The sequence below is a fragment of the Schistocerca cancellata genome, chromosome 4 (assembly GCF_023864275.1).
Source record: "Schistocerca cancellata isolate TAMUIC-IGC-003103 chromosome 4, iqSchCanc2.1, whole genome shotgun sequence".
NCBI lineage: Eukaryota > Metazoa > Arthropoda > Insecta > Orthoptera > Acrididae > Schistocerca > Schistocerca cancellata.
In genome coordinates, this window is record NC_064629.1 from 10895399 (window position 1) to 11039577 (window position 144179).

Consider the following 144179-nt stretch of genomic DNA (forward strand, 5'->3'; position numbering starts at 1 on the left):
TCGGAGGTAGCCGAAAGGCACGCTAACTAATGCAGACGGGCGTGAAGTCTGAAACAGGATAACTATTGAATGGTAGCAAGAAAAGTACGTAGTTGCTTTATACTTAACTTTTATTCTCTGATGAATACAGCGTTCTTCTTGAGACATTTATACTATAACTCTCAAAGTAGGTAAGGCTAATGGCGCCTTGCTAGGTCGTAGTCATGTGCTTAGCTGAAGGCTATTCTAACTGTCTCTCGGCAAATGAGAGGAAGGCCGCGTACGTCTAGTCGCTAGCAATGTCGTCCGTACAACTGGGGCGAGTGCTAGTCCGTCTTTCTAGACCTGCCATGTGGTGGCGCTAGGTCTGCAAGTACTGACAGTGGCGACACGCGGGTCCGACATGTACTAATGGACCGCGGCCGATTTAAGCTACCACCTAGCAAGTGTGGTGTCTGGCGGTGACACCACATTATAGAACCATCAACATCTCCATCTTTGCATGTAGTGAAAAGACACAATGGAAGTATCAGGTTAGTATTAGATGCAACAGCTATCAACCTAATTTTCTTACCTGTGGGGACACAACCAGAGAATTTTTAGAGAATTAAACAGATTCATGAGAACTTATACCTCAACACAGCATACAAACTGGTTACATTGCCTAGTACTTTTTGAGGAAATACACAACAATTTAAATGTATACAACACACCCTATACTCCCAGAGAAATCATGTTTGACACAAAGGAAACTACTGAATGGAAATCTGAAATTTTCTGACGCCAAACATTCACACGAGGAAAAGGTAAGGGATGTACTCATTGCAATTACTGAAGAAGCTGACATTAGAAATAAGAACTATGGTGCTAATCTTAAAAGAAGGCAAAACTTTACACTTGGCATGCAAGTTTTACTTAAGACCCACTACAAATCGTCATCACCTCTAAAACGTAATGTTAAGTGGCGTCCATTATATGAAGGTCCTTACACAATCATTCATATACCACACCCTGGAGCATATCTTTTACAAAACCCCAAGAATAAGAGAATTTTGGTTTAGTACCCTCACAAAGATTTGAAAACCTTTAGCCCTTAGCAGAGTATGCTGATACAACAACAAGGTATGTCACATCTGGTACTTCAAGCTGGAAGAAGAAGAAGAAGAAGATATACGCTATAATCTTAAGTATCTACATTTTACAACACCAACAACAACAGCAGCAGCAAGAAGATAAGACACAGAATGAACTAAAAATTTTCATGCAATGCACAGCTACTGATTATATTTATTAATACCCTGCAGACAAGCTGACAGACTAAATGACCGGAGACAATGTCTGCCCTAAACCTCATATATATTAATTGGCATGATAGGCACTTGATTCGCTATTCACACTCATACCACAATCCACATGAACACAATATGCAAAAAAACACTGTACAGGAAATGACAAATGAGATTAATTGAGAAAGGCTATATCCTTAATTTTATTTGTAAATGATACTTTGTGCATGTGCTAATTTGGAATTGATTGTGGATGTGACATCGTGTCTTAATGTAATCATGATTTTTCAGGACAGATCATCTCCAAGATGTTTTCTAATCACTACGAAAGTTTATATTGCAGGAAACATGTAATGAGGAAGAATACTTATTGTGTAGTACTGATGTAAAGGGAAATATACTTAAAAGGAAAACTTTATAAAAAAAAAAAACACTGAACCTGTAAGTTAATTTTGTCTATGTCTGACCTATATGTATTTGTAAATATCTAGTTTAATACAACTGAAAAATGTAAAATGTGTATATGTATTACCAAACAAGGTAATGTCAATGAATAGGTACATGTTCCACAGAAATTTTTTTTATATCTATGTAAATATGTAATAGAACACTGTACTCAATGTGAAGTATAATTTGTTATGTTTTGTGCTCTCTGTTGTGAACGAACATTTTGTTTTGCAACGAACAACTTATGAACAAGTTGTGTACAAATTGTTAAAAAACGGTTTACTGCGCTCATGATGGGACACTATACGTGACGTGAGTCGCAAAACCACGGCACACTTTTCGACGAAACAACGACACAACATCCAGGAGACGACGTATGGCTTTCGGAAGACGAAATATGGAGGTTATTGAGTAGATGTAACACGGAGTGGTCAGTATGGAACTACTGACACCATGTATTTCTACCAAGACGAAATCACGTTTCAACTACGTCTTCCAAAGCACGCTTCATTACGGGATTGTTGATCTCCAACTTATTTCTTCAAGAACTTTCGTCTCAACGTAAACTAAAGTGTGACATGTGATATTTATTTTAAAGTGCAAAGACTTTAGCACAGTATAAACCATTTCTAACAAGTGACATTCTACAGAGAATACGTTCACATGTCTCTGAATATGCACAAAAACATTAATTATTTTTATTCGTTGAATGAACTTGTGTAATAACATTTTCAAGTGAAAGAGAAAAATGGACTATATACCCAACAATTTTTTACAAAGTAACAGCACAAATGAATACGAACTGTTAAATGAATGTTAAAGTCTATGTTATACAATAGCGAGAGACTTGTAGCAACAAGCATCAGTGGTGTCAGTCTGGCTTTAGCTGTCGCCGCGATCGCACGCTCCTCAAGTTTGCTCCGTGAACGTTCAGTGTTTACGCCAGTGTTTTCGTGTTGCGTGATGATTTATTGGAGTTTTGCACGCGAATTAAGTGTTATAAATTGAGCTATTTGTCTTCGTTCGTGTCGTCTTTCTACGTAGTGTCTTTGGGATTTCGGCGTTGTCCGATATTTCTTCGCTGCAGAACACCATGGCAAACTCCGTGAGAAGAAACACCGTGATTTTCACTGTCGACAAGTACACCCGTCGAGTACAGCCCTCTGCACTTGAAATAGACGATTGGATTACCGAGGTAATTGGCCTTCATTCTGAATCTGTTCATACCATGCAGCTAGACGCTGATGACTACTGCATTTTTGTAAAGTTTAACGATCCCGTGAGTGTATACCGCTTTCTGGAAAAATTTGGTTATGAAACGGAATTTATACACCGTGATGGTACTAATAGTACTGTAAAACTCAGGAATACCGAGTCTGTAATGAGAAATGTTAGGGATTTGAATATTCCTATAGAAGTAGACAACTCGAAAATTAAAGATGTCCTTTCACAGTATGGGGTTGTCAGGCAAATAGTCAACGAAACGTGGGCTTCGCATTTCAAGCTGCAGTGCTTTAACGGCATTCGCTCCGTGGAGGTGGAAGTGAAGGCAAACATTCCCTACCACATCTTTGTTGACTGGCACAAGGAGCATGTTATTTACTCAGGGCAAACCCCTGCATGTCATGTAAGTAACAAGTCTGGTCACCTCTGTCAGCCGTCCGGTGTGGTCGTGCGGTTCTAGCCGCTTCAGTCTGGAACCGCGTGACCGCTACGGTCGCAGGTTCGAATCCTGCCTCGGGAATGGATGTGTGTGATGTCCTTAGGTTAGTTAGGTTTAAGTAGTTCTAAGTTCTAGGGGACTGATGACCACAGATGTTAAGTCCCATAATGCTCAGAGACATAGCCACCTCCGTCAGGCCGTGTTTTTGTGCTAAACAATAACCTTAGGCAACGCCGGAAATCAACACTCAACGATTTGTTGGCAGCCAGTAATACAACAGAGCCGGCGGCTAACGTGGATCCTGTTACTACCTCTGAAAATGTTGCACTCAATGTTAATGAAGTTCCGTCTTTCAAACTTGCATTAACTGCTGAAATTCCGTCCCGTGACAGCGATGTTCCCACAAAAAAGCGTCCTCTAGAGGACACTGAAAAAATGTTGATGAGGACTGTTCCTGTGAAACACCCGTTGCCAGGAAGCCGAAACCAAGTCCTGAAGATCTGTTGGAAGTGGAAAAAGGGGATGAAATGCAGGTCGATGTGGCTCCCACTTCCGCACAAGGAATTATGCCGCCACGAAAAGATAGTGACGCAGCTGGTAGTTACCTTTCGCAGAAGTGTGACCCTGAGCCAGAGGTCACAGCGACAATAACCGCATCACGTGCGCAGCCCATACAGTGCGAACAGTACGAGGAAGTACCAAGTAAACAACCTGGTGAATCCGAAGCGCAACACCGCGCCGAAGGAGGAAATAAACAAGCATCACCGCCTCGCCAGCAAGACAAGACAACAGACAACACGTCGGAGCCCAATATCGACGACTCGCAAGCCACCGCCGTTGCGCCAGACGGCCACTGTCGGTCGCTGCGACCGAAACCAGGTTTTGCTGTCACGCGTCATCAAGCGAAAGCCACACCAGGGAAGAAAGACATCAAGAAAAAGAATATTAATTATGAAGTCATCAGGGCCAACACTGACGAGGAGAAAGGGAAAGACCACAGTGACTTATATCAATGCATTGTCCGGATTTCAGGATAATTTTCTTTTCAAGCACCTTTTTTAAAAGCAGTACAGTTTTTTCTACGAAGTTAGTACGTGTAATGGGCACACAGCTTGTAAAGATCGTGACTTGCAGAGATGCACATTGCTGCTATAATCATACCGATCCTCATCCCAAATAGCTTCTTCTGACATGTCTATGATGCAAGCTTATAGCATTACTACCATCAACATCAATAAAATACAGTCACCCTTGAAATTGGCAGCACTAAAAGAATTCTTGTACCAGTCTGGAACAGATATCGGGTTGCTACAAGAAGTTGCGATAACGGAATTTCGGATCCCAGGCTTTTTTGAAATTGTTAATTTTTCTACGGGAGCCAATATCGGTACAGCCATTTTTATAAGGGACGGTATTCCAGTGACTGAAATCGAACGACTAGAATCAGGAAGAGCCGTAGGCATAAAAATTTTCGATGTGACCGTCCTTAACCTTTACGCCCCATCAGGGAATTCCCATAAATTGGATCGCGCCAAGATTTTCAAGATGAACTAATTTATTTATTGAGGAAAAATCCGTGTTCTCTTAGACTAGGTGGAGATTTTAACTGTGTCTTAAACCAGAAAGATCAACAACCCAATGTCAGCTACTCGCCACTGCTAAAAAAGTAATTTATCTACAACTCAAGGATTTGTGGGAACTTCAGTAGCCCACGTCAGTCGAGTTCATGTATATGATCAGCCACTCCCGCAGCAGACTAGATAGAATTTACGTGTCAGCAAATTTGCAAAATTTTTTATTAAACGTTTAAACTGTTCCCGTGTATTTTAGCGATCACAGTACACTTCCAATTTGTTTTAATTTAAGTGTACAGCCCACCCGTCAATTCAACGGCCAATAGAATTTGAAAATCTCTGTTTTAACTGACGAAGAACTGGAACAGGAAATAAGAGTAGCGTGGACTATGTGCCTCCGCACAGCAGACAAGCACCCAACAGTCATTGACTGGTGGACTAGGAGGGCTCAACCGAGGCTGCGGGAAGTTGTCATGCAGAATAGTGTAGCGAGGCACAGGGAGTTGAGGAATACAAGAAGCACTATGGCAACATGCTGAAGATAATTTTTGAAAGAATGGGTGTCGGTTAAATATGTGGAACCACTACAACACCTTGAACGAGAACGAACAGAAGAAAATTGAAAGTCACTTGTGTTCTTGTTATTGTTTACTATTACCTGGCTTCCGAAGCTTGTATACTACACGAAGATATTTCTTTTTTTTTTTCAAAAAATTTTGTTCAGAATACTCGTGTTCGACTTCCAAAGTATTTGTGTGATTCAAGAAGAATTGTTAAGTTTGATCAGTGTTCAGTTTCTACTCAGAGAAGAGGTTTCTTTGTCTTTGTTACATCGAAGAATGTGAGTTTTGTGTTACAATTTACGATGAGTCTTGACTACGTCCCGTACATCTTCGGACGTGCGAACCTCGATAAATTCACGGCGTAAATTGCATTTAGTTTATTGTGTGACCTCAATGAACAATGCTACGTAAAACTTTATGAAACATTAAGCAACTCAATTCCAATCTTAAACGCCAAACAAACTTTAATATCTCAATTATTTATCCAAACAACAAAAATTATTATTATTACAAATTATTATTATTGTTATTTTTTCATTTCATTTATTAAAGAGTACGGTATTAGAATCCGATGCACCACGGCAGGTTAACTGTAACCCTCGGACCTTCACATTGACGATGAAACACAGAAATTGCATCGGGACTGAATACAAAAGGCACAACGCCGACTTCTGCCCTGAGGGAGTAACGCCTAAAACAGAATGTGTTTTGAGCCTTTCCTGGGAGTACAGTAATAGATTCCAGTCTACCACTGCAGGTTACTGTAACCCTCGGACTTTCACATTGACGATAAAACACAAAAATTGTATCGGGACTGAATGCAAAACGCACAATGCCGACTTCTGTAAAGGGTGAGAATCGCTTCAAGGAATCTGTGCTTTGGACCTTTCCTAGGAGACTAGTAGTAGATTCCGATGCACCACTGCAGGTTTACTGTAACTCACGGACCTTCACATTGACGATGAAACACAGACATTGCATCAAGATTGGGTACAAAGTGCACAATGCCGACCTCTGTCCAGGGGGAGTAAAGCCTCAAAGAGTTATGATTTGAACCTTTCCTGGGAGGCCAGTAGTAAATTCCGATCCACCACAGCAGGTTTACTGTAAGCTTTGGACTTTCAAATTGACGATGAAACACAGAAATTGTATCGGGATTGAATCCAAACGGCACAATTCCGACTTCTGTCCAGAGGGAGTAACTTTTCAAACAGTCTGTGTTTGAACCTTTCCTGATAGTCCAGTAGTAGATTTCGATGCACGAATATAGGTTTACTGTAGCCCTTGGACGTTCACATTGACGATGAAACACAGAAATTGCGTCGGGGTTGAATACAAAAGGCACAATGCAGACTTTTGTGCAAGGTTGTATCGCTTCAAACAGTCTTTGATTTGATCCTTTCGTGGGAGTCCAGTATTAGATCGCGATGCACCAGCGCAAGTTTTTTGTAATCCTTGTACTTTCGCAGTGACGATGAAACACAGAAATATGATCGGGATTGAATACAAGGGCCACAATGCCGACTGCTGCTCAGGGGGAGTGACGCTTAAACTGTCCGTGTTCGAACTTTTCCTGGGAGACCAGTATTAGATTCCAATCTACCGCGGAACGTTTACTGTAACCTTTGCACCTTCACATTGACGATAAAACACAGAAATTGCATCGGTATTAATAGAAAGGGCACAATGCCGACCTGCGTCCAGGGAGAATAAAGCCTCAAATATTTTGTGCTTTAAACCTTTCCTGGAAGGCCAGTAGTAGATGCACCACTGCAGGTTTAATGTATCCCTTGGACCTTCACATTGTCGATAAAACACAGACATTGCTTAGGGATTGTATACAAACGTACAATGACGTATTTGCCCAAGGGGAGTAACACTTAAGTCTGTGCTTTGAACTTTTCCTGCACCACTGGATGTTTATTGTAACCCTTGGATCTTCACACAGACGATAAAACACAGAAGTTGCATCGGTATTGAATACAAAAGGCACAATGCCGACTTCTTTTCAAGGGTTGTAACGCTTCAGTTTGTGTTTGAACCTGTACTAGGAGACCAGTATTAGATTCCGATGAACCACTGCTTGTTTACATTTACCCTTGTACCTTCACATTGAGGATGATACAAAAAAGACACAAAGCCACATCTTTCCAGGGAGAGTAACTCCTCAAACAGTCTGTGCTTGGATCCTTTCCTGGGAGTTTAGTGGTGGATTCTGATGCACCAAAGCACGTTTACTGTAAACCTTGGACCTTCACATGGACGATAAAACACAGAAATTCCACCGGGATTGAATACATAGGGAACAATGCCGACCTCTATCCAGGGAGGGTAAACCCTCAAGCAGTTTGAGCTTTGAACCCCTCCTGGGAGGCCAGTAGTAAATTACGATGCACTCGGCATGTTTACTGTAACCCTTGAAGATTGAACGTCACGATGAGTTACAGAAATTGCATCGGGATTGAATACAAGAGGCACAATGCCGACTTCTGTCCGGGGCAGTAAAGCTTCAAACATTCTTGGCTTTGAAACTTTCCTGCGTGTCCAGTATTAGAATCCGATACACAACCGCAGGTTTACTGTAACCCTTGTACCTTCATATTGACGATGAAACACAGAAATTGCTTCAAGATTGAATACAAAACGCACAATGCCGACTTCTGGCGAGAGGGAGTAACGCTTCAAAACATCGGTGCTTCGCCCCTTTCCTAGGGGTCCAGTAGTAGATTCCGATGCACCACTGCAGGTTTACTGTAACTCTTGGACCTTTTCATTGACGATGAAACACAGGAACTGCATCGGAATATAATACAAAATTCACAATGGCGACCTCTGTACAGGAAGAGTAACGCTTCATACAGTCTGTGCTTTGACGTTTCCTGGGACACCTGTTATAGACTTCAATGCACCACTGCAGGGTTTCTGTAACACTTGGACCTTACATTGACGATGAAAAACAGAAATTGCATCGGAATCATATTCAAAAACACAATGTGGTCTTCTATCCAGGTGGAGTAACGGTTTCAAGGGTCTGTGTGGCAAATTTTCCTGGGAGACCTGTATTAGATTCCGATGCACCACTGCAGGTTTACTGTTGCACTCGGACCTTTCCATTGACGATGAAACACAGAAATTGCATCAACATTGAATACAAAAGGCAAAATGCCGACTTCTGTAAATGGAGACTAGCTCCTCAAACAGTCTGTGCTTTAAACCTTTCCTGGGATTCCAGTAGTCGATTCCGATTCAACATTGCAGGTTTACTGCAACCCTTTGACCTTCACATTGACGATGAAACACTAAAATTGTATCGGGATTCAATACAAAAGGCCAAATACCGACTTCTGTACAGAGTAGTAACGCTTCTATCAATCATTGGTTTGAGTCTATCCAGGGAGTCCGTTATTAGATTCCGATGAACCACTGTAGGTTTACTGTAACACTTGTACCTTCCCATTGACGATGAAACATTGATAATGTATCGGCAATGAATACAAATGACACAATTCTATTTCTGACCATTGCGAGTAACGCTTCAAACAGTGTGTGCTATTAACCTCTCCTGGGACTGCAGTAGTAGATTCCGATGCACCACTGCCGGTTTACTGAAACCGTTGGGGCTCCACAATGACAATGAAACACAGAAATATCATCGGGATTGAATACAAAACGCACAATGCCCACTTCTGTCTAGGGGGAGTAACGCTTGAAAGCATCTGTGCTTTGCACCTTTCCTGGGAGTTCAATAGCAAATCCCGATGCAGCAATACAGGTTTACTGTAACCCATGGACCTTCACATTGACGATTAAACACATAAATTGCATCAGGATTGAGTACAAAAGCCACAATGACGACTTCTCTCCACGCGAGTAACGCTTCAAACAGTCTGCGCTTTGAACCTCAACTGGGAGTCCAGTAGGAGATTCCGATGCACCACTACATGTTTATTGTAACCCTTGGACCTTCACATTGACGATGAAACGCAGAAATTTCATCGCGATTGAATAAAAATTGCACAATTCTGACCTTTGTCCAGGGGGTGTAACTCCTCAAATAGCGTGTGCTTTGAACTTTTCCTGGGAGTCCTGTAGTAGATTCCGATGCACCACTGCAGATTCACTGTAACTCTTGGACCAACACATAGACGATGAAACACAGATATTGCATCGGGATTGAATAAAAAGCGCACAATGAAAACTTCTGTCCAGGGTAGTAATGCCTCAAACATTCTGTAACACCATAGCTCTAATGCTGTACGGATTTATTTTGCCTTTTTTTGGTTAATGTTATAACATTGAGTATCTGTAAAAGTGTTTGAATCGATAACATAAAATTGTATACTCCTTTCTTTGTTAAAACTTTGATGTCGTGGTTTGATTCTATGCAATGTAGTATATCTGTCATTTAAACTCTTTGTCCCATTTGGAGGGAACAAAACTTACTATATACACTCCTGGAAATGGAAAAAAGAACACATTGACACCGGTGTGTCAGACCCACCATACTTGCTCCGGACACTGCGAGAGGGCTGTACAAGCAATGATCACACGCACGGCACAGCGGACACACCAGGAACCGCGGTGTTGGCCGTCGAATGGCGCTAGCTGCGCAGCATTTGTGCACCGCCGCCGTCAGTGTCAGCCAGTTTGCTGTGGCATACGGAGCTCCATCGCATTCTTTAACACTGGTAGCATGCCGCGACAGCGTGGACGTGAACCGTATGTGCAGTTGACGGACTTTGAGCGAGGGCGTATAGTGGGCATGCGGGAGGCCGGGTGGACGTACCGCCGAATTGCTCAACACGTGGGGCGTGAGGTCTCCACAGTACATCGATGTTGTCGCCAGTGGTCGGCGGAAGGTGCACGTGCCCGTCGACCTGGGACCGGACCGCAGCGACGCACGGATGCACGCCAAGACCGTAGGATCCTACGCAGTGCCGTAGGCGACCGCACCGCCACTTCCCAGCAAATTAGGGACACTGTTGCTCCTGGGGTATCGGTGAGGACCATTCGCAACCGTCTCCATGAAGCTGGGCTACGGTCCCGCACACCGTTAGGCCGTCATCCGCTCACGACCCAACATCGTGCAGCCCGCCTCCAGTGGTGTCGCGACAGGCGTGAATGGAGGGACGAATGGAGACGTGTCGTCTTCAGCGATGAGAGTCGCTTCTGCCTTGGTGCCAATGATGGTCGTATGCGTGTTTGGCGCCGTGCAGGTGAGCGCCACAATCAGGACTGCATACGACCGAGGCACACAGGGCGAACACCCGGCATCATGGTGTGGGGAGCGATCTCCTACACTGGCCGTACACCACTGGTGATCGTCGAGGGGACCGTCATCGAACCCATCGTTCTACCATTCCTAGACCGGCAAGGGAACTTGCTGTTCCAACAGGACAATGCACGTCCGCATGTATCCCGTGCCACCCAACGTGCTCTAGAAGGTGTAAGTCAACTACCCTGGCCAGCAAGATCTCCGGATCTGTCCCCCATTGAGCATGTTTGGGACTGGATGAAGCGTCGTCTCACGCGGTCTGCACGTCCAGCACGAACGCTGGTCCAACTGAGGCGCCAGGTGGAAATGGCATGGCAAGCCGTTCCACAGGACTACATCCAGCATCTCTACGATCGTCTCCATGGGAGAATAGCAGCCTGCATTGCTGCGAAAGGTGGATATACACTGTACTAGTGCCGACATTGTGCATGCTCTGTTGCCTGTGTCTATGTGCCTGTGGTTCTGTCAGTGTGATCATGTGATGTATCTGACCCCAGGAATGTGTCAATAAAGTTTCCCCTTCCTGGGACAATGAATTCACGGTGTTCTTATTTCAATTTTCAGGAGTATATAATTGTAATTTCTGTGTGAATAATTTTTTGTAGAAATGTCAATATGTGCAAATTTTCTGTTTTAATTAAAATGGTTTTTTTGCTGTTATGTAAACTGCTGACCTTCGCTTATGGTTATTAGTTAGTTTGTAAGTAAAAGGTGTAGTGGTTCCCCTCGGGAACGGAACTGTGTAGTGCGCGCTAATTGAGGCTGGCCTTGGTAGAAAAGGTGGAACCAGGAGTCAGTCGGGGACGGGCTACCAAACTGTGCACTACCATGTAAAAGTTCTAGATTGCGCTGGTTCTGAGACAGGATTTTTCTGTCATTTTCCAATGCCTCGGATGGATGGATAAATAGCTCGAACGATTCTGGAATTGGTCTTCATCATCGCCACCAAGAAGGGCCAGAGTCCAGCAATTCTGTCTGCAAATCCGCCTACCAACATGCAGTTGCCACCACATTGCGCGATCACTGTAACGGAATGCTATAATAATGTACAGTGAAGGATCAGCTTATTGGGTGATTTAGTGTGTACAAATATAAGGTAACTTGTAACTGAATTTATGTACCTATCTTGATTTTTTCCCTATCACAACACCTCTCAGGTTCCTCTCCATTTGAACTATGTTTACCGAGTGTCCTATTTTGTGGAAAAAATGAAAGCCCGACTACGCACAGGTAGCATGAAATATGTACAGTCAGGCAGCTTGTGTGGCGTAGCGTATTTTGCTAGCAGGCTACTGCGTGGAGTTATGAATAAATTTCAGAGAACAACGTTAACTATTTGAATATCGTCACTTCCATATAACTTATGCGATGTAAGTGGCACACGACAGGAAAGTTGACTGGAGGCGTGAATGCTACGTGTTCCATATTGAACTGGAGGTTGGAGTGATATCTCATGGCAATAATGGGAGCACAAAGTGATGTTAGAAATATGTTTACAACGAATGCAAAAACTGTATGCGAATCATGGGTGTATGTGTGTGTGAATGATTTAGTTTGTGCCAGAGACTGGCAGAGGTGACGCAAATAAATAATAATAATAAAGCACGCATGACAATACAAGTTTAGCTGGTTTATGGAACGAATTTTCACCCTGAGGTGAAGTGTGCGCTGATATGAAACTTCCTGGCAGGTTAAAACTGTATTCTGGAGCGAGAATGGAACCTGAGGCCTTGACCTTCCACGGGCAAGTGCTCTACCTACTGAGACGATTGGTCATGACTCGTACTTGGGTAGCTCAGTTGGTAGAGCGCTTTTGCGTGAAGGGCGAAGATCCCAGGTTCGAGCCTCGTTGAGGCACACAGTTTTAACCTGCCAGGAAGTAACTTATCGGCGCACGCTCCGTTGCAGAGTGAAAATTCATTCTGGAAACATCCTCCAAGCTTTGGCTTAGCAACGTCTCCGCAGTATACTTTCTGCAAGTTACGCAAGAGAACGTCTGTGAAGTTTGGAAGGAAGGAGATGAGGTACTGGCGAAATGAAGTTGTTTATTTTGTGATACAGCACTTCCCTTGTGAAGCTTAGCACGCACTGTGATGCACTGTCGACGCTCATTGCTGCAGTTGTTTGTCGTGGACTCTCTATACCGCATGGAGAACTGCGTCCATATCTGTGTTTGATTCAAGAAAGGCAGAAAGCTGACAGTAACGATGGCGATTATTTTGCTGAAACGACGGGTTTTCGGTTATATCGGCTTTTTCAGTGCCAGTTTAACTGAAGTGCGAAAAGCGCTTAAAATAACTGGTTTAAGAAATAATCGGAACAAAAAACCGAAAATCGGTTAAGTTCTGTAAATAAGGATGGAAATCGAACAAAGATTGAAACATTTTTTCTCCCTCAGTTTCAAAACACAAAAAATCACAATATTGAGCTAATAGTCAAACAAAAAACACTTAGACCACGCACCGTTCGCCGCTTTTCTCGAAATGTGAGACGTGGTTGGCTACTACAAAAAGTCCCCAGTGTTCTCCTATTGACTGGAAAAAATCGTGTTGTAATAGCGGTTCGTACCACTGCTTGGGCATTGCAAACAGTCGGTGCTATAGGGTGAAAACTGCAGTAAAATAACTCTATTTTTCGTGTTAATTTGTCCGTTTTCATTTGTTAAAAGCAGATAAAGGCATGTTGTGTACACATTCAGTAGATGAGTTGCTTTGTGGTTTTATTTTAAACTATCAGTGAACTGTTAAGTTCCAAGTTTTCTCCTTATATGATGTCGCAAGTTTGTTGTAGCTTCTCGCATTTTTAATCCTGAAAGCAAATGGACTTCGTAAAATACCTCAGACGAGGAATGGTTCCATTCTGTAATACAACTGATGTCTGACGATGACAGTGAGAAACTGCCATATAGACCAGACAGCACAAGTGTCACACACTGCACGCACACGCATACCATCTAATAGGCCATGCCACATGGTAACAGGTACATTATGGACCCAGCAGAGGCATACCGATACTTACACTATTCGTTTGTTGGCCGTTTCTGTCTGTATTGTTATTAACATAGAGCTGATTGTTTTTCCCATTTTCTATGATAACACAATATTTCACAGCAATGCAGATCTTACGAATAAAAAACACTCGTTCCTTAAAAAAAAAGTTTTATTCAAAAACGGACGGTTTTAGCATTGCTGCAATGGCTAACTGATATTTCGACTATTTTTACCCGGTTATTAGTAAAAAAATAAAAGCACTTGATATGACCACGGCCAAACAAATACCGACAAATACCCGTATCGGTTTTAGCCAGTCAACTGAGCAAAGTTGCTTTTTGGAAAAAATTTTACTCGTAGAAAAAAAATGAAACATAACAATTTTTGGATTCGCATGTTTTCTTCGCAATGCAATTCTTCTCAAATTATTTGAGGGGATTTATTGATTTAAAGTACTTCATTATTTCAAAGTGTAAGTGTCTCATCACAGCCTGATGATGAAGGGGTTACCTTTTCGTCACTGCCCACATTTATTACGGTGCTTCACAGGAGAGTAACTGACTGCCCGTTGTTCAAGGAATCTGCAGCGAATTAAGTGTGCGAACTGCGATTGCTAATCTGAAGGAAGCAGCCATTAGCAGATTGAAATTTTAGTCATATTTCGAAATGTGTATCGCCAGATCATTGCGAGGTGATACTAGGTTAAGAGACAGAGTGGAGAAAGGGCGCTCTTCCGGGATTTGATCACACAACATTTCTGCTTCCACCCACACCTTCTACCGCTCGCTACCCCGCCACATGAGATATTACAAATTAGGTGCTGCTTGCTGTATTCACGAGACATTGCTGCCGTTTCAGGACATGGCCGCTGTTTGGTATGCAACAGTGATATCGTTTCGACAACTTAATTTCAATTCGTCCTAATTCAGACAATATGCATGAAATGTATATAAACTACATGCAAAAACCTTCCTCACGAATCAGCGTATCGGTTAGTAAAAATGGGTAAAAAGCACCACAGAATTTCCTGAGACTAGCCTGCCTATACAGGACTAGCCTGCCTATACAGATGGACGCGAGAAAGCGACTTAAAGTCATGGCGTACCTCCTAATAACGTGTCGGAGCTCTTTTTCTTCGGCGTAGTGCTGCAACTCAAAGTATCATCGACTCAACAAGTCGTTGGAGGTCCCCAGCTGCCTCAACAGCCGCCTACAACTGCGAAGGTATTGCCGATGCAGGATTTTGTGCGCGAGCTGATCTCTCGATTACATACCACAAATGTTCGGTGGAGTTCATGTCGGGCTATCTGGTTGGCCAAATCGTTTGCTCGAATTGACCAAAATATTCTTCCAGCCAATCGCAAACAACTGTAACCCGCTGACACGGCGTATTGTCAACCATAAAAATTACTTAGCTGTTTGGGAACATGAAGTTCATGAAACGCTGCTAATGTTTTCCAAGTAGCCGAACGTAACCGAGTAGCCAGTCGATTCCGTGTAAACACAGTCCACACTATTAAGGACCCACCGACAGCTAACACTGTGTCTCGTTGACACCTCGGGTACACGGATTCGTAGGGTCTGCACCACACTCGAATTCTACCATCAGCTCTTTCTCACCAAGTGAAACCGGGATTCATGTGATCAGGCCACAGTTCTCCAGTTATCCAGGGTGCAACTGACACGGTCACGAGCCCAGGAGAGGCGCTGTGGGCGATGTCGTGTTGTTAACAAAGGCGCTAACGTCGGTCGTCTGCTGCCACAGGCCATTAACGCCAAATTTCGCCGTATTGTCCTAGCGGGTACGTTCGCATACGTTCCACATTGATTTATGCGGTTATTTCACGCAATGTTGCTTGTCTGTAAGCATTGACAACTCTACGGAAACGCCGCTGCTCTAGGCTTTTCAGTGAACGCTATTGGCCACAGCGTTGTCTTTGGTGAAAGGTAATGACTGATATATATACTATAAAGAACCTATCTTTTGTATGTAAGTGTAGTTGTACCAATGCAAATCTTTGTTCATCACGTATTATAAGAAAATATTGACTTACCTGCTTCTTGTTTTCCTATTCTTAGATCCTTGTCTCAAAGACATTTTTAACTCGCGAGTTCGTAAGTCCCGATATTTGCAAACTGGATTTGACAACATCTTGCGTGATTAGTAACACCCCACATATTAGTAATCCGGAATAATGCCAGAGCAATGTTCTATTAAAATATTGCTTCACTGCAAATTACTTTGAGACTGTAATTTGAACATTAATTTTTTGTAATATTGTCATGTCGAAACCGTAGTCAAGTCGAAATCCGTCAGCAAAATAGACCACTTAGAACTGAAGCAATTTCTATTATTGACTTTAATGTAGAGCTACAACAGAAGTGAACTCCTGGACGGAAAGTGTAGCTGTTTATACAGACATCAAAATTGCAGAATGCTGGTGTCGAGATAAACAGCGAATACTTCAGAATGCTAGTATTTATACACACATCGAATATTCCACAATACACACACATCACAAACATTAGACATTTCAAGAACCTTCCTCAACTTATAAATACTTAACAGCAAATCAATGGTAGTGGCTGGGTTTGAACTTGCGATCTACAGCACGCAATGCTATTAGCTGCGCTGCAGTATTGTGCCACTTGCATGTTAAATGATTTGGAAAAGAGATTCAAGAGGGCAGGTCCTGACAAGTAGCAATAAATAAATTAAAAAATGCTTCGAGGCACTCACTAACAAGTGGGGAAACGACCAGAATCAGTTAGTAGGCGTCTAAAGGATAGCCATAGTCAATACAGTCATTGGCGAAATAGATACACCTCGAGGAAAAAAATGCAGTGATAATGTCCGTGTATAACACTGGTGCAACTAGTGCAGTTACTGATTCCAAAGGCTGCAGTTAAACTTTCCACCCTGAGTAATGGGATAAATACGTCACAACAGAAATACCTTCCAAAAGTGAGATAACAACTGTTCGCTACACATAAACATCATAACAATGTGGGCCCAAGAAGACCACGACATAAACAAGCTTGCCATTGTGAGCCTAGAATGTGTGCTGTTCCGCAATGTTTAGTAATTTAATTGTATTACAATTACGCAAAATGAAATTTCATGACTTATTTGCAGGTCCCAGAACCTTCCCCGTGGCGTTAATGGAATAGGGTTAATGTAATGTGTGAACGACAAAAAATTCGGCACTGTGATTCTGGCCAGCCCTGACTTACAGTTATAGTTGTTCGAAACTAGAATCGATGCGATATTTGCTATCAGTACAAATGTCGGAAATTCTCTCGATACCTCGATAATATCGAAAAAGTCAACTAGTACCGGAGCCGCCGCAACGTATTGATTGCTTATTTACTTCTAAGCTTTTCCTATTAAGAACAAAACGCTGCATGTATGGAAATAGGCTATGTTTTCATGATCCAACATTAACTTCAAACTGAAAACAAATGTAAGAAGTATATGACAACTTTTCTAACTGCAAGCAAAACACGGAACTTGAAAAAAATTTTAAGCTATTAACGTATACTATTAGTATAGCGCACCATTACATCTCTCTCTTTAAGACAAACGCTCTCCATTTCAATACAAGGCAAAATGCAGTGTAGGAATTATGTTACGTTTGTATGAAACAAATGGAGGACTGGTTTTCAGGCGTTTCTACCAAAATACTACGCTCTGCTGATCCATCTGGTTCTGGATGTTTCAGTTACTTCTGTACAACTATAGGTCCTGTGTTAAATAATAAAAATCATATTACAGTCCTTAAAAAATATTCTCAAATCAGACTCGTTTACACTGAGGTGACAAAAATGACGTAGCGATGTACACATACACAGATGGCCGTAATATCAAGCACACGGGGTATAAAAGGGCAATCCTTTGACTGAGCTGTCAGTTTTAGTCACGTGATTCATGTGAAAAGGCTTCCGCCGTGATTATGGCCGCACGACAGCAATTAACAGACTTTGAACGCGTAATTGTAGTTGGAGCTAGAAACATGGGACATTCCATTTCGGAAATCGTTAGGGAATTTAATATTCCGTGACCCTCAGTGTCAAGAATGTGCCGAGAATACCAAATCTCAGACTACTGAATATGTTTTCTGAAAACTGTCTTGAGCACTTACTTCGGCAGACCACACGCGATGAAGATCTCTCAGACCCTGTAGGTACAAACAGGCCGGACCTTGTCGATGGCGTTAGTATAGAGGCGGGGATCATGTTGACATCGTAACAACTGATGATGATGATGATGTTTAGTTTGTGGGGCGCTCAACTGCGTGGTTATCAGCGCCCGTACAATTTCCCAACCTTTGCTCAGTCCAATTTCGCCACTTTCCTGGATGATGATGAAATGATGAGGACAACACAAACACCCAGTCATCTCGAGGCAGGTGAAAATCCCTGACCCCGCCGGGAATCGAAGCCGGGACCCCGTGCTCGGGAAGCGAGAACGCTACCGCGAGACCACGAGCGGCGGACAGTCGTAACAACTGTGGTTACGAAATTTATTTAATCAGTCAAGAAGGCTATGAGAGTGTTTCTGCTACAGAGAGCAGATGAACAGTCGTTAGCGTCTCACTTAGTCAGTAATCTCACATCACGTAGTTCCAGTAAGAAGGATGTAAAGTTGTTATGGACTATGTGTAAGCGGACTGTAAATCGTGGTCTGGAGAACTATGAACGTAGTAGGTGGATTACAGACGGAAAAAACTAACCATTTTTTAACGACGAACTTCTGAAAATGTTGTAGAAGCGGAGGCTGTTGCACTCTGGGTTCAAAATGGAATGCGCAATGACGACAGTAAAGGTTAGTACAGATTCTGAGATGCTGTCGAAGTCGATTGATTGTAAGAGGATACGAGATGACTAAGACAAAATTTGTAGCTGGTGTGATGGAAGGCTGCTGGCTCTAAATGAGGAAAAATGTGAGTTAATGCGGATGAAAGAAAAAATGAACACGTAGTGTTCGGATACAGCATTAGTGGTGTACTGCTTGACACAATCACATTGTTTAAATATACAGGAGTAGAGTTGCAAAGCGACATAAAATGGAACGATTATGTGAGGAGTGTGATAGGGAAGGTGAATGGTGAACTTCGGTTAATTGGGAGAATTTTGGGAAAGTGTGATTCATTTGTAAAGGAAACCGCATATAGGACACTAGTGCTTCGTATTTTTGAATACTGCTAGAGTGTTTTGGATACGTACCAGGTCAGATTAAAGGAATACATCGAAGCAATTACGAGGCACGCTGCTAGATATGTTATCGATAGGTACGAGAAACACGCAAGTATTACGGAGATGCTTCGGTAACTCAAATGGGAATTTATCATATCATGTAAGGTGTCACGGCCGGCGTCTTCATTAATTAAAACTTCCTGGCTGAATTTCCGTGGTCCATAAATAAAACTTCTTCTCCTTCCTGACGTTTCGTTACTTACTGCGGACAACATCTTCCGAAGTGAGACGGCGACTGGCTGCTAGACGCTGGAGGTCCCGCTTATATAGAGCGCTTAGATACCGCCACCTCTCATCACGTGCTTTCGACTTAAAACTATCTCTGGCTAGTGCCATCTCTCTCGATTACAGGTAATTGATTGTCATTTCGTTGGAGTAAAGTCGACCGCCATATATTGTCTAGTTTTAATCCTTCTTCTTTTTTAATAAAATTATTTTCGTGCTTGTACATCTATATAGCTTCTGTATACATGGGGGTCCTAGCTATCACGCTTGTCTCAATAAATTTTATTTCGTGATCACCGTCTTTGAAAACGTGTTCCGGTACAGCTGATTTGTCAATTTGTCCCAGTCTACAGTTCCTTTCGTGTTCCGTTAGGCGGGCATTAACATTCCTTTTAGTTGTTCCAATATAAACCAATAAACCATGCCACAGCTACACGGAATTATCGTCCTAGGCAGAAGAGAGGAGTCATAAAAATTTTTGGGGACAGGGCTAATAACGTCTGTGAGCCAATTTATCTGCAAGATGAATTAAGCCATTTGCGAACGGCTTTCAAGAGAAATGGGTACACTGACAACCAGATAGATCGAGCACTCCACCCTAGAAGAAAAGTGTCCGAAAATACACGACATCGACAACCGTTGGCTGGAAACGTTTTTCTTCAATTTATTCATAGCATCACGGACCGTATTGGCAAAGTTTTGGCCAAGTTTCCAGCGGAGACAATCTTTCGACCTACCGAGAAAATTAGTGAAAGTTTAAGATCGATGAAAGACGCACGACACCCCTTAGCTACCCCAGGTGTGTATAAAATGCCGTGTAGCTGTGGCACGGTCTATACTGGAACAACTGAAAGGAGTGTTAATACCCGCATAACGGAATGCAAAAGGAACTGTAGACTGGGAGAGAGATGGCAGTAGCCAGAGATAGTTTTAAAGTCGAAAGCACGTGATGAGTGGTGGCGCTATCTAAGCGCTCTATACAAGCGGCACCTCCAGCGCCTAGCAGCCACGCGACGCACGCACGACGCACACGCTTACGCACGCACTCGAGTGCTGCTCGAGATGTCGATGAGAGAGGTGTCTCTCCATGCGAAGGGTGTAGCGGATCGTCGTCAGTCGGGGCCAGCTCAGGCGACTCAGCTGATTCTGGTGGCGGCCCCGTCCCGCCCCCCACCTATGACGAACCGGCAGTCGACTCCTGACTATGACAAGGATGACTCTTTTACTTCTGACTTGCACTCTCGTGACCGAGCGTTCACTCTTACGAACAAGCACGGTCACGAGGGCTCCTACCTTGGCGGAGAAGGTGACGAAGCGGCCATGCTCGCCTTCTGTACCTTTCTGAAGGCTGCTGCACTACCCACCACGAGGCAGCAAGAGTCGGCTGTGCCACCGAGAGCCTCGCCGGCCGCACTGCAAGAGTTTGCGGGCCCGGCGGCGGCGGCGGCGGCGGCGGCGGCGGCGGCGGCGGCGGCGGCGGATGTTGCGCCGCTGGACTCGACCGTTCGAGAGGCCGATGTGCCCCCGGCTGCCCCTCTGGCCCCAGAGACACAGGAAGAGCCCGTGGCTGCGCCAGTTGAAGCCCCGTCCTGCGCTAGGGGAAACCCCGCGGTCTGGACGGGGGCACAATCAGCTGCAGATACCACCGAGATGGACGCCATCGAACTGCCGGACGCCAATCTTGCTGAGGCGATTGCCGAGGCAGAGCGTCGCGACATCGACCCTGACGATGCCCGCGCGCCCAGAAAGCGCCGGGCTGTGACGCACGACGATTCCGACGACTCCTCCCTGACCTCTGACAGCGCGCGGCCGCGGAAGAAGGCGTCTAGGGCCTCCCGCGCCTCCACCACAGAGGCTGTGAAGACGGTCGCGGGCTCCTCCCGGAGCCGAGACCGACAACGAAGACGCAGCGACCCCCTCTCTCGCCTGCTGTCTCCCGGCAGCCTGATGCGGACGGCTTCGTTGCCCCACCCAAACGGCACACCGCCAGGGCTGATGCGCTGCAGCAAACGCGGCCGCTGCCGAACGCCAACGCGTTTGCGGGCGTCAATGTATACGAACTGGAGGACGGCGACGCGCCTCTGGCGCCGCCCCAAAAGAAACCGCCACCGCTGTCGACTATCGTCGTCCAATGGGACGGCGTTACAAGGATTTGCAGCAGAAACTTGAGAGGGTGGCCACGTCCACTACTGTCAAGCTGTCAAGGCCGCCGTCCGTGACCTCTACAAGGTCACAGTTACGTCCAATGAAGAGTACCGCGCGGTGATCGATACCATCTGCACGGATGGCCTCCCGTGCTACACGCACCCTTCCGAGCCGCTCAAACTTCTGAAGGTGGTTTTCCGCCACCTTCCCCTCAACTTTGGCACGGACTACCTCCGAGAGGAGCTCGAGGACACGGGCTATGGCATCCGGTCTACCGGCCCGATGAAGTCCCCTCGAACTCACCGAGACATACCGCTGTACCAGGTTGTCCTCGTTGACAACCTGGAAAACCGGAAGATTTTCCAGGTGCAGCGGGTCGGCCGTGTCGATATCGCGGTGGAGCCGCTTCGGGCCAAATTCAAGAGGGCCCAGTGCTTCTCATGGCAGGAGCTGGACCACGTCTCCCGCTGCTGCTCCACGCTGCCCCGTTGCGTAAAGTGTGCGAGACAGCGCGAGAGCAAATCCTGATCGCTCGCCCGAGAAGAAACACCGACTTGCTGCAACTGCGGCGGGCCGCACGTTGCAATTACAGAGGCTGTTCGGCCTTCAAACGGGGCCGAAACTAGTAACGGGGCGTCGCTGCTCGTTCTCGTAAAGTGCACCCGTCCACCAGCTTTGCTGCCGCCACCGAGGGCGGACCGTCTGCCTCCTCCACCCAGCGACCGGAGCAGTTCGCTGGCGAGCGGCAGCAGCCGACTGCGCCGTCCGCGGCTTCGCCTGAGCATTTGGCAACCGAGGCACACACGCCTGATGCGCGGGATGCCGCGCGTCGCGGGCCGAGCCACCCCTGTCGCTGCGCAACGGACTGCCGCAACACTTTTTCTTTTCTTTCTTTTTTTTTTCGCTAGCTGCTTATATTTTATGTTGCCACTTAGCCGCTATGACTGGTCCGGGGTCTGGTGTGACTGAAAGTAACACCACACCGGCTCCCGTCCCCACTCACACCGTTGCCCGTGTCCCGCCACGTGGAGGCGGGCTCTATTTGTTTACATCCATTTCATATCTTTTTTTTGTGCAGCTTTAGAAAAACTTATAACTAATACAAAATCAAGTGAACATCCTCGCGGACACGTTCGCGGAAAATTTCCAGCCCACCGATGGCGTGTTCGATGCCGACCCCGTCCGCCTAGCTGAGGACCGCCTCCCGGTTTTCGTCACTCCGCTTGAGGAGGACGACACGATCTGCAGCTCCGTCGCCTCAACCGCAAGAATACGGGTGGCACGGATTGTGTCACCATCTGCCTGTTGAGATCCCTACCGCCAGAGGTGCACCAGTCTCTGGCGGACATCTTCAACAGCATCCTCCGCTCTGGGACTTTCCCTTCCGCTTGGAAACGAGTGGAAGTGGTTGCCATCCCCAAGAGCGCAAGGACCCACGTCAGGCAGCGGACTGCCGGCCCATCAGCCTGCTCCCGTCCCTCTGCAAAGTCTTTGAGCGGTTGTACGTGGAGCGGCTGCCACGCCGCGTGACGGAACAGAAGCTCTTCCCCGAGTAACAGTTCGGCTTCCGGAGCGGCTGGCCACGCAACCACCCAGCAGCTGTTGGGCCTCGTGGAGCAGGCGATGCGAGGCTGGAGACGCGGCCTTCGACTGCGTGTGGCACGACGGCCTCGTGTACAAACTCTTTGTACACGGGTTACCGACGTCGCACGTGGTCCTACTGCGCTCGTATCTCTCGGGCCGCACATTCCACGTCCGAGCAGGCGGTGGCACCTCCACCGACCGGCAGATTCGAGCGGGAGTGCCGAAGGGGTCGGTTCTCGGCCCCCTGCTGTACTCCATGTACACCGCCGACCCACCGCGGGTGGCGCGCGTGGAGTTAGCGCTTAATGCTGAAGACACTGCGTTGTTCAAACGCAGCACAAATGTGGCCGAGATGTGCCACCGCCTCCAGCTCGGATGTGACGTCCTGAGCGCCTGATCCACGAAGTGGCGCCTAAAGTACAACGCTGCGAAGAGCCAGGCTGTCGTCGTCAGCAGGAAGAGGCTACCTCAGGACCTGCCGTGGGTCACGATCGTGGGAGGCCCCATACCACGGTTGCGGACCGGCAAATAGATCGGGGTCACACTGGACAGGCAGCTGACGTGGCTGCCCCACTTCCGCGACGTCAGACGGAAAGCAGCGGGGAGACTACGTGCGCTGTACCCGCTGCTCGACCCCTCGTCTACACTACCTCCACGCCACGGCCTCTCCATGTATCTGACCTCGGTCCGGACGGTTCTGGAATATGCGGCCGTGGAGTGGGGTAACGCAGCAGCGACGCACATTGCGACGCTCCAACTCGTCCAGAATATGGCGCTGCGACTTGCGCTCCACAAGCCGCCTCGCTACCTCACGAGGCTGCTCCGTGAGGAAGCAGGCATCCCTTTCCTGCGGGATCGCTTCCGGCATATCGCCAGGTTTTTCTACAACAACACAGAACAGTCTGACAGCAGTCTAATTCGTTTGCTGGGCCAACAGGTCCACCACAGGCCGAGAACACGTTGGCCCGACCTATTGCGGGAGTAGTTATCTCCCGCAGTCCCGATGAAGATACAAAGAGCGTCTCTATAGCCAGCACGCTCACTGAGAACAGCACGTCAAGACAGGCCCCACTGCCAACACCGTAGGTCAGCACAGGAACAGCAGCTCCGCTGCTTACACTGCCTCTACACCTGGCATATGTCGCCAGTGTTTTACATTGAACGAGCGAGCCTAGCAGCCGGTCGGCCACTCACCTCGGAAGATGTTGCCCGCAGTAGGCAGCGAAACGTCAGGAAGGAGAAGAAGTTTTATATATGGACCACGGCAATTCAGCCCGGAAGTTTTAATTAATCAAATGGGAATTCCTGGAGGCATGGCAACTTTCTTCTCGAGGGACACTCTGAGGCATTTGAAGCTGACTGCCTCCCACGTTTATTTCGCGTAAGGACTATGAGAGAGAGCAGGGCTCGTGCGGATGCATACAGTGAGCAGTGAGAACGTTACGACCACTGCCCACCGCAGCGTACGACACCGCCTGGTGTCGTTGCGGGCACGTGACGCGATGACAAAAGTACGTAAACGGAGCAGACACGGACGGGATATGGGCTGCGAATGGGTAATACGCTGAGATAAGCGACTTTGACAAACGACAATTTATTATTACGCAGAGCCTGTGAACGTGTATCTCGAAGACGGCGAAGCTGATTGACTGTTCACTTGCCACTGACGTGAGCGTTTACGGAAAAGAGGTAAGACAGCGAAACTACCACTAGGTGCCAAATGGTTGGATGTCCGCGACTCTTCGACGAACGTGGGGTTCGGTGGGTTGTCTGATCTGTAAAGTAGGATGGATGGTGATCCGTGGCATCTCCACCGAAGGAGCACAGTGCTGCTGATGCACGCACAGGTGTTTCGGAGCACACCGTTCGTCCTTCACTGATGAACGTGGATGTCAGTTCCAGTCCATCCATACGTGTTCACATGTTGACCCAAAGCGGTCTCGATTAAGCTTTCAGTGAACACGGGGCCATCGGGATTCGATGGCCGATCGACAGAAACATGTCGGCTTTTCGAGTGAATCACATTTTTGCTACACTAGGTCAATGGTCATCTCCACAAACGCCGCCATCGTGGTGAAAGGCGGCTCGAAATGTGCAGCGTACCACGGACGTATTAAGCTACGGGAGACATTCTCCTGCTCTTGTGTAGGACGTGTGGTAGTGATCGAAGACACGTTACCAGCTGCGAACAACCTGCAGCCCTTCCTGCTTGTTGTCTTCCCCGACGACGACGTCATCTTCCAGCAGTATGACGGCACGTGACTCGAAGACAGATCCGTACTACGGTGGTTTGAGGAGCAATGTATTGAACTCACGTTGATGTCTCTGCGAGTAGATTCGCCTGATATAAATCCTACGGGACCCGTATGGGTCTCTGGGTCACTATCGGGTGCCATCACGCGTACATAAATCAACGGACCGTTATTTACGCGAATAACGTGACATGTGTGTAGACACATAATGCGACATACTTACACACACCTGCGAGCAAACTATCGGGTCCCTGATACGCAGAATTTGTTATGTATTTCGTTATGTATTTCGTTCCGAGACAGACAGAAAAGCTGTTAACCAGGTGGTCGTAATGTTTTGGCCCATCATTCCGTAGATAATCGATTTTGCCTGGCTCTGTTTGCGAGTGGAACACGAAGTGAAATGATTAGCAGTGGCACAGAGTACCCTCCCCTACTGACTGTACGGTGGGTTGCGGAGTACTAAGTAGAAGCAGATGTAGATGTACATTTCTTGGGCCCGCTTCATGTTATCTGCTAATATGTTTCACACAAAACGAATAAGTTTTCCAGGCGTAATCTTTGAGAAGTCAAGCTGCGCTGCAGTCTCGCATTACTTCCTCACTTTAATGCCACCGAAATAAAGGACAAATTTCACAGTTGTATTTGTTGTGGGATCACAGTGCCATAGAATTTGTTTAATGGCATCACATTCGCCATCCACTGTACTATTTATTATAATTTTCCAAGATTGTAATTTCTACCTTCGGTCATTTTCTAGTGGTTAAAGGTACTGACAACACAGCAATAATCAACGTTAATAAAATGAACGTAGGCTTAAATCCATTTTATCTGTTTTATTGACAGTTGCTGTATTTTCAGCACATTTAATTACTTTAAAAAGACCGAAAGTCGAAATCACAATCGTGGAAATTGTAATAAATAGTGCCGTCCAACGTGTTGTTGTTGTTGTGGTCTTCAGTCCTGAGACTGGTTTGATGCAGCTCTCCATGCTACTCTATCCTGTGCAAGCTTCTTCATCTCCCAGTATGTACTGCAACCTACATCCTTCTGAATCTGCTTAGTGTATTCATCTCTTGGTCTCCCTCTACGATTTTTACCCTCCACACTGCCCTCCAATGCTAAATTTGTGATCCCTTGATGCCTCAAAACATGTCCTACCAACCGATCCCTTCTTCTAGTCAAGTTGTGCCACAAACTTCTCTTCTCCCCAATCCTATTCAATACCTCCTCATTAGTTACGTGATCTACCCACCTTATCTTCAGCATTCTTCTGTAGCACCACATTTCGAAAGCTTCTATTCTCTTCTTGTCCAAACTAGTTATCGTCCATGTTTCACTTCCATACATGGCTACACTCCATACAAATACTTTCAGAAACGACTTCCTGACACTTAAATCTATACTCGACGTTAACAAATTCCTCTTCTTGAGAAACGCTTTCCTTGCCATTGCCAGTTTACATTTTATATCCTCTCTACTTCGACCATCATCGGTTATTTTACTCCCTAAATAGCAAAACTCCTTTACTACTTTAAGTGTCTCATTTCCTAATCTAATTCCCTCAGCATCACCCGACTTAATTTGACTACATTCCATTATCCTCGTTTTACTTTTGTTGATGTTCATCTTACATCCTCCTTTCAAGACACTGTCCATTCCGTTCAACTGCTCTTCCAAGTCCTTTGCTGTCTCTGACAGAATTACAATGTCATCGGCGAACCTCAAAGTTTTTACTTCTTCTCCATGAATTGTAATACCTACTCCGAATTTTTCTTTTGTTTCCTTTACTGCTTGCTCAGTATAGAGATTGAATAACATCGGGGAGAGGCTACAACCCTGTCTTACTCCCTTCCCAACCACTGCTTCCCTTTCATACCCCTCGACTCTTATAACTGCCATCTGGTTTCTGTACAAATTGTAAATAGCCTTTCGCTCCCTGTATTTTACCCCTGCCACCTTCAGAATTTGAAAGAGAGTATTCCAGTTAACATTGTCAAAAGCTTTCTCTAAGTCTACAAATGCTAGAAACGTAGGTTTGCCTTTTCTTAATCTTTCTTCTAAGATAAGTCGTAAGGTCAGTATTGCCTCACGTGTTCCAACATTTCTACGGAATCCAAACTGATCTTCCCCGAGGTCGGCTTCTACCAGTTTTTCCATTCGTCTGTAAAGAATTCGCGTTAGTATTTTGCAGCTGTGACTTATTAAACTGATAGTTCGGTAATTTTCACATCTGTCAACACCTGCTTTCTTTGGGATTGGAATTATTATATTCTTCTTGAAGTCTGAGGGTATTTCGCCTGTCTCATACATCGTGCTCACCAGATGGTAGAGTTTTGTCATGACTGGCTCTCCCGAGGCCATCAGTAGTTCAAATGGAATGTTGTCTACTCCCGGGGCCTTGTTTCGACTCAGGTCTTTCAGTGCTCTGTCAAACTCTTCACGCAGTATCATATCTCCCATTTCGTCTTCATCTACATGCTCTTCCATTTCCATAATATTGTCCTCAAGTACATCGCCCTTGTATAAACCCTCTATATACTCCTTCCACCTTTCTGCCTTCCCTTCTTTGCTTAGAACTGGGTTGCCATCTGAGCTCTTGATATTCATACAAGTGGTTCTCTTCTCTCCAAAGGTCTCTTTAATTTTCCTGTAGGCAGTATCTATCTTACCTCTAGTGAGACAAGCCTCTACATCCTTACATTTGTCCTCTAGCCATCCCTGCTTAGCCATTTTGCACTTCCTGTCGATTTCATTTTTGAGACGTTTGTATTCCTTTTTGCCTGCTTCATTTACTGCATTTTTATATTTTCTCCTTTCATCAATTAAATTCAATATTTCTTCTGTTACCCAAGGATTTCTATTAGCCCTCGTCTTTTTACCTACTTGATCCTCTGCTGCCTTCACTACTTCATCCTTCAGAGCTACCCATTCTTCTTCTACTGTATTTCTTTCCTCCATTCCTGTCAATTGTTCCCTTATGCTCTCCCTGAAACTCTCTACAACCTCTGGTTCTTTCAGTTTATCCAGGTCCCATCTCCTTAAATTCCCACCTTTTTGCAGTTTCTTCAGTTTCAATCTGCAGTTCATAACCAATAGATTGTGGTCAGAATCCACATCTGCCCCAGGAAATGTCTTACAATTTAAAACCTGGTTCCTAAATCTCTGTCTTACCATTATATAATCTATCTGATACCTTTTAGTATCTCCAGGATTCTTCCAGGTATACAACCTTCTTTTATGATTCTTGAACCAAGTGTTGGCTATGATTAAGTTATGCTCTGTGCAAAATTCTACAAGGCGGCTTCCTCTTTCATTCCTTCCCCCCAATCCATATTCACCTACTATGTTTCCTTCTCTCCCTTTTCCTACTGACGAATTCCAGTCACCCATGACTATTAAATTTTCGTCTCCCTTCACTACCTGAATAATTTCTTTTATCTCGTCATACATTTCATCTATTTCTTCATCATCTGCAGAGGTAGTTGGCATATAAACTTGTACTACTTTAGTAGGCATGGGCTTTGTGTCTATCTTGGCCACAATAATGCGTTCACTATGTTGTTTGTAGTAGCTAACCCGCACTCCTATTTTTTTATTCATTATTAAACCTACTCCTGCATTACCCCTATTTGATTTTGTATTTATAACCCTGTAATCACCTGACCAAAAGTCTTTTTCCTCCTGCCACCGAACTTCACTAATTCCCACTATATCTAACTTTAACCTATCCATTTCCCTTTTTAAATTTTCTAACCTACCTGCCCGATTAAGGGATCTGACATTCCACGCTCCGATCCGTAGAACGCCAGTTTTCTTTCTCCTGATAACGACGTCCTCCTGAGTAGTCCCCGCCCGTAGATCCGAATGGGGGACTATTTTACCTCCGGAATATTTTACCCAAGAGGACGCCATCATCATTTAATCATACAGTAGAGCTGCATGTCCTCGGGAAAAATTACGGCTGTAGTTTCCCCTTGCTTTCAGCCGTTCGCAGTACCAGCACAGCAAGGCCGTTTTGGTTAATGTTACAAGGCCAGATCAGTCAATCATCCAGACCGTTGCCCCTGCAACTACTGAAAAGGCTGCTGCCCCTCATCAGGAACCACATGTTTGTCTGGCCTCTCAACAGATACCCCTCCGTTGTGGTTGCACCTACGGTACGGCCATCTGTATCGCTGAGGCACGCAAGCCTCCCCACCAACGGCAAGGTCCATGGTTCATGGTGGGGAAACAATGAAATTAAATAAAGGGAGAGAGAGAAATTATTTCGTAACTATTAAGACAATCTTTTCCTTACTATTGCATATGATACTCTACACAAGTAGGGAAGAGTTGCCTAAATTGCATCACTTTTGAGATTTTGTTACTATAGTCCAAACAGCAAGTTATAACGATCTTTATACAATGCCGTACTCAACTGTGGGACGTTGTTCTCGGTATCTGATTCAAGGAACTAAAAATCTTAAGAAAATTATATGTAGTGTGTTTAGTTTTCAAACATCTGCAAATGATACAACTTAAGAACCTGGTTTCTTAATTAGTGTAAGTGTGTGCATAAACTGTAACATACTCATAAACTATATTCCTCATCTGAAAGATATCTATTAGTCTGAGTTTAAGGAAATGTCCCATGTTTTAGTTCTTGCAACACCATTTGCTAGCATCACTACACAACTTCTTCCCTCCTTTCCCCATCCCTGTCCACTTTGCAGGAGTCCACTTTTTTTTTTATTTCATGCGTCTGGTCACTTCTTCCTTTCGCTGTTTCAAAAAATCTCACTGCACCATTCCTGTATTTTAGGAATGATTTTCTGTGGGGGTTTCCCCACAGAGGCTCTAAAATACTTCCTTTTCACAGGTCAAGCTGTAGCTCAAATCTTATTCTCCTTTGTTTGGATGGACACCTTCAGCCCACTTTTTGTCTGCCATTGCTTCTTCTGCACTGAAATTCTGGGGCAAACCGACTCGTTTTGCAAAGTCTGTTAGCAAGTTTTCTTACGTCCGAAAAGCGTGAATCGAACATTATCTCTTGCAATGTAAGAACATATCGTTGCAATTCGTTTTCAGTTTCGCTGGAAAACATTTCAGTATCCCCGTTAGCATTTTTCTTTTCAGTTTCAGCATGCCTGTTCATAGTTAGCTTAGGAACATTTTATATTCGTTCACATTCATTAAATTCGTGATTGTCAGTTAAATATACTGTTACAACTAAATGCAATTCTTCTATGCCTCACTTGCCATAACGCCTATCTGTTTCCGTACAATAATATACAATGATTATTCGATTAACAACTTAGCATGAAGAACGCATGATAAGATTCGCCACGTCATTTCTAAACACTATGTGGCACTAATAATGCTGAACATATTTTTAAAGCTCATTATACGAAAAAGTTTCATAAATTGTACCAGCGGAATATAGGAGGCTTCTACCGATAGATTATAAGCAACGTCGCTATTTTCCTTTTGTCAATTTCCTACTAACGAACCACAACGAATACAGAGTCATGAATGTCTGTAAATTAAAGCTGTTTCATGTACGTTAACCAAAAATAAAACATTATGTTCCCATTATCTTTAACGTTAATTGTCGTCGGCACGTGCACAAGAGAACGGTTACGGTCGATGAAAACCACAACAAAATGAACACTGCCGTCAGACGACATGTTCCTCAACACATAGCCGAAAATATGGCCGCAAGAAGCATGTATTTCACTCCGACGTCACAATATGTCGGACAGTGCTAGAGATAGTATTCTGTAGTACTGGTATGCATTGGGATCTCGTACTATAAAGGCACCTCTCTCCTACATATGTCAATTTTAGCCGACAAATTGCAGATTAGCACTTAATTTATTTTTTCCTTTTATTAGAATATTTTACTTCAGATTTGTGGAAAAAACTGTCACAATATGTGGAAAACGTTTCAGACATTTCTTGGCATTACACATGCTAGAGTAGCAGATTCCATAGTGATATTTTTGTCGATAGATAGCACTATACATCTGAATAGGAACCAAAATCGCGAGCAGATGTGTCCTCAATTAAATACCAACTGGATTCCACCAGAGGTACATACTTAGCAACAGATGGTGGCGCAACAAGACATTCCTTGGGAGATTAGTGGGATGGAATCAATACCACACCAGCGAGAAAAGCAAAAGGTTTACAAGAGGTTCAGTTGACTTACACAGTTGCAGTAACAAACAAAATACTCAGATATGTAAAAAATGGGAGAATGGTAACGTTTATAACTGCAGCTCAACACGACTGAAACATGAAATGAAATGGACTGCAATTTCGCAACATAGTTTCGAAAAAAAATATAGCACTAAAGATATACCAAGCAACTGGATATTAATCGATACGAGATAGATAGTACTCTACGCTCGCTGAAAAACTGAAAGGTAATAGACATTATGTTACATCAAAAAAAGTCCAGAATGCGATTATGCTAGAAGCTTATTTAATAGCTTTTATTTGCAGCAGGTTTCCCTGCCAGTGGTAATCTTCTTAAACGCTATTGCTTTCGTCCACTGGTTGTTTCTTTATATCCATTTTATTTTTGCTTTGTACACCACGACGTTTCCTCCTTGTAGCAATTTTCATTATAATGTTGAACGCGTTAAACATATATATTTTGCGATACAGCCATATAATTGCATAAACTGTCCGTGACTGGTCGGGCTTGAGAGCTGTTGCCATGAGAATCGGTTCAGCACGAACAGCAGCACACAGCCAAGCCGTTTACTAGTGTGGGCTGGCTCTGAGCTGTATCCAACATTACAAACGAATTGTTTTTAACGAGGTGCCGATGTACACAGTTCAGCGCTCCCTTGGCTGTGTACTGCTATTAGTACATATTTGCAGCTTTCAAGCTCTGTCAACTATGTGCTGTTCAAGAAATTATATGGCTGTAACCAAAAATTTATCTCAACGAGATATTTAATATTTCAAACCTCGTCACATTTCCAAATCGTTTGCACCTTTACTACTGAGCACTTAATGACATTAAAATATAAAATCCTCCTTTTGTAGGCCACTAACTGAACATACGGCAATAATAATAATAATAATAATAATAATAATAATAAAAAAATAATAATAACTACAGGAGTCATACCACACAGTATCCACCAGTACATCAACGCAATACAGCTACATCCAAACGTATATATACAACTACAGAAATATGTAATTACTGATACATGTTCAATTACCCGAAAGTTTCTAAATGCAATGTAACATATACCGTACAGTTAAAAGGAAATCACGCTTGATCGAGGTCCGCGTCACTTTCCATTTTTAACCAGACATAACGTCTGAGAAAGGAAAGAAATAATAATAATAATAATAATAATAATAATAATTTTGCACATCAAGACTGTAAGAAAGAAAAAGGGTGTTGGATGTAGGAGTAGATAACTGAGTGTTACTTCTTAGATCTACAACTTTGCTTGCGCTGTTTTTTCTCGAAGGTCGAGACTTTATTGTGAAAAACTTACAAAAATTTACGATTCAAACTATTGGCCACGGCGGATCACTAGTTTCTCCCATCTTCCGGGTACATACGAGTCCCGTGGCGGAAGAACTGGGCGTCTTTTGAGGAGATCCATGAATCGATATAATTTGACTGACTCATAAGGCCCGCAGTGCTGGTCAGCGAGGCCTTGTGCCACTGATCGAGAAACGTGCTAGTCAGAGGGAGCAAAGTCCGGTGAATAAGGTGAATGGGGCAGGACTGCCCATTTCAACCTTTCCAGGTATGTTTCGACGGGTTTTGCGACAGAGGGTCGAGAACAGTCATGCTGAAAAATCACGGTTTCGGTTCTGTCGCTGTATTGTAGCCATTTGTCTTAAAGTGTTCGGCTCAAAGGCGTCAAGTGCTTTCGATAATTGTCCCCTGTGACTGTTTCCGTCGGTTTCAGTCACCTCGAAATTCTTCTCTCTTCCACCGCCATGTCGGGCTTCGACGTCAAAGTTCTTAAAGCGCTGAAATCATTCTGTGCAAGTTCTCTCACTAACAGATACCTCAACATAGATCTTGCCCAGTATTTAATGAATCTCAGTCGCAGATTCCTTTATGTTAATGGAGAAAATTGCAACTTTCTGCAAACGACGAGAAGTGAGCTCGTAATTTGACATATTCAATTTTATAATGCAATCACAAAGTGACAAATATTTTGACGGAGTGATGTTTAGAAATGCTTAAGATTAATTTATGACAGTTACGACTTATCACCTGCACTAATGATTGTCGCCACTGCCATCTACTGCAAACGGCGAAAGCAAAGCTGTAGACCTAATGAAATTGTTTATGAACGACGAAGAGGACCATAAAAAATCAGTGTGACACGGCACAGACAAGAAACAGACGCAAAAGTAGTCACAGCTATACAGTTAGACTAGACCAATCTTATGTGCCGTGTTTGACCGATCTGTCTCAAATGTTCAAATGCGTGTGAGATAATCGGTCCCTAGACTTACACACCATTTAAACTAACTTACACTAAGAACAACAAACACACGCATTCCCGAGGGAGTACTTGAACCTGCGGCAGGAGTGGCCGCGAAGCCCGTGACTAGACGCCTCAAACCGCGCGGCACCGACCTGTTTCACTTATGTCATTATTCGAGGGATCGTCGAGTATTTCAATTTATGCCTGACTGATACGCTCACCACCAAACGACAAAAAAGCTACACTACAGGCAGGCGGAGCTAATCTAACATAATTTTAGTCAAGTTAGTTTGATAACGGAACACAATGGTGACGAAAAAGTAATTGATGCTGAACTGTTTCCAGCTGTCAAGACAGGAAAGAACACCAAGTGACCAGGAATGTTAGCTATGTGTCACAGAAACGAATCTTCATTCTTTAGTGCAACTAAACAATTATTTTGTCAGTTTTTGCTTTCTGTAGAGGTTTATACACCGAATTGAGCTTTTATTTTCACGTCTAAGAAATTACGTTTTATCCTTCCATTATCCGTACGTTTTAGCGTAAAAAGGACGATACACAGTTTACGTAACTTATAACATAGAAGAAGTATGTCCCTTACCTTCATCAGTACGCACGCGGTGTCCACCAGCTTATAAAAATACTGCTATGTATAGCAGCGAAGCTTCTTCTAAATGTGGTGAGAACAGCTCGGTTGACCAGTTCAGAAGAACGTTGCCCAGCAACGGACGATATCTGCGTTCACAGAACGTAACAATGACAGCAGCTGACGTGGAAGTCTGCAGCGTGGGACACAGACAACTTGTTGTAGGGAGGTGTGTATGAACGAGGTACTGATTCAAGAATTATTGATTGCAGTATTATTTAGGGGGCCACCTTAAATCGCACGGGAAGATATATTTATTGATTAGTTTCGGACGGCATGTCCGTCATTAAATCATCCGGGTACAAAGTCTTGATTTACAACCACACGAGCATGTTAGTTACTTCCCACCTGCCCACAAAGAATATAAATGTGGCAATACACAACATAGCGTCCACACATGAAGCCGGAGTTCCATTGCAAGAGGGGGGGGGGGGGGGGGGCAAGAGGTACCACTGTGCGGCGGACGACCACTTGGCCTGGAGGCGTTAAGTGGATTTGTTTTTACGAGCACCGCCGTGCGAAACGTACGATTTGATCATATGTAGTAGCTACACTGTTGAGAACACGTTCAAAGATTTTTAGACTAATTGCAGACCCAATTCCACATTAGAAATAATAAGTTCGTCGGTTGACATAATGCTATGGATATTTCACTGTCACTGCTTCCACACACATTTTCAGTAGCCACGTGTGTTTCACTTCCACTGGCAGTGACAGCTGATTCAGTTCCATCTTCAATTGCGGAATCAGTACTGCTTGCATGACTATGATTATCACTGTTAGAATCTGTTCCGCTTTCCACATTTCCGATCGTCAGCAGCGCTCGGTCCAGCAATCCTTCACGTGAAATATACTGCTCTCCAATTTTATTTGGCCGGCCGGAGTGGCCGAGCGGTTAAAGGCGCTATAGTCTGGAACCGCACGACCACTCCGGTCGCAGGTTCGAATCCTGCCTCGGGCATGGATGTGTGTGATGTCCTTAGGTTAGTTAGGTTTAAGTAGTTCTAAGTTGTAGGAGACTTATGACCACAGCAGTTGAGTCTCATAGTGCTCAGAGCCATTTTTTCCAATTTTATTTGCGTGCTCACAGCGTCTCTTCCAGTCTCCTTCTGCTATGGGAGCAATTAGTTCATCTATAAGTGTTAATAACGTGTCCGTTCTGAATGTCATATTACGTTCAGAAACACCGTCCTTGACTCTTGCCCATATCTGGACTGTAGGATACAATTAGGGGTGGTATGCAGGAAGTCGTACATCACTATAACCATGTTCGGTTAAAATATTGTCTGTTTTATAAGTGATGTACCCTGGTTTGTTCATTTTATCAATAAATACAACTAGGGCCCGAATACGTTTCTTTTAAAGAAATTTTCTTTTCTGTTAACCAAGACGTCATTTCACTCCTCGTGGAGTTTGATGTTGTAGCACAAGGAAGATGCTTACTGTGATAAGGGGCGTTATATCTAACAAGGACAGTATGAGGAAGTAGATTAGGTATCAATTTCTCCCTGAACCACTTTTCATAAGTCGTGGAATGTACGTCGCTGTGATAAGCCCCTGTTGCCTGGCCGGATTTAAACCTCATGTACACATTCAGTACAAAACCGTCCTGCCCGCCAGCATGAATGATGACAATTCTACTTCCTTTCGAAACATGTCTTAACAGACAATGTAGTGGATTGTCCCTCCTTCTTTACGATTCTGTGTGACAGGTGTGAGCATTTAACTCGTCCATTTGGACAGTCACTTTTGTATCCCACAACTGCCTGGATCGTCTTCAACAGTTCTTCGCTGGTCATCGAGACTTTGCACTGAAGACAATTCTTCACCAATCAATGCCATTTCAGGCAGAATACGTGTCTGGAGACGACCATGACAGCAGTGGAATATCAACCTGAGTGTCGCTCGCTGTTTGGTCAGACAGGCAGGAGTGATTGTCTCGAGTGCCATTTCTTTTCATAACAGGACTGCTTTGTTTCTAATTCACGGCACCCTTACAGCATAGCGGTTGGTTGACGATACTCCACACCCCGTTTTGTTGCTCTTCATGGCAAGCCATCCTGGCTTTACATTTCAGCCAGATAACGACCGCTGAAGACGCCTAGAGTTTCTACTGCTTGCCTTCGTGCTTGTCAAATCCTGTCTTGGCCAACAAGGCCTCAGGATCGCTCCCCAGTTGAGAACGTCTGGAGCGTTCTGGGCAGGGCACTCAAGCCATCTGGTGATTCTGGTTACCCAGCGCGCAATTTGTACTGAATCTGGCACAATATCCATCAGGATGACATCGAACTACTCTGTCAGTCAACGCCAAGTAGAATAAGTGTTGCTTAAGGACCACAGGTGGACCAACAGATTACTGATATGCTCAGTTTGTGATGCTCTGTGTATTGAATAAATCATACAGTTTTTCTGAAATGGTGAACATTTGTTTGTTTGTACATGTACAGCACATCTGCTACTTTATTTTCGTCCCATTTTGATAATTCCCTCATAGCCGTCTTTTTTTGTATTAGAGTGTATATTTAAAGCAAGAAACTAACTGGTTGGTAAATGTTCTTTTTAAGACATTTTACATTGTCGATTACCTATCAGAGACTAGCTTTCATCTTCGAAGTGTGATTCTGTGTGTGCACAACATCGAATTTAATTCTAAAACAATTTCATTCGCAGGTTTTTTGATACGTAGGAACGGGTATAAATGATAAGGCGTCAAAACGGCAGGACGGAAGTTCCAACTATTTATAGTTAAAATGTGTGTTTTACCACTGACAAAGCACTTCTTAGTCAAGGTGCGCTATCGTGATGGAGGTAGATTTTTTCCAATCCTGCCTCTTCTTCCGCAAAGGATGGGGCAACAAAGTTTACGGCTTTTATTTAGGGTGGAGTGAGGTGGGGTGAAGCGAGCAATGGTAGCAGATGATGGGAATGGTCTCATTCGAAGCAGTTGTTCGGAATGTTTGTTTACCAGTAGGAACAATGCATTCGCCGAAGCAGCAACGCGCAGTTGTCGTAGAGGCACGCTTTTCTAACGGCTGACGGATCATCGCAGAGCAGCGTACATCGCGTATGCACTTCAGAATTTTCGACCAACTTCTGATTTTTTTTTATTGTTATTTCGCCGTTCCCACCGTGTATGTGCTGGGAGTGGTGTTTCAGCGCTACAATATGTCGCTCTTCAGCCAAATGCCTTTAGAAAATGTAAGTTCGGACATTTCAAGGTTTATGGATGGAGAGTTTAATTTTTTTTTAAGTTTATATAATGCTGATTATTCGATGATATTTAGAAAATGCAATGTTTTTTCCTTCCTTTAAAGTAAGAAATAGTAATAAACAGTTCAACAGACAAGAATAAAAAGACAAAATAGATATTTGAAATAAGTTGACAACATAGCGAGGTTGATTAAAGAGGATCAACATACTACCGTTAAAAAAGCTAAAAGACCGGCGCTGTTTAAAAAAGTTGTGGGAAGCCTAAACTTTGGTTGTTCTGTAGTGGGTTAGAGTGGGCGAGTTAGTATATAATCCGTTGGATGATACTGGAAATGAAGGTGGCAGGATGGGTGTAAGTAGGCTGTTTAGGTTTTCTTATTGGCAACGTTACGTAGCGCTCTGTATGAATATCACTGGCTGTGCTGTGTGCAGTCTGTGGTTAGTTTGCATTGTTGTCTGCCATTGTAGTGTTGGGCAGCTGGATGTGAACAGCGCGTAGCGTTGCGCAGTTGGAGGTGAGCCGCCAGCAGTGGTGGATGTGGGGAGAGAGATGGCGGAGTTCTGAAATTTGTAATACTGGATATCATGAACTGCTATATACATTATGACTTTTGAACACTATCGAGGTAAATACATTGTTTGTTCTCTATTAAAATCTTTCATTTGCTAACTAAGCCTATCAGTAGTTAGTGCCTTCCGTAGTTTGAATCTTTTATTTAGCTGGCAGTAGTGGCGCTCGCTGTATTGCAGTAGTTCGAGTAATGAAGATTTTTGTGAGGTAAGTGATTTGTGAAAGGTATAGGTTAATGTTAGTCAGGGCCATTGTTTTGTAGGGATTTTTGAAAGTCAGATTGCGTTGCGCTAAAAATACTGTGTGTCAGTTTAAGCACAGTTGTATATAATTATTCTAAGGGGACGTTCCATGGGTAGTGGGAACACCGAAATGAAGGATAGATTTTGTGGGTCGGTAGAGCCCTGGCATCAGGAGCTGAAGTGGTGGGGAGAATGGAGGAGCAATAGGGAGGAGGCAGCAGTCAGTTGTATCGTGGATCGAAATTCGCAGAGGAACTGGAAATGTGCAAAGAAGAGGAGTAGGAGTAACGGGGTACTAAACGCCTAACTGCGCGTTGTAATTGTTGTGGGCCTATTCGGGAGAAACCTGTAGCAGAAGCACGGACCGATTTCGATGTGCCGAAACTGGCCGAGAAATATATTGTAAAACGTTTTCAATCACAGCTCACGCATGGTTCATGTTTTGGAAATGATATCTCGTAGATGGCCATCACTGTTACATTGACGGACAATCTGTGATGTAAATCGTTTAGGGCACGTACCAGCATATTTATAGGAATGTTTCTGATTTCCTCCTGAATGGTGTCTCTCAGTACCACAATTGTGTGTAGGATTCTAGCACGCACCCTTTGTTTAAGGGACCCACAAAAGAAATAGTTACAGATCGGTAAGTCTGGAGGCCTTGAAGGCAAAGAAATATCCCCATTCCGTGAAACGATATGGCTGCCAAACCCTCTGCCCACCGCTGCCGTTGAAATCTGACCACTGTGAGGCGTACTAAAATGGTGCTGAAACCAATATGCAGGAAAATGTTGGAGTTCAGTTGAGAGGAATGTGCCAACCATGGCAGCATACCGCTGATATGTGACTGTGGTTGAGCGTCCCTGTTCGTCCTCAAAAATGAAAGCGTCGATTATGTCCACTGAGGAGGCGGCGCCCCTCGCTGTGACTTTGTGGCTGTGTGAGGGGCGTTGTTGGAGTTGCTGAGGAGGACTATCGTCGCACCAGTAACGGCAGTATTGTTTGATGACAGAACCCGTGCGATGAGAAGGTGCCCTCGTCATTCATCCATAGCAAATTTAGGAACTTCGTTGTCTCTACTTTTAGTCAACAGTTCAACAGACGTATGTACTCGCTTTTCATAACCACTGATGCACAACCTCTTGTAACATTACGAGTCAAGATAGCTGTAACGGAAATTGAATAGCGTAAAGTTATCATAAAAACGCACGCCGCGTGATTTAATTGAATAGCGTAAAGTTATCATTAAAAACGCACGCCGCGCGATTTGTGACGATTTGGTTGGCCATAATAGTAGTAACATGCTTTTGAATACAATTAAAATATAACAGCGATACCTGTTTAGTGTTATTGGAAACAATATGTAGTAAATTAATGAGTAAGGTAGCCGATCCTATAAGAAGAGGTGAAATTGGGCATATTAAGGTGTTTTGCTTTATGTCGACTAAGCCCATGATACGGCGTCTTTTTTTCCGTTTACTCTTAGAAAAACAAAAAAAACAAATAGGTAACGAAGTGCTAATTGTGCGTTGTGAAAAATATAGGGGCGAATATTAAATAGCTACAGTGTATAATCAGACTAATAAATGGACATTCAGTTACGCGAAATAGCGGACAGCGAAGTGTGGTCATTAAATTGAGTACACCTACAGGGCGGTCAATTCCGGGATAAGTCTATTCGCATCTTACGAGGGACGCGGTATTGAGACCGGTTTTTTTTATTATATCACGGAGAGCGGGCTTCAATTTATAAAAAGGAGAAAAGCGGTATCATTATCATTGACTGTTGGTGTTAAGCAACCAAAACTGTTCATCAAAGGGTTTCGGTGAATGAGTGGTGAATGCGAAATGAAACTGTGAACGAAGTTATATTAAATAAAGCAGAAGAGACAAGACAGTTTGGTCGTATCTGTTATTATTCCATCAACCGTAACATTTCTTCTCGTTGTAGGAAGCCTTTATGGACGATCGTTATGACAATTTGCTTTGAAGGAATCTCGTTACGAGTTAAGTTTTGGGGACCTGGTCAACAGGGGATAGTTCGTAGATCTTAACTACTGCAGCTATTCTGGAATCAGGTGCTACCGTGACTGTTGGGTGTTGTCAATGGCTTAAGGTCATCATATCTCATGCTCTAAGATCGACGCGCCTTTCCTCTTGGTATAACGGTGTCTCAAGGGTAACAACGACAACGCCGACGGCGAATGAAGATACGGTAGAAGTGGCGCCACAACGTGGGGCTCGATCGAGGAGGATTGCTGCATCGAGTCGAGTGTCATCCGGATTCACGAACCCTAGAGTTGGAAAATATTGTAGCAGCCAGTGAGTCTGTCCAATGAAAGAGGTATTCTTCAATAATCGCTAAAAGTGAGCGATACTACCAGGTATGATTAAAATAACTGTATAATTATAAAAAAAAGAAGATGAGACTTGTGATTTCGGTAGATAAATATATATAAATACATAGTGAAAATAAGTGTGTGTCTTGGTAGTGAATAATCATGTCAAAACAAACGAAAAGAATACATGATAATGTGCAGTTGAGTAGAGTAATGAGTAGAGAGAGAGAGGAAAGTGAAGAGGATATGGATGATGCATCCCATGAGCTCAATCTGGGACAGGAGACATGTACAGATAATAATACAATTATTGATTTAGAGCCGTTAGGAGATTCAAATACAATGATAAGTAAGATAAGCAGCATGGGAGAACATAAAGATCTTGAGGTTTCGGAACTAGATCAGCAAGTTGATCCTCAAAATGGAAATATTAATCAAAAAATGTTTGATATGCTGGTATCAATAAATACTCAAATGGGTGTAATGAATGGAAGACTTGGTTCACTAGAAAAAGATAATAAGCAATTAAAAGAGGACAATCAAAAGTTAAACGAAAAATTTGAGGCCAAATTTGGTTCATTAGAAGTTAAAATGGATTCTTTGGAAAGCAAACTGAACACCTTTGATTATAAACTGGAAAATACTAAGAAAGAATTAAAGGCGGACTGGGAGACTCAATTAAATGCGAAATTTGGAGAACTAGATGTAGAGTTTTCTAACACCTTAGAAAGGCTATATAGTAATTTAATGGGAAAACTTCATGACGTAGAAAATAAATATGAGGTAGTTTCGAAGAGTTATGATGGCCTGTCCAATAGGATGGTTAAGTGTGAAAGCAGCTGTTTCAATGCTAGCGCACAGATAGAAGAGCTTTCGAAACAAATAGTCGAGTTTGAGTCCGGTGCTCGTAAGGGGATTGACAAGTATTTTGTAGATCAAACTAAAAGACTTGACGAAGATCTATCTGAATGGATAGAAATAAAAGAAAATGAAATTGTAGACAAGGTTAAGACTACTATTGGATCCCAGCGAAATGAAAATATCAATGAGCACCTAAGTAGAAATGATGAATTAATTAAGCTCTTCACTAGTGAAATTCAAAAAATAAAAGAGAAAATAGTTGATGAGTTACCTAAATGGGAAAAGGAAACCAATCATAAATTGGCGGAGTTAGAACGAAAGTCATCACAAAATTTGTTGACAGAGGACGAACGTTCGGAGAATAGGTCGAAAAACAACCGAACATGTGAAAATACGAAGTACAATTGTGGTGAAAATTTGCATTGGGAAGTTGATGATTCGGTTGGTAAAGATGATGATTCTTTTGGTCAGCGAGGATATTTGTCTTCTTTAAAGGTGGAGAACAGCATTTTTAAGAGTAGACAATTCCCAACATTCTCCACTGAAAAGAACAACCTGCATCCGAAAATCTTTATCAATAATTTCAAAAGAATATTTCCACGTAGCTGGTCAGAACACGACCGACTTCAATTTATAGTATCCAAAATTACCGGAGAAGCCGCATTATGGGCCGCTGAAGTAAGTGAAAGTTGCCATACTTGCGCTGAGTTTGAACAACTTTTTTTGGCTAAATACTGGTCGTCGAGTAAACAAGAGAAATTAAGAAAAGAGGTTTACCAACCTGAGTATTTTAACAGTAAAAGGAGTTTTTTAAGGCAATATTTTGAAAAGTACATAAATAAGACACGTTATTGGAGTGATCCAATTTCTCACAAGGAAGTGATCAGAATTTTGAAGGGAAGGTTGCCCATAAATATACGTGAAAAGTTAATAAATGTTCCTGACCACGATGTAGAACAGTTCTTGTCGGTGATTGACTCTATAGATATAATTATGGAAGACGCAAGACAAATGAGTGGTAATCAAATGTCGACTCACACTCATAGTAATACGAACAATTATAATAATAATAATAATTTAACGTATGATAATAATAATACCGAAAACCAGGTCAAACCCGCATCACAGGAGCGTGGACAATCTTCATCCTATGGTTGCAATAAAAACAATGATTATAATAAATATAGAAGAGATACTTACTGTGCTAGAGGTAAACCTCGATATGGTGACGCGAATGTGCATAGTAGTGATATTAATAAGAGTAACAGGTACCCAAGTGATGATCCCAATTGTATTCGACCTTGGGAATATAATTCAAAGCGTAATGTTAATCGGCACGATGGAACAAATGCCTCGAGTCCTCATCCAGCACAAGGAGTTATACCAATGGGCGAAGGAGCCTCCAATGTGCGACGGGGTGAATACCATAACTCGGACCATACTGTACGGATTGTGGAAGTTCATGAACCCCCACCGATGACTCAACGAGATAGATTAATCTAATACCAGTCACCAAATGCCTTCCTAGGATGACTGGAAAGGAGAAGGAAGGCAGGCATCAATTTGAACTGAGAGTATTAAGGTACAATAATGATCAGGATATAAGGAATGAATTAATTGAAGAAAAACCTGAAGTTTCTAATAAATGTGGACAAATTTTACAGGCAATAATTCCAACAAGTATAAATAATGTTGATGTTGAAATATTAATTGATACTGGAGCAACTATTAGTGTCATGACGCTGGACTGTTTAAAACAGATAAGCCGAGGGGTAAAAATACCCACTTTTCCTATCACAGGATGTACCGTGTCTGGCGCGTTCAGCGCAAAAATGCAAAAAGTTGTGAAACAGGTACATGTCGACGTTACAATACGGGGGGCTCAAATAGAAAGTACATTCCTGGTTGTTCCTAAAATGACAGTACCATGTATCTGGGGTTTGGATTTTTTATGTGAGACCGGTGCAATCATTAATTTAGAGAAAAGTGAATGTATGTTTAATTCCAATGGTAATGTTTTGACAGCCACCCTGAGAAAGGGCCGAGTAATTCCAAATCAGTTGTGTATGAATCTAATGGTAAAATATGTCAGTATTGATGATGAAAATGTGTATGATATATGCCTTATTGAATGTTCTGAAGAAATGATTGATAAAATGTCATTGCAGGGAAAGGTGTTAGAATCAGAATATTTATTTGTTATCCAAAGGGACGAACTGTACTACCTGTTGGAAGCATATCAGTCGATTTTTAGTAAACGTCCGGGTATAATAAAAGACTTTGAATTCCATATAAAGACGTATGCACATAAACCCTTTTGTCATACTTCCTATTCTATCCCATGGACAAAGAGAGAAGTAGTCAGAAAGAAAATCAATAAAATGTTAGAATGGGGTATTATTGAGCCCTCAGATTCCGAATATTGTAACCCTCTTGTGGCGGTAATTAAACCAAATGGTGACATCAGATTGGTGTTGGATGCCAGAGAGATCAATAAGATCATTATACCTGTACAAACGCGACCGGAGAACCTAGAAGGGTTAGTACAAAAGTTTTATGGTGCCCGCTTCTTAATTTCTTTGGATATGCGTAGTTCATATTGGCAAACTAGAATATCGAAAGAATCTAGATAATATACTGCATTCATTTTTCTGGGCCGAAGTTACCAGTTTACCGTCATGCCATTTGGGTTGAAAATAAGCAGTGGTGTTTTCATATCGGCATTAGATACCGTACTGGGCAGAGACCTTTTGAATGAAGTTACGTTATATGTGGATGATTTGCTAATTGCTTCTGAAACTTGGGAGGAACATTAGGACTTATTAAGAAAAGTTTTTGCGAAATTTTTGGAATACGGAGTTACTGTAAATTTGAGCAAATCCAAGTTTGCTCATAACCAATTGAAATTTCTTGGACATATAATCACTCCTGAATGGATAAAACCAAATCCTAAAAAGATGGATGCGATTAACAGATAAGCTTATCCAAAAAATAGGACGGAATTAAAGTCATTTATCGGCTTAGTTTCATTTTTTCGACGATTTTTACCCAATCAGTTAGGAAGCCAAGACTGTTTGTTACGGCTGTTAAGAAAAAATGTCATATGGGAGTGGAATTCCGAATGCACGCAAGCTTTTGATAACATCCGCAATGCTTTGACTAATGCTCCAGTGTTACATCATCCGAGACTTGATCAAGATTTTTATATTGCTGCGGATGCTTCTGAAACAGGATTGGGTGCCACTCTTTTCCAGATGAACAATCCAGAAGATATCAGTACCATCAAAATAATTGGGTTTGCCAGCAGAACACTCTCTAGCTGTGAACGTGCATATTGTACTACTGAATTGGAAGTACTGGCCGTGGTCTGGTCCCTTAGAAAGTTTCGCTATTTTGTATATGGAAAGAAGATCATTGTATTCTGTGGCCACAAAGCTTTATCTTTTATTTTAACAGGACGGATGTTCCATTCACGTTTAACCCGGTGGGCCTTGCTACTGCAAGAATATGATATTACGCTCAAATACATCAGAGGGAAAGACAAGATCATAGCCGATACTCTTTCAAGACTACCGAAAAGAAAGAATGACGACGAGTGTGAAGAACGGACTATTGACTTTAAAGTCATGAATTTCTCAAGGCAATATTGTGAGAGGCAGATTTCACAGCTATGTCGAAGTCTTCCACAACTGCAAGAAGATGATAAGTTGTGGAAAGCCATTAGGCATGCTGTTGAAAGCAAAACGCTAAGTCACTCTCAAGAACAGTATCAATTAAAATCCGGAATATTGTATCGAAAGAAGGATGAAGAAGATGTTTGGAAAGTTTGTGTTCCAAATAAATATTTAGAATCACTAGTATGGTACACTCACTTGAATTGGGGTCATTTTGGTGCAGCTAAATGAACAGCCAAAATAGCACAATACTGCTATCATCCAAATTTGGGACGTATAGCTACAAATATTCTTAAGAACTGCAAAAATGTCAGAAGGCGAAACCCATAAACTATTGTCGGAAGATAGAATTACATCCTATCATCCCACAACAACCTTTAATGTTGGTGTCATGTGATGTCTGTGGACCATGTCCCATGACACGTGAACGGTTCAAATATGTATTGGCTTTCTATGATCTCTTATCAAAATATGTGAAATTATATCCTTTGAAAAATCTCCACGTTCGACCCATGTTACGCAAATTTATCAACAACTATATAACTGAGCTTGGCCAACCTATAATGGTCTTGACAGACAACGCTGCTTATTATACAAGCAAAGTATGGAGAGACTCTATGAAAGAACAAGGAATCCAGCACATTTACATCTCAAGATTTTACCCTTGTGGAAATCCGGTTGAGAGAATCTTCTGAGAGTTGAACCGATTTTTACGGACGTAGATACCCAAACAACATTATAAATGGATCGATTGGATTTATGAATTTGAGAAAGTGTATAATGACTTACCACACTTATCGACAGGTTATTCACCTAACCAAATAGTATTTGATGAAAGTATTGTGCCAGAATGGATGAAGAAATTACCTGCGATAGAACAAAAGATTACCAAGAAAGAACATATGGCGAAGAAGGTCTACGAAAACCTGAAGCATCAAGCACAATTGAGAAAAACCCGTTTTGATAAAAATGTGAAGAAAGCAGTCACATATGATGTAGGGGAAGAAATTTAATTGAGAAATCACCCAAAAGCATCAACCAGGAAAAGACTGAATAAGAAATGGCAATATTTATATACAGGTCCATACAAAATAATGAAAATACCTCATGAAGGGAGTTACCTCCTGGCAGGTTGTGATACTGATGTAATTAAAGGCTTGTTCCCTCACATAGACCTGAAGAAGTATTATCAATAAGGAGCAAAATATAGATTCAAGAAACACTGAATGATACCAAGACTACACTCAGTGGACTAAATAAAAGCACCAGTGGATAAATACGTACTTATACTAACTTACAAAGAAAATTAAAGAATGTACCGACGATTTCCATGGGATACCTTCTTGGTATCAGCAACAATGTCGACGCTGAAATACGATTTATCCTCTCACCGAACAGCGAGGATGGATGAGTTAAAAGTGGAATTAAGAGGAACAGAAAAGGACCAAATCCTCTCTGGTTAAACAAGTGGCCTAATAAGGGTTTTGGCCTAGGATGCCAATCGTCGAACCCGGCTGTGATCCCTGCCTTGCACAGTCGGTTGAAGAACTGAGGGCTTCATCCAAGATAAAAAAATGTGGTGTGAATATGAAGTGATTAGTGCGAAGTGTTTCTAAGACAACCTATGAACAAATGTGGAATTTAGTTAAGGGCATTTTGTCTAGGCCCATTAACTCAACTTAAATATTGTAGAATGTATGTACTGAGTTGTTGAGTGAATCTGAGAGTGAGTGTATTCGCCGAAACAAATACCCTCCCCTGTCACTGTACAAAGAAAAAAAAAAAAAAAAAGAAGCCTGTTCTGTCTGGAACCCTCTTCAAGACATCACAGTCTGGGGGGCCGTGTAACATTACGAGTCAAGATAGCTGTAACGGAAATTGAATAGCATAAAGTTATCATTAAAAACGCACGCCGCACGATTTAATTGAATAGAGTAAAGTTATCATTAAAAACGCATGCCGCGCGATTTGTGACGATTTAGTTGGTCATAATAGTAGTAACATGCTTTTGAATACAATTAAAATATAACGGCGATACCTGTTTAGTGTTATTGGAAACAATATGTAGTAAATTAATGAGTAAGGTAGCCGATCCTATAAGAAGAGGTGAAATTGGGCATATTAAGGTGTTTTGCTTTATGTCAACTAAGCCGATTATACGGCGCCTTTTTTTTGGTTTACTCTTGGAAAAGAAAACAAACAAATAACGAAGTGCTAATTGTGCGTTTTGAAAAATATATGGGCGAATTTTAAATAGCTACAGTGTATAATCAGACTAACAAATGGACATTCAGTTACGCGAAATAGCGGACAGCGAAGTGTGGTCATTAAATTGAGTACACCTACAGGGCGGTCAATTCCGGGATAAGTCTATTCGCATCTCACGAGGGACGCGGTATTGAGACCGGTTTTTTTTAATTATATCACGGAGAGCGGGGTTCAATATATAAAAAGCAGAAAAGCTGTATCATTATCATTGACTGTTGGTGTTAAGCAACCAAAACTGTTCATCAAAGGGTTTCGGTGAATGAATGGTGAATGCGAAATGAAACTGTGAACGAAGTTATGTTAAATAAAGCAGAAGAGCCAAGACAGTTTGGTCGTATCTGTTATTATTCCATCAACCGTAACATTTCTTCTCGTTGTAGGAAGCCTTTATGGACGATCGTTATGACAATTTGCTTTGAAGGAATCTCGTTACGAGTTAAGTTTTGGGGACCTGGTCAACAGGGGATAGTTCGTAGATCTTAACTACTGCAGCTATTCTGGAATCAGGTGCTACCGTGACTGTTGGGTGTTGTCAATGGCTTAAGGTCATCATATCTCATGCTCTAAGATCGACGCGCCTTTCCTCTTGGTATAACGGTGTCTCACGGTAACAACGACAACGCCGACGGCGAAGGAAGATACGGTAGATCGCGACACGTAGAAACTCTATCAACAGTAACATTTCTTATACTAATTGTTTATTTCTAGTGACGAATTAAACGCTATGTAGGGTCACAGGACACTTATTCCATCTTGTATTTGAGCTTCTGTATGTCGATAAAATTGGTTCTGAACTGGGAATGCCACTCAGACTGCCCTTAATGCGGAATTTGATCCCTTCGTGACAATACAGCTCGACTGCAATTTGTTGTTTGTTCAAAACTGCAGATTCCTCAATATCTCCACATATTGCACGTGAATGGGTTCGAATCCTGGCCCGGCACTAAAGCTTTCATTATGTATTATCAAGCTCTAGCATGAGAACACCTATCTGCTGGTGGATAATAATTTTGATTTTTAATGTATTTTTATTTGTTCTCAACACTAACGATATCTGACGTTTTTTAGTCCCAGTAAGACACAGAACTGTTTGCGAGATCACTGTAAGTCCATGGATGTTATTCCGAACTGCTGGTGGAGAAAAATTCGGTACCTGACGTCTCTTTGTGTGCAGTCAACAACGATATGTGTGGGGTTCGACTCCCAGTCAGCACTGAACTCTTCGTCATATTATTTCTAGCTCAAACATGCTCACGTGTGGCTGCTGGTGTAACAAACCCCTTTTTTAAAGTTCGTTTTCTCTAGAATATAACAGCGATAGGTGTCAGGTTGGAGTCTTGGGAAAGAAAAAAATTACTGTTTCGTCTCGTCATTTCAGTTTAAGCATCTAGCTACTGCCGAGAAAATCCGATATGTCACAGTTGATTGTGCCTCGATGACAATCCAGTTAGGTTCTGGGTTCGAATCCCTGTCCAACACAAAGCTTTACCTCACGGCATTTCAAGCAAGTTACTTGTGCAGAAGCAATATTTAACATCTCTCGTAGTTCGTTAACAAGGACAATAGATGCTGGGTAGAAATTCGCGTCCGTGAAAAATGTTTACATTACGTAATTTAAAGTTGATATTTGCTAACTGATACTGTCTAAAATCGAGGTATGCCTAGTCAGGAATGACTGTTAGTTTCCGTCAGTTACGAAGTCTTTGCTTAGTCTGCGTGACCTGGGTTTGAATCCATATGCAGAACGAGACGGTTCGTCGTGTCATTTGAAGTTCATACATATTCTGAACTAGCTGCTCGTAAATAACTTGAATTTTAATGTCATTTTGTGTTAAATAACAAGTACGGTATGTTACTTTGTAGAGGAAATCATGAATACGACGAACTTACTACGTGAATTACCTATATGGCGTAATAGTGAGAGTGGTAACATTTCAGGTATGTCATTTGTTGTAATAATTGTGAGCTTACAAGCCTTATCTGTGATAAGATGTCCCCTGATATTTGTAGTACCTTGGTATAACTTTACATCCTGAGTTATTGCGATAAAGGGCAGTGTTTTCTAGTGGTGACTTGTTGGAACCATTTTCAATAGTCAAACGACCGTACCGAGGGGCGATTAGAGGACCTGCTAGACAGCTGCGCTATATGGGTTGCATTCGAATCGGGTGAAATGCAATTCAGGTCGTTTGGATACTTTTGAGTACGATTGTACATTTGGAGCAAAGCATTATAGGTAGTGAAACGTGGACTGTGGGAAAACCGGAACAGGATTTTCTAGATGCATTTGGAATTAGGTACCACAGGCGAATGTTGAAAAATAGGTGTACTGATAAGGTAAGGAATGGAGAGGTTCTCTGCAGAATCAGCGAAGAGAGGAATATATGGAAAACACTGACACGGAGAAGGGAAAGGATGATATGAAATCTGTTAAGGCATTGCGGAATAGCTTGCATAGTACTAGAGGGAGTTCTAGAAGGTAAAAAATATAGTGGAAGACAGCGACAAGAATGCACTCAAGAAATAATGGAGGATATAGTTTGCAGGTGCTTCTCTGAGATGAAAAGTTTGGTACAGGAGGCGGAATTAGTGGCAGGTCGCATCAGCCTTGTCATAAGACTGATGACGCCGCCCCCCCCCCCTCCCCAAAAAAAAGAAGAAAGTAGTCTCTCTGGAGAAGTGCGAAGGTACGAAAGGGCACACTCTCCGTTGTCTTGTAAACCCCAGCCTTACGAGGTATCACTTCATCTTTAACGGAACCCAAAAACTGCTGTCTTCAGTGGAGAATGAAAAATTACTTTGTGTTTGGTGAGGATTCGACCAATTATTGAAGACAGGTTTCGGCTCGAATTTAAAGGTTTCTCGGTCTTCCTCGTTCCTTCTTTCAACTTTGAGTTTTGTTCGAATAGCCTTATGTAATTATTTTGGAGCGTATCTATTAGCGTGGAAAACTCCCTGTAAGAGTAGAAGATCATCCTGCTGATTGCTCTCGTCAAAAAAACTGTGTGATCTGTGCAACAATGTTCTGAGGAAACTTATCACGTGAGAAGGCTGAAGAAAAGTAACTGCATGTAAACGTAAGTTTGTATGAGGCGCCTTCAATAAACGGCGTGCTCCAAGCTGCCACTATCTTTGCGACGAGCCAAAACATCCAGAAATGGAATGCATCCCGCCTTTTGGATTCGCATTGTGAATTTAATTTTTTCGTGGATGGTATTTAGATTATTTACAAACACCTGCAATACAATTTGATGTAGTAAAACAGTCCCAACGGCATAAGGATGTTTATTTATTTACTGCTGACCGGTTTCGGCCACTATTCAGGTCGTCATCAGACCGCTTACTCCATGGGAGTCTGCTGGAGCCGGCAAGGAGCAGTTGCCACTCTAGGGGGCATACAACCATTAGTAGTAGGAGGAAGCTCCCCATTTGTTTTGAGTCTGTGGCACAGCTTTCAGCGGAAAGCGGGAGGAAGCGCAGCTGTCTTCCATACCATATTGTTCGTCGCGTCTTCTTACGATATGCACAACCACTCAGTAAACTATACATTTTATCACGACAATCTTCACGAGGCGTTAAAACAGTATCATTACCTCTATCAGGTAGAAGAAGCACTATTTATCCGGGCACAGTTTGCGTATTGCAGGTCTTTCCGCCACATATATGTTACTCGCGGCTAGCTTTTCTAACAGCCCAAGTTTCACGTCTTATTTCATCTCCTAAATCCGTGAAAAGTGGCAGAACAGCTTCTTCAACAGCACTGATAAACACGAGGACTGACAGGATTGCAAAGTTCAATACTTTATTTACACTGAAGAGCCAAAGAAACTTACATAGCCATGCATATTCAAATACAGAGATACATGAACAGGCGGAATACAGCGCTGCGGTCGGCAACGCCTGCATAAAACAAGTTTCTGGTGCAGTTGTTAGATCGATTACTGCTGCTACAGTGGCAGGTTATCCAAATTTAAGCGGCTTTGAACGTGATGTTACAGTAGGCGCACGAGCGATAGGACACAGCATCTCCGAGGTGGCGATGAAGTGGGGATTTTCCCGTACAACCATTTTACAAGTTTACTATAAATATCAGGAATCTGGTAAAACATCAAATCTCCGACATCGCTGCGGCCGGGAAAAGATCCTACAAGAACGGGAACAACGCCGACTGAAGAGAATCGTTCAACTCAACAGTAGAGCAAACCTTCCGCAGATTGCTGCAGATTCCAAAACTGGGCCATTAACAAGTGTCAGCGTACGAACCATTCAACGAAACATCATCGATATGGGCTTCCAGAGTTGAGGACCAACACTTTTACCCTCGATAACTGCACGACACAAACCTTCACGCTTCGCCTGGACCCGTCAAGTCCGACATTGGACTGTTGATGACTGGAAACATGTTGCCTGGTCGGACGAATCTCGTTTCAAATTGGATCAAATGGCTCTGAGCACTATGGGACTTAACATTTGAGGTCATCAGCCCTCTAGAACTACTTAAACGTAATTAACCTAAGGACATAACACACATCCATGCCCGAGACAGGATTCGAACCTGAGACCGTAGAGGTCGCGCAGTTCCAGACTGAAGCGCCTAGAACCGCTCGGCCACACCGGCCGGCTGTTTCAAATTGTATCGAGAAGATGGACGTGTACTGGTATGGAGACAACCTCATGAAACCATGGACCCTGCATGTCAGCAGGGGACTGTTCAGGATGGTGGAGACTGCAATGGTGTGGGATGTGTGCAGCTGGAATGTTATAGGACACCTGACACGTCTAGATACGACTCGGACAGGTGACGCGTATGTAAGCAGCCTGCCTCATCACCTGGATCCATTCACGTCCACTGTTCCTCATTCCGACGTACTTGGGCAATTGCAGCAGTACAATGTGACATCCCACACGTCCAGAATTGCTACAAAGTGGCTCCAGGAACACGCTTCTGAGTTTAAACTCTTCTGCTGGCCACGAAACTCCCCAGACGTGAACATTAATTGAGCAGATCTGGGATGCCTTGCAACGTGCTGTTCAGAAGAGAGCTCCACCCCTCGTACTCTTATGGGTATATGGACATCCCTGCAGGATTCATGCTGTCAGTACCCTCCAGCACTACTTCAAACATTAGTTGAGTCCATGCCACGTCGTGTGGCTCGCGGGGGGCGTACACGATATTAGACAGGTGTACCAGTTTCTTTGGCTCTTCAGTAGTCCAGATTAAAAAAAAAATGGTTCAATTGGCTCTGAGCACTATGGGACTCAACTGCTGAGGTCATTAGTCCCCTAGAACTTAGAACTAGTTAAACCTAACTAACCTAAGGACATCACAAACATCCATGCCCGAGGCACGATTCGAACCTGCGACCGTAGCGGTCTTGCGGTTCCAGACTGCAGCGCCTTTAACCGCACGGCCACTTCGGCCGGCTAAGTCCAGATCTCTGCTAGGCATATTAATGATGGAGCCTCAAATAACAGTTTCTTGTTGTAAAGACGTCTTAACTTGGTTAAACGTTAAAAACTGTCTTGCTGTGGCCACCTTACGAACGCAGCCAGATTTCGCCCGCGAGTTGTAAGGAACCTTCACAGGCATCTTCCGTAACAGACGATATAGTTTTTCAGACAGGTAAACTGAATCCTCTCTTTAACAGCAGGACCAGCCTTTCTTAAAGTCTAATTTATGGAACCTGATTTTATAAATAGTATTAACCTGGCGAATTTCGGAGTTATACCATGGTCCCAGTACCTTAAAAAGAAGCTTAAAAAGCTCAATAATCTCGCTTTCTAGTGTCGTAACTTACACAATCGTCAAAAATTGGAATCATCTACTCCCCGAAGAAGTATTTGAGGTACATGTTAACTTTTCCTAGTGCACTAACTTATTTGTTGTATCCTGCTACTAGTGCGTGTGAGTGTTAGTGGCCGTGTGTAGTGTCGCCTGGCGTGTGTGCTCGAATCGGCCACCAACTGTATCAGCGCGGGCCGGCCGCTGTTGAGCGCCTGAGGCTGGCGTGTGTTCGTCGCCATCTGCCGACGACTCGTGCATACATATGCGCGGAGCAGTGCTGACTGAAGCTCTCTATGTTCTTCCAGTTGTAGCGCTCGCGTCGGTTGTTCTCTGTCTTACGACGTGTGGGTTGACGAGAGGCTTATTTCCGTTATTGTTCAGAGGATTATGAATAAAACGTTATTTGTGTTACTCGGATCGGTTTCGTGTATTACTCGGTTGCTACACGATGGTGACGAGTTATGAACGTTTTCTGCGTGTGCAGTCCTTAAGTGCGGTTTCATCGAGTTACTCGTCATGGACGCCGTGCTACCGGCCCTGATTGAACAGCTTACTTCGGCAGTTTATAAATAACGCTCTATCTGTGTTACTTTGATCGGTTTCGTGTATTACTCGGTTACTACATTATCCATTCAGTTTCAAGAGTCCAGCCGCGTAAACTTTATTTCTCTTAACATTTCGGCAATGTCCCTTTCTGTATTCCTCTGAGTGAGCCGACAAACTGCTACAATACTCGTTCCGTCTTTTTAAACCACAGATACACAAGCGCCAGAGGCGTTGATGGCGGTAAAGAGCATGTAAGAAGTATTTACGAACTGAATCTCTGGCTACGTTACAGATCCGTGCTAAGATATCGACGTGTCCTTATGCGTTGCGCTATAGGGATTTCTAAAACAAAATTGCGGCTTTCGTGATTTGCCCAGTTTGACATCTATGTCTCTTAATTAAACTCTTCGCCTAACGAATTCCATCTGCTTCTTTCACCACCGAGTACGTAAAGGATGAATTCCACACTCTTTCATAAGATGGCTGGCGCCTCAAATTTCAGCTACTACCAGTTATTTGTGCTGCCGCATGAACCTACTAGTCTAAAGCCACGGATTGCAACTCCTTGCTCATCTTTTTTTTTTTTTTTTTTAGGACGCACAGCTACAATGGTCATTAGCGCCCAGACTAAATTAGGAATGCACCGCGAGGCACAAGATTAAAACAGCAACGAAAAGGGACAATACTATAAAAGACAGACAGGCATGGGATTAAAAAAAAACGGCATAATCAAATGTCTTTAGACAGGTTTGTCAAGTTGATAAAACGAAGAACGCGAGCAGCTGCTCTTGGGTCATCCACTAAAATGGTATCCAGAGTACATGGCAGGCCAAGATCAACACGCAGTTTATTAAAATTCGGACAGGACGTTAAAATGTGGCGTACCGTCACCAATTGCCCACATGAGCAGAACGGCGCCGGCGCAGCCGTCAGCAGATGGCGATGGCTGAACCGGCAGTGTCCAATTCGTAACCGGGCCAAAACGACCTCCTCCCAGCGAGAAGGGCGTGAAGAGGTCGTCCAAACCGCGGGAAGAGGTTTCAAGGCTCGAAGCTTGTCGTCCGTAAGTGCAGCCCAATCGGCATGCCACAGCGATAAAATGCGCTGACAAATGACCCTGCTACAATCTGATGAAGGGACACAACAAGAAGCTGTCCCAGGCTGGAGGACCGCAGGCTTGGCCGCGGCATCTGCAGCTTCGTTCCCAGGGATACCGACATGGCCAGGGACCCACATAAAGCTAACCGGAGAACCGTCGTCCACCAGCTGCTGATGAGAGCGCTGGATCCGGTGCACGAAAGGGTGAACCGGATACGGATCACTGAGGCTCTGGATGGCGCTCAGGGAATCGGAGCAGATGACATAAGCAGAATGTCGGTGGCGGCAGATGTAAAGAACAGCCTGGTAGAGGGCAAAGAGCTCAGCTGTGAAGACCGAACAATGGCCATGGAGCCGGTATTTGAAACTTTGTGCCCCGACAATAAAAGAACACCCAACACCGTCATTGGTCTTAGAGCCATCTCTATAAATGAAGATCATGTTAATGAACTTCGAACGAAGTTCGACAAAACGGGAGCGGTATCCTGAACGGTCAAGGTCAAGGTGAACGCGAACCTGAGCCTGGAGCCAAGGTGGCGTTTGGCTCTCACCCACTCGAAAGGATGCAAGGAGTGAAAAATCAAGGTGCTGAAGGAGGCGACGAAAGCGGACTCCAGGGGGGTAGCAGGGCAGAGACATACAACCCGTATTGACGGTCGAGAGAGTCGTCAAAAAAGGAACGATAAGACGGGTGGTCGGGCATTGTCAACAGCCGACAGGCATACCGACAAAGCAGTGTATCGCGCCGGTAGGTTAGTGGCAATTCACCTGCTTCGGCATGAAGACTCTCGACGGGACTAATATAAAACGCTCCGATCGCAAGACGTAAACCCCGATGTTGAATGGAGTTGAGGCGGCATAAGATGGACGGCCGTGCAGAGGAGTATACGAAGCTCCCATAATCCAGCTTGGAGCGGACGATCGATCGATATAAGCGAAGTAGGACGGTTCTATCCTCTCCCCACGACATACCACTGAGAACACGGAGGACATTTAGAGAACGGGTACAACGGGCACCAAATATGACACATGTGGAGGCCAGCTAAGTTTCCTGTCAAATGTAAGACCTAAAAATTTTGTTGTCTCCACGAATGGGAGAGCAACGGGACCGAGTCGTAAGGACGGTGGGAGAAACTCTTTGTAGCGCCAGAAGTTAATACAGACCGTCTTCTCGGCAGTAAAACGGAAGCCATTGGCGACACTCCAGGAGTAAAGACGGACAAGACAACGCCGAAGACAGCGCTTAAGGAAACATGTACGCTGCGCGCTGCAATAGATGGTAAAATCGTCCACGAAAAGTGAGCCTGATACATCAGCTGGGGCAATCCCTTATTGGATTGATCGCTATGGCGAAGAGAGCGACGCTCAAAACTGAGCCCTGTGGCACCCCATTCTCCTGGCGAAAGGCGTCGGACAGGGCAGAACCCACACGTACCCTGAACTGTCGATCCATTAAAAAGGCACGAATAAAAAGAGGGAGGCGACTGTGAAAGCCCCATGTATGCATGGTGCGGAGAATGCCCACCCTCCAACAGGTGTCGTAAGCCTTCTCCAAATCAAAGTACACAGCCGCGGTCGGGCGCTTCCGCAAGAAGTTATTCATAATGAAGGTCGACAAGGTAACCAGATGGTCAACAGCAGAGCGGTGCCTAAGAAATCCACATTGTACATTGCTAAGTAGGCGTCGAGATTCGAGCAGCCAAACAGAGTTAACCATTCGCTCCATCACCTTACAGACACAGCTGGTAAGCGAGACGGGTCGATAACTGGAAGGCAAGTGCTTGTCCTTCCCCGGCTTAGGAATCGGGACAACAAGAGACTCGCGCCAGCATGTGGGAACATGACCCTCAATCCAGATGCGACAGTAAGTACGAAGAAGAAAACCTTTACCCGCAGGAGAAAGGTTCTTCAGAATTTTAATATGAATAGAATCAGGCCCTGGAGCGGAGGACCGTGACCGGGCAAGTGCATTTTCGAGTTCCCGCTTGGTGAATGGGGCATTATAACTTTCACGATTCGAGGAGCGGAAGTTAGGTGGCCTAGTCTCCTCTGCCTGTTTTCGGGGGAGGAAGGCTGGGTGGTAATGAGCGGAGCTCGAAACCTCTGCGAAAAAGCGGCCGAAGGCATTGGAGACATCCTCAGGGGCCGCAAGGACGTCATTCGCGACCAGCAAGCCAGAAACTGGTGAGTGGACCTTAGGGCCAGATAGCCGGCGCAGGCTACCCCAGACAACAGAAGAAGGAGTAAAACTGTTGAAGGTGCTTGTGAAAGCAGCCCAGCTGGCTTTCTTGCTGTCTTTAATAATACGACGACACTGTGCACGTAATCGTTTATAATTGATACAATTCGCCACTGCAGGGTGGCGTTTAAAGGTGCGTAAAGCACGTCGACGAGCACGTAAAGCGTCTCTACATGCTGCGGTCCACCAGGGGACCGGTACGTGACGTGGAGAAGAAGTAGTGTGAGGGGTGGAATATTCAGCAGCAGTGAGAATGACTTCCGTGAGGTGTGCGACCTTACGATCGCAGCTTGTGAAGGTTTGATCCTGAAAGTTCGCCCTGGAAGAGAAGAGCCCCCAGTCTGCTTTGGAGATGTTCCAACTAGATGAGCACGGAGAGGGGGTATGATGCAGGAGATGGATAACACACGGGAAGTGGTCGCTCGAATACCTATCAGAAAGTGTATACCACTCAAAACCGGCGTGCAAGTTGGGTAGTACATATAGAGAGGTCTAAATGGGAATAGGTGTGAGATGTGTCCGAAAGAAAAGTAGGGGCACCAGTATTGAGGCAGCAAGATTGTGTTGGTTGAAAAGGTCTGCTAACAGGGAGCCCTCGGGCAGGATGCTGGAGAGCCCCAAAGTGGATGGTGGGCATTGAAGGCTCCAGTGAACAAAAATGGTGCAGGTAGCTGAGCAATAATTTGCATCATGTCTGCCCTGGTAACGGCAGACGACGATGGAGTGTAAACGATACAAATGGAAAATGTGAAATTGGGGAGAGTAATTCGGAAGGCAACTGCCTGCAGGCCGGTGTGCAATGTGATGGGATCGTAGTAAATATCATCCCGGACCAGCAACATAACCCCTCCATGAGCCGGAATACCTGCCACAGGGGGTAGGTTAAAACGCACAGAGGCATAGTGTGCCAAGTCTATTTGATCGAATGGGCGTAGCTTCGTTTCCTGTAGGGCTACGGCAAGCGGACAGTGCAAGCGTAGCAGAAACTTTAAGTCCTCTCGGTTGGAGCGAATGCGGCGAATATTCCAATGAAGAAGTGCCATCCGGAGAAGAAAAAGAAAAAGGAGAAGCAAGAAAGGGTCACCTCGAAGGCCGCTGAGGGCCTGGCTTCGAGCGAGCACTGCCGCCGCTATCAATTGGCGGAGAGTCATCGTCCATTGGTTCAATAGTTTCATCGGCCATCTCGTTAAGATGGCCGGAAGGGGGAGCTTTCTCCGCCGGTGAACGACCAGATGTGCGGCTACCAGCGGTGCGGCCAGGCGAAACGGATGACGGCTTGGGGCGGCAACCGCTGGGTGGCGCAGGAGAAGAAACGCGCCGTGGCGGAGAAGGAGAACTTTGCTTCCTATGAGCCTTCTTGGAAGGTCGTTTAGTGGAAGTACTGGTCGATGTCTGGGAGTTCGAGGTACGTAGGAAGTCTGCACGGGACGGTTCCTTCTTGAAGGCCCGTGCATCTGACTTCTGGGTCTTCGTCTTGGCAGAAGCTGATGAAGGTGCTTGTGTCGTAGGGGTGGCGGGAGGAAGAGGAGACGTTGACCTGGCGATCTTAGCACTGGCCGAACGGACGACCATAGTGCTGAAGGTCAGATCGCATGTCTGCGTCGCCACCTCCCTGGTAGCCCGAGGAGAGGCGAGGACAGTACTGTATTTCCTCGCTGGGAGCAGCGTGGGCTTCCTACTAGCAAATAGCGTGCGAGCAGCCGAGGTGGACACTTTCTCTTTGACCCGAATTGCCTACGTACAGCGTTCTTCCTTGTAGATGGGACAGTCGCGGGAGGACGCTGCATGGTCACCCTGACAGTTCACACAACGAGGAGACGGAGGTGCCACAAGTGACACATTTAGCCGCATTGGAACAAGACTGGCGAGTGTGAATAAAACGCTGACACTGGTAGCAGCGCGTAGGTGTCGGGACATAGGGGGTGAACAGAAATAACCTCGTAGCCCGCTTTGATGCGCGACGGCAGCTGAACACTATCAAAGGTCAAGAAAAGTGTCCGGGTCGGTACAAGGTCACTGTCGACCTTTTTCATGACCCTATGGCCAGCCGTCACGCCCTGCTCAGCTAGGAAAGACTGAATCTCCTCGTCAGTCAAGCCGTCGAGTGTTCTAGTATATACCACACCTCGCGAGGAATTCAAAGTGCGGTGAGCCTCCACCCGGACAGGGAACGTGTACAGGAGTGTGGCCCGAAGCAGTTTTTGTGCCTGAAAGGCGCTCTCTGTTTCTAGTAACAAGCTCCCGTTACGCATCCTGGTACAAGACTTGACTGATCAGGCTATGGCATCTACGCCCTTCTGGATAACGAAAGGGTAGACAGATGAAAAATCCTTTCCGTCCTCAGATCGAGGAACTACGAGGAACTTCAGGGCAGGCGGTAGTACTTTTGTCACTGGTGGCTGGTCAAGTTTCCGTTTTTGGGCAGAAGTCGAGAGAGAAGAAGAAGAGAAATCCATTGCGGAGGAATCCCCCATGATTGCCAGCGTCTCCGATGGCGCGTTCCTTCCTTGTGGAGACCCTTTCAGACGGTGCTCCCGCCTTAGGTGAATGTTTACACCTCAGGTCACACCCCCCTGAGAAACGGACGGAGGGACCAATCGGCATGGTCGGAAGGTGTCAGCTCAGGCAATCACCCCTCCATGGGCCTGGCCTTTACCAGGGGGTACGTGCGTGCCTTACTTGTCTACCCAGGGCGGGGAATTACGCGTTACCCCGTCACCGGCTACGCGAGCGAACGTGTGGGTCGGCCTTCAGGCACGCATATGGAGGAAAGAAGAAGAGGAAAAAAGAAGGGAGATAGGGAGAGAAAGGACAGACTGTCTGAAATGCAGAGGCGGAGACAGAGGGTGGACAAGAAGACAAGGAGAAGAATGCAAGGGAGAAAGTAAGGAAGACAGTGAGAGAGAGAGAAGGACAAAGAAAGGAACCAAACAAAGGAAGGAAGAAACAAGAATAAGTGAAAAACCAAAATTACCACAAATAGAAGTCGTGGAACCGTTCGTCTCCGGACGCAGGTGCATACTACCCCCTTGAGGGGGAGGGACTCCCTTTAGTCGCCTCTTACGACAGGCAGGAATACCTCGGGCCTATTCTAACCCCCGGACCAGCAGGGGGGCCTTGCTGAAATGACCGCCGTTGGTCAGATACATCACCTGGAGTGAGAATGTTAACTGCGCCTGAGATTAGAAACAGTGTTGGTGCTGTAAATCATTTACGGTAAATACAACTCACGAGGGCATTTTTGCACAGTACATCACTACAAAAACGCATTTATGTATAAATATAACGGAAAAATGTCAATAACTATTTACGAGTTCCTTTACAAGCTACACTTACCCAGCTGTCATCATCAACACAGCCACAAGCCAAATCTCCAATGCAATCCTCAGACGAAGGCATATTCAGCAATACACATGCATTAGGCAAAATTTCCTAACGATGTGTTTAAACTCTGATCCTTAGTTATATCTTCGAGTGATATTGTTCGTTGGGTGGACACTGAAGCTACCCGTTTGTAAAACGCGTTTTGCTTCAGCAGTTTATGGTCTAATACAGGGGCGGGCAAAGGTTGCACGCAGCTCGTGAGCGCACAGCGCTGCACGTGTGCTGCTCGCGTGCAGGCGTCGACTGGGGCAGTGGCAACACCCGGCAGGTTGCGGCAGTGTAGTGCCAGGCTAAAGGTACGTTGTCCAAGACGCGACGCACACTAGCGCAGTTCGAGTTTGGGATGCGACGCGCGACTGTTGCGGCAGCTGCCGCAGCACTGCACCAGTGAGCAGTGTTGCGACGAAAGTCGCACGACGCAAAGACGTACGGCTGCCAGAAAGATGTCGAGTCCGTCAAGGAAAACTGAAATGAGCCACTCATAGGATGTGATTCTCTGTGAGCTGGTCTCGCAACATCCTTGCCTTTACGATTTGAAGAACCCTAAATATAGAGACACTATGTTCAGAGACAGAATTTGGGAAGAAATTGGTGCACAGTTGAAACTGGCAGGTGAGTGAAATATATAATATTTTCCCATTAATGCAAATTTTTCAGGCCTGTTATGAAAATCAGTATAATCCATGCAGATGTAGAATTAGAATGATGAAAATAAACTTGAAGGTCAATTTTCGCATTACTCTTTTTTGTGACGATAAAAATTGAAAACGGCAAGTACATTATAAAATGAACAATCTAAAGTACAACGAGAAAGTTACATTTTACAATACCTTCACTTTGAAAGTAAACGGTAGATTGGTGTCTTGATGATACCTTCTAGTTGTGAAAAACCACCACCAGATTGTTGTACAGCTTCTGTAATCAATAGATGCTCGTTTTTGAGGAAGGCGTTTCTCAACAGATTGCGCAAACAGTATGCTGCAATAAGTAATTTGTCACATTCACTTCAATTCATTGGTAGAAGATGGTGCTCAAAAAACTTGTGCCAAAAGTGCACTACTGTTTTATAAGGCCCTTCTGGTCTGACACAGTTCACAATTGAAATTCGTCTTTTGTAAATCTTGGAGTCATCTTTTGAGTGCAGCTTGGCAAGATTAAATGTTAATGTCATCCATAACGATGTATGCTGTCAGAATATAAGAATATGGAAGTTCATTTGGATGGGAATAAAGACTCATTCGGCTATGAAAGTTGCCTTAGCTTGTTCCAAAAGTTTCTGCATGGGAGAAACTGACAAGTATAATTTGGGTAAATTTTGTGAACAAGCACGGACATTATTTCTTCCACATTTCTGCCAGTGTATACAGTAGACGTTCAGAATGAAAATTCTAGAGATGTTTAAGGTGTAACCCTATCTTGTTGTCAAGAACTTGAAACAATGCAATGACGCAAGCGTGCGCTTATTGTTAATAAACTTATCTTTCATTGGAATTTTAGGTGAAATGTGCAAAAACAGATGGAGGAATATTCGGGACTTGTATCAGAGAAATAAACGAGAAAGAAAGCTTGGAACAGGTTCAGATGCCCCAGCAAAACCACGAAAATGGTTTCTGCTTGATCACTTGAGTTTAAGAAACCTACATTTCGTGGCATTTTAAATGAAATTGTCAAGAGCATATGGAGAAATATTAGTAACTCATACCGGAGAAATATGACATAAAATGGTTTCATTAGGTCCAAATGTGTCAGCGAAACAAAACAAATGCATTCTCTATCGTGTAATGAACACACGATTCTCGTTGCGCGTCGACAGAACTGGCGGCTAGTCGCGACGCTCCCGGAGATATATGAGCCCAAATCTCGGTAACGGAGTTCGATTTCATTCTGATCTCAACTTTAAAAATAATTTCGACATGTTAGCTTCTTTTCATCGGCAACGATGTAAGACCTAACGTAAACCATACGTAAAGTAGCCAGCGACCACATTTTTCACTGTACACAATTCAAATTTTATGCAGTAGGTTATTTGTAAATTAAGTATCGGGATAACTGTGACGAATATCGGAAAAATAGACACCTCATTATCAAGCTGTGATGTGAAACAGTAAGATACGCGAACATCAATTTTTGTGCCTTTTACTTTCCTCACAATTGATAGAGAAGTAATATACAGCGAAAAAAACACGCAAAACCGGAAGAGATACTTTTCAATTTTTTAAAGTAAAAGGAGAATCTGTATCGAAAAACTAACTCTGGGAGCCGATGTAACTTTGTTGCATTAACATACAGTATTTTTTACAGCAAGAAAATCGGAATGCTTATTTTTCTTATGTATTTGAATCCGCCGCCGCCGACCGGAGCTTGGGAAACGGCGACGACTCCAGTCGTCTTGCGGCCGTGTCGCCGTCTGCCAGGGTGGGAAAAGAGGAGGGGGCAGCGTCGCAGTCGCAGCCAACTGTCGCGTCTTGCACAACGTAACTTAAGCTGCGGACGTTGATGCGTAGCGACCACTACGTAGTGAACGTTGTATTTCAAGAACCGGAAAATGCAGAGTGAAACAAGGAAACGGAGAAGTGGAGATTTTCTATCTTTTAAAAAGTAATGGGAGAATCATTTTTTCTTTGTGGAAAAATGTGAAAATTCGAAATGTTTAATATGTGGGAGTATTCTCGCTGGTCAGCGGAAGTTTGGTATTGAAGGCCATTATAACAATTTTCAGAAGGACGAGTACAATTTATTGTCGGATTCTGAGCGGATGGGGAAATTGACTGAGCTTAAGAAGAGCGATCTGACGATACTAGACGAATCTGTCGTAGTTGCTGTTGTCACAAGAGATCTGCGACTTTCTTTCCCCATGTCTCTCATGTAACTGATTTAACATTTTATGGAGCACTGTTTTCAGTTTTTCAACAATAATAGCCCAGCGGTACGTACAGTTATAAGATTGCGTTTAATATAGCGAGAGCTGGAAAACCATTTGCTGAGTAACTGTTTGCGTTTGTCTGTATGTATAAATTTTGTTCCACTCCACCTGTGATAATTAAATAAAACGTATCGTAGGTAATAGGTACTCTTTCACACCACGATATCTTTCAAGCGCTCCTACTAATCTTATTCCTTCATTCAATAAAGCAAGCTAGGAAACAAAATGCATTGCACAGGAAGGAGCGGACAGAAGGTATGGTGGGGAGGGGAGATAAGCGGGTGGCCAGCTTGCCCCTGTGTGTACAGAAGACCTGTTAACTGCACGCGTGCAAGTGCACCGGACACGTGCAGGATTCCTGCCCGCCCCTGGTCTAATACATGTCAATATAGCGACAGCATCCGAGGCTCAGTGCTGATAGTCTCTTAGCATCACCCCAAGGGCCCAAATTAGGTACCCTGTATCGCCAACGATTTCTCTTTGGGGAGAGTGCTGATGCAGCGTTCACTCAACCTTGTTAAGACAATGAAAGACCTACCTGTAGGACACTACAATGCAATGCATGGCGTTTGGATTACAGTAAGAGATACACGTATGCCGCAGGGACAGATGGGTTGTATACAGTATGTACAAGAACCAATAATATGCGTGGATGTGGAAGTGTACGGATTACAACCGGCGTAAGGAAGAGATCCATTCTGGTCCACGGTGTAAGATGTATATCGAGCAAGTTAAAAAGGTAGCAAAAGAATGGTTCAGAATCGGAAATGAAATATAGTGTGAAAGGATATGGATGGAATGATCCGTTGAGAATATTCCTGTTCTCTGACAGAGTGACGAGGAACCACTCTGCACGAGGAATGGAATGCACAGTGTACTAAGAAAACAATATGGGTTGGGAGTACACCAAAGAATAACGAATATATTGAGGAAAAACAAAAACGACATTAGTTTATCGTAATTAGGGACAATTTATCATAAAAAGTTGAATAATTGTATTGCCTTGGAAGTAGAATTATACACGAAGAACGGAGCAAAGAAACCAAAGAAATAATTCCTCGCCAAAAGAAATCTGCTGGTACCAAACGTAAGCCTTAATTTGAAGAAAATATTTCTGAGGACTTACTCAGAAATACAGCTAAGAACTGAAGTGAATCGTTGGCTGTGGGGAAATAGAAAAAGGTGAAAATGGAAGCATTTGGGATGTGGTATTACAGAAAGATGCTTTAATTAAGTGGACTGATAAGAAATGAGGATGTTCCCTAAAGAACCGACGGTGAGATTAATATGTGGTAAATCATGACTAGAAGAAGAAACAGTACTGTATCTGTCAAAACATTTTGGTACTACAGGGTGCAACAGAGTGCAAAAAGTGATAAGAGAAGGGAGACACTGAAAGACAACCACCAAATAATTGATGACGTTTTATGTATGGCACCTGCAATTGAGACGATACGGTGATAGTGTAAGAGGCATCACGTATTCGTAACAGTACTCACATTTAAAATTTTTTTTTAAAATAACAATACTGGTTTTGTATTTATTATTATTATTATTATGTTACTTTTTACGATGTCCCAAGTAACAGTATTGTTGTTGTTACTGTTATTATGGTTCAAATGGCATTAAACACTATGGGACTTAACTGCTGAGGTCATCAGTCCCTTAGAACTTAGAAATACTTAAACATAACTAACGTAAGGACATCACACACATCCGTGCCCGAGGCAGGATACGAACCTGCGACCGTAGCGGTCACGCGGTTCCAGACTGTAGCGCCTTTAACCGCTTGGCCACCCCGGCCGGCACTATTATGATTATGATGATGATGATTATTATTATTATTATTATTATTATTATTATTATCATCTTCTTCTTTCCTTTCTCAGACCTTAGGTCTGGTTAAAAATGGAAAGTGACGCGGACCTTGATCAAGCGTGACTTCCTTTTATCTGTACGGTATATGTTATATTGCATTTAGGAACTTTCGGGTGATTGAACATGTATCAATAATTACGGATTTCTGTAGTTGTATATATAAGTTTGGATGTAGCTGTATTGCATTGATGTACTGGTGGACATTGTGTGGTATGACTCCTGTTGTTGATAGTATAATTGGTATAATGTCAACTTTATCCTGATGCAACATGTCCTTGACTTCCTCAGCCAGTTGGATGTATTTTTCAATTTTTTCTCCTGTTTTCTTTTGTATATTTGTTGTATTCGGTATGGATATTTCGATTAGTTGTGTTAATTTCTCCTTTTATTGGTGAGTATGATGTCAGGTTTGTTATATGGTGTTGTTTTATCTGTTATAATGGTTCTGTTCCAGTATAATTTGTATTCATCATTCTCCAGTACATTTTGTGGTGCATACTTTTATGTGGGAACGTGTTGTTTGATAAGTTTATGTTGTAAGGCAAGCTGTTGATGTATTATTTTTGCTACATTGTCAGGTCTTCTGGGGTATTCTGTATTTGCTAGTATTGTACATGCACTTGTGATGTGATCTACTGTTTCCATTTGTTGTTTGCAAAGTCTGCATTTATCTGTTGTGGTATTGGGATCTCTAATAATATGCCTGCTGTAATATCTGGTATTTATTGTTTGATCCTGTATTGCAATCATGACTCCTTCCGTCTCACTGTATAGATTGCCTTTTCTTAGCCATGCGTTGGATGCGTCTTGATCGATGTGAGGCTGTGTTAGATGATACGGGTGCTTACCATGTAGTGTTTTCTTTTTCCAATTTACTTTCTTTGTATCTGTTGATGTTACGTGATCTACAGGGTTGTAGAAGTGGTTATGAAATTGCAGTGGTGTAGCCGATGTATTTATATGAGTGATTGCTTTGTGTATTTTTGCCGTCACCCCCTGTCCACCTTCTCCAGTTTGCCGATGACACCGCCTTCCATGCCATTGCCCCCACCCTGCAGCGCTCCCAACACCTTCTCCAATCCCATCTTGACCGGTTCACCACTTGGTGCAACCAGTGGTTACTCAAGGTCAATCCCTCCAAAACCCAGGCGATCATTGTAGGCAAAACCACCCCTTCCTTCCGCCTCCTGGATTTCTATCTCACCATCTATGGCCGTCCTATCGCCCTCACTCCCACCCTTAAGTACCTTGGCGTCACCCTCGACCGTCGCCTCTCCTGGACTCCCCACCTCCGGACAATCCAAGCCAAGGCACACTCCCGACTCAGTCTCCTCAAGCTCCTCTCCGGCCGTACGTGGGGTCTGGACCCCTCCACCATCCTCCACACCTATAAATCCCTCATCTGCCCTATCCTTTGTTACGCCTATCCGGCTTGGATCTCCGCCCCCCCCCCCTACATTTTATAAATCCCTCGAAATCCTTGAACGCCATGCTCTCCGCCTCGCTTATCGCATCTGTCTCCCCTCCCCCACGGGGATCCTGTACGATCTCATCCCCCACCTCCTCCTTTTCCTTGAAATGATACAGATCCTGTACACCTCCCATAAACTCGATCCTCCTCACCCGCTAGTCTCCCTGATCCTCTCCCATCCCCGCCCGCTGCCGCACCTATACTCCCACGTCCCACCCGGTCTCCATCTCTCCACCCTCCTTACCCTCTCCCAAGGTGGCTTCCGCCAGCTGCCTCTCCCTGATGATGCCCTCCTCCCCTCCATCTACCCCTCCTACCAACTTTGATCCTCCCACCCTCCTCCTGTGTTTGCTCCTCTGGGCACCCTCCCTACCTTCTCTCCCTCTTCCCTCCCTGCTCCATTTCTCCCCACTCCTCCCCTGGGCTTCCTCTCCCCTGTCCCTCTCCTCCTCCCCCATATCCTCAGCCATTGGCATCCTTGTTCTCCCCTCCCCCGCACCTCACCCTTGTTCCCCTCTTGGCAGGTCCCCGGACTCGCACACGCTAAGTGGACATTCGCGCGCCAGAGATCACAGCCATCAGTGTCTCGTGTGTGCCGTCGTGTTTAGTGTTCAGTGTTCACCGTCACACTCCATCGTTCACCAGTGCCATCGTCATCTTCAGTGTTTGTGCGTCGTATCAACAGTTTTCAGTGTGGATTATCGTCGAGTGTGAACGGCTCCATGTTTTTCTTTATGTGACTACTGTTTTATTGCCCACGGTTCTGTAACTTATGTGTCTTCTCACTGTTTTTTCTCATTGTGTATTCTATGGCTGAAGAGCAGCGTAGAATGCTGCTGACAGCCTGCCTGTTGTACAGGTTTTAAAATAACAATAAAGAAAAAATAGTGTATTTTGCTAGTTTCTCCTCGTTCTAGAAAGAATTTTCTTAAATTGTCTACCTGTCCATAACGTAGGTTTTGTATGTCGATAAATCCACTTCCTCATTCCTTTCTGCTTCTGAATGTATGTGATGTATTCTATATTTGTGGCATTGTGATCGTGTAAGTGTATTGAGTGCTTCTAGGTCTGTGTTACTCCATTTCACTACTCCAAATGAGTAGGTCAATATTGGTATAGTATAAGTATTTATAGATTTTGTCTTGTTTCTTGCTGTCAATTCTGTTTTCAGTATTTTTGTTAGTCTTTGTCTATATTTTTCTTTTAGTTCTTTAATATTTGTATTATCTATTCCTATTTTTGTCTATATCCTAGATTATTATAATAATAATAATTATTATTATTGTTATTGTTTCTGATTATCCGTCATTGCGTCGCATCACGCTCTAGCATAATACTGAATAATGTATTTTATTACTAAATTCAGTTTATGAAAATACACTACTGGCCATTAAAATTGCTACACAAAAAAGAAATGCAGATGATAAACGGTTATTCATTGGACAACTATATTATTCTAGAACTGACATGTGATCACATTTTCAAGCACTTTGGGTGCATACATCCTGAGAAATCAGTACCCAGAACAACTACCTCTGGCCGTAATAAAGGCCTTGATACGCCTGGGCATTGAGTAAAACAGAGCTTTGATGGCGTTTACAGATACAGCCATGCAGCTTCAACACGATACCACAGTTCATCATGAGTAGTGACTGGCGTATTGTGACAAGCCAGTTGCTCGGCCACCATTGACCAAACGTTTTCAATTGGTGAGAGATCTGGAGAATGTGCTGGCCAGGGCAGCAGTCGAACATTTTCTGTATCCAGAAAGGCCCATACAGGACCTGCAACACGCGGTCGTGCATTACCCTGCTGAAATGTAGGGTTTCGCAGGGATCGAATGAAGGGTAGAGCCACGGGTTATAACACATCTGAAACGTAGCGTCCACTGTTCAATGTGCCGTCAATGCGAACAAGAGGTGACCGAGACGTGTAACCAATGGCACCCCATACCATCACGCCGGGTGATACGCCAGTATGGCGATGACGAATACACGCTTCCAATGTGTGTTCACCGCGATGTCGCCAAACACGGATGCGACCATCATGATGCTGTAAATAGAACCTGGATTTATCGGAAAAAAATGACGTTTTGCCATTCGTGCACCCACGTTCGTCGTTGAGTACACAATCGCAGGTACTCCTGTCTGTGATGCAGCGTAATATATCCGCCGTCCGCTGATAGCAAAATTTCAGAGTGTGAGTTATAGCGATTTTATTTTAACTAAAGTCTTTCTTCAAAATTTACAAAACAATATTCGTGAGGTAGGACTGATCCTCCAAGCCTACCAATAACTAAATCAGAGATTCTTCCAAACAAACTGTCTGTAGTGACCATACAACTTCACCAAACCTAGACCCGGGCGTCTGGTGAAGAGCTGCGCAGAGTCCACGTTGCCTTCACCTGAGTCCGAGGACGACTAGAGGCCCTGCGAGGATGGCTCCGGTACGCTGGCGGTGGTGGACGATGACGCGGCGGCTGCGATGGCACCAGTGGACTCGCTCGGCGTCAACTGCCTCGCCACGTTTTCTTTTTTTTTTTTCTTTATTGAATTTCAATTCCCCCCGAAGGGGGCGGGCTGGCAGCAGCTTAGTATGACGCTCTTTAGCCTACAGATTTTGTGAGAAAGTTCTAGAGAATAAATAATTAAAAACAGGCGATCCTCGCCAGGCTCCTGCGCCAGCCTATATACTGCTTGGCGCATGGATATGGCCCCTCTATTTGCAGTCACGTGTCGAGCGGAAGGAAAGAGGTCCGCGGCTGTAGCGACCTCTTGCGGCGCCGTGGACGCCTCCTGGTGGTCTCTGGGAAGCGTCTGTGTTTCCGGGACGACCGAGCAGGCTGACCCCTACTCGGTCCGGGGCCCGCTGTACCGGTCTGCTTCGCGGGAAGCGAGAGTTGCAGGCGATTAGTCTGGACACAGTACAGCGTCAAGGGTAGCCGCAGCCATGGTCTCCGAGCTGATAGTCCATGCTGCTGCAAACGTTGTCGATACGATAAACAGCAATCGCGATAAGCTACAATCCGACCTTTATCAAAGTCGGAAACGTGATGGCACGCATTTCTTCTCCTTACAAGAGGCATCACAACAACGTTCCACCAGACAACACCGGTCAACTGCTATTTGTGTATGAGAAATCAGTTGGAAACTTTCCTGCCCCAGGGATCTGTCCTCTCCCCTCTCCTCTACCTCCTGTACACGGCAGATATGCCCCAACCCCACCCCCCCTCCAGTACACCTCTTGCAATATGCTGATGACACCGCATTCATTGCCCTCGCTCCTACCCCTCCAATGGTCCCAACGCCTTCTCCAGAATCACCTTGACCTTTTTGCTGCATGGTGTAACCAGTGGCTCCTGAAACTCAACCCTTCCAAGACCCAGGCAATAATCGTAGGTCGTACCACTCGCTCCTTCCGGCTCCTGGATTTCTCCCTTACTATCTGTGCCCGTCCTGTCCGCCTAACCCCCACCCTCACCTACCTTGGCCTCACCATTGACCGTCACCTCACCTGGATCCCTCATCTCCGCTCCATCCAATCCAACCGCCTCCGTCTCCACAAACACCTCTCTGGCTGGACATGGGGGTTGCACCCCTCTACCATCTTCCACACCTACAAATCCTTAATCCGTCCCATCCTCTGTTATGCCAGTCCTGCCTTGATATCTGCCCTCCCCCCAAATTCTATAAGTCCCTCCAGATCCTTGAGCGTCATGCACTCCGCATCGCCTTCCGTATACGCCTCCCGTCCCCCACGCAGATCCTCTATGATCTCATTTCTTTCCCCCATATCCTACTATTCCTCGAACATATCCGCATCCTCTACACCTCCCGCCATCTTGAACCCCCTCACCCCCTGGTTACTCCTCTCCTCTCCCATCCCCACCCCCTGCCCCGTCTTCACCGTTGTGTCCCCCCTACCCTCCATCTCTACACCCTACATCTCCTTTCCCAAGGTGTCTTCCATCAACACCCTCTCCCGGATGATGCCCTCGCTCCCTCAATTTACCCCTCCTATCAACTCTGATACCCACTCCCCCTCCTTTCCTCTGTCCTTTCCCTGGGCTCCCTCTTTCCCCCTTCCGTCCTCTTTTCTCCCCACTAAATCTTTCCCTACCTCCCTTCTCCCCCCCCCCCCCCGAGTCCTTTTGTATTCCCCTGCCTACCCCACTCCCTGTCGCGTCTGCCCAGCGCCCCCCAACCCCTCTTATGGGTCCTTATCCTCCATCAGCCCCTTTCCCGTTTCCCTCCCCCCTTCGCTTTTACTCTCCTTCCCCCCTTTTTTATTTTCCCATCATCTAACCAGTTTCCCCCCACCTGCTCTCGGCTGTGGTATGTCACATTTGCCAACTTTTTAGTGCAGTGTTCCAGTGACTGTTCAGTGTTGTTCGTCTTTCTCGTGTTGCGAACAGAAACCATGCTGTCGCTATGTGTGAATTTTATGTCTTTTACGAACAGAAACCAGACTGTCGCCGTGTTTTTTCAATTGTCTGTCTATTGTTTTACCTGCCTGCTTCGTATGTATTTTATTAGCATCATTATCCCTCTGTTCTTTGTTTTAAGTTCCACGATTTTTATTCACCATGTTACCCTTTAAGTCTCCGATTTTATCGCCTGTTTTTATTATTTATTCTCTTCATCTTTTTAACAAAGTCTGTAGGCTGAAGAGCGGCATACTAAGCTGCTGCCAGCCCGCCCCCTTCGGGGAAAAAAAAAAGAAACTTTCCTCATGTCAGCACATTGTGGGTGTCACCACCGGCGCCAATCTTGTGTGAATTCTCTGAAAAGCTAACCATTTGCGTATCACAGCATATTCTTCCTGTCGGTTAAATTTCGCGTCTGTAGCCCGTCATCTTCGTGGTGTAGCAATTTTAATGGCCAGTAGTGTAGCAATTTATGAAGAGAGCTGAGGGGTATTTGCCTCAGTCAAGATTTTGCAACTCGTTAAGTTGCCCAGCGATGACGGCAAAATCGGTACGAATGACTTCAGCAATGCAGTTGATGAGGTCATGTTATATGTCACTTGAGATACCTTGAAAAACAATAGAAGTCTCCAAGCGATTTGACAAACATTCATTTTTGTGACATTAAGTGTAACAGTTCAACGTAATTACACCGAACTTCACTGTCCTCTGTTTCATCTTGTGCTCTGAAAGGAAGTTCTTGTGCACCTTGGAAAAATGGTTCATATGACTCTGAGCACTATGGGACTTAACATTTGAGGTCATCAGTCCCCTGGAACTTAGAACTACTTAAAACTAACCAAACTAAGGACATGACACACATCCATGCCCGAGGCAGGATTCGAACCTGCGACCGTAGCGGTCGCCCGTTTCTAGACTGAAGCGCCTAGAATCGTTCGGCCACAGCGGCCGGCACCAAGGATGTGACATCAGTTACACAGCTTACAGTATGACTATTTTTCTTCACTTTTTAGTTATGCTTCTCAACATTTAGTATTAAGTCAACGTTCGAACAAGAATCTGTCCTTGTACTGAGAAACTTGATTGTCCTACAGATGTAATGCGGGCCTCTGAATTTTCGCGCCGTTTTCATAAGTTGTTGAAATTGTTCATGTCACTCACGCCATTTTTTTTGTCAGAGACACATCGGAAGAAAACAAAACACATGGTCAACAGTACAATTTTTGCGTCTCTTTGCAGCCCAATAACCATTAGTGAGAGGAGTAACAAGATTCTTGAAAATCTCCAGCCGGCCGGAGTGGCCGAGCGGTTGTAGGCGCTACAGTCTGGAACTGCGCGACCACTACAGTCGCAGGTTCGAATCCTGCCTCTGGCATGGATGTGTGGGATGTCCTTAGGTTAGTTAGGTTTAAGTAGTTCTAAGTTCTAGGGGACTGATGACCTCAGAAGTTAAGTCCCATAGTGCTCAGAGCCATTTGAACCATTTTTGAAAATCTCCAACATAATTATTAGTTACTGTATTTAAATGCGGAAGCGGCTTCGGTCAAGAATACCATCATAACGACCGGGAGAGGGGTGTGCTGACCCCACGGCCCTCCTATCCGCATCCTCCACTGAGGATGACACGCGGTCGGATGGTTCCGGTAGGCCACTCGTGGCCTGAAGACGGAGTTTTTATGCGGAAGGCGTGGTGTAGGCTGTCCCTGTTTGATAGCGTCACTTTTCCCGTAAAAACGAAATCCTCCATGTGGATGTTTGTGTTCAGTGCACATTTACCACCTGATATATTTGTATCTTTTGAGGACCACGCTACATCGTCCATTTTGCTTGAGCAACCAAACTTCACACTTATGGAGATATTAATTTAAAATCATTATTAAATACACCTGTTTGCTAAAACAATAATCAGTAAATAATATGTGCTAGAACACTGCGAAACACTAAAGTAAGTAGCCTGGTGTATCTGAACACTTTCAGCATTGTAGCGTGCGTAATAATAACACGCGTATCTTTAGAAGAGCTGGAGGATCATAGGCGCTACACGATTATCAACTGCCTTTAACAGCTCCACTGTCCTCCTCATCCCTTCTCAAGCGGAAGCGAGGAGGGGATGTACAGTCATACTCAAAAGTATCCGAACGACCTGAATTGCATTTCGCCTGATTCGTATGCAACCGGCATACCGCAGCTGTCTAGCAGGTCCTATAATCTATTTCTTTTTCACAAGTAACTTACATGAATGGCCGTGGGGCAAAGCTTTGTGTTGGACAGGGATTCGAACCCAGAACTTAATCGGATTGATATCGAATCACAACCAACTGTGACATATCGGATTTTCTCGCCAGTAGCTAGATGTTTTAACTGAAATGACGAGACGAAACATTAATTTTTTCCTTCCCAGGACTCCAACCCGGCACCTATCGCTTTTACATTCTAGAGAAAACGAACGTTAAAAGTGGGTTTGTTGCACCAGCAGCGACATGTGAGCATGTTTGAACTGGAAATAATATGACGAAAAGTTCAGTGCTCACTGGGAATAGAGCCCCACACATATCGTTGTTGACTATACACAAAGAGACGTCAGCTACCGAATTTTTCTCCACCAGCAGCTCGGAATAACATCTTGAACTTACAGTGATCTCGCAAATAGTTCTGTGCCTCACTGGGAGTCAAAAACGTTCGATATCGTTAGTGTTGACAATAGAGCTCTTCAAAACGCTGCTCAGTCTCGCTGAGTACGCGGCTCATTGTCGCTGGCACAGGCGCGTGAGGTGGGGATGACTGACGTCACGCTACGAAACTGAGCTGAGACGAGAATTGTGGAATAGGATGGGTGCCGGCCCGAGACTGCGAGAGCGCGAGCTGGCCGAGAGACTCGTATCATCGTAACGTAGCGGTAGGCAGTAAACTGACACGGGACTAAACTCAGCATGAGTGGTTCCGGAACCGGGACCAATGCGATGACTACCATAACAAAAGATGTTTTGTTGAAGAAACTTGCTGATGGGACGTACATTCTGACAAATAAAGTGGGAGTAAGGAGTGGCAGTTCCAACTGGGAAAAATTTAAGGTAAGCCCTTCAGTTATTAGTAAATAATTACAGAACAGAGCTTCCGAATTCGATACGTGATAGTATTTGATTAATCGAATGGCTTCGTTTGTGTAGCATTTTTTAATGAATTGATACGTTTGTTGTGTCCGTAAAAGAAAAGAAAAATTGTCTTCGTGAAACATACATGAAGGTGTTTATTACGACTGTTTCAGGTGGTTGTTGAAAGAGATACACATCTTCCAGTTGGTTACGTTCAGTGCCAAAATGGAAATTGTGGAGCGTTGCTTGCTTACAAAGGAAGCACAACTGAAATGAACAGACATAAATGCAAGGATAATCGACACTTGTCAAGAGTTGCAGCTGCCAGTGCTGATAAAATATCTATTAGGGACAAATGTGTTTTAATGTGTGCAACAGACCTCCGACCATTTAATAGGGTAAGTGGTGAAGGATTCATAAGCTTAGCTCAAGAACTGATAAATACAGGAGCAAAACATAGACAAATCACCGCCCAAGACGTACTACCTTCCCAGAGAACTGTAGCACGACATATTAAGGAATTGGCTGATCAAGTCAGGAGTGAACTTATTCCAGTAGTGAAAGACGCAATTGGTAAAAACCTGTGTTCAATGACGTGCGATCTGTGGACAGACAGTTATCGTTAGACCCATTACCTGACTGTCACATCCAGCTTTATTGATGAGTCGACGGACAAATGGAAACTAAAAAACAGTGTACTTTTAATTACGAGGTTCCCCGATGTCGCCAAGACTGGTGAACAAATCATTACGGAAATATATGAACAAATGGCAGAGTTGCAGATAACGTACTCGGAACTATGACAAGTTACTTTCGTTACAGTCAGGGAGCTAACCTCAAGAAAGCACTAGAAGTACACAAACGACTCCCATGTGTGATGCACTGTATTAACACAGCACTGAGACACACATTCAGTGAAGGTTCCTTAATGGATGAGATTCCTGCAGTGCATGACTCCATCTTGACTGTACGTAAACTAGTAGGCTTTATGAAGCGTTCTGGCTTAGTCGCGCGATTAGATAAAACCTTACATCATGATGTAGAAACCAGGTGGAACAGTGTGTACATGATGTTAGACTCATTCCATTCACAGAAAGACCAAATAGAGACCGTTTCGCGTGATTCAAGCAAACACGAGATGATGACGTCGTATCAGAATGCGACTGTGGAAAGCGTTATTCAATTTCTGAACGTTTTCAAAAAGTCCACGGACGATTTGGTAGGAGACAATGAACCAAGACGACCATTTGTAGTGTCGTGAATTTTGAAACTGATAGGTCTCTGCGAAACTGGAACCGACGATGTGACAATGTGTAAGCTAAAGAAAAGGGCAGAACTGTTTATAAAACAGAAAGTTCTAAATGAACTACAGGACATTCATTACGAGGCAACGTTCTTGCATCCCTGTTTCAAGGAACTATTAGTTTTTCACGAAGAAAGAAGAGAAAAAATTCATCAAGATGTCCGAAAAATGTTAAAAAACGTTGTTGATAGAACGTAACCAAAGATGTCGTGCCTTCTCCCACAAAAAAATTTCAAAATTGGCGAACATTCACCTCAAAATTGAAAGATGAGGTTGAGAGATATATGAACATGGAGAGTCCAAACGATGAGTTCACAGACCTTCTTTCATGGTGGAAAACAAATTCGTGTGCCCTGTCGAAACTCAGCAAAGAGGTTTTCTGTATACCTGCCGGTAGTGCCTCGAGTGAAAGAAATTTTACTAAGGCAGGGTTGGTACTGACTCAGAAAAGAAGTTGTCTAGATTCCGATCGCGTTAATGATATTCTCATCATCCATAACAACAAGAGAACCAAATAAGCTAAATTTGAATCACAGAAGCAAAGGCAACTGGTTTCCTGAGGTGTGTACGTAATCAAATATAATATTGAGAAGTGATAGATAATGACTGCACAATTATGCAGTTAATATTACATACTTCATACTAAGTAATGTAAATTGTTGTATAACTATGGTTCTAACAGGAGAACAGACTCAACTGCAGTGCAATATCTTCAGAAATGGGACTGCTGAATTAAGGTTTCAGATTAATTTGCGAAACTATATTCTACATTATTCGTTTCGAATATGTACACTTTCCTTTAATAAAGTGAATTTATTATTGTGTACTACGGTCGTTTACATCGCTTGAGTAGAAGAAAATTAGTTGTGTACAAGACGCTACTTCATCACTAAATAACAAATTTATTCCAACGTACTGTTTAGCAGGTGGATCACATCCTCAGCTGCTGCTTTAAATCGTTTTTCTTTTGGGTGCTACTGTAGGACTGCCGGTACAACAGTCTTTGGTTGGTCAGTTAGTTACTTAAATGTTCCATAGATCATTTGAATGATTGTTTTGTGGAAATGATGTGGAAAGAGAGCCTTTTTTTCTCTGGCTACCAACTTTTTAATAGACATTCTTCAATGGAACAGAAGGAGTTGTCCAGGAGAAGTGAATTTTAAGTTCGATTTAAAACTCACTTTGCTACCTGCCAGACATTTTATGTTATTGGGCAAGTAATCAGAGATACTTGTTGCTGCATATTGAACTCCTTTCTGAGCCACTGACAGCTTTAACAATGGGTAAGATCTTTTTTCCACCTAGTGTTCTCCCTATGGACAACACTGTTCTCAAAATGTGATGGGCTGTTTATAACGAATGTCATTAGAAAATATATGTATTTTGACGGCGCAGTTAAAATTCCAACCTCCTTGAAGATTATCGTGCCTACATGATTTCCGTGAGTGAACATCGCATATTATTTTTACTGCTCTCTATTGTGCAATCAGTATTTTCATTCTAAGTGATGAGTTACCTCAGAACATTATTCCATAACGCATTTCTCTTTGTTAAGTTCAAGCAGCGTAATCTTAAGGTTCTTTCAGCCTTAGCAACAGGTTGATCCGGCTTTTTGTAGTTTTTCTTATGTCTGTTGCTGTGATTTGTATATTTTCAGTCAGAAAACACAACATATAAAAATAAAATTGCAAGGCAGAGATGGTTAACAGAAGGGTATCAAACGATAACAAACGGTAACTACATACAGTGATTAATACATTAAGCACCTATGACCTGAAAAGTGGAGCACCTCAGAAGGTGGTCGTTTCCTTCAAGCGTTCCAAGTATGTAGCTACAGAGCCTGCGAAAGACTGTTCATAAGCCCAAAGCACCTGCCATCTCGAACATTCTACCTGTACAGCGTTGTTACAAAAGTGAAATATCTTATATAGAACTAGGGCCTACAACAAAATAAAACACAAAAGTTACACAGTTAGCTTTGATAGTAAACGTTACAAAATTAACTCTGAAACAGATATGTTAACAACGTTGCCGTAGTTGACGGCAATCTTTAATGCTGACGCAGGTCGTAGTAAATACAATGAACTGTATTAAGTCGTCCAAGAGTGAAGAAACAGTGGGATAGTAGCTAAATAAAGAGGAAGAAATAAACACAAGCATAAAGGCAATAAACTTCAAAACTAATTCCGCGAAAGGAAATCTTGCGTGTTCGCAGTTACATATGAAATAGGAAACATTTGTAAAATGAGACGTCACTTTATAAACAACCGTAAGTACAAAACACACACACACACACACACACACACAAAATTCAATATTAATATCTATGGTAGGCAGGAAAGTGGGTGGCTAGTTTTCCTTGCGACTGCAAGAAATGACTTCGTGTTAATGCTTAGCTTAGAGGCCACGATAAGCGCATTTTCACGTAGAAAATAATTTACAGTCGTTATCTCTTGCTTTATCATAAGGTTTCACGATTTCTCTTGTCGCCGTTACATGACAGTTTCTGAGTAACCTGAATGCCACCACAGATAGCACTTTTCAAAAACTTTGGGAGCTTTACTTTTATAATTACGTGGACTGGCTTTGTTCGAATGTCTCAGTTTTGATTCGTTCAACCGAAATGTGTCTTAAATCTCCCAAAATGCATTCATACGTACCAGCACAATTGTGACATGTCACACATCCATGTTCCTTACTAGCATACTTGTAACTCGGATAGCCGCAAACAGTACGATCCGCGTTCGGAACGGCCCCATGCGACCGGCGGCGCTGAAGGTGGCCAGCCGAAAGTGTCGGGTCGCCTCGTTATCGAGACTGCGCTCTCGGAACACGATAATCTCGCAGGCAGAATTCTCGCTGCTCAGTCTCGGTTACGAGAACGAGCGGGAATACGGCGACAGTTGACGGCCTCTAGTTGACAACGAATGAAAAAACATTAAACATCAAAATTATTATCCACCAGCAGATAGGTGCTCCCATGCTAGAGCTTGATAATACATAATGAAATCTTTACTGCCGGGCCGGAATTCGAACCCATTCACGCGCAATATGTGTAGATGTTGAGAAATCTGCAGTTTTGAACAAACAACAAATTGTAGCCGAGCTGTATTGTCATTAAGGGATCAAATTCCGCGTTAAGGGCGGTCTGAGTTGCATTCTCAGTTCAGAACCAATTTTATCGACATACAGAAGCTCAGATAAAAAATGGAATAAGTGTCCTGTGACCCTACATAGCGTTTGTTTCGTCACTAGAAATAAATAACTAGTATAAGAAAGGTTACTGGCGATAGAGCTTCTACATGTCGCCACTCCGGACCTTATTGTCGTTCAACCTAACGTCTACTTGGCAGACAACGAACATCATCTTTAATGTGAATTTCAGACCACACTGCCATTATGTCTTCTTCACTTGGTGTAGTCAGAAGAGAATGGAACCTTTCTCTCCCTATCTAAAATCATTGACAGAAGTGGGAATCGAACCCAGACCATAGGTATAAGAACCTACCATCAGTCCAACAGACCACCAAACCCTCTTTCTTGTGACTCATTATTCTGTTGTAAGGGCGTTGCGCCACACTGGATGAGAATTCTGACACACAGGCTCCCTGTAGTAAATTGCAGCATGTTCAGTAAATTCATTTACTTGGTTGATCGAATCACCATAAACTAGCTGCCTCGGCTACCCAGTGCATACATTCGACTCTATTTTGCAATCACCGAAATAAAATCACGTAACTACCACCTACATAGAACTGCAAACAGTGTAGGATGCAGAAATTTAAGTAGGAAGTGTTCCTTTCCACTTGAGCTATTCTATTCCGCTATCTGTTTGTAAAAAACGTCGTGCAGTGCAAAAAAAGCTGTAACTGTTTCTTTCAGAAGTCTAGACCCGGCCATTTGCATTATCTCGCAGCGCTGTGGTATGCAGAAGTTCTGGAGGAATTGTTGTTCAGTTCTGGAGGTGTTGTAGCTATGTGTCAGCTAGTAGCGTAATGGTAAGTATCGTGCACAATAGATAAGATGTCGCGAGTTCGAAAGCAATTACTGCTAAATTCTTTTAAAACGCAACTCTGCTGTCTGCTGAAGTTACCCATCTAATGGAACTTTGAACATTATTCCCTCACTTCTCAACCCAAAATAGTCGCATGTGGAAAAAGGGCTAACTTCTGTGACATTTTGTTCTTTTCAGGTTTAATAGACAGCCAGGCAGCAGATGCATCACGAAGCTTTTGTATTATGTATGGGGAGAGCGCATCGTGCCCAAATACTGTAGATAGAGCCAACGCCCCTACCGCAATGGTAGCACCGATTCCCGTCAGTGGAGAACGAAAAACCAGATCCAGCAAGCAATGTTGAGGCGTTTTCGGGTACAGAGCAGACGACCATGGATACAGAAGAATGGCCTAGCGTGGATGCAGGGCTGGCCAGCGGGACAGCGACACGACCTTCCGATGGCGATGCTCCAGAAACAGCGGGGCAGTCCGATCGACGGCAACAACCTACTGAGGAGGCTACGGCTCCTACAACGCACGACAACGATGAAACGCTGGGGTGCTGGTCACAATACCCACCCCCGCGGGGAACAGATGATGCTGGAGGAACTGCTCCCAACACTCTCCCGGTGTAAGACCGGAAGAGTGCACAGAATAAAGGTGGACCACATGAGGGGACGGAGGGCAACGTTAGAAAGAAGGCAGCCTATACACGGAAGAATTAGCGACCGAAAGTGCCCTACCTACGATGACAGCCATGCCACAAGTTTATCGGACAGGGTCTGTTAACATCAGTAGCATTGGGACGCCGGTAAAAATCAAGATGCTCTGAACCATGGTAAAAATTGCTGTTTTGAAGAGCGCGCCGCAGCCCGTAGTGTGATGCAGTCGCCCTCCGTTTCTGGCGGTGGCGCCGCTGTAGCAATCGCATCTTTGGTGTCTGCCTCTGGTGGGAAAGGGGAAACGTTGCCTGTTCACGTGCATTTAAGGGGCGCTATGAGCTCGCCAGTCGGTCAGTCTGGGTCAGTCTCTCGTCCCCAGCTTGCTAGTCTGTCTCTCCACCGCATTTGTTAGGCAGTTAGTGTCTGTTTGTCGTTCGGAGTGCTAGTATATCTGTCGTTCGGATCAACCTTTAAAGCCAGCGAAATGAGAGTCTTTCCTCTCCGCCAGTAAGAGAACTTAGCGAGTGGTCGCCCGGTCGGGGCTTAGTTCCTGCATCTGAGTCTGCGCGTTAGGCCGCCAGTCTGCTCGAGTTTGCTCAGGCAATGGTCATTGGTGGTTGGATCGATCGGTTGGTCGGTGGCGCACCGAGACGCAAGATGACTTGTCCGTCTTGAGCGTCGGCGCATGTGAGATCGCCACGTGAGTCCAGTGGGCCGCGGCGTATAGCGAGGAGTAGTGATTTCGCTGTCGACATGAAAGCAACAGAAGTCAACCCACGACATCAGTCTGGACGGAGCGAGCTGCGACGCCGTGAGACAGGAGACCGGCGCGCCTTCCTGTATCGTTGGAGCGGCTGGCAGCGGACGGTTCCGGAGAGCGATTTGGGGGTGCTGCGCCAGGTCTTCTCGAGAAATCGCAGTTTATTAGAAGTTAAGTGATTGGTGATATGTTGTTTGATTTACTCTTGTTAAATTCTACTTGTTTTCTTGGAGAGGTCACCAGCCGTTTTGCTTTGGGGTCGTCCAACCATTCTTCTCCGTTTTCCCACCCGGGAAGGTGGTTGTTTATAAATTGGGTGGTCCGCCTCTCCCTTGTGGAGTAGGGGCGGGTTAGAGCAACCTGCTGTTCGGGTTGTTTGGCAATCTCCCTATCAATCTACCGTACGTTAGTAGCTGTCTCTGTCATGTTTGTCGGATTTGGTGTGTTAACGAATTTATTGCTTGGAGTGTAACGGCCTAATACCTGAAATATGTTTTGATCTTTGGAAATTTTGGTATTACTACCTAAGATCTTGAGAGGCGATATCTGTGTACAGTAAAGCATCTTAGCTATTTTTTGGCCAACCTTGTAGAATTTTATATAAGATTGCATTTCATGGGCTTCTATTTAAATGATCATTTTAGTATATAAAGTTGCCACCCTTTCACCGTAAGACTTTTCTTAGAAGTTAAAATCAAGTTGCACCTTCGGTGGCAAGGTTAATATTTTAATTGTTAGTGTTTTGTACCATTTCCATCCCTCCTACGGGGAGTGCATAGTTTGTGTGCTTGTGTAAATTGTTAAGTTTAGTTTAAAGTTATCTGGTGTGTTGCAGATTTGCACCAGTGTAGTCGTTCAGAGGCTGTTGTGAGCGGTCGTAACTACGGCCGTGTCAAAAGGGAGCAGAAGGTTCTCTGCCTGAAAGCTCATACAGTCAAAACTTGTTTCTTTCTCCCTTTGAATAAATTGTAACTTTGATATTTAGAGGGTGCTTTCTGATTATAATTTTAAATCTGTTTCTTTAAAAAAATGCTTTTAGGCACTATTAAAGTGAATAAAATTCCCATTTGTTAAAAAGGAATTTGGTTATGATTTCATCAGTTACTCCCTGGCAACTACTTCCATGCTTACATACTGTGATTAAATGTGTTAATGTTCTTCATGAATCGCTAGTAAATAAAATAAATTCTTAAGAACATTCTTTGAAAGTAAATTGCGGTTCATGGTCAATGATAATATAAGGGCTGCAGACTTAGACATAGCGCTGTCACAGGAAGCCAGGCTGCTTCATCTCTCTGACTTTTACGGTTACGGTATTTACTGTTCCCCGTGTGACGAGAGAGGCGTTGGCACTGTGATACTAATGAAGGAAGGGATACGTACAGATGAAGTAGAGTATTTGCATTCGGCCCGTGGTACGACCGTAACTTTAGATGGAATACGTTTGATCAAAATATACGCACCGTCAGGCTCTGATAAGAGAAGGGAAAGGGAAGATTTTTACGCCCATGGGGTTACGCCGTTGTTCCGGGGACGATACGACGCTTGCATACTCAGCGGAGATTTTAATTCTATGCTCGACAAGAAGGGTCAGCATCCTAACTATACTCCTAGCCAAGAACTTAGGGAGCTGGTCAACGGCGTGCAATTAGTTGATACATGGGACCTGAAGTAATGCGACCAACTAGGATATACATATTTTACGGGCCACTTCGCTAGCCGTTTGGATCGGATCTATGTTTCAAGGGAGTTAGCGATGACGACGGTGGACGCAGAAATATGGTCGACCGTGTTTACAGACCATGAGACATATATTTGTACGTTTACCCTTGCTAGACAGAGGGAATGAAACGAAGGGGTGACTGGAAGCTGAACGTCTCCCACCTGGGTGATGCAGAAAGCCGACGCATGTTGGAGGACACGTGACATGGCTGCCTCCGTCGACGAAATTCTTATAGTTCTTTGCTACGATGGTGGATCGAGTGCGCGAAGCCAGCTTTACGGAGGACGTTAATAGGATATGCGAAGGGGGTTTCTCGATGGCAGCTCACGACCTCTGACTTTTACTTTACGGCTCTGCGGGAACTGTTCGCTCAACCACCTACACCAGAACGCCAGACGGCCGTCCACAGAGTGAAGGCGAAGTTGAAACAACTTGCGACGCTAAGAATGGCGGGTACGATGATACGTGCTAGGTCGCAGGACTGCCTGCCCAACGAAGTTCCATCGATGCATTATGTGCTAAAAGAAAGAAGAAGAAGACGAAGGACGTTAATAAATGAGATCGAACTCGGCGATGGCCGTCGCATTTGAACACAAAAGGCCATAGCACAGCCATTCCCGGATCATTGTAGCAGATTCCATGCAGGCGATGTGGGGGGGGGGGGGGGGGCAGAGGGAACTGGGGAACGTGCTGGAAGAGACCCCAAACGCGATGTGTTTCAGCTGGAAAACGGACCTGTTATCTAAAATTACGAGTGAGGAGCTTGAGTAAGCGCTTACACGAGGAGCCCGCAATAGTTCCTCAGGCCCCGACGGATTCCCCTTGGAATTTTACCGCGCCTTTGTGACCATTATGACACCGATGTGGTTATGCATGTTTAATGAGCTCCTGTGGCAAGAAGTACCTGGTCCTATAAAATTCATGGAAGGGATCATGATACCGATTCCCAAGCCATGTGGCCGCTAACGACTTTGTGATTATCGCCCATTGACCCTCCTTAATACTGACTGCAAGATCTTTATGCGCAAACTGGTCAGTTGTATCAAAACGTCGCTGGCCGATCGAATACCTGCCGATCAGACTTGTCGAATGACGTGTACCATCTGTTTCTTCGTCAGACAGCCCGGAACAGGGTGGAACGGGAACATCCTGCCGTTAATTGGCAAGTGGTGTGGTACGGTACACCACTCACGCCCATCTACAACAGTCAGGTCAACATGATACATTACAGTGAACCGGAAATCCCCAACGAATGACAAAAAGTACACAATACATTTGGCGGATTCGCCCATGTGTTAGCAATGCGGCATGTTGGATACGGACGACCACCGGCTAGCTTAGGCGAGGCGTAGGTAGTCTGGACTCTGGCAAGGAAGATCCTAGCGTTCATGCGGCGCACTATATATACAGCAATATCTTCCTAAATGGTATTTTTTCCAGGGGAATCGTATTTTCCGCGTCATAAGACGAACGCAGTAGCGTGGATCACAGGTTTGACGGTCCATTACCTATATAGAGATACATATCTGAATACACTGGATTCTTGGCAGTACTTGCAAGACGGACACACAAACCTATAGCGGCTACGAAAGTACAAGGACTGGAATGCAAATTTTCTAGGAACGGTTTTTGCGGACTCGCGATATACTTGGGGTGTGCTGGGTGCCCATAGGTGAGCGTCGGTGCTGTCGTTTGTGGAAACGACCAAGTAAAGTGATCAGCTAACGAAAACCACCAGAGTATGCGCTCCACGCAGAACTGAACACTTGCACACTTAGCAGTGGAATGCTTCTTTCAATTTTGTTTTAATACAGGTATACATAAATATTTTTAAGGGTGCCGGAAGTGGCCACACTTACACTTTTTTGTTATTCCTGCTGCATGGTAGGACGGCAGCGAAGTTCCTTCCCGGGCAGTTATATTGTTGTGAGAATGTACTACGGTTTTGTTAATAATAAAGGTTACTGTTTCTCTTACCTTCCTTACAAAATAAAAAAAAAACATTAGTAGAGCACTTCAAAAAATGTCAGTAGAGCACTAAAAAGAAAAAGTCGGAAGAGCACTTGCCCGCTGAAATCAAAGGTTATGAGTTCGAGTCTCGGACCATCACGAAACTTTTAATCTGTCAGGAAGTTAAAAAAAACGTGGTTCGATTTATGTCTTGCAGTGCAAGGTTGCTCTGAGTTCTCACATGTAATTGGCCTCGGGACCATTTCATTCAAATCTGATATTTTCATTTTATTTAATGGAGCTGCAAATTGGTAGAAGAAATTATTTGAAGAATTCTGAAAAAAAAAGGTTTACAAGATAATGCATCACTAAAACACAGCTTCCTGAGCCGAGTTTGCGATGTCTTAGATGTTTTCTTTGTGAATACCAAGCTGCCACTACACAAACCTCTCGGAAGTGTTCCCAATAGAGCGTCAGCGACAGGAATTTGATTTCTGTTTGTCACCTATGGCCCACATTTCAGAGGGGCAGTTATGACGCTTAAGGTAGTGCCTGCCAAGTGAATCACTGAAGTAAAAATTAGGCACTGCATATAGATATTTGCTGACACCAGAGTTAGCAATTTCCATCTACTTGGATAGCTTCGAAAATTGACAATTTCGTTGGTTTAAATCCAACTGAATACCTTTTATATTAGTTTCCATCGTCGTTGAGTTCTTCACTTATCCGTTCCTGGACCTGAAAATGTGCTGTGTGCCTGCGTTGCTACAAAGCACACACTACAAGGTAGTCACACAGTTTATCGCATATGTTTACCGTAAGGAATCAAACGAGGACAGTAAAACACATAACACCGCAGTTACTCACTGTGGACTGACGGAAACATACGAGTTCCAGATAAAAACTTGCGTGAGGAATCGCCTCTGTCGGCCGAAGTGGCCGTGCTGTTAAAGGCGCTGCAGTCTGGGACCGCAAGACCGCTACGGTCGCAGGTTCGAATCCTGCCTCGGGCATGGATGTTTGTGATGTCCTTAGGTTAGTTAGGTTTAACTAGTTCTAAGTTCTAGGGGACTAATGACCTCAGCAGTTGAGTCCCATAGTGCTCGGAGCCATTTGAACCATTTTTTTGAATCGCCTCTAAAAGGAAAAGAGACGAGATATAAAGCGCTATAGTAACAATGGACTGAGATATTTTATCTGCATCACAAACCATGAATTTAGTTGCATCATTTAACAATGGAGTGAGGTATTTTAACTGGGTCACGAACTATGATTTCAGTTCTGATCCATATTCATGACATATTAGTGCAATACAATACTCATACGCTGATGACCACGCAGTTGAACGCCCCACAAACCAAACATCATCTACATCTACATTTACATGGATACTCTGCAAATTACATTTGAGTGCCTGGCAGAGGGTTCATCGAACCACCTTCACAATTCTCTATTATTCCAATCTCGTATAGCGTGCGGAAAGAATGAACACGTATATCTTTTATCGTGGTGATCGTTCCTCCCTATGTAGGTCGGTGTCAACAAAATATATTCGCATTCGGAGGAGAAAGTTGCTGATTGGAATTTCGTGAGAAGATTCCGTCGCAACGAAAAACGCCTTTATTTTAATGATTTCCAGCCCAAATCCTGTATCATTCCTGTGACACTCTCTCCCATATTTCGCCATAATAGTAAACGTGCTGCGGCGAACATCACCACCATCATGGTATTAAAAGCTGGTCGTACGCCTACGTTGATACCTAGTGTGAAATGGAAATTGTATACAGTCTTTGCAGAGCATCGCTCAACTTCAGGAAGGCGTTTTATACGCTCCAAAGCGACAGGCAGTAGCCGGCGATTGCGGCAAAGGGCGAGGGGGCGCAGTGCCGTCGCGGCAGTTGCTGCCGGGAGCCAGTAAATGGCCTTGGAGAGCTATGGAACATGTAGCTAGAGGGGCATGCTGTCTGTCTGACACTTTGTAGGGTTCCGTATCTAAGTCGATAAAAACGGTACCCCTATAGGATCACTTTGCTGCCTGCCCGTCCGTCTGTAAGTCCCTTTTTCTCTGGAACAGATATGCGTATCACATCGAAATTTATGTCACGTACTAAAGTCTGCAGTCCCATTTCAGTGTAAAAAATTAAAGTTTCTAAGTGAATGCAGTTAAAAGATATGTCTATTTATGTCACATATTTTTACTTGATAATCAATGGGTCCACAGCTTTCGTGAAACTTTTAAATGAAATTATTCCGCTGTAGGCTGTTGAAACGTTATTCATTGCGTTTACAACTTAGGCACGTGGTCATTTTCCAGAGTTTTGAAACCAGCAAGTGATCATATATAATACATGTAATTATGAAATTGACAAACACTGAAAATGAAAATCTGAAAGCTATATATGTGGTATGTTGCAACACACTGAATAATATAAATTTGTGAAATGCAGTTTGACAGCAGATGAATGTGGTCATGTGAATTTATCTGCTGTTCCCTATACTACACACTTTAGAAAGCTGATGAAATAATGGGTTTAGAGCTCGTGAAGCAGGCATGGTAAATGGATCACAAAAGTGCTAGAAATTTAAACATACACTCGTTGTATGAGTTATGGAGTCAGTGATGCTAATACGTGGAATAAATATCATGTGGTTTGTGAAATGTGTGCGCAGAAAGGAGAAAAGTGACAGAAATATGTACTACATAAAAATGTAATCCACAAATGATACTGAGAATATAGGTTAAAATTACGTAAAAAGATGAAGTGATTATCAAATCACAATAAAACAAAATTACAAAATACAAGTACAAAAGACGGTTTAAAATGTCCGATATAGATTAAAGTAGTGGTACACATAAGCAAAAGGATCGAATGTAATACACAAATGTAGAGAAGAAACAGGAGCTAAGTAGTAATAAGCGTAAAATTGTTTAGAATATTTGCAAGGATTAACACGGCTTAAATGAATCATATTTAAAAACATTAGATTATAAGATGTTCCTGAAGCAGTCCTGGAATTTTGTATTTTTAAGGTCAGTCTGTCAATCAAAATGTATTCTGGCTGGTCTCTCTAAATGCGCTATAAATTTCGGTCTCTTCTAAACAATTATTCTGTCTCCCTTTTCCGATTCTTAGGAGAATTTCTAAAAAGTTTTCTGTATAATCGCAAACGAAGATTTACAATTTTCTCTGGTATTACTGTGTTCTCTAAAACGAATGTTAAAACTTCTACCAGTTAGTCCTACATAAAAGTTATTGCGTTCTCTACAGATAATATTATAATCTCCATATTGTGTATAAGGTTTACTATGTTTGATAGAATGACGCATGGTCAGACCTAACGTGTTGTCAATACGGGAGCTTATTCTTACTTTGCTGTTAAGAAATTGTTCAGCTATTCTCTTAGAAACAGATTTGCTGCATGGTAGGGACAAATACTTAATTTTAGCTTATTCCTCTTTCTGCAATACGATCTTCTCAGTAGTACTATGATCGAATAATTTTCCAACAAACATTTATCAGTCAGTTGTGCAGTGAAACCGTTACTGTGTGCTGTATGCCTAAGGTTCGCTAGTTCTAGGGAAATACTGATTATTATGTAAGACACAGCATGAAATAATGCCTTCTTGTGGATTGGTTGATAGCAGTAATTATTGCAGATGGCATTATCAGTGCAAGTGGGCTTACGATAGAGGCCAAATCTATGAACACCTTTATCGTTCTTTATAATAAGATACAAAAACTTAATTGCGTGTTACTTTTTCTAACGCCGTGGAAAATTAATGTTAGTATGCATATTACAGTACTGAGCTGTCCGCCTCCACAGCGTAGCGGTAGCGTTTCCGCTTGCCACGGAAGGGGCCCGGGTTCGATTCCCGGCAGGTTACTGTGTGTTGTGTCTCGATCATTATCATTTTCATCGTCATTGGCCCGAGGTGGCGTCAACTAAAATGGACTTGCAATACGGCGGCAGAACTCCCCGGCATTGGGCCTCCCGGCCAACAATGCCATACGATCATTTCATTATTTGCGTTGTGCTAACAGAATGTCAATGTCACTGAATGATCCTCCAAATAACACTAACGTCTCATCCATGTATCTACAACAAGATTCAATTTTATTAGCTGTGTTGGGGAAATTCTTAAAGGACTGAATTTCAAGATAGTTAATACAAGTCTCAGTGACTGTACACGCTATATGACTACCCATGGCAGTGCCCTTCGGTTGTGAACAAAATTCATCTTCAACTTGAAACAGTTGTAGGAGAGTGTCAGACGTACTAAGCTAATTATCTCATTAATTTATTGTACACTGACTTTCTAGTGTTGTAAAAGATTCTCCTCAATAATTTCAGTAGTGTCTTGAATGGGAATGCCTGTAAATAAATTAACTGTGTCTAAGGATACAAATTTACTATTAGCCGGAATGGTGACGACTTTAATTTTGGCTGTAGTTCAAGGGAATTTTTAGTACTATTTTTATACTCGCAAACTCATTCATCGCAAATTGTAGGGTACTTCCCGCTGATCTAGAATCACGAACTGTGGCAAGAAGCAAGGTTTCACAGTACAATTAAGGAAAAAATCCGAAAATTATCTTGGAATTGTTCTCTAAGGTCCTGAAATACATGGGACCGATATTTCGCCGATATTGATAACGATAACAGGAAAAAGTAGTCGAGATTCCAACGATGAATGAACTATTTACATACGTGATTAAGTTTGTACGGAACGCTGGGTGCGTGAGTCTTAACACAATCAACGGATTTTTTTTTAAAAAATACACTGAAACCTCAGAGAAACTGGTATAGGCACGCGAATTCAAATATAGAGATATGTAAACTGGCAGAATACGGCGCTTCGTTCGGCAACGCCTATACTATAAGACAAGAATTGTCTCGCGCAGTTTTTAGATCAGTTACTGCTGCTACAATGGCAGGTTATGAAGATTTAAGTGAGTTTGAACGTGGTGTTATAGTCGGCGCACGAGCTATGGGACACAGCATCTCCGAGGTAGCGATGAAGTGAGCATTTTCCCGTACGAACATTTTACGAGTGTACCGTAAATATCAGGAATCCGGTAAAATATCAAACCTACGACATCGCTGCGGCCAGTAAAAGATCCTGCAAGAACGAGACCAACAACGACTGAAGAGAATCGTTCAGCGTGACAGAAGTGCAGCCCTTCCGCAAATTGCTGCAGATTTCAATGCTCGGTAGTCAACAAGTGTCAGCGTGAGATCCATTCAACGAAACATCATCCATATGGGCTTTTGGAGCCGAATGCCCACTCGTGTATCCTCGATGACTGCACGACACAAAGCTTTACGCCTTGCCTGGGAACGTCTACACCGACATTGGACTGTTGATGACAGGAAACATGTTGCCCGGTCGGACAAGTATCGTTCCAAATTGTATCTAGCGGATTGACGTGTACGGGTAAGGAGACAACCTCATGAATCCATGAACCCTGCATGTCAGTTCAAGCTGGTGGAGGCTCTGTAATGATTTGGTGCGTTTGCAGCTGGAGTGATATGTGAACCCTGATTCGTCTAGTTACGACTCTGACAGGTGACACGTACTTAAGCATCCTGTCTGATCACCTCCATCCATTCATGTGCGTTGTGCATTTAGACGGACTTAGGCAATTCCAGCAGGACAATGCGACGCCCCACACGTCCAAAATTGCTATGGAGTGGCTCCAGGAGCACTCTTCTGAGTTTAAACTCTTCCGCTGGCCACCAAACTCCCCAGACATGAACATTATTGAGCATATCTGGGATGTCTTATAACATACTGTTCAGAAAAGTTACCTCATACTCTTACGAATTTATGGAAAGCCCTGCAGAGTTCACTGTGTCAGTTCCCTCCAGAATTACTTCAGACATTAGCCGTGTCCATGGCACGTCGTGTTGCGGCACTTCTGTGTGCTCGCGAGGGAGCTACACGATATTAGGCAGGTGTTCCAGTTTCTTTGACTTTTCAGTATATGTAGATACAAGCATGCAGATTTCGATGTCCTCCTTGCTTCATGCGTCGCGTGTTGTTTTCCAGAATTCCTGCCCTGTGTGTACTACACGGTCTTCCATTTCGAGCTCACGTTTGACGCTCAGGTCTCTGGAATTCAAGCAGAGGTAGCCTCAAAGCCTGCCGGGACAGGGGCATCGTTAGCGTACAGTGAACAGCGGTAATTCCAAAGTATACAACGATTGTTAAAAAATTACCGGAGGTCTGGGAGCAAGTTTGGTGAGCCCAGTAGTGCATAAGAGGACGGAACGAACGAAAGGCCAGCGTTTTATTATTTTAGTTATTAAATGAAATGGACCAACGTTCCAGAACTTAGAGCATGAACAGCCACGTTGTCCGATACATTCAGATACATGCTTAGCTCACTTTGGATAAAACTGAATAGTGAAGTACAACAAACCACGACAGAAAAAGCTAATTTTCTGACTGGTGGATTGTTGATGGGAATTAGAACGAGGATTTCTGGTTGGCTACAATATTCTCCAGTCACGGCTCCTGGCTTTTTCTCTGGATTTCTCATAACTTGTTGTTCCAAGCCAAAATGATTCCGTATTCTGCAGAGGAACTTACGTTATTATACTTTATTAATATTTAAAGTTTTTGTGAGTCTCAGATATTAAAATCACTTTCATTTCTCGAATTAGTATAATTTTGAATTAGGCTTTTATTCTAAATTTCCGTTAATTTTTGTGATTATCCTGTGATGTCAGGAGTAGTATTCAGATAATAATACGTGTCTTATTTCCTGGGATCATGTCAAAATCATAGTCCGCGTACCAAGTTTTTCTTGCAATGTTGAATTTACCTACAGCTGTTAATGTGACTAAATTCCCAGATAAATGACCAATGGTGCTACGAACGTCAGTAGTGGCTCTAAAATTAATAAGGTACGTGGCTTGTTTGCTGCAGTCTACTTGTTTTGCCGCTGTGTCGTCATTTGTACTTACAAAAGCATCCAGAGCTATCGTAGGTCATGAAAAGTAAGTACATTAAGTTGAAACACTAATCTCTGATATTTCTGATGAATGTTTCCGCAAGATGAGCAACAGCCGTAAGATATTTTATAAAATGCATATTAACCATCAGCTATTTATTTGTCCCGTTCGTCATCTACCGGTTTCGGTTATTAAGCAACACCCAGTCTGATGAGTGCCCAGCAGAGTTACACGAAAGGGGATGTGTTGTCTTTACGCCACAGAGTTCAGGTCGATCAGGATGTTGTGCCTGACCACCAGCTGTAACCGTCTAGTACAGAAATGGTGAGTGATTTTCTGCTGTTACCATCCACGATAGCCGCGCACATCTCTTGACTTTGGTATTAGTGGTTTTTCACGAAACGACATACTCTCAAGGCAGTTCTTACTCACTAACACGTCCGTTATCTAGAAACCGAACGCGATTAGAACTGCTGACGTATTGCCCATCCTGTGCTGGAGTACCAGACACGCAGATGGGAATAATTACTCTCCAACACTGGAGATTTTTATAATTTACTTTCTCCTCAGTGTGTTTACCAGAAGCAACCACAAAACTCTGATAACATGCACTGACGCACGTTTTCAGAACTATCCAGTTATCAACTGAGGCAAAAAAAAAACTGAATAGCTTACAGGCAGCACCAAAACTGACTGCTGTTCGTATACTCGTACAGATGAATAACTCATCTTTATGAATCTGACTGTGAATCGAATGTTAAACATTTAACCATTCCCCAAGTCCTCTCAGGTTTCACACGCCCAGTTGCAGTTTTGTTCTTAATCCAGCTGGTTTTCCTAATTTTCTTTCTTATTTCCTTTGCCCTCAAAATATTTGGTATTTTGTATTTCCGCATTAGACATCTACTAACATCTATTCACACTATTTGTATGAGCCAGAGAGCATACAGTATACAAGGTGGGCAGAATAAAACTGCTCGGAACATATTTAATGCGTCCTCAGTTAGCTACAAAACTTACATCAGCTCGCTGGAGCGGATGGTAACATTTGGGTTTCCTGTCTTAAGGTGCATGAAATATTTTTCGGACCAATTGTATTTGACCCACTCGGTATTTGGAGGACGCTATTAGAGTAGTGCTTCAAGCTACTTCAGGTGTAGAATATTTGAAGACATTTAGTTACTGAAAGATTACTGATCGTACTAAAAAATAACACAGTTTTGTTTCTTTTCCCTCGTCATATCGGATGGATATTTGATGGATCGATGGATGATGATGGTGGTGGTGGTGGTGGTGGTGGTGGTGGTGGTGGTTGTGGTAGTGGTGATGGTATATAGAGGTATTGGTGGTATCCTAGGGTAATATTAACACCTGTCGTCAGTTATTTCTTTGCAATTGAAAATATCATACGTACTTTGAAGTACGAGGGTATTTTGCCTGTCTCATACATCTCGCAAGTTAGGTGGATTAGTTTCGTCATGGCTGGCTCTACCATGGACACTAATGCCTCTAACGAAATGTCTGTCTACTACAAATATCTAGTTTCGACTAGTTTTTTGCTGATGAGTCGAATTCTCTCCCAGAATCACACTTCCCAGCTCATACTTATGAGGTTCCTCTTCCCTTTGTGTAGCACGGTTTTCAAGCGTCCTTCCTTCCTTCCTTCCTGTAGCTACTGTATTATCTTCTCCAACATTCAGCCTTAATTTTTTTGCCGATGTCAACTTGCTGCCTGAGCTCTTGATATTCACACCGACGCTAATCTTTTTCGTTAATTTGTATACACGCTGATTTTGCCTGTCCTGCAGTCATGCAGACTTCTACAGATTTGCATTTCTCCTCTAAACATTTGTGTTTTACTCTTTTGCCTTTCCTATCAACCTGTTTCTTATTCCATTTGGCTACGCCAGTTACAGCATTTTTATATATTCTCCTTCGAGCACTTAAATTCAGTAGCTCGAGTCCTGTCGAAGGACTTGTGCATTTTCCTTATTTGATCCCTCGCTTCATTTCTCAGATGTACCCATTAATCATCTATTGTTTTCCTTTCCCCCGTCTCAGTCGGTAGCTGGTTAACATTCCCTTTGAATAAACCTCTGGTTCTTTCAGCTTTTACAACTACTGTGTCTTAAGATTCCGAACTTTATGTAATTTCTTCAGTCGTAGTTTGTAATTCGGAAACAATGAATTGTGGTTTTTCTTACCACAATCTGTATTCTTCTGCTATTTCTTCTTCTCTCTCTTTATCCGCAGCTTGTGGTTTTGTGGCTAGCGTTGTTGCCTCTGGTTCACGGGGTCCCGGGTTTCATCATGATCATCATTCGTGACAGTGGCTATATCGAATTGTGTAAAAATTAGGACTTTATACGGGCGGTGATGAGCGTGCAGTTGAACGCCCCACAAACCAAACATCATCATCATTCTCTCTCTTTTCCTAGTACCGATTCCAGTCTGCAATTATTATTAAATTTTCGATCCTCTTAACTACCTAGATAAATTCATTATTTCTTAATACTTTCTTTAAGTCTCTTCATCCTGTAGGGGGATAATAAACATACAAATTGTATTGTTGTGGAGTGTGTTAGCAGTTTTTGTATCCTCACTATGCCATTCATAGCAACTCATATCATTCCAGTTTTGTTATTCACTATTAGCCCTACTTTTGTTTCGTTATGTGTTGATAACCTTGTAATCATCTATTTTCAAATCCTCTAATCTACAATCCGTTTAAGTGACCTAATATTCCACACACTGACCTGAACATAACCAGTTTCGTGTTTCTTGGTGACGACGTCTTCTCATAAGATCAGAATCGAGGACTACTTTTGCCTCCACAATATCTTACTCAACGGTACATCACCGTCCTCAAAACATACTGGAAAGGAGGATAGCCTCGGAAACTGTAACGCCTGTTGCGTTAAATTTGACCCGTTCCTAGTGCCAACATAGCAAGACGATATGGGGTAATATTACAAGGCCATGTCAGTCTATCATCCAAACCCCTGCCCATGCAAATGCTGGAAGACTGCTGCCTCGCTGCTGGTACTCGTGCGAAGTGGAGGTACGGCTATCTGTGTCGTCGAAGTAATCAAGCTTTCCAAGCATATCCAGCTCGGTGTTACAACGTGTAATTTTTCTTTTTATGCGAATAAATCAACAACTGTTTAGCAATATTTTCAACTGATTGTCCAAATTCCAGTTCTGGTGAATAAATATAAACGAAATAATAGTAAAATGAAAGTAGGCTTTGTGTTGTGAAGTGAGAAAATACTAGCAATGACGCAGCTGAGATGTAGGCAGCTGTATTTTAACTTTTAATGGTTCTACGGCCAGCAAACGCAGCGAAATGGAATGCACAGTGACGAAAACCCAAAGCGTTACACCATACACCTTGACTGGACGCTGCCAAACTGATACTACAGTATTTATGTACTTGTGAGATATGTGGATTACAGTGTCATCGTTATGCGAACTTCTGTATCGTGCAGAAAAAAGTTATAGGCACAGATGAAGAACTGTGTGATTACGTGATGGTGTGAGCCTACGGCTTGGTGCTCAACATACTTATATGATGCTAGAAGACCTGTAACTGGCGATCTTATTAGCAAACAGATAGCCCCATCCATGAAATCGTGTGAAATTAGTTAAAGAACGGAAACTACTTGAAGAAAGGGGTGGCTCTAACAAACGTGATAACATGGCGCCATAGCTCACATACCCTATGTGATGAAAAGTATCGGGGTACGCAGCTAGTGGTCTAGTGATTAGCGTTGGTGCCTCTGGATCACGACGTCCCAGGTTCGATTGCCGACAGGGTTGGAGATTTTCTCTGCCCGGGGACTGGAAGTTTGTATTGCCAAACTGATACTACAGTATCATCATCATCATCCGCGACTGTGACTAGACTGGAATGTAGAAAAAATTGGGCTGTGTAAAAATTCGTACTTTGTACTGGCGCTGATGACTGCACAACATCATCAAAATTATCCGGACACACCCAAAAACATACGTTTCTCATATTGGTTGCATTTTGCTGCCACCTACAGCCAGGTACTCCATATCAGCGACCTCAGTAGCTCATTAGACATCATGAGAGTGTAGAATGGACGCTCCGCGGAACTCACGGAGTTCGAACGTGGTCAGGTGATTGGGTGACACTTGTGTCATACGTCTGTACGTGAGATTTCCATTTCCACACGCTTAAACATCCCTAGGTCCACTGTTTTCGGTGTGATAAACAAGTGGAAACGTGAAAGGACATGTACAACACAAAAGCGTATAGGCCTACCTCGTCTGTTTACTGACAGAGACCACCGCCTGTTGCAGAGGGTCGTAATGTGTAATAGGCACGCATCTATCCAGACCATCACACAGGAATTCCAAACTGCATCAGGATCCACTGCAAGTACTATGACAGTTAGGCAGGGGGGAGGGGGGGGGTGACAAAACTTGGATTCCATGGTCGAGCGGCTGCTCATAAGCCACACATCACGCCGGTAAATGCCAAATGACGTCTCGCTTGATGTAAGGAGCGTAAACGTTGGACGACAGAACAGTGGAAAAACGTTGTGTGGAGTGTCGAATCACGGTACACAATGTGGCGATCCGATGGCAGGGTGTGGCTATGGCGAATGCCAGGTGAACGTCTTCTGCCAGGGTGTGTGGTGCCAACAGTAAAATTCGAAGGCGGTGGTATTATGGTCTGGTCGTGTTTTTCATTGAGGGCGCTTGCACCCCTCGTTGTTTTGCGTGGCACTATCACAGCACAGTCATACATTGATGTTTTAAGCACCCTTTTGCTTCCCACTGTTGAAGAGCAATTTGGCGATGGTGACTGCATCTTTCAACACGATCAAGCACCTGTTCATAATGCATGGCCTGTGGCGGAGTGGTTACACGACAATAACATCCCTGTAATGGACTGTCCTGCACAGAGTCCTGACCTGACTCCTACAGAAAACGTTTGGAACGGCGACTTCGTGCCAGGCCTCACCGACCGACACCGATACCTCTCCCCAGCGCAGCACTCCGTGGAGAAACCTTCCAGTACCAGACTGAACGTATGCTTGCGAATGTGGAAGCTGTCATCAAGGCTAAGGGTGGGCCGGCACCGTATTGAACTCCAGCATTATCGATGCCACGGACTTGTAAGTCATTTTCAGGCAGGTGTCCGGAGAGTTTTGATCACATAGTGTACGTCTGTCTTCTACATACCATAAAACCACATCCGATTCATCAATACTTAAAATAGAGAACAGGTCGTCTGGTAACTGGGTTGCAGCGATCGTGACATGATATAAAACGCATTCATTTAAAATGTGGTGTACAGAACCCTGTACACCACAAGCACTGCATACCGGAGAAATACTTCCTGACGAAGGAGGCACCGTGCGTCAGAGGCAGCCTCCTATACGGCGCGCGTTAAAAGTAGTTGCTGCCGCCAAAGTGGCCGTAGCAACGATACGGTTGCGTCATTGGTTTCACGGGCTTCAGCTTGTTGCTCTCCAACCCTAACCACTCCTCCTTCCTCAGACACTTGATGTTGTGTGTTAATAGCGAGGGAGCTGCATGGACAGGGACAGCACATTCAGAAACTGTACATTCCAAGCAGGCATTCTTAGCTGCTTCATCTGCTGCTACATTACCCTGTATGCCTATGTGTCCTGGTACCCAGCAGAATGACACCTCCTTTCCCCGCTTCTGCAATTGGGAAAGGGTGACTCGAATCAGCTGAAGATACTTCTCGGTTGCAGACATGTTATCTATAGGCTGAAAGGCACATAGAGGGTGAGTGAAGATGTGGAATGTGGTAGCAGGAAGCCACCGCATCTTCTCCAGTTCCCTCGAGATCTCATATAAATCAGCGTCATACACTGTGAACGATACAATGCCCGCCTTCCGTCGGATGAAACGTAGTGTTTCACCATTCTCAGCGCAGAGACTAGCAATCGCTCGTCCTATAGCGAATCTCGTTACGATGAACGACATCGATTACCTTAAGATAAGATGGTCTAGCTGAGCCATAAAGTGTGCAACCATAGTCAAGGTGGGATTGACTTCTTAAGTAATAGAACCCAGTACGTTGTCCTCGATGGTGAGTGTGTATCGGAAGTGAGGGTATCATCTGGAGTGCCCCAGGGAAGTGTGGTACGTCCGCTGTTGTTTCCTATCTACATAAATGAGCTTTTGGATAGGGTGGATAGCAGTGTGCGGCTGTTTGCTGATGATGCTGTGGTGTACGGGAAAGTGTCGTCGTTGAGTGATTGTAGAATTATACAAGATGACTTGGACAGGATTTGTGATTTGTGTAAAGAATGGCAGCTAACTCTAAATATAGATAAATGTAAATTAATGCAGATGAATAGGAAAAACAACCCTGTAATGTTTGAATACTACATTAGTAGTGTAGCACTTGACGCAGTCACGTCGATTAAATATTTGGGCGTAACATTGCAGAGCGATATGAAGTGGGACAAGCATGTAGTGGCAGTTGTGGGGAAGGCGGATAGTCGTCTTCGGTTCATTGGTAGAATTTTGGGAAGATGTGGTTCATCTGTAAGGGAGACCGCTTGTAAAACACTAATACGACTTATTCTTGAGTACTGCTCGAGCGTTTGGGGTCCCTATCAGTTCGGACTGAGGGAGGACATAGAAGCAATGCAGAGGCGGGTTGCTAGATTTGTTACTGGTAAGTTTGATCAACACGCGAGTGTTACGGAAATGCTTCAGGAACTCGGTTGGGAGTCTCTAGAGGAAAGGAGGCGTTCTTTCCGTGAATCGCTACCGAGGAAATTTAGAGAACCAGCATTTGAGGCTGACTGCAGTACAATTTTACTGCCGCCAACTTACATTTCGTGGAAAGACCACAAAGATAAGATAAGAGATTAGGGCTCGTACAGAGGCATATAGGCAGTCATTTTTCCCTTGTTCTGTTTGGAAGTGGAACAGGGAGAGAAGACGCTAGTTGTGGTACGAGGTACCCTCCGCCACGCACCGTTCGGTGGATTGCGGAGTATGTATGTAGATGTAGATGTAGATGTAGATCGCACAAACGCCTTGTAAAACTGAATCAGACATGTGCTACCTGCTCGCCATGACCTATGGATGAGGCTTCAGTTTCGTTTTGATGCCCCGGCAGCGACCGCCTCTGCGCTCAGTCCCTGCGGAAATGACTCATTTATGGCTCATTAGCGTGCACCTTTATGGAATTGTCCCACGGCAGGTCGCATAATATGTTAGTAGAAGAAAAGACTCCAGAGTGTAAAAAGATAGAACAGAAAGTAGAAGGATTAGCAGTCATTGCAATAGTTCATACTTCCACACGTACTCAAGTGTATTATTCATGACTTTATGAGGTACCCAACTTTAACTAAGTGAATGATAATTAGGTTACACACCAGTCTGGCAAAACGGCCATGTAACAATGGCTGTTGGGCGAGTCTAACCTTTATGGAACTTTTCTACCAGAGATTGTAATACCGTATGTCCATTGGACGTGCAAGTGCAGGTTACCTCCATCTTTCGGAATTCAAATGGTTCAAATGGCTCTAAGCACTATGGGACTGAAGCGCCTAGAACCGCTCGGTCACAGCGGCCGGCTCAGACTTTAAGGAAGGTTGAATCATTGCCATAAGAAATATGAGAGCATCATACTGACACTGTGAACACAGTAGGCTGTAGTGCATTGACTGCTGAATGAGCAATAACAAGATGGATAGTAGTGGAATGGAGAGCAAGCACTGGTCCTTCCAGGAGGTCTGCATCGGGCACACACTGCAGGATTGTTTGTTGGCTCTGACGAATGTACGCTACGTGACAGCAGGAACTTGGGTAGAGGCTACAGACACAATGTGATCATGAATCGATGGGAACAGATTATTGAAAGTTGGCTTGAGATCTCGAGTTGTAATGCTCACTTTACATTTGACACCACAACACACACGACAGAAACTTGCATGGTGCAGAGTTGGTATCAACTGGGATAGAGAGTAGTATCCTGTATGGTCATCCACGAGTCTTGCAACTGTTCTTAGTGTTCAGATCAACGCCAGCGTGTCTGTAAACAACATGGAGAAACAAGTGTCTCTATTTCTCCAGGCAAGACCTAATGTCTCTTATCTCGTCTTCGCAGTCCTTACGCGAAATGTATGATGGCAGCAGTAGAGTTGTCCTGCAGTCAGCTGAAAATTCCTGTTCTTAAGTTTTCTCAATAATGTTTCATGAAAGGAAAATCGTCTTCTCTCCAGTGTTTCCCATTTGTATTCACAAAGCATACCTGCAGTACTCGCTTGTTGATCAAATTTACCAGTAAAATATCCAGCAGCACGCTTCTGAAATGCTTCGATGTTTTACTTTAATGCGACCTGATGGGTACCCCAAACACCCGATCAGTGCTCGAGAATGAATCACGCAAGTTTTTTATTTGTGGTCTCCTTTGTCGTCGTCATCATCATCATCATCATCATTCATATTGCACACACACGCTGTATGTTTATAATACATTATGAAGATCATTGCCTAAAACAAATATAAAACCACTAAATATTGATATGTAGGTTCCTAATACATTCCACAGCTGGGGCATTGGCTTTTCATAAATCATTCAATGTGCCCTTATAGCATTATTGGTCGCACTCCGCTCTTGTGTGCCGGCCGCGGTGGCCGTGCGGTTCTAGGCGCCGCAGTCCGGAACCGCGGGACTGCTACGGTCGCAGGTTCGAATCCTGCCTCGGGCATGGATGTGTGTGATGTCCTTAAGTTAGTTAAGTTTAAGTAGTTATAAGTTCTAGGGGACTGATGACCTAAGATGTTAAGTCCCATAGTGCTCAGAGCCCTTTGAACATTTTTTTTTCCTCTCTTGTGTGGCACAACTCGGAGACTACACAATACCCCATTTAAATAGTGAGTCACAGAACCGGCCACAGCTACTGAGGATTCTATTTCACTTGACCCTGTCAGGTTCGACACCTACAGTGTCACAGTTTTATTTCTTGAACCATTCCCGTTCTTAGTAATTTCCGATGTGTTGACAGCTCTTGTTCCGAAGATCTCCTCCTATGGTGTTACTTTCAGCTAGCTATTCAGCATACAGTAGTGACGGGTGTCTCAAACGAAGTCGGTTTTGGTGACGTGGGAAGCACGAAAAGACATTCCTTGATGTAGGAACTGGTTGCTCTCTACGATCACGCGAGACAAAGCAGAGGTCTGGATACAGCCTCTCTGCCAAGCAGGTTATCTAAATGTATTCAAATCCCTGGCGTCAAAACCTAGGTAAGGTTTGTTATTTTAAGCTCAGTGAGCAACTGCATTACCACAGTCGTTGTTGTGTGCAAAGACCCATTGCTCGTGGTGGCTCTTAAAATAACCTGCACATATTGTTGGATTGGTAGCAATTGGTAGAACGTTTAGCGGCCACTGTACATTAGGTGGTTTGTAGATATTATGAATAGTGACCTCTTCCAGCTTTATTGAAACATTAGGAATTTCATTAGCTGTATTTGTTGAAATCAGAGGTGCATGATCAATGTTAGTTCTGACGTAAGCAGCAATACCATAAATGTAAAAGATAAATTTGTCCCAGTAAACTCATAGCCATGTATACTTCCCCTTTTACGAAAATCTTCTTCGTTTGATGCATGGGTTTCCTGGATTAAAACCACGACAGTATTATTAGCTAAAAGAAATTTGCCAAGTAATCGTTTTTAACTGGGCTAATTCCTTCGGCGGTAAGGTGGTACAATTGCGATCGTTTCGGACTAATGTTGTTGTAACTGGAAATATATTTAGAAAAGAAATACTTTTAACTATCGCACTTGTTCTTGGATGTTTATTAAATATGTAACACAAATATTAGACAATTCCAAATGTTGGTATAAACACAAAAAAGGTTACAGGTTTGAGAAAAATCGATCGAAAATGTACCACACTAGGTACAACTGTGATCACTACCTGGTACAATTTTGATCACTGGCATCTTCGGCCGGCCAGATTGGCCGAGCGATTCTAGGCGCTTCAGTCCGGAACCGCGCGACCGCTACGGTCGCAGGTTCGAATCCTGTCTCGGGCATGGATGTGTGTGATGTCCTTAGGTTAGCTAGGTTTAAGTAGTTGTAAGTACTAGGGGACTGATGACCACAGCAGTGAAGTCCCATAGTGCTCAGAGCCATTTGAATCATTTGAACTGGCATCTTCCACATGAAAAGCACTTTTTCCCTCGGGCACCAGCGCATATTTCTTGGTACCAAACATTGCATTTTTGGCAGCGAATCCAGTCACCCTTACCTACTGATTCTGCTCTAAAATAATTCAATGAACAAAATCCACAATTATTCTCATTGTTTGCTGGCGATTTGAAGCTTGGTACACTTCTTTCATCATTACTCACAGACGTACATCTCTGTTTATTGTTCTTGCTGCATTTGTCCATTGCTTTCCTTGTATCTTGTTGAAAAAGTTCTCTCTTGCTGCGCAGGTTTTCCAGGTTTTCATCTGAAGTGAGTCTAGCTGATGTCTGTGTTTTCCTCTTCCAAGACGATAATTTTTTTCTCTGGCCTTGGCAAAATGTTCTTGACAGCATCGTGCTGAGAAATGATACTGGACCTTGGCGTTACGGATTTGCCGTGTTCTTCAGTTACATCTTTTCAAGATAAGGACTCTTCTCCCATAATGCTGTTAGTAGCTTGACTGGTGGAGATTCAAGGAGCAGGAGCCTTGCATAACGTTGATGGTGCAAATTTCTCCTCGGGAACAATGTCTTTGCAAAAGGGCATTATTCCTGTACATTGGAACCCTTTGACTGCGCACCCAAAGGACGCAGTTTTGCTCCACACATCACAGAAAATAGTACAGAATCGTTGTTTTGTAATGCTTTCATTGGGATTGCGATGAATCCAATCAGTTGCATTTCTGTGATACTGAGCCTTTAGGGACTTGAAGAAAGTTCTATCTAATGGTTGCAGTACATGTGTACTGTGAGGAGGTAATCCCAAAAGTTCTATCCCATTGTACCGACAATATTCTGCAGCATCTGAGCTGGTATGGCTGCCATGGTTGTCAGTAATAAGAAGTGTAATAGGGCTACCCATTGTTTTCTATTTCTTGAAATGTCGAAGCTAGACTATTAACGATTCTTCATTAATGTATACCGATTCAAATGGCTCTGAGCACTATGGGACTTAACATCTACGGTCATCAGTCCCCTAGAACTTAGAACTACTTAAACCTAACTAACCTAAGGACATCACACACATCCATGCCCGAGGCAGGATTCGAACCTTCGACCTTAGCGGTCGCGCTGTTCCCGACAGAAGCGCCTAGAACCGCTCGGCCACTGCGGCCGGCTTTAAATATACAGAATTGATTAGCAATAATTGTGTAAAATATGTCTATGGTAAGCAATCGGGACGGACTAAACTAACAAACAGCTCTGATCGAAATTGTACTAGGTTATCGAAATTGTACTAGGTTATCGAAATTGTACCATTTTTCTGATCGAAAATGTACTATTGGCGTGATCGAAATCACGAGTAAATAGTAGTGAATTGTGCCAAGAGATGGCAGCACATATCACAGACGCTTTCTGTGTAAGTGCCTCAGAACACGCCCGAACGGAAACAAGTTCTAACCTCAACAGTATAGAATTTGCAAGCGCGTGGAAACTAGAAAATTTATAAGAGCGCGTATGAGTAAGTAGCTTCACTTACCTCAAAATAGGAAAAAATTTACATCTCCATAGCACAAAGTGGTGTATTCTTGGGAAAGACAGGAGGACCTGTAGAAACCTGCTACACTACAACGCCGCACAAAGGCAAGTGCTACCAACCCTACGAGACTGACAAACGGTGCGAAACCTTATGTTGATCGGAATTGTACCTATATCGTAATTGTACCGCCTTACTCCATATTTAGTTGCCAAACAAGAAGTGTAGGTCTCTTTTTTAGTCATTTGATGCTGAAAGAGCCCTTTTCTAGCGATATGTTGCCTAAGTTAGTCTGCATGCTTGCAAGCAGGAAGTCCAGTAAAGGTCTGGCTGCCGAGACGCTCTAGTTCACTTAGATTTACCCAGGAGCACCTGCAATATTTTACTGTGGACGCTAGCTAGATTTACTCCCTTTATCTCCTTTGCAGATGAGCTACACATTCCTAAAATTCTCACAATAAAGCTACTACCGTCCGCACTTGCTCGATCGATTTTATTTCGCTTTGCGAGGTTATCCCCAGATATTTAATCGACGTATCTTTCTTCAAGCTGCACACCAATAATACCGTTTTCGCACATTACAGGAGTATTTTTCTTACTCTTTTGCATTAACTTATCTTTATTTACTTTAGAACAAGCTGCTACCCGTAACATAAAGTAGAAATTCAACCAAAGTCGTTCTGTATCCCTCTACAGTCACTCAACGGCGATGCTTCGACGTATGCTACGGCCTCATCGGTAGGCAGCTGTCGATTGCTGATTACTCCATCCGTCAGATCATATGTGTATACAGAGAACAGGAGCGGCCCTATCACAGTTCCCTGACAGTACCCTTGTGTCTGATAAATACTCTGCGTCGAAGACAACGTACTGGGTTCTATTACTTAAGAAGTCGTCCAGCCACCAACATAATACCTGGGAACCTATTCCACATTATCGTATCTTCGTTAACAGTATCCAGTGGGCGCCGAGTCAAAGACTTTCCTGAAATAAAGACAGTATGGAAATCTGTTGCCCTTTATCCAGGGTTTGCAGGGTATCGTGCGACAAGAGGGCACGCTGAGTTTCGCACCGACGATGTTCCCTAAATCGATAGTGATTTCTGGACTGAAGCTTTTCTGTCTCTATTTCAAGCATGACAAGATGATATTCACAGTCCGCGCGGTGAAACCTCATACTGATGCTGACGATGGACATCTATCCAGAATATAATGAAACTTTCATCTATTAATACCTATTATTTGATGAACATCTCCACAAAGTTTGAGTGACTTTACATTTCGTTTAATGTGTTTATGGCACCAACTGAACAGGATCAAGCCTAAAAATTCAGCAACTGTAGAGTGTCGGGGTGTTCCACAATTTTGGGAATTATCAGTTTTATTCCCGTTGATGCCTTTCCAGCCGCAAAAATATCTTTGTTTTTCGCAGTTCTGAGCAAACGATACGATAGTCATTTTCCTAAATATGTTATCTGTGAATTCACGCACTTTATGGCCAGAAAGAAATAACAGGAAACTACTCCAGTGCGGTCGAATTTAACTAGGCTCTGACTGAACTTTCACAACGATAGAGAACACATGTAATCACTTTTATCATCTACCGGTTTTCTAAATGTTAGAGCACTTCAGCTGTTCATTGCTTTTCTCGGCCTTCATCACAAAACACTATACTGTATACGCTCTCATCAGTTACCTAGATTTAAAAAAAACTTATCACACCAGATACGCAAGTTACCAAAACGCAATACACGAACAAATTAATCCAAATGGAAAATCTATTGTTTGAGAACAATAGTATCTTGCCAGATAATCACATTTATCAGCCCTATTTTGGTTGGTGCAGTTTCTAGATATCCGCCTAGGGCTGTTGAAATTTCCTGCAGAGATCTATAGGCAGCGTAGCTCCAAGGCGATCTTGCATACCGTACTATTGGCCGTTCGCGGTACAAATTCGCTTGCCGTATCTAGAGATAATAAACTAGCAGAGGAAGTGAAACGGATTTTGGGTGCGCTGCGGTAAGCTACCTGAGAGCGCTAGGTACCGTTATTATCCGGTCGGAACAGCACACAAACACACACACACACACACACACACACACACACACACACTGGTAGCGGAGCGGAGCCGCGTCGATTAGTGGCAATGCTCCACGCCTGTCTTTAACAGCTGTTGCACGGGAGGCGTGGACGCATTTTGCAGATCAATCGAGCTGTGTCAGGTTCCAAATGGGCTATATAACCCACTGGAAGTCTCCTTCACAGGATTTTTCAACCCAGAAACAGCGTTCGACGACATAAAGGAGGAAATATGTTCCAAATACTCAGAAGAATAGGTATAACTTTTATGTTAATGTGGGAAACGTACAGCTTGTAAAAGAAAGAAGAGAAAAAATAAGCATGAAATGCTTATATCCAAGAAGCAATTAAGTAAACACGAGTAATAGAAAAGTTTAGAAGTAGGCTTAAGATTCATGGTGAAAGGATGGTGATGACAAGATTCGCAGAGGAAGTTGCAGTCATATACAAAAAATGGTTCAAATGGCTCTGAGCACTATGGGACTTACCATCTGAGGTCATCAGTGCAGTAGATTTTAGAACTACTTAAACCAAACTAACCTAAGGACATCACACACATCCGTGCCCGAGGCAGGATTCGAACATGCTACCGTAGCGGTCGCGCTGTTCCAGACTGAAGCGCCTAGAACCGCTCGGCCACACCGGCCGGCGAAGTCATATCTGAAAGTGGGGAAGAACTATACATATCGAAAGATAGTGCAGAAAAGAAAATACGACTTAATGAAGAACACCTTAAAGCGTTTTTGTAGTAAAATCTGTTGTGACTTGGCAAGACAGCCAAGCCGCTAGGAGGAGGAAGTCGAAAGGCACGCGTTTAAGCTCACGCAGGCTGGCGTGAGGTCTGGAACATTTAAGGGAATTTATAGTAGCAAAGAACGTAAGTAACTACTGGAATACTTAACTTTAATTCATAATTGGTGAACATCGCTCTTGACGGTACAATGTTTACAGCATTAATAGTAACTGGTAATGGCGCCTTGCTAGGTCGTAGCAAATGACGTAGCTGAAGGCTATGCTAACTATCGTCTCGGCAAATGAGAGCGTATTTTGTCAGCGAACCATCGCTAGCAAAGTCGGCTGTACAACTGGGGCGAGTGCTAGGAAGTCTCTCTAGCCCTTCCGTGTGGCGGCGCCCGGTCTGCAATCACTGACAGTGGTGACACGCGGGTCCGACGTATACTAACGGACCGCGGCCGATTTAAAGGCTACCACCTAGCAAGTGTGGTGTCTGGCGGTGACGCCACAAAATCAACTGTTGTGACTTGGCAAGACAGCCAAGCCACTATCATTGGTAGCCGAAAGGCACGCGTTAAGCTCACGCAGGCTGGCGTGAGGTCTGGAACATTTAAGGGAATTTATAGTAGCAAAGAACGTAAGTAACTACTGGAATACTTAACTTTAATTCATAATTGGTGAACATCGGTCTGACGGTACATGCATCACAAGATAAATAGCAAATGATAAAGGCGCCTTGCTAGGTCGTAGCAAATGACGTAGCTGAAGGCTATGCTAACTATCGTCTCGGCAAATGAGCGTAATTTGTCAGTGAACCATTGCTAGCAAAGTCGGCTGTACAACTGGGGCGAGTGCTAGGAAGTGTCTCTAGACCTGCCGTGTGGCGGCGCTCGGTCTGCATTCACTGACAGTGACGACACGCGGTTCCGTCGTATACTAGCGGACCGCGGCCGATTTAAAGGCTACCACCTAGCAAGTGTGGTGTCTGGCGGTGACACCACATCAACTACATTAAAAGAACTGGTTTCATTCATCAAAATTTTAGGGCATGTATTGTGTTCTACATTTGGACTCAAATTAGTTACTTAGCCCAAAAATATAATGACTTCAGGGTTTGCTTTGATGGATTTTATTTATAAGCAGAAAACTGATATACATAAACAGAATAATGCAAATACATTCTACGTCAGGACCCAAATTAGTTTCTAAGCCTAGTAATAAAAAGTCTTCAGGGCTTGCTTTGATGGATTTTATTTATAAACTGGCAACTGAAATTATAAATACATTTATGTAGTTACCAAAAATGTTATTTTATTTTTGTTTCTGAAAATATAATCAGAAAATTTTCGCAATTATGTTATCTTTTATGGAACTGCGAAAAACAGTTCCTTTTTTCACTTAAGTAGAGAAATATTTTCTATTTAGTAATCTGTAGAAACGTTAAACCCTCATATTCAGGTAGCCTACGACTTTCAGATATTTTATTCATTATCAGGTTTCATTCATCATCACGGACAGGTCCTTGACGCGCGTTTGGTGATTTCAAAAGCTTCATCTAAAGAGCTGCTTCATATTTGTCATCACATTCCTTCTCCTTCTTCACTCCCTCCTGCCTCTTGCATTCTCTCTTGTGAATGTGGAAGTGTAGGTCGTTGAGTAATGTAATCCCAATGCTACTGCGGAAAGTATGTATCGATATAATGTTGTGATGAAATCACTTATTCGACAGTGCAGGGTATATTAGCATGCTAGTTTTTATCCGCGACTGCGCTCGCTTATTAGTAGTTTTATCATCATAAGCGATGGTGAATAAGTAATTTTTAAATAGCTAGGTACATAGTGATGTAGACACCAATAAATGTATTGAGCGCCGCTGTATAGGTACATAATAGATGTGGCTCTACTATTTTGCGACATATCTAATCTTAGTTAAAAAGTACTAAGAAGAACGAAAAATTTTCTTTCGTATCAATTACTTATTGCACTATGCTAACATGTTCCTGTAAACAATGTTTTCCGTCTTGCCCTCTTGTTCAAGGAAGTCAGAATGTTGTGGGTTGGATACAAGCGAGAACGCCACATAGAGCTGTCTATGAGAGGAACACAATTTTTCTAAATTCACACCGGCAACTTTTAATGTTTTCCTTTGGGCTTTATTTATAGTCACTCCAAAAGCACTTTATGTTCGAACTGCAGTCTCTTGAACTGAAAAGGCAAATTCGTCGGTATAACTGATATTTGTGGAATCAAAACACTTGCTCTTGTGTCACTCATTATAATAGCCCTGACTACATTTCGGTCCAAACGTGTAATTTGTGAGTGTGCACCGTCACACAATCCGGTCGGATCAATCATTCAAATTCAGAGGACCAGAATACCAACATCTAATCTAAATTCATGAGAAGGCTCTTCTGAGGTTTCCCAAGGTTTAAGGAACTCTATAAGGTAGAAGGGGACTTGTTCAATGTCCGTAACATTATCGACAGACAAATGTTCTACAATATATCGCTCTGCTTGTGGCATAATTCTATCATTTTTGTATCCTAGAAATTGATTAGTCGGCGCCAAAATCGCTCTTTCTCACAACCATTATTTATCTGCCACACTGGCTTCCAGTTCAGGATAAACCTTCTACAGCGATTCTTCTGTAGTGTGAACAATATTACAGAATTCATGATCTAATATAATCATGCCGTTATCATATATATAAACAAAGTCTTTGGCGATTTGGAGAAGAGTTTCCACGTATTGTACTGATTCTGCGTTCTTTTGCAGTCGTACGCACATATTTGTTGTTATATCTATGTTTTTAACATACTATCGCAAGGTGGTCACCTTTAAACATGCATTTACTTCGTTTGCCTTCGTGTGCCTTTAGTTATTACGTTCAGAGTCTGTCTGAAATCGCCAGCCAGTAATACCACCGTCCTTCCTACGCTACTTTGGTTGTTGTGGGTGTCTTGCATGGTACGATTTGGTGCTTCTGTTGTTCTTTTGTGGTACACTGTACATTCGTCCCAAATTGACAACTGCAACGTCTGTCCACGACTGCTGTTTTTACTCATGTTACAAACTGGTGTTTCTTCATGAGCAACGGCCACCATCGAGTGTAGCAGCAACTGCTTTATTTTTCCCAACTTGGACTAAGAGTGGTGCGTGCAGAGGGGCGTGGGCGCGCATTGAAGCAGTTGTACATTGTACAACATGTTCATTACATATTACAACAGATTTTATAATTTTAAGATGGTTTATGTTGACTGATATAAAAAAGATGTTCCATTCACTACTTCACCCTCTCAGTGGTAGACTTGTTTGTTTCTTTTTTTTTTTTTAAGTATCCTGTGTTCTTCCTTAGGGTTTAAAATAGCTTCGTACCAAATTTCATCAAATCGGTTCAGCGGTTTATTCGTGAAAACGTGGTAGAAACAGTTACTTTCGCATTTATAATATTAGTACGGAATACAGCATATTATAAACATACCGTAGTTCAAAATTACTAAAAACGAAGTGAAACTAACTTTGACATAAAAGTTTTCTGAGTATCATACCGGGTCATAATGGAAGAAAGTATACTGGAGAAACCAACGTTTTGCCAACGGTTACAGTAGTCTTCTTCTGGGTCCACAGTACAAGTTTTTTACATTATGACGCGCTACAATACTCAGAAAAAATTTATGTCAGCTGACTCCATCCTTGGAACTTACGAAATTATATTAGAAACTAGCTAACCCAGCAACCTTCGCAATTGCTAAATATGAGTGGGAAATGTATATACGACATAATCTCCTTCCTCCTCTTCATATCCATCTCCCCTTCCCCCTCTCTTTGTCCATCTCCTCATCTTACCCCCTCTCTCTGTCTATTTTCTCCCCCTCCCCTCTCAGTCCATTTCCTCTTCCCCTCTCTATCTGCCCTTGAGCCTTGTTTATTGTTATTCCAAACGAAACTTTGATTGGGACGTAAAGTCACTTAAAATGAATGGGTTAATCTGTTGGGATCATTAAGATGTGAAGCGCAGGTGAGCCCTCTTCAACTGCTGGATCTTTGGGGATAGTAGCTTCGACGACGGTATTTCTCATAGTTTCAATATGTGAATGAGTAAGACATCCTAGATGACTAAGTTACCAACATTCCTGTGGAGAACTGTAAAATTACTGGAGCTGTAGGCATGAGATCTGAGAATACAAGTACACATGCAAAGTTAGTGATTAACTAGGAAATTCAGTAATTACATACATGTTACTATTGGAGAACAGGTTGTTGGTTGACTTTACTCTAGGCCAGGGGTGGGCAGGAATCCTGCACATGTGCGGTGCACTTGCACGCGTGCAGTTAACGGTGTTCCGCGTGCACACAGGGACAAGCTAGCCACCCGCTTATCTCCCATCCCCACCATACCTTCTGTCCGCTCCTTCCTTTGTAATGCGTTTTGTTTCCTAGCTTGCTTTATTGAGTGAATGAATAAGGTTAGTAGGAGTGCTTGAAAGAAATCATGGTTTGAAAGAGTACCTATTACCTACGATACGTTTTATTTAATTGTCACAGGTGGAGTTTACAATACGTTTAATATCTGGAACAAAATTTCTACATACAGACAAACACAAACAGTTACGTAAATTTTCATCACTGATGGTTGCTCTTAACCGAGACTTATTAATTCAGCAAATGGTTTTCCAGCTCTCGCTATATTAAGCGCAGTCCTATAACTTGCCCATACCGCTGGGCTATTATTGTTGTCGTCCTGAAAACTTGAAAACAGTGCTCCATAAAATGTTAAATCAGTTAGATGAGAGACATGACGAGAGAAAATCGCAGATCTCTCGTGACAACAGCAACTACGACAAATTCAAATGGCTCTGAGCACTATGGGACTCAACATCTGACGTCATCAGTCCCCTAGAACTTAGAACTACTTAAACGTAACCAACCTGAGGACATCACACACATCCATGCCCGAGGCAGGATTCGAACCTGCGACCATAGCGGTCGCGCGGTTCCAGACTGTAGTGCCTAGAACCGCTCGGCCACTCCGGCCGGCCAACTACGACAGATTCACCTGGTATCGTCAGATCGCTCTTCTTAAGCTTAGTCAATTCCCCATCCGCTCGGAATCCGACAATAAATTGTACTCGTCCTTGTGAAATTTATTATAATGGCCTCCAATACTAAACTTCCGTTGACCAGCGAGAATACTGCCACATATTAAACATTTCGAATTTTCACGTTTTTGCACAAAGAAAAAATGATTCTCCCATTACTTTTTAAAAGATAGCAAATCTCCACTTCTCCGTTTCTTGAAATACAACGTTCACTACATAGTGCTCGCTTCGCATCAACGTCCGCAGCTTAGCCTGGCACTGCACTGCCGCAACCTGCCGGCTGTCGCCACAGCCCCGGCCGACGCCTGCACGCGAGCAGCACACGTGCAGCGCTCTGCGCTCATGAGCCGCGTGCAACGTTTGCACGCCCCTGCTCTAGGCCTTACGTGCATCCAGGAGACGGACGTGCAAATTGGCTCCTTCACAGGTAAGGTTCTCTTCTGAATCGACTGAGCTGTTGCCCAGGTAAATTTTCTGCGTAAAGAGTGAATCATGGCCAATAATGCCAAGGGCCACATATCCATCTGTAACGAAACAGACCTGATGAAACTGGATGGTTCCAGTAAATGAAATTGATCTACTTAGGGTGTCAAACCATGTACAGCAGAAGTTTAGTAAGACAGAGCGCCTTATTGTTGAACCAAAATAGCAGTTGTGAGACCTCCTGAAACAGTACTTCAAAGCGTAAAAGGAAAACCCGGGTATCATAAAGGGATACAACTGTCATTTAGATGTTTTCTCTCATAACACATATTATCATAGCTTTAATCCCATTCGGTGGAAAAAACAACATCAATAGTTGAAAAACCATCAACCAGCTCCCATTGCAGTTCAAATGGCTCCGAGCACTATGGGACTTAACTGCTGAGGTCATCAGTCCCCTAGAACTCAGAACTAATTAAACCTAACTAACCTAAGGACATCACACACATCCATGCCCCAGGCAGGATTCGAACCTGCGACCGTAGCGGTCGCGCGCTTCCAGACTGTAGCGCCTAGAACCGCTCGGCCACGCTGGCCGGCCCCACTGCAGTCTGTCCTCGTGGTGTCCAAACCTGGAGGGATATTACTACTTGCTTTGGGTGCCTGAATGATAAATAAAATAATGGGGTTATTACAAACTCGCCATGCGAATTCTGAAAAGTTGATTCAAATAAGTTTTGAGACCGGCAGGTACTTTTCGCTAAAGATTTGGGAAGATGTACTGCATTCATCTATGTTGGCCATAGTTATCATTTTAAAGTCCTCCGTGTCACATTTCCTACTGTCGGTGTTTCCATTTTACAAAAGACGCGTTGTCAAGTGATAGGCCTACTTGATTTGTCAAATCCGAGCAACGAGCCAGGGTGTATCCGGCTATCGGAGCCCAGGATCCCTTACCACTGGCTGCCTTGCAACGCTGAAAGTGACGCTTGTATCGTATATGGAACGTCCTGTATTGTCAGATTAAAATTGTAACATATTTTGTTGTTATATGGGAATATGCACGGTTGTTAGTACTTAACAGAGAAATGAAACAATAAGAGTAAGTTATTTCCAGAGAATACATTTATTAACTGACTTTTACGCTACTGGAGAAGATTTGTGCTTGACATTGCAACAGGTCAAGAAGCTAGAACGGACCTCTGGACGTCGAATGAAAATAAAAAATAAATTAAAAATTAAACACTCATCTCGCAGGGTAGCAATGGAGGACGCAATGGAAATGGCAATCACTAATCGAAAGCACAGTTGTCAACAAAAGATGGTTTGCGCATATTACTTCGGAATGAAAAAGGTTTGTAGAATTTCCCTTCACATACCTTTTCCTGACCCCCTTGCAGGTGTCTTCCTTTCCACGTTCCATTATTTCGAATTACTTTTTCTAATAACCCGACTTGGCGCGAAGTTCCCGAAGACTTGGAGTGCAAGAGGAACGGAACAGTTTAAATTGGCGCTTCTCTTCAATGCGGCCATTAGAAGAAATCCCTGTGTACCGGCGGCAGCGAGCTCCACTCGAGCGGGCCAAACAACTGTTTCAACGAGCGCGCCTGCGACAAGTGGCTCTGTGATTTATTGGGCCGTCCTTGCCCTGTTGTGCGTCTCCTAAAGGGGCTTCCAACACAGATGCTTGCACTGGCGAGGCGCGCCGCGGCGAAGAATAGAATGCGCGGCGCGCGCAGGGTCGTAAACAAATTTCCCTTGCATTTGAAGTGCCTGTCTCTCTCTCTCTCTCTCTCTCTCTTTCTCTCTCTGTTTCTCTCTCTCTAGCAGAACCCTAACAACAGCCCAGTTTTTGCTCGAACGCTCCCCGAGTGCCACAAATTTCCAACACGAGGCACATTTACGACAAACACGACAAAAGCTCGGATAGTGACGCCAAGCACCAGGCCATGTAAATCAAGTTTCATAACGACGCTCTGACTGATAACATCAGTCACAAGGCTTTACATTTTCGCATACGGAAATTGATTTCTCCGATGCCGACCTCTTCTTATGAAACAAGACACTGTTCCATATGTCAGACCGCAAAATCATTTGAACATTTGCTCTGGTGATTCCAGTCTCGCAACATTTCCGCACTGACAAAATAGTTTCGAGCAGAGAACTCATTAAAGCTTAGGTATACTTGCAGTTCAAAACACGTTATGTAGGAGATCACGTCAGCTTACATAATTACGTTGCTAATGGTAGCCGTCGGTGGGAAACTGCAGATTGATTATTTTGTACGTTGCCTCATAGCTGTGGCAGTTTAGCGTGTTCTATCTTTCAAAATCACGTTTTCGTCATCGTGACATATTTACCTCTCAGTCTTGCACATTATGAGCATGTAAGATGACCTCCCTAGCTCTCAGATAACAACCAGAACGGCAGGAGAACCTGGTTTATACACAGCGTTTGCCTAATTCTTCCGCGCTTCTTTGAAGAAATGAACACCAGCTGCCTTTATCAAGCTTAGGGGTGTTTAATCATTTTTTGCTAAACCTTTCTGTTATTAGGGAGCTTCGTTGTCGCTTGGTCTGACCTTAAGGTGTAGTGTTAGCCAGGAGCAGTGTAGCAGCAGTACTTAGAATATTTATGGTAACTTCCTGGGTTAATAGTTCACGTATTGCTACTGAGTTGAAAGCAGGTAAATGTGGATACGACTGCGCCTGTTTCGCAGCATTCGGTAGGAACTGGTCACTGTTCGAAAACGGAAGATGCGTTGATTTCTGGGCGCGGCCATGGAATGCGGCGGTTTTGAGGTACCTACCACGAAAACTATGACAACACCGATGTCTCTAGCGCAACACGAGATCCCAAATGGCGGACCACCTTCCTATACATCAGACCTGTCCCGTTCTCACTCACCTGGTCATTAATCTCTTGGCAAAAGCCGCTACTGGTTACGTCTATAGATCATGGTCTAGTGGCTAGCGTTGCTGCCTCTGGATCACAGGGTCACTGGTTTGATTCCCGACCAGGTTGGGGATATTCTCTGCCCTGGGACTGGATGCTGTGTGTTGTCCTCAGTAGTGGGGCTAGGAGAGCGTCAGAATATTTGGTTAGTGCGGATGGCCTACATCAGTGGCAGGTATGCAGTCATGGGCAAACTTATTGTTCTCCTTTGATTGACAGGTACTTAACCTATTGTTCTGTTAAGCGCTTTTCCTTGTCACCCCCATTTCCTTTTGATTGACAGGCACTTAACTTATTGTTCCTGCCACCCCCTACCCCTCCCCAACCACCCCCCCCCCCTCACTGCTACAGGTACACTTTCGGGTCTGAATTACTGGAATAGATCCCCCTCACTCTTATCAGTTTCACTCACTGCTTAATTAAATTGATCAATGAATTAGCTTCTCTGGTGGGAAAGTGCCCACTTCGTGGACAGTTCAAATTCCATCAGGACAATACTACCTCTACTAACCTAAGAAAACGGCGAAGATAGATCACTTGGGCTACCTCCACTAACCCGAGTCATCCGACCGCCACCTCTTCCTAGAAACTGGCAGGATGTTTGAATTCTGGATGGATGATAGATCAATTCGACCATCTCTACTAACCTAAGAAAATGGCGGGAAAGAAAGGGCACTTAGGCTACCTCAACTAACCTGTGTCATCCGACCACCACATCTTCCAGGAAATGGTGGAAAGAGGACTCTACCGGTGCTGCAAATAAGCCCTTATTTTGCATGAACTATTTATTCCAACAATTAGAGGCAGTAGCTCCTTCCAGTGTACACCAGAGGGCACTGTAGTTTATTCTGTGATGTAATCCAGGAAGGCAGGGAAAATGGCAGGAAACAGTGTGGTCACCATGGGCTTTGGAGTCCAACTGACCTAGTACACAGTACCTCCACCAGATGGCGCTGTTGTCCCTTCCATGACTTAATCCAATATGGCGGTCTGTTGGTGAAGAGGAAGGGTCTCATAACAGGAAATTCAAAGAGTATATTGTTTATTTATAATAAAATCAGTTTGTGGGGGTTGGATTTCTCTTGCTCATCATTCTCTGCTGTTTGGAAGCATGTAGGTCTTGTAAGAAGTAATTACGTGGTGCAAACATGCTGCATAACATAATTTTCAGCACAGTACTTGCGAGGTGCCGGGGCAAGCAGTGTATTTAACACTAAATTCTTCTAGAATCTCCATATGTAAATGATGCTCTAAGCCCCCCCTATTCCAACTCCGAATTTTGCTGTTGCACATGGATTAAAAAATATACGCGAACTGACTGTAATCAACTCTGCAAGTGGAGTAGAAAAGAGTTTGGCACCTGCAATAATTTAATTTGATAAATAAGTTAAATAAAGGAAGGTTTCATTAACGTAGTGAGAAATGATGGGTTGCTCTACCGATTAACAGAATGAAAGTTCTGTCCAAAATAACAATATGATTTATTAAGACTAAACACAAAATAATAAACAAAAACACATGAAACATTTATAATACATCAAATTGGCTCAAATTGGATACTCAAACAAACGCTATGAAGGTGAAGTTGTCCCTAAACTAGATTGTGAAGTTTAAGACGAAGTGGTATGTGGAGCCAATTCCTTGCCACTCAAATCTTAAGAGAGACACACAGCTAACCCAACACTGATTGCTGCTACTCAAGACAGAACAAAGTTAGAAAAAGACGAACAGGCGCGCTCTGCTGAGCTCTGATTATCACCTAGGAAAATCCCTATCTGCCGATGCTGCGGACATACATTACCAAACTGTCTTCTTAACTGCCAGAACACGATCTGGCGTACCCGAAGCGATGGCTGGTTGCTTCGACGTCCTCGACCGAAAGGCGAGAGCCGACTACTTAGAGCACCCGTACAGGTCGAACACACAACATTCCCGCCCCCACGACAGTGGCCGTGGTTAAACGTTCCAATCAGCAACTCGAAAACCGGCGGAAAATTCCACTCTATTGCCGGAGCACTACCATTCCACCAATGGAGATTCTTGGCGCCAATTTCTGCGCTGATTTTGCTACGACACGGAGCTATGCCCTGAGCAAGCCAATCTCAGTTACTATTTTGCAGAAAGCGTGGGAATTTTCCCGCCACAACTGCCTGGGTACACAAGTCATTCCCACGCCTCGCTGGTAGCCTGCCAGAGAGTGTTTTCGCTAATTTTCTGTGGAAGTAACGGAACCTCTAGCCCAGCCGCTACTTCAGACCCCTCCGGGCGTGTCCTTTGACAATGTCGGCGTCTGCAAAGCATTCACTCGACTTCCTCACACCTGTCGGCTTAACCCTTTCCAGATCAGCAGAGCCCGCCTGTCACCGGACCACCCGGGTGACGAGAGACGCTGCGTGGGAAGTCCGCGTGTGAAGAAATAGCGACTTTTCACTGCATGCAATTAGAGAGGAACATTGTAAGATAGAAATATGAGAGGGGGCTCATGCCACCTCTCATAGCCCCTACGCCATTTTAGATTGTAATTGGTGAGCGGTTGGCTCACTTTGGAGCAAGGTAGTGAGTCAATCGCCCAAGAACAATCACGCAAACTGGCTGCACATGCCGCACTTTATAAAGAAAATCACTGCAACTAAAAATTGCAGCTCATAGAGGGAGGATTATTTATGATGTAGCCAACTTCACCTTCTTAATATGGAACACTAACACTCACATCACACATCCATACCCAAGGAGCCCCTTCCAAACACCGATTCACACAGACATTCACTCTTTAAATATGTCCCGGGCATGTGAGCCAAATATGGAGCAATTTATTCTTTACAATCAGAGTTGGAGTGCTCCGCAATTAAATGCCCAAGATGTTACAACAATTTTAATCATTAAACTAACCTGAACTCACTCACACATGATACTATTTAAGTTAACAATCTCTTTGTGAGCTTGCAGAATCCAATTACAACCTCCGATTCATTCTGTCTCCCTGCAGCAAGAATAACCTTTACAAAATGTTCCCTGAACTGATGGTCCATTCACAATGACAGTGGTGGTATCTGCTTCAGTTTATGGGGAGTTCAGGCACACTGTTTGTATACACACAACAATAAATACAAAATCCAAAAAAAAACATGGTGTGGAGAACAATACAGTAATTTGTAATAAGAATTACAGTGTAAAACACAAACACATACAAGATATAACATACATTACAAAAACAACACTAGAGAAAGAAATTTAAGAAAAAAAACAAGGTTCATGGGGCATCAAGTTGTGCGTGCACATTGCACAAAGTTCACGACTGTGCTGAGAATGAGGCACTAAATCACATTGTTAGAAATATTCGAAGCACTTCATAAATTCCACAGTACTGACATCACATAGGGCTAAACGTTGGGTGTTGTTGCTACGTTGTTGCAACGGCAATAGGGTGTGCTGGAGCATCTGCATTACTCTGTTGAGATTGCACCAAGACCTCACATATGATCACGGCAGTACGGTAGGAAGACACAGTGATAGGCTCTCCTCACGTCGATTAATTGTCTCTGAGGTCTACTTGTTGGGATACATCACTAGTCTAGGTCTCTTCTCTCACTGGACAGTACTTTACGTTTCCCAATATTGCAGTTCGACGAGGGATGATGGCACGTGGAGTGACTCCACAAGTGTGTGAGGTCATCCATACAGGATCGAACTAGGAGCGACGATTGCTAAAACTGCTCTCTAATAGAGAGGAGAAGTTAGAAATGAGACCATACATTTGTTAGTGTGGCACGATACTGCTTTGTGTATGCAGATCGGCCAATGCTAGCGAGTTGTAAAAACCCAAACAGGTGAGTATATAGCGTCCCTTACTGTCCTGAGGCACATGAGGCGCAGGTTCTGACACAATATGTGATCTTCTTCGTGTACTCACGACAATGTGGTCTGCCGCAGGGAATCCCTCCAAACGGCTGCCGCGTCCGGAGAGCTAGCAGGCTGTCGCGTGTGGGTCGCGTGTCAGTGTCAACAGCCAGCCTCACTTTCGCTTGTGGCCTGGCGATGATCCCACCTAATCCCTCAGGTATACGGCCCGATGACTGTCAGCTTGCAGGACCGGACGCTTGCCTTCTTGCAGGTAGCCGAAGACCTCTTGTTTTTGCGCTGGCTGGCCTCTGCATTGCCACGATACCCGTCATCTGCACAGTTCTGACAAAAATCTTATGCCTAACTTTTTCCCATGACCTTCTATGTTATAATAAATTTACATAATGACACATTGATGGTCTCTCATTTCAGACAGTCTTATTTTACTTTTATAGTTATTAATCTATGGCTATCATTATAACAAAATCTTGGTGTATCAATTTTAGACATGGAAATAATTTATCTTGATATTTGTGTAGAGACCGGTCTCACTACTGTTCATGGTGTGTGACACTACACTGGATGAACAGCTAAATGTGTGGGCCCGCACTAATATTACTATTAATTATATAGATCGACAGTAGACATGCTCAAGAATTAACTACCATTTGCCAACGATCTACATTCTATTTCTTTAATTAAGTTATGTTGTTATGCAGGTCTAAGTTTTACTGTGCTATAAAGAACATGCAACTATTCTACTTTCGCTCGCCCGTCGTCCCTCCATCTCGGGTCTGTGGTTTGGTGACCTGAAAAATAGAATCCCAACAGGCGCGCGCCAAACACTTGTGGTAGAAAACCACCACAGTATTAAGGATCTTGTTATTGTTAAATCCTAAAGTTTAACTTATCCTAGTATATGGTACTCTCTATTTTTTTTTATACAACACTCTCACATAATTCCTGTCACGCTGAGATGTCTCGCTGCTCGCCGCTATTGACGACAGTGATGTGCGCGCCGTACGACATGGCCTCCGAGTTCTCACTACGCCTCACTGAAACTCCAGAGACTGGGTTAGCCATGGCTATACAAGACAATTAATTTATTGTTGCAACTTCTTTCTCTATGTTATGCGGTTTTCGCGATCAAAGCACACCTTTCCAGAGGCAATGTAATATGACCTAGCATGGACTGGTTCCTGTTGAGGATTCCGTCGCCCACCACACACCAGCTACACAGTATGTCACGAATCTCCAAGTATAATTCCTTGGTTATTCATCTGTGACAGTCACAAGCAGCACGCTAAATCCCCAACCAGCACATTGGCATGGTAGGCTTTATGCCCGCATTTCTACCGTCTAGGCCCTAGGGCACCATTGGAGTCAAACGCTCACAGGTTCACCCCGACTTGCAAGACAACGATGCTGGCGCATCACTGTCAAAACTATACTGCCCATGTTCATCCTCGAAATCACGCAATATACCACAATCTTGCAGTGCACTGACGCGTGCCTGCAAGCATTGGTATGAACGTCTCACGAACTGGTTGTGGCCGGTATGGAGGGTATCACGACTTCTCAGAACGCTTCTAAGAGCACGTTCTTGTATGCGCCCGTTTGTGCGACATCTCCTCACTCATCATTATCCCTCAACATGGACACCAGACAGGAAAAGACTAAAACATTGCTCACGGAAAGGTAGTGTCTCATACTCCATCGACATTGGAAGTCGGGAACAGAAACAAAAAAGGATAGCAGCAGTAAATTCTTATGTGAGACAATGCAGCGTGTTAATAATTTAACAGTCTTAATCTATTAATGCAATGATTATTGTTCCCCGAAGAAAGGTTCATATATTTGCCTATACTACTATGTACACCACTTACACTACTACTATAGCAAGGTTCATGTATTTGCCCATTCTACTATCTACACCACTTACACTACTACTATTCCACGAACTCCTTTATGTGAGAGATGTGGTGGAGTCCAATGGACTTCTTTTCTTTCAACGTCTCCAATTCATAAGCATTGTGGTGAGCTGCTCTCCTTATACGGTACGGGCCGTTGTAAACAGAATAGAATTTTTGGCATTTCATTTTTTGTTTGTTCGAAAGTCGGAAAGACTGCACGAGCACCCTTTGTCCAATTTGGAAGTGTCGTAGACGAGCTCCCCTGTCGGCACGTCTCTTCCTGACCTCTGCTGCAGCCCGTATCCTCTTGAGAGCCAAATGCACTATGGCTTGGTGCTGCGTTCGCGCCCTTGGTGGGAAGTTTACGACCTCGGTTATCAAGTCCTTAGGAATCCGGTTTTTCAGTACTGTAATGGGTGCCAATTTTGTTATCCCTTTTGGTGCCTCATTGATCACCTCCTGGAAGTCTTTAAGGAAAACGTCCCATGTCGTATGCTGTTTGTTACAGTACAACCGGCACAAGTTTCCGAGTTCCTTAATAACCCGTTCTGCAGCATTCGAGCTCGGATGGTGTGAAGATATAAAAATGGGATCAATTTTACATCCACGCAACGTCTCCTTCCATGTTTTTGACTTAAACTGTGGCCCGTTATCAGAAATAATTTTACTCATATGACCAACCTGTGGTAGGAAATCCCGGATTAGGGCTCGTGATACAGTTCGTCCTGTCGCCCTCTTCAGTGGCGTAAAGGTAACGTATTTGGACGTTAGTTCAACAAACACTAATACGTAAGTATATCCTCTTCTTGTTCTTGGCAAAGGTCCCATCAAATCTGTTGCTGCTAATTGTCTTAATTTGGTCTGTACGATTGGGTATAATGGTGCCTGCATGCTCACAGTGGTGTGCTTAGCCTTTTGGCAGTCTTTACACACCGACAGTACCCTCCGAATTCGACGCTCCATGTTTCGAAAGTAACACATGGTCCTTAGCTTGAGATTGCACTTGCGTGGTCCGAAGTGTCCATAGCTGAGGTGAGTATGCCATATAACCTTGTTTATTAGGTGTTCAGGGATGCATACCCCCCATTCAGTGTCATTGGCATAATTTCGGTGGAAAATTATGCCTTTCCGCAAGAGGTAGAACTGCCTGATGGTGGCGTGTCTTCTGTCTATCCATTTCTGTTTCAATAACACTAGGGCAGGGTCCTTGTCTTGCTCCTTCTTCATGTCCTGCATACTACAGGTAATAAAATTTTCAAAGGCTACTTTCTGCATATAGAAAAGGCAGTAGTGATTTTCCTCCAGGTCTTCTTCTATGTTGTGCTCAAATCCGATCGGTGACCGTGATAAGACGTCTGCAATAATGTTCTGACTGCCGGGGATATATTCTATCGAAAAGTTGTACTGCTGCAGATATGATGCCCACCTAATGAGCCGCCTGTGATTAAGCTTTGCAGTCATCAAGAACTCGAGTGCCTAGTGGTCTGTGTAGACCCCCGTCTTGCGACCAAACAGAAGGTATCTGAATTTTTCAAACGCCCATACAATAGCCAGCGCCTCTAAGTCGGTTACTGAGTAATTCCTCTCACTCTTGGCTAGTACACTGCTACAAACGCAATTGTCTTCCACACCCTGTTTCCTTCATGTACATAGTCTTGGAACACCATGACACCCAGAGCTGAGTATGAACTGTCCGTTACTATGCAAAGCTCTTCCGCTAAATTAGGGTGTGAGAGGATGGGTGCTTGTAATAATGCGAATTTTAATGCTTTCCATTCGGATTCGGCCGCCTCATCCCATTCCCAAGGAATCTTCTTACCTGTAAGTTGATGCAACCTAGGACTGCTCTGAGTTTTGACATGTATAAAGCGATTGTAAAAATTTATGATCCCCAAGAACCCCCTTAACTGCTTCTTTGTCGTAGGAATGGGAAACTTTTCAATCGCTTCGATCTTTTCGGGATTTGGCGCAATGACCTCACCCGTGATGATATGTCCCAGAAATTTGACAGAGGACGTCCCAAAATTCGATTTTTCGATATTGATAGTCACTCCGTATTCCTTGAATGTCGCAAGGAGTTCACCGAGGCCCGCATTGTGCTCTCCCCAAGATTTCTCCGCGATCAGCAAATCGTCCACATAGCTGGTGACATGACGTTTCAAATTATCGCTTAGTATGCCGTCCAGCCCCCGAATTAATGCGGCAGATGAAACGTTCAAACCAAATGGTAGATGACGAAACCGGTAACATCTTCCAAATGCTAAAAAGGCTGTGTACTGTCTGCAATTTGTATGGAGCTCGATCTGCCAGAAACTCGATTTTAGATCAACTGATGAGAAGATTGATATTCCATGGAAGTTTTGTAAGAGTTCCTCTAATCGTTCCGGTCTGTCTGTTTCGGGTTCTATTATGGTATTAATTTGTCGCGAGTCCAAGACTAAACGAATACTACCATCTGCCTTCTCGACTACTCTTAACGGGTTATTATAGGCTGAAGCCGTAGGTTCTATTATTCCTTCACTCAACATTCGCGTAATTTCAGCTGCTACTTTCTGTCGATATGCCAAGGGGATTGGATAGGGTGGCACACGAAACTGATTGTGCGGACGTACACGAAATTCATATTGGAAGTTCTTTATTGATCCTGTCTTGGGAATGAAGACCTCCGCATGTTCTACTAGTAATTTATGAAGTTCTTTGCGGTGGTCGCACCTTATATTATTTATAGCTTCCACTTTTTCTCCTATTTTCTCTTTTATTTCTCCCATTATTCTGACTTCATTCTCATCCGTGTCCTCTCCCCCACCCGCAACGTCGACCTGTTCTTCCTTTCTGTCTTTCAGATACGCATAGTTTATCCGTACACAGTTAGACGGTAGTTGAGCTGGGATCAGCTGGTCGTCGAACTTAATGTGGACGGGATTCCCTTTCCTCAAAACCACTTCAACTCGTCCTAGATCAACTATCGCTGCATGTTCATTTAGGAAGTCCGTTCCTATTATCATGTCGATTGCCAGATTTGGCACGATCCAGAAGTTAGACTCTATTTTGTGTCCTTGGCAGGAGAATTCCAGTCTTGTTTGTTCGGTGACCTCCGTACATTTACCCGCTAATGCCCCTTTTATTTTGGTTTTCTTAACCGATAGGACAGGCCAGTCCATCTCCTGAGAGCACCGCTTGTATGCTGCCTCAGATATTGCTGTTATGTAGCTTCCACTATCTATTATCGCATTCATACTCTTTTCAGCTATCGCTACTGTGATAAGAGGCTGCCGATCCTGTCGAGGAGTTGTTTTATGTTCTTCGAGCAGGATTTCTGATAAATCTTCGTAATGTATCCCTTGTATCCCTTGTTAAGCTCCCCCTCCTCTGACGTGCATTAGGATTTGCGGGTCTAGTTTCAATTTCCTGGTTCCACTGTTGTCCTTGGTTTCGCTCTCTCCAATTACGGTCGCTTTGCCGTTCGTTATTCCTCCTATCCCAGATTTCTTGTCTAGATTGACCCTGCTCCCTGACGTTCTGGTTTCTGTGTCTTTGGTTTCCATAACCTTGACTAGCGTAACCTTGACTTCCGTAACCCTGGTTTCCTAACTGACCAGTGCGATTATGCGATCTGTTGTCGTCTTCCCTTCCTGGCCCGTGGTATTTGTTACTTTGCCCCTTCTTCCTGTCCTTTGCGTCTTGTTTATCAAAGACTACTTCGAGTTCGCGCAATAGACTCTTGAATGCTTCTATGTCAGATCCACACTTCCCGACAAGTGTCTGTTGGTACCTGACTGGCAATTTGGAAAAGCAAAATTTAATGATTTCTCCGTTGCTATATGGACTATCTAAAAATTGATTCTTCTTGAGTAAATCATCAAGAATTTTGGTTGCGCTCCTATGCCCGGACACTTACAGTTCAGGACAAAATATTATTTCCTCTTTAATCCTGTCTTGCGTTTCCTTTGACCAGTAGGTCCGCAGGAATGCACCAACAAATTCCTGATAAGTCCGACACGTCGCTGCCACACCTCGCATCTTTTCCGCGGCTTGGCCTTCGATGTGTCCACACATGAATTCTAATTTTGCCTGGGTTGGCCATGATGCCGGCAATGGATTTGTAAACTGCATCACCCAGCTCTTGGGATGCATCGACCCTCCATTTTCTTTGAACTTCTGGAACTTTAGTATCGACAGGAAGTGATTGTGATCAAAATCCTGTCCGATCCTCGCACTGGTGTTGTCACTCGTTTCCGATACTTGCACGTCTGCTGAGTGTCCTGTTCTAGCCTGCTGATAACTGTGATGTGCTACCTCTGTATCACAGTGGAAGTGGCACTCAGAATTCACTCTCCTAAGTGGGCTACAATTATTGGAGCTATTACTCGCTGTTTCTGCGTGTGCACTGTTAGTTCCGCACTCGGTCATTGGGCTAGAGCACGGCGGGCTTTTCCTCGGAGACACAATTCTGTGTACTCCATCATTGGTATCCGAACGCGCAGTGCTCGTGTGCCCGTTTTGCTCTAGTTTTGCTATCCGACTCTCTACTTCTTCCATTCGTTTCGTGGTGTTCGCAACCGCGATATTACCCTGAGTTTTTAAGAACGCTAGGGATTTTGAGTGGGATTGTGTTGTACGTCGCAAGCGCCCTGCGAGTTTAGAAGTTGCTTCCGCGACTTTCATTGCCCCTATTGCCGCCGTTTTGGCCAGGCCTGCTACTTTTTGTGCAGCCATTGACATTTGTTTTACTTCTCCAAATTCTTTCTTTATTGTTAGTAATTCCCCTCGAATTTCTCCTATATGCGAAATTATTGCCTGAGTGTCCTTCTTACGCTGTTCGTCAGCTCCTTCTTTCATTGATCGTAGGAAGCTCAGTATTGGGTTTATGTCATCTTTTTGATCCTCTTCAAACATGGGCGATGTAACTCTGGACACCTGGGCGTTAGAGCTCTGACGTGACCGAGCTGGCCCCTGTCTGCTCTCGTTCGTTTGATTATAAAATTCTGCTGCCGTCTCGACCTATGTGCCTGTCTCTGTTTCATCCTCTACCTCACTATCATTATCACGGCCGCGATGTTGCCTTAAGATCACGTCCAAATCACCGTCCTCATCAATGACCCTGTCGTCCCGTCCTGCTAAAAATGTACCCATCTCATCTCCGAACCTATCCCCGTCGGTAAATTGCCCCTTTTCCATTATGCTATCCTCTTTTGTTTTAGCTTCGCTGGATAATAGTCGTGCCTTACTTCTCGTGATCATTCATCAAAAACTAATTTATCTACGGTGCACAATAAAAATAATCTACTCCATATATTTTTCCTCATAGACATAAAATTTCAACAACGCTGTAATTACATGCACAATTTGTTGTGGTACAGAAACTGCACACAAACCCGACAAAATGTGATGTGGTGCAGACACCACATCAAAGAAACACATAAAGCAATGAACAAACAAACAAATATATACGCTGAAAACAAAAACAGTAATCATGCGCCGCTACTTAAAACTAATCACGGAACTACAAGAAAAAGAACTAGGGTATTAATCATAAAAAAAATAGAGAAAAAAAATTTGAATGTTCCTACTAAGAATGCTGTTTGTTAATCAGTGATTCACAGGAATGATCCGAGGCTAAGGGTCGCCATTTTATGCGAGGTGCCGGGGCAAGCAGTGTATTTAACACTAAATTCTTCTAGAATCTCCATATGTAAATGATGCTCTAAGCCCCCCCTATTCTAACTCCGACTTTTGCTGTTGCACATGGGTTAAAAAATATACTCGAACTGACTGTAATCAACCCTGCAAGTTGAGTAGAAAAGAGTTTGGCACCTGCAATAATTTAATTTGATAAATAAGTTAAATAAAGGAAGGTTTCATTAACGTAGTGAGAAATGATGGGTTGCTCTACCGATTAACAGAATGAAAGTTCTGTCCAAAATAACAATATGATTTATTAAGACTAAACACAAAATAATAAACAAAAACACATGAAACATTTATAATACATCAAATTGGCTCAAATTGGATACTCAAACAAACGCTATGAAGGTGAAGTTGTCCCTAAACTAGATTGTGAGGTTTAAGACGAAGTGGTATGTGGAGCCAATTCCTTGCCACTCAAATCTTAAGAGAGACACACAGCTAACCCAACACTGATTGCTGCTACTCAAGACAGAACAAAGTTAGAAAAAGACGAACAGGCGCGCTCTGCTGAGCTCTGATTATCACCTAGGAAAATCCCTATCTGCCGGTGCTGCGGACATACATTACCAAACTGTCTTCTTAACTGCCAGAACACGATCTGGCGTACCCGAGGCGATGGCTGGTTGCTTCGACGTCCTCGACCGAAAGTCGAGAGCCGACTACTTAGAGCACCCGTACAGGCCGAACACACAACATTCCCGCCCCCACGACAGTGGCCGTGGTTAAACGTTCCAATCAGCAACTCGAAAACCGGTGGAAAATTCCACTCTATTGCCGGAGCACTACCATTCCATCAATGGAGTATCTTGGCGCCAATTTCTGCGCTGATTTTGCTACGACACGGAGCTATGCCCTGAGCAAGCCAATCTCAGTTACTATTTTGCAGAAAGCGTGGGAATTTTCCCGCCACAACTGCCTGGGTACACAAGTCATTCCCACGCCTCGCTGGTAGCCTGCCAGCAAGTGTTTTCGCTAAGTTTCTGTGAAGTAACGGAACCTCTAGCCCAGCCGCTACTTCAGACCCCTCCGGACGTGTCTTTTGACAATGTCGGCGTCTGCAAAGCATTCACTCGACTTCCTCACACCCGTCGGCTTAACCCTTTCCAGATCAGCAGAGCCCACCTGTCACCGGACCACCCGGGTGACGAGAGACGCTGCGTGGGATGTCCGCGTGTGAAGAAATAGCGACTTTTCACTGCATGCAATTAGAGAGGAAAATCGTAAGATAATGTTGGGCCATTTATCTGCACTTAACCTATTGTTCTGTTAAGTGGTTTTCATGACACCCCCATTTCCTTAAACTATTCTACTGCCTTTGATACTAAATTAAGTTAGTAGTTATGTCCTCCCACCATTTTCTGGTATACTTTTCGAATTTCACATGCTTTGGAACGCCATTTCTGGCGCATTCTTCTTTGTCACCCACCCCCTTAAAGTAACATACTGTGTTTTACATAAAAATTATTCAAATTAACCTAGTGTTCTGCACTTAACCTAGTGTTCTGCTCCATGTTATCCATTGACAGACACCCTCCCCTTAACTATTGTACCGCTAACACCATGTTAATATAAGAAATTTATGCAGATTAATTAAACAGATAATTTTCATATGTATGGGTAGTTTTTTTTTTTCTAATTCGCATTATCGTATTGGCCGGTAAAATCGATGGAATACAGCTTAAACAAAAGACCGCTAATAAAAAACACACCCTGCCACTCGATGCCCAACCCCACCGCCATCCCCGCCATCGCCACTTTCCCTGTCCCCAACACTACTCCAGCTGGAGTAGCCACAGCATCGCTCTGGCGTCCATGGGCTGCCCTACCTCAGGCTAACGGGTTAGGGCTGCAGCAACCAAGCTGCTCGCAGTGGCCCAATTCCGTAGCGTCTCCTCCTCGACCGTCACATCCTCGCCGATCACGTGAGGTGAGGCACACACCCCACTAAATCTCACGACAGAACTCCAAGGTGCGCTCCCATATGTGAAACGTCTATACACAGAAGGTGTATTTAATCATTGCTGACACTATACCTGTGGATACTGACTTCATAGATCGCACTATAGACATCTGTTCTAGAATAGCACAGGCTGCTTTCTAACCAGCTATCTTAATGGGACATACGAGCTGCGTCCAGCCATGCTTTCTTGCCCCAGCATGACTGATACCTCGCTGTGAAACGTCCATGTTGCGACTCGCCATCTAAAAGGTAATGAATGTTATACTGATCTCACATGGCTATGTAAAATAAGAGCCAAGTCGACCTCTCGGAAATTGTATAGTGTCCCAGAAATAGTTATGGGTCGCTTTTGATGGAGATTTTACGATGTCTCACCTTGTCTGCGTGGAGATTCTTGTCCTAACAGAACCTGTTTACGAAAATAGAACGGAATAAAGCCGAATGCATTCCTCCTGATGGCTCTAACATGGCACAACATCCATCATGTCTTACCCTTCCTGCCTTCAACAGACACAAACTTTCACACGGCTATGTAGAGATTCCTATATCCCAGCACAAGGGATATCTTGTGAATGAATGGGGATGATGATTGGTTCTTATCGAATTTACCTGCTCAATTACTCATGCCGCCGGTGTGGAAGCACCATCTGCCTTTTTTTTTTTTTTCTTTCTTTCTGCAGACGAGACCTCCAGCCCCTTTTACATCATTTGTACATATACCGCAATGACAGACAGCACCGTATATACTCCTTGCAGCACTAGGTATTTCCCGTGAGGAAGGGCACTCATCCACTCCTAACGCTTGATCAGAGCGCCCTCAGTGAATCAAAGTCACTCTCAGAACTGTTGTGCAAAGACTGACTCGTTTTGCCCTCGTCACAATTGCATTACTGTTCCTGGTCCAGACCTACATACTTGCTCACTTTTCTACACACATTTCCAGACTCTGTGATTACAAGAACATTCTTCACATGGTTTGCTAGAATATCATACCATTTTCGAGGTACTTTTCGATACCAAACACATACTCACGCCTACCACAAATACAGATTTATATGCCAACTAGCTCCACAGATGGCAAAAACAATGTCGAAATGTATGATAAGATAAAAGAAATCATTCAGATAGTGAAGCGAGACGAAATTTTAAGAGTCATGGGTGACTGGAATTCGATAGTAGGAAAAGGAAGAGAAGGAAATGTAGTAGGTAAATATGGAATGGGGGTAAGAAATGAAGAGGAAGTCGCCTCGTAGAATTTTGCACAGAGCATAACTTCATCATAGCTATCACTTGGTTCTCTTAATTATGAAAGAAGGTGGTATACATGAAAGAGGCCTGGAGATACTGGAAGGTTTCAGACAGATTATATAATGGTAAAATAGAGATTTAGGAACCAGGTTTTAAATTGTAAGACATTTCCAGGCGCAGATGAGGACTCTGACCACAATCTATTTGTTATGAACTGTAGATTAAAACTGAAGAAACTTCAAAAAGATGGGAATTTAAGGAGGTGGGACCTGGATAAACTGACAGAACCAGGGGTTATCGAGAGTTTCAGAGAGAACATTGGGGAACAATGGACAGGAATGGGGGAAAGAAATACATCAGAAGATGAATGGGTAGCTTTGAGAGATGAAATAGTGAAGGCAGTAGAGGATGAATTAGGTAAAAAGACGATGGCTCGTAGAAATCTTTGTGTAACGGAAGATATATTGAATTTAATTGATGAAAGGATAAAATGTAAAAATGCAGTAAATGAAGCAGGCAAAACGTCTCAAAAATGAGATCGACAGGAAGTGCAAAATGGCTAAGCAGGGATGGCTAGAGGACAAATGTAAGGATGCAGAGGCATTTCTCACTAGGGGCAAGATAGATATTGCCTGTAGGAAAATTAAAGAGACCTTGGTAGAAAAGAGAACGACTTGTATGGATATCAGTATGAATATCAAGAGCTCAGATGGAAACCCAGTTCTAAGCAAAGAAGGGAAATCAGAAAGGAGGAAGGAGTACATAGAGAGTGTATACAAGGGTGATGTACTTGAGGACAACATTATGGAAATGGAAGAGGAAGTAGACGAAAATGAAATGGGAGATATGATACTGCATGAAGAGTTTGACAAGGCACGGAAAGTTGTATTTCAAAACAAGGCTACAGGAATAGGCAACATTCCATTAGAACTACTGACAGCCTTGGGAGAGCCAGCCCTGACAAAACTCTACTATCTGGTGAGCAAGATGTATGAGACAGGCAAAATACCCTCAGACTTCAAGAAGAATATAATAATTCCAATTCCAAAGAAAGCAGGTGTTGACAGTTGTGAGAATTACCGAACTATCAATTTAATAAGTGACAGGTGCAAAACACTAACTTGAATTCTTTACAAATGGAAAAACTGGTAGAAGCCGACCTCGGGGAAGATCAGTTTGGATTCCATAGAAATGTTGGAACACGTGAGGCAACACTAACCCTGCAACTTAGCTTAGAAGATAGGTTATGGAAAGATAAACCTACGTTTCTAGCATTTATAGACTTTGAGAAAGCTTTTGACAATGCTGACTGGAATACTCTCTTTCAAATTATAAAGGTGGCAGTGGTAAAATACATTGAGTGAAAGGCTATTTACAACTTGTACAGAAACCAGATGGCAGTTATAAGAGTCAAGGGGTATGAAAGGGAAGCAGTGGTTAGGGAGGGAGTGAGACAGGGTTGTAGCCTATCCCCATTGTTATTCAATCTGTGTATTGAACAAGCAGTAAACGAAACAAAAGAAGAAATCGGAGTAGGAATTAAAATCGATGGAGAAGAAATAAAAACTTTGAGGTTCATCGATGACATTGTAATTCTGTCAGGGACAGCAGAGGACCTGGAAGAGCGGTTGAACAGAATGGACAGTGTCTTGAAAGGAGGATAGAAGATGAACATCAGCAAAAGCAAAACAAGGATAATGGAATGTAGTGGAATTAAGTAGGGTGATGCTGAGGGAATTAGATTTGAAAATGAGACACTTAAAGCAGTAGATTAGTTTTGCTGTTTGGGTAGCAAAATAACCGATGATGGTCGAAGTAGAGAGGATGTAAAATGTAGACTGGGAATGGCAAGGAAAGCGTTTCTGAAGATGAGAAATTTGTTAATATCGAGTATAGATTTAAGTGTCATGAATTCGTTTCTGAAAGTATTTGTATAGAGTGTAGGCATCTATGGAAGTGAAACATGGACGATAAATAGTTTGGAAAAGAAGAGAAGCTTTTGAAATGTGGTGCTACAGAAGAATGCTGAAGATTAAATGGGTAGATCACCTAACTAATGAGGAGGTATTGAACAGAATTGGGGAGAAGATAAATTTGTGGCACAACTTGACTAGAAGAAGGGATCAGTTGGTAGGAAATGTTCTGAGGCATCAAGGAGTCACCAATTTAGTATTGGAGGGCAGTGTGGACGGGGACCGAGAGATGAATATGTAACAACAACGACTCTGTCCTATTGTACATATAATATTTTATTCTTCTGATTTGTCGATAAACTAGTGTAATTGATGTTCTGATTTCATTTTTTTTCATGCCATTGTGTTAAGAAAACTGTAAACAAGTTTCAATGTGAATATAAATGTTTATGTCAAATGTCAAGCAATATTGTAATAGAATTGAATTGTAACTAATTTTGGAACTGTTGTAAAATGTATAAAATTGTAATTGTGCGTTTGGTCCATACGTAGGCAATGTGTTAGGATATGTAGAATGCAAAACCTCGGGTAAATACCCGGCCTGTAAGGGAGCGGTAAAAGGTGGTTGGCAGGCGAGCGCGGGGAAACGCACGCGGGCACTGCACGGTACGGCACAACGGGCTCAGCAGTAGTAGTTGGAGTTTGGCATTGGTCTGAGCAACACCTTCTGGAGCGAGGAGGCTCTCCTGGAAGACGTAGTTTCACGGAGCCTCGGGTATGCTGGTCCAACGCCCACACAGCATGGGAATATTCCATAGGCACTAAATGGAAAAGTATTGCGACGCTAAGAAGAATTAAAGTGCCGATACGTCAAGAGCCATAGCTGTGGTTGTATGTGTGCCCTGTGCCTCGCCATCTCGCCGCTCGCCAACCGACGCATCGATACAAGCAGGTTGAAACTTTTAGTACTGTATTCGTATGGACCAGAGAGTGAACGGTTCAATAATAACCTAAATTTTACCAGAACCTTCCCCTCATTTAATTATCCTCACAACTAACCTAGACAGGGTCCTTCCCAAATGTTGTGCAATCCGAGTGTCCCGAAATGAAAAATTAAATATTGTGTTAATAATAATTACTTGCAGACCTAGATATGTTAGAATGGTGTTTAAAGAACTGTTTTGTTAATGAACCAGTAAATGAATAACGAAGGTCTAACGAAGTTGAAAGATAACTTTAATATTGATATAGTAATGAAGTTTAATTATTTCGAGACAGATATAAAGGTATTTAAATGAGAAGAAAATAAGATAAAAAGAGTAGTAACTCATATACTGGAAATCTTGAACGCATGATAATTTCAGTAATCAATTTTTTTAATATAGTGATCATAACAGTTTCAGGGTCCCCCCCCCCCTTTTTATTCATTTGAATTCTGAAGTGTCCCACATTAGTTTTTCCAGCAAAAGTTAAAGTCAATATATAAGTCAAAATTTATCAGTGTTTTATCTTTATCAGAATTGACAATTTGTGTGTGGCTCGAAAGTGCTATTTCTAGGGTAACCTATGCCCGATTTTAATCAGATCAATAGACAGTACGAAGCTTTGTAGTATACATTATAGTGTAGTGTTATGTATTCATGGTTTATCCATATCAGTTCAGAACGAGAAACTATCAGTTCAATAGATTTTCTGGTTCTAAAATTCTACTATATTATGCAGTGTTACTACTTGTCATTTTGCATGAATATACACCAATTTGTACAGGGAAGAAACTCAGTTATTGCCCAATTATGCTGGCGACAGTATTATTATTAAATTGGTAGCATCTTCAGTGTTGCTTTTGGTCCATCCTGACGTGCAATTGCATTTCGAACTCGCTTGACGGATCATTGTTATTACAGAGTGGGTGTAAGTCTGATTTGCCACCATTCAGGTACACGCGGTCGATATCTGTACGAAAATCCTGTCTCGTAAGGTGAACCCAGCTCACTTACCATAGTACAGGCTTTAATGAGTATTGTGTGCCCCACGCGCACGTTACAAATACACTAAGCAGATTCAGAAGGATGTAGGTTGCAGTAGGTACTAGGAGATGAAGAAGCTGGCACAGGATAGAGCAGCATGGAGAAGAAATGGTTCAAATGGCTCTGAGCACTATGGGACTTAACATCTGTGGTCATCAGTCCCCTAGAACTTAGAACTACTTAAACCTAACTAACCTAAGGACAGCACACACATCCATGCCCGAGGCCGGATTCGAACCTGCGACCGGAGCGGTCACGCCATTCCAGACTGAAGCGCCTTTAACCGCACGTCCACACCGGCCGGCGCAGCATGGAGAGCTGCATTAAACCGGTCACTAGACTGAAGTCCACAACAACAACAACATCATACATGAGAAAAATATTGATTTGATTAATTTGCATAAATTTTTTACATCAACGTGCTGTTAGCAGTACAATAGTAAAGTGGAGGGTGTGTGTGAGTGGGTGACATGGAATAGAACAGCTGGTTAAATGCAGAACACTAAGTTAATTTGCATAATTTTTATGTATAATGCAGTACAATAGTTAAAGAGGGTGGGTGACAAAGAAGAATTCGCCAGAAGTGGCGTTCTAAAGCATGTGAAATTCGAAAAGTATACCAGAAAATGGTGGGAGGACATAACGAATTACTTAATTTGGTCTCAAAGACGGTACAATAGTTTAAGCAAATGGGGGTGACATGGAAAGCCACTTAACAGGACATTAGGTTAAGTGATGTCAAAGGGCCAAACATTAACTTGAGACACCCAGAGTACAGTACCGAACATTAGGTTATTCAACAAGTTTGCTCCATATAATTACTTCTTACAAGACCTACATGTTTCCAGACAGCAAGCCGGCTGTGGTGGCCGAGCAGTTCTAGGCGCTTCAGTCTGGATCCGCGCGACCGCTACGGTCGCAGGTTCGAATCCTGCCTCGGGCATGGATGTGTGTTATGTCCTTAGGTTAGTTAGGTTTAAGTAGTTCTAAGTTCTAGGGGACTGATGACCTCAGCTGTTAAGTCCCATAGTGCTCAGAGCAATTTGAACCATTTTTTTCCAGACAGCAGAGAATGATGAGCAGGAGAAATCCAACCACCACAAACTGATTTTTTTAATAAATAAACAATATACCCTTGAATTTCCTGTTATGAGACCCTTCCTCTCCACCACCTGACCGCCATCTTGGATTATGTCATGGAAGGGACAATAGCGCCGTCTGGTGGCAGTACTGTGTACTAGATCAGTTGGACTCTGGACCTTATGGTTAACACACTAGAAGGAGGAACTGCCTCTAATTGTTTAAATAAATAGTGCATGCAAAATAAAGAGTTATTTCCAGCACAGGTCAAGTCCTCTTCCCACCATTTCCTAGGAATATGTGGCAGTCGGATGACTTAGGTTAGTGGAGGTAGCCCAAGTACCCTTTCCTTCCTGCCATTTTCTAAGGTTAGTAGAGATAGTCGAATTGATCTATCATCCATCCAGAATTCAAACATCCTCCCAGTTTCTAGGAAGAGGTGGCAGTCGGATGACTTAGGTTAGTGGAGGTAGCGAAAGTGATCTGTCTTCCCGCCATTTTCTTAGGTTAGTAGATGTTTCATTGTCCTGATGGAGTTTGAACTTCCCACCGTGGGGGTCTGGCAGGGGGGCACAGCACTTTCCTACCAGAGAGTTTAATTAATTGATAAATTTTATTAAGTAATCAGTCAAATTGATGAGAGTGAGAGGGGGTCTATTCCAATAAATCAGACCTGAATGTGTACCTGTAGCAGCAAGGGGGGACGGGGTTGGGGGAAAATTAGGTTAAGTGCCTGTCAATCAAAAGGAAATGGGGGTGACATGGAAAAGCACTGAACAGAACTATAGTTTAAGTACCTGTCAATCAAAGGAGAACAATGGGTTAAGTACCTGTCAATCAAAAGAGAACAAACGGTTTGCCCCTGAGTGCATACCTGCCCCTGATGTAGGCAACCCACACTAACAAAAAGGGCTGACGCTCTCCTAGCCCCACCACTTTCGTCATCATTTCATCATCATCATAATAATTCATGACAGTGGCTAGATTGGAATGTGTAAAAAAAATTGCACTGTGACAACATAGGGACTTTCTACAGGCGCTGATGACTGCGCCCCACAAACTGAACATCATCATCATCGTCACTACTGGTTCCGTGCCCGTGTTCCCAATTCCTCTCGGGCAGCCATAGCGGGCAGACCGCTGCTGCTGAGCGCTCCGTCACTGCATGAGGCTGAGAAATTTCTTTGTAGTGGAGTAAGCGTGTCTATCAGAATTGCCATGTTGCTGGTATAACAGCGATAAGGAAAACTGTTGTGTTGGCGTTGCAGAGACCATTGTGGGCAAGAGCAGTTGCAGTTGCAGCAGGAAAGGTAGGGCATACAAACTGACGGAGTACCCCTCGATTGCTCTGGCTGGTGTGTCTTCTGAGCGACAGAATGTTCGGATGATCGACGAACGATTTCCTGACGAGAGACGAAATATGGAGGACGATCTGAGCAGCTCTGCTGAGTATGGCATCTCTGACAACGACGACGACGTCTTCTGTCACCCACAACAGACGAATTATCCCGGCATCATTGAGCAACACAATAGCAGTCTAGCAGAACCAGTTCCGCCCTTTTACATCTGATATGTGGGTGAAGACTGGTTGACGTCCCTATGCTCGTCGGAAGGCACCACAGTGTACGATGTCAGCGTAAAGTGTCTCGATAAAAGCTCTCCGTTGGAGATGCGAATGAAATGTTCATCTGATTGCGAGACCTCCGAGCCTCTTATCGACAAGTGCATCGTCTTGACACCGGAGACGTCGGTGCAGAAGGTGACATTGGTGACAGTCTATGTGCTCCTTACGGGGCTTCCTCGGGTCTGTAACAAAGAAACGGTTCACAACGTACTACCACATGCTGTGTTCTGGATGTTCCTGTTAAGTTGTGGAAGCGGACTACTCGTTCCAGCTGTAAATAAAGCTGATAACGAGCCGTGAAGGGCGGAAGCTGATCAACTCTAAGAGCTTAACAAGCTCCTGCCCTCCAATGTCCATGTGGAGCCTCTTCCAGTGGGACTCACCACAAAGGACGGGGAACAGGGAAGAAGATCGGTGCACCAATGTCCTCGAGGCCAAAACCCACTTCAGGATGGAGCTCCATTTCGAGATGGGGGCTACCAGCCTCATGCTGGGTGGGGCGTACGAAAGACAATTAATGGTGAAAGATGCAACCGAGAGACCGACAGCATATACGCAATAGTAGAATAGAAGGTCAACTTCATCGCAAAACAAGCTTAAAGAAGAGAAAACACCGCGTGAAGAAGCTACAGAATGGCCGACGTAAGCAGAAGAATCTTCGCCCAGAGTGATGGTGCCCATCCAGACACAGTGCACAAACCACTGAAATACGCAGGGAAGGAAGACAACTGACGTCCCCCAAGAAACGTTCAGATGATGGCTATAGAAGAAGATATGGTCAAAAATGGTACCACCTACAACAGCTCCAGCCAGGGCTTTGCTTGAGGTTCCCGTGGCCCTAAGGTAAATGTCGGAACTGTTATCCCGCCCCCTCCTCCAGACACACAAACCCAAAGAGGTCAAAAGAAAACACCGTAGCCCAACAGGTACAATGTGAGAAAGAGACCCAACATGACCTATCACACTATTAACAACAAATACACTACTGGGCATTAAAACTGCTACACACCGAAGATGCCTTTCTACAAACGCGAAACTTAACCGACAGGAAGAAGATGCTGTGATATGTAAATGATTAGCTTTTCAGAGCATTCACACAAGGTTGGCGCCGGTGGCGACACCTACAACGTGCTGACATGAGCAAAGTTTCCAACCGATTTCTCATACACAAACAGCAGTTGACCGGCGATGCCTGGTGAAACGTTGTTGTGATGCCTGGTGTAAGGAGGAGAAATGCGTACCATCACGTTTCCGACTTTGATATGGGTCGGATTGTAGCCCATCGCGATTGCGGTTTATCGTATCGCGACATTGCTGCTCCCGTTTGTCGAGATCAAATGACCGTTAGCAGAATATGGAATCGGTGGGTTCAGGAGTGTAATACGGGACGCCGTGCTGGATCCGAACGGTCTCGTATCACTAGCAGTCGAGATGACAGGCATCTTATCCGCATGGCTGTAACGGATCGTGCAGCCACGTCTCGATCCCTGAGTCAACAGATGGGGACGTTTGCAACACAACAACCACTGCACGAACAGGTCGACGACCTTTGCAACAGCATGGACTACCGTATCAACTCGGAGACCGTGGCTGCGGTTACCCTTGACGCTGCATCACAGACAGGAGCGCCTGCGATGGTGTACTCGACGACGAACGTGGGTGCATGAATGGTAAAACGTCATTTTTTCGGATGAATCCAGTTCTGTTTACAGCATCATGATGGTCGCATCCGTGTTTGGTGACATCGCGGTAAATGCAAATTGGAAGCGTGTATTCGTCATCGTCATACTGGCGTATCACCCGGCGTGATGGTATGGGGTGCCATTGGTTACACGTCTCGGTCACCTCTTGTTCGCATTGACGTCACTTTGAACAATGGACGTCACATTTCAGATGTGTTACGACCCGTGGCTCTACCCTTCATTCGATCCCTGCGAAAACCTACATTTCAGCAGGATAATGCACGACCGCATGTTGCAAGTCCTGTGCGGGCCTTTCTGGATACAGAAAATGTGCGACTGCTACCCTGGCCAGCACATTCTCCAGATCTCTCACCAATTGAAATCGTCTGGTCATTGGTGGCCGAGCAACTGGCTCGTCACAATACGCCAGTCACTGCTCTTGATGAACTGTGGTATCGTGTTGAAGCTGCATGGGCAGCTGTACCTGTACAAGCCATCCAAGCTCTGTTTGACTCAATGCTCAGGCGTATCAAGGCCATTATTACGGCCAGAGGTGGTTGTTCTCGGTACTGATTTCTCAAGGATCTATGCACCTAAATTGCTTGAAAATGTAATCGCATGTCAGTCCTAGTATAATATATTTGTCCAATGAATACCCGTTTATCATCGGCATTTCTTCTTGGTGTAACAATTTAATGGCGAGTAGTGTATTATATTAATAAAGGAAATATAATTTTGATACAATCCCAATGGCTGAAAAGAGTATTTATCATTCCCTACAGTGTAAAAAGGCTATCTACTTATCATCTAAAAATATAACAAGTTCGTGCACATAGTTTGAAGTTCATAAGACGTACCACAGGGTGAGTCTTTTGTCACCTGACAGATTTTCCACATTGAACATAGGATGTTTACAGTAATGGCTCATATAGATCCACTATCCTCGCCATAGCTATTAATACATTTAGCCCAATGTGAGACAAGACGTTGAGTGCCTTCATGGAAAAGTGTTTGTGGTTACATACGTATGATTGTAACCAGGCGGGCACCTCTTCATCCAAAGCAAATCGACTGTCATACATTTCTTTCTCCTGTGCTTCCCAGCGAAACTTCTGCATTGTAGTCGAAACAACCTTGGAAGTTTGTGGGCGGCTATTATCCCGCATCAGAATCACGATGACTGAAGACATTCCTGAGCGTTTGGACTTGACGCCACCCTTCAGTGTTTGCAAAGTGTTTATGTACTGCTGTGCGCCGTCTAGTCCAAACACCCAGGAATGTTGACAGGAGCCATTATGTCCGCCCACATCTTGCCAATATTGTATCTACTATGCTGCACAAGATTTGCTTGGAAGCCCTTACACACCTTCCATACTGGCCCTATCTCTACCCATACGATTTCCATATGTCTGGAGCCAGAAGAAAGATATTCGCAGTCGTCGATTTGTTTCGGATGAAGAGGTGCACGCGTGGTTGTAGTCATGGTTTCGTAGCTAGCGGCAAACATTTTTCTGTGAAGACATTGACCATCTTGTCTCACAGTGGGAGAAATATATTAAGAGTTACTGCGATTATTCTCGAAATAATAAACAGCTTACTTACTTTCTTTCCATCTGCCTCGTTTCCATTTGACTACCACTTATATAAAGCAACACTAAAAAATGTAGCATATGCTGTGGCCGTTGACTCTGAGGTAGCTGGTTCGATTCAGGCAGTGAAAGGAACTGTCAAGGGGAGGAAAAGTAATGGCTCAAAGTTTCTCATCATCAGATTTTGTGGCAATATTCTGTGTCAAGTCACAAATCTGCCCTTAGAGCCTGCAGGTATGAGGGAATACGACGCTGTTGATTTTGATGCGTATGAGAACGTTGAGTTCAGTGCTCCCTTTGGCACCGTTCGAGAAGATTAGGCAATGTGCCAATGCCGTGTTGCACCCCTTCCCTTCTCTCATTACCGTTCAAAATAAACACGATGTCGCATTATACAGACATTCATTGCTGCCACCTGAACTGAAGCGACACTACTCTCATAAACTACGTGGGAGCCGGCCGCGGTGGCCGAGCTGTTCTAGGCGCTTCAGTCCGGAACCGCGCGACTGCTACGGTCGCAGGTTCGAATCCTGCCTTGGGTTTGGATGTGTGTGATGTCCTTAGGTTAGTTAGGTTTAAGTAGTTCTAAGTTCTAGGGGACTGATGACATCAGATGTTAAGTCCCATAGCGCTCAGAGCGTTTTGAACCATTTTTTGAAACTGCATGGATAGGGGCCGTTATTAGCAGAGGGAGAAAAATCTTTCAGGCTGCGTGACTGAATCATTACTGCAGGGTCTTCACCTCACAATGTCATACCAATCTTTCATTCCTGGCATTCAAGCGTTGTTCCCCTGTTTCAAGTCAGTTTGTTTATTGGATAACGTAAATTGGACAGAAACTACTCTTCACATGTTCTGTATTGGGTACTTCATCAGAATAGACTCCCTATTCTTCCTATTGGTGGTTGTGTCAACGAGGAAACGGAACGTTCTGCTCAAGTATACGAGTAAAGGACGTATGGCAGTGAGGCTGTATTTTTTTCTTTATTAGAGCCATTTGACATCTGGTTTGATGAGACTTGTGTCAACTTCTTCATCTCAGAATGCCACTTGCAACTTACGTACTCAGTTACTTGTTGGATGTATTGCAACTTTGTCTTTCTCTACAGTGTTTGCCCTCCGTACCTCCGTCTAGTAGGTACCATGGATGTTACCTCCGATATCTTAATACACGCCACGTTATCCTCTCCTTAATTCTTGTGTGTCCCATACGTTCCTTTCCATCGCCAGTTCTGCGGAAAACCCTTTCATTCCTTTTTTTGATCACCGAGTGAGTTGTTGGAGTGGTTAACACACTGGTCTCGCATTCAGCGGGACTACGGTTAAAATCTGCGTCCGACTATCAACATTTAGGTTTTCCGTGATTTTCTTAAATCGATCCATACACATGCCTAGATGGTTCCTATGAAAAGCGAGGCTAATTTCCTTACACATCCTTGAAACCATTGGAGCTGATGTTCCGCCTCTAATGACCTCGTCGTCCACGGGACCTTCCTCATTATACCACATAATTTTCAACATTCTACATCACCAAATCTGAACGCTTCGATTCTCTTCTTTCCGGTTTCCCCACACTCTATGGTTCAGTACCATACACTGCTGGGCTCCGTTCGTACATTTTCAGAAATTTATTTTTCTAAATAAGATCTGTATTTGATACTAACAGTTTTCTATTGGCCAGGAATTTTATCTTTATCTGCGCAAACCCCCTCTCATGTCGTTTCTGTTTAATCCGTTGTGTTATTTTGATTCCACAGCAGCATAATTCATTATGTTCGTCTACTTCGTAGTCACCAATTTTGAAGTAAGTTTATCATTGATCTCATTTCTGCTATTTCTCTTTACTTCCGTCAGTTTACTGTGAATCCATATTCTTTACTCATTAGTCTGTTCACTCCATTCAACACATCCCATAAATTCTAAGAATAGCAATATTATCAGCGAATATTATCGATGATACCCGCTTGCCTTTAAATTTAATTCTACTCGTTAAACTTCCTTTTATTTCTTTCATAGCTTCTTCGGTGTATATGTTGAACAGTGTGGGCGAAAACTGTACCTGCCTTATAGCCTTTTTAGCCTTTTTATCTAGAGACTTCGTTCTTGATCTTCCTTTCTTATCGTTTGGACGTGGCTGTGGTATGTATATTGTATATTATTTGTCTTTCCCTACAGCTTACAACTAACTGTCTTAGAATTTCGAAGATCTTGCGTCATTTTACATCGCTAAGAGCTTTTTCCAAGTCAGAAAAGCCTATGAATCCTATGACTTGATTTCCCATAAGTCTTGCTTCCGGTTTCAATAGCAACGTCAGAAATGTCTCTCTGGTACCTCTGAAAAGCGACAAGCTTCTCTTTCGATGTTGATAGGAAAATTTTATTTAGCCTCACTTAAAGTGGTACAGACCGAATAAACCCATTCTGGTACAGGGACAAAGTAATAACAGTGACTGTAGAGGCGACAGCATTTCTTTTTCTTTTCTGAATCTTAGTTAACGAAGTGAATACAGTATGGATAATTTTCTTTGGGTAAGGTCTTAAAGCTACGTTGCTGGCGATCTTGGGAAGCTAAACATGCAAGCTTGCAAGCAAGTAGGAGGGCTCCCTGCGGCTAAGGAAGACAGACTTCTGAGAATCGGTTGCTGTCCTAAGAGCATACCAACATCTCCCGGTCACCCTAAAATACATCTAACAGTCATCATCATCATCATCATCATCATCATCATCATCATTTAAGACTGATTATGCCTTTCAGCGTTCAGTCTGGAGCATAGCCCCCCCTTATACAGTTCCTCCATGATCCCCTATTCAGTGCGAACATTGGTGCCTCTTCTGATGTTAAACCTATTACTTCAAAATCATTCTTAACCGAATCCAGGTACCTTCTCCTCGGTCTGCCCCGACTCCTCCTACCCTCTACTGCTGAATCCATGAGACTCTTGGGTAACCTTGCTTCTCCCATGCGTGTAACATGACCCCACCATCTAAGCCTGTTCGCCCTGACTACTACATCTATAGAGTTCATTCCCAGTTTTTCTTTGATTTCCTCATTGTGGACACCCTCCTGCCATTTTTCCCATCTACTAGTACCTGCAATCATCCTAGCTACTTTCATATCCATAACCTCAACCTTGTTGATAAGGTAACCTGAATCCACCCAGCTTTCGCTCCCATACAACAAAGTTGCTCGAAAGACTGAACGGTGCACAGATAACTTAGTCTTGGTACTGACTTCCTTCTTGCAGAAGAGAGTAGATCGTAGCTGAGCGCTCACTGCATTAGCTTTGCTACACCTCGCTTCCAGTTCTTTCACTATGTTGCCATCCTGTGAGAATATGCATCCTAAGTACTTGAAACCGTCCACCTGTTCTAACTTTGTTCCTCCTATTTGGCACTCAATCCGTTTATCTCTCTTTCCCACTGACATTACTTTCGTTTTGAAGATGCTAATCTTCACATCATAGTCCTTAGATTTCTGATCTAGCTCTGAAATATTACTTTGCAAACTTTCAATCGAATCTGCCATCACAACTAAGTCATCCGCATATGCAAGACTGCTTATTTTGTGTTCACATATCTTAATCTCACCCAGCCAGTCTATTGTTTTCAACATATGATCCATAAATAATATGAACAACAGTGGAGACAGGTTGCAGCCTTGTCTTACCCCAGAAACTACTCTGAACCATGAACTCAATTTACCGTCAACTCTAACTGCTGCCTGACTATCCATCTAACAGTCCATTAATTTTTTTTTCATTTTATAAGAGCCCGACACCAGCGAAAAGAGCTATTTATTTTACTTTTCCTTTCCCACCGTCCGAGAAAACTTCGGTGGTCACCATAAAGAACCAGACTGGCGGAAATTCGCTGACACCAAAATGATGTAGTGTTGGAGGCCACAGTTTCTAAGATAGATGGGTGGGACGCCAGCTCATTCGATATGTCGTTTTTCTCAGAAATTGATGGGAGATTTGCAACAACTGAACAATTACACCATTGGCTGGAAACAGTTACAACTTTTTCGGAACGGTGGGTACAACTGTTAGGCGCGAACCGGAAAGAGAGCTGATTCAGACTTAGTTTTTTATCATCACTTTGATACCAATCTCTGAGGTGGGTTTTCATAGCTTCACTTTTCAGAAAACTTTTGACTTCACTTTTGGATTCGGGTCTCACCTTGCGACATTGGTTTTCGGTACTCTGAAGGTGGCTTTCGACTTCGGAAGCAATTCTGTGGGAGTATAGGAGAAGAGCAGTATTAGGAGAGTTTTCGATTAGCCTTCCCAGGAATGACAGGACAGTCGTAGTGGTATGTCAGACTTCATTATTGTCGCTGAAAAAACTAAAGTCACTGTTACCGAGTCGCAACCATGTTGTATTAACCCAGTTACGCTAGGGGGCTAATTTTACTAGGACTCCACTTCCCTATGCGCTAACTTTGTCAAACATAGTCTCCTGTAACTTAATTTTATGATAATGAAGTCGTTAACCAGTACCAATTGCTTTCATGGGATGTTTAGTTCTTTTAACTTTCCACAATGAAGTATCTAATAAAGATTTAATTTACATTTGTCATGTTTTTTAATTTAAATTCTTTCTCAATAATAGTTTTAATGAAAATATGTGAATATCTGCACTCAAGAAACAGTACTAAGTGCCAAAATTCTATCACAGCATTAAATAACCCATTGTGTAACATTTAAATAAGTGACCTGTCTTGTAGCAGAAATGTGCGATACAGATGAATAGAAGAGGCAGCTGATGTGGAATTTCGTTCTTTCACTTTTCAGAAAGCTGGTCTGATTGTCATCTAAAAGGTCCTCATTTTCTCTCCCATTCTTCTCTATATAATTCTTCTCAGAAAGTTGGGAGCATGAGCCATTTATCTGATGTTTGGTAGCTCTCGCACTTATTTG

The 144179-nt window shown here is 43.7% G+C and overlaps 1 protein-coding gene across 1 annotated transcript; it reads left to right on the plus strand.

Moving 5' to 3' along the window:
• Nucleotides 1-20578: 20578 nt before the first annotated feature.
• Nucleotides 20579-80287, plus strand: LOC126183277 (translation initiation factor IF-2-like). Its single transcript, XM_049925100.1, has 2 exons — nt 20579-21197; nt 80034-80287. The coding sequence occupies exons 1-2, from the start codon at nt 20579-20581 to the stop codon at nt 80285-80287; spliced, it is 873 nt and encodes a 290-aa protein (XP_049781057.1).
• Nucleotides 80288-144179: the final 63892 nt, after the last annotated feature.

Bases quoted from the DNA above. Each gene is read 5' to 3' on its own strand.
- LOC126183277 (XM_049925100.1), top strand. From the start codon at position 20,579: ATGCTCGCCTTCTGTACCTTTCTGAAGGCTGCTGCACTACCCACCACG. The intron at 21,198-80,033 runs GCAGCCTGATGC...TTTCGGGTACAG, and splicing joins CTCTCGCCTGCTGTCTCCCG to AGCAGACGACCATGGATACA.